Genomic DNA, 144,179 nt, shown 5'->3' with positions numbered 1-144,179 from the left:
ATCAGAAAGACATCCGGGACATATGTTTACGAATGTAGTATTATTTGTTATTTGTGCCTGCGACAGCGTATTAATCACTTGAAGCACTTCTGTTTGTGGTATATTTTGAGATCTAGTGACCGCCTTGCTTGACATGTTTCTTGAGTTACCAGAATGTATATCTTAAGTGCCAAATGTTTTGCGCTTTATTTCGCACGCAAATATTATTCGTGTTTTTTTTTGTCTTGTTGTGTACACGTGTCCCCCTCGCTGCAAGCCATGTATACGGGGGTTCTGGCTGTTTCAAGTGAAAGTTGTTTCTACTTTTTGCCTGAACCAACCGTCAATATTTTGTGATGAAAATAACTCGATTGATTGATTGATTGATTGATTGATTGATTGATTGATTGATTGATTGATTGATTGATTGATTGATTGATTGATTGATTGATTGATTGAGGCACATAGAACAACGCAGTACAACAAAACAACAAAAGCACCAATGGGAAGTCCCATTCTGGGAACATTAGATATAAGGCAAGAATGCATAGGGACAGATACTGTGGAAATCCCAAGGGACATACACAGGCATCAAAGAAAAAATCCAATCCCAAAAAAACACGCATCCTTGATGTCACGGAGAAAGAAGGAAAAAGAGAGCCAAAGCCCTCCACCGGCAACACTCGAACAATAAGGAGGCAGTATGCATGGGCACTGCAGAACTCTGCGATCATGATGCCTTTCGCAGAGGCATCATGGACACGGACGTAAAACCAATATCAGCTGCTTCTGTATGGAACACAAAGGCACATGAAGCAGAAGAAGCGGCCATTGCCTTACCCATTATAAAAACGGAAGCAAATACGATTTTCAGCAACTATATAGTGTACTACTAGAATACTATTCTAGTACGCTACAGCTGCTCCAAGACAACCGTTCGAAACATTGCAAAAGGGAGGATCCACAAACCCGCCAGACAAATCCTAAAAGAGCAATACCTTAACACAAAACCCATTAGAATCATATGGGTTCGAGCCCACACGTTGTATCCCGGGAATGAGGTGGCCTGCAACTTAGCCCGAAGTTTCGCTAACCTGGCAATGCACGAGCCGGTCCTGCGGTTGGCCTGAAAAACCTTGACAACCTACCACGGAATTACACATTATAGAAACAACAGAAGGATGCTCCCATCGACTGAAAAAAGCCTTAGCATACATCAACAGGTGGCATGGCAGAAACCGTAAATAAACACATTTCCAAACCCCCGTGTTCCAGGACTACCCCAGGGGTCTACACCCGCCATTGTAAGCTCTGCGGGGCCACAACAGCAGATTTAAAGCACATTTCATTCGAATGCAACAATCTGAAACCGAAGAAAGGTTAGCAACTCTCAAACGAACAAGAGTGGGAGGATGCCGCGTCCAGCTTGGACCCACCGTCTCAACTGCAGGTCGTCAACTGGGCTTTGGAACTGGGAACGGAAAGACCGGACCCCACGACCAGAGCATGCGGAACCGGAGGGCCTGATCGAACAGCCACCTTATGTACTCTGGAAGCCCACTAGAATCAACCAAATCCGTTCTGTCGACGAAATATAGTTACCACCACCACCACGCGCAAATGACACTCTACAGACAAAAGCACAGCTATAGGTTCTTCCCAGGCAATCCAACAAGTCACGCCCACAACTACACACAATTTTTACACACAAGCAACGATAGCGCGCACAGCGACAATCGATCGCAGCACGCAAGGAACAGATACACGGAAGACCAACGCCAAGGACAAAAGATGCGTCATCTTGCTCCATTTTAGAAGGCAGACTCCTCACTGGTGAACAGCATAGTGCAGAGGTTTTCGGAACACGGAAACACGGAAATACGATAAAGCCCGACCGCTATGCAGTACAAGTAAGTGGTCACGAACTCAAGAATATGCTTTGTACTTCCCTGTGCCACCTGCAAAATGCACAGTCTGCGTCACCCCTGTGCAGAGCGCTCGAGCAATGTGCACCATGCAATAAAAACAAGTTGGAAAGCAGCCCAAGGTTTCCGGGAAAGGTGCTTGTGCCCATCTTGCTTGCAGGCTGTACTATCAATACCTGACTGGGCCTCAGGGCGATGTGGAATTGCACGTTTTTCGTGTTTTAGTGTTCCGAAAACTTTTAAGGCTCATGCACAGGAGCGGCCGAAACAGTAAGGTCCACGCTTCAACGTGTAACGTTTCTCGCGGCGACTGTTTGTGCTTGTATTTAGGCGATCGCACCACAAGCAATGTCTGGTCTGTGTATAACGCGTGCTCCATATTATGACCGCATCTGTACGAAAGAATAGCCCGCCTCGGGTAAGCAATGAAAACAAACACCAAACGCTGAGTACCGGCATGCTAATTAAGAAGGGTTATTTGCGTTCTAAACAACTCACTTTAAAAACGCCGCCGCCATCAGTCACTCGCATTCGATCCTCTTGGCACCCTAATTCTCTGGAATCGGTAGCTAAATGTCAGTTATCGCTCTCGCTTAATATTCTACACGTTCGCGATGGCTTTACCTGTTAAGCAGGTCGAAATGCAGGTTGAAGTGTACACTCCGTGTCGCATGCACGCACTCCGCCATATTTGTTTACGTTTCTCGGATTTGTGCTCGTTTTGACTTGGAATGGATACGAACTCGTCAAGTAGGAACTGATGCGAAAGTGTATTTTTGCTTACAAACTGATACAGCAGCCTTATATTAATTAAAAACCCAAATTAAGACAAATTGCGCATTCTTTCTCGCACAGCGAGGCCTAAATTACTTCTGCATAGCCCTTTTCAAAATAAGTCCAAGGGCGCTGCCATAGTGAACACAGGGCTGTGGTTGTAGCGCAAGAAAGATAAGAATTTACTTCCCCCCTGCCCACTCCACAACAGACCCCCCCCCCCTAAAAAAATGATTAACTTTTTTTACGCAGCCCCCCCCCCCCCCCCCGGCAATAGGTCGTCTGTTCAAACCCCTGCCGCAAGCTGGGGTCTAACATATATACCTAGAAAGTTTATGCTGCACGAAACGCTGAATTGCATGACACCATCAAAAGCACTGTGCGGCAATGTTACATTTTTTTTTACTCAGCCCCCGACTATTTACGGCGCACAGTGCGGACAGCTTTCCGACGGAACGAGCTGCATACGCTGTCACGAAAAAGGTTTTGTTGAAAGGCGTGCAAAAGGTCTACGCAGTATACACAAGTTCCACAGGTCTTAGCCCAGCGGGTGCTGCTATGCAGCTTTGCTTCTGCAAGTAGTACCATAAGCGCCGACAGCGAAGGGGCTTATGGGCTGGAGCCCCCTTCTTTTTTTTTGTGTCCCCCTAGGAGGTTGCATGATGTGGTTAGGGGGGAGCATATCTGGTTTCGTACGGTTCTAGACAAATTAATTAAAGAATTACATTCTGAATTATTTAGGGCGCAATGACAGGAAGAAAAACACAGGACGTCCTTGCACCCTAAATAATTCAGAATGGACCAAAACCAACTAGCCCAGCAACAAATTCTCTCAAGAATTAGAGTTGCCTAACCACACTACAAGAACAGCACGGCCTTAAACTGCCACGGGTACATATAGATTTGTTTCCCACTTACGAAGGGCGACAATAGTAAGTTATAGATCCAGTTCACCATCAAGGATCTGACTGGCAACAGGAGCTCACCGAACGTCTCCTGTTCCAAGTCTCTATGCGGAATCAAATGACTGGCCGCTTGATAAGCGCGGTTTTTTGTGCTTGAACATATAGTTTCTTTGAAGACTTCGAACTCTCCCCACACATTTAGGATCTTGTTTTGATCAGAAATATCAGCTATGAGCGCACCTTTCAAAATAACTCTACTTTAACTCTGCTTTTTCCTTTTCACATATCGAGCGCACCACAACATTAGTTTTGCTATATGGGCATGGATAACCTTTCTACGCAACGAGATAACAAGCGGGTGCTTCTAAGAAGTGATGGAATTCAGAGGCAACAGAAACTTGAGAGAGTGTGTTGTGGATTTCATTAAATCACATTCGCATAGCCTTTTTCCAAGAGCACACAGAGCTGATTTGAAAAATATATCTCAGTGAGATCGCGGACAATTTTTTTCGGAGATCAACTGTGCAAGGAAACATAATCTTGATTTCACGGTAGCCTTTGTATTAAACGAACGACCGTGAACCTCATCAAAGTAAATTATGCCAGCTTTCTTAAAACTGTGACAGTTCAAATTATCTCTTCCCATAAAATCAGCATTCAATTCCTTGTGTTCCCGCTTCCTCATTACAACCTTTGATCTTCGATTCCAATTTCTGTCTTTTGTTTCGTATAGAGTTTGGCAGTTGGTTTACAGTTTTGATAGACAAGCAGTCTTTTAATCCATGTTTAAATTTTGGATCATTGCCATACTATGGAAATGTTTGTAGAGCCCAGTGTTCCTTAGACACGAAGAGTTTAAAATCTTTTTAGTTTTTGTATTTTTAGCTTATTGTGGAAATGTTTGCATTGCCCAGGGGTTTTTACAAATGAATAATTTGTAATGAGTCTGTGATATATGAATTGTTAGCTTGTGGAAATGTTTGTGTTGCCAAGTGCTTCCTTTCACTTCGACTAAGGACATTATGGATGTCTACATAGAGGTTAGTATTTTTGATGTCTTTTTGTTAATTTATTTATTTATTATTTTAAGAACCATGGGGTCATTCTGTCTAGCATATTCGCTCAACTAGAGACAAAACAGATGTTTATATGCATAGCCGCATATATAGCGCTTGCCGAGGATCATGCATGGGGGTAGGGAGACACAGAGAGAGAGAGAAAGGAAACAATTAAAAAGAGAGAGGGTGCTAATTGGACCCGACCCCTCCTTTCGGCAGATTGAAAACTTGCCGCCTATGAGTAGTACATTGACTCCCAAGTCATCTCAGTATAACAAAGCGAAACTGAACACTAAGATACAGTAGATACATAACCCAATGGAATACATTTTATGTGTGTGAAAACATTTTGCATGTAACAATATTTCTCAGGGCGAACTGTACTTGAACAGCTAGAATGCGGTTTATAGGGGTCTACTGTCCCAAAGCGACTTAGGCTATGAGGGACGCCGCCGTGAAGGGCTCCAGAAATTTCGACCAGCTGGGGCTCTTTAACGTGCACTGACATCACACAGTACACGAGCCTCTAGAAATTCGCCTCCATCGAAATTATACCGCTGCGACCTGGATTGAATCCGCGTCTTTCGGGTCAGCAGCCGAGCGTCATAACCACTGAGCCACCGGAGCGGCCTGGGACAGCTTGAATGTGTGCACTGTCAATGCCAACCTGACAGGCTGCAGCCAAAGAGCAACTACGAAGGGAAAGGAAATGGTATTCCAACATAAAGACTGGTTCCAATATAAATGTAGTTTGAGAACAAGTGTTTAAGGACCATGCATTGTTTTGCAACCATGGTCGTCACACAAGTGAACAAGATAACTATGGAGTACTAGGCTGAGAAATGTGACCACAAGAAGAGTATGAAGCACCAGCGCTTGTCAGCCACTCATATGGGAGCCATAGCAGCAAAACTGAGTGTATGAGTCCCCATTAAGAGGATCATTGCAGATGCACATCCACCTGTGGAGATGGACTGGACATGCTCTGAGTGGAAAAGACATATGCAACATAGAGTACAAATTTCTTGCTGGAAACGCACATTCCCCCTGTAGCGATGGATCGGACACTATTTGACTGGAGCAGAGATCTGCAACATGAAGTACAAGATCCATGTTGAAAATAAGGGCCCTTCCAAATGCATAGTGCCACGCTGGGGATTTAGATACCTTGACTGCAGGTACAGTCAAATCTCACTATAACGAAATGGTTTACGATGAAATAATGGTTATAATGAAGGAGTTGGCTATTCCCCTTGGAAGCTCCCATATAAGCCCATATAACTGACATCTCGTTTTTACAAAGTAAAATTTTTGTGCAGTGGCATATAACGCACATCCAATGAACCGTATTGGTCATATGACGCTAAGTGTAATGGTTTCTAACAATGCCCAATGCTTCAATGCCAATTTTGTGCACAGAACTCTAATTGCCGCGCATTACCTGCTTTGCCGAGCAGTGCATAAAATATGCGGAAAATTTATCGCCTCAAGCAAGGACCCGCATGCAGCCTTTGTATGGACAGTTTGTTAGCTTTCACGTGCGGTTTGATGCTGACACACCTCTCAAAGGCCATCACCCTCCATGAACTGCTGCAGGGTCTCGCGGCATCACGGACAGCTGCCTGAGGTTTTTTTTTTTGCTTCGCTTTACAGGTTGATAAATCTCATAACTAAATACTATAGAAGCGATTAATTTCTAGTGCTTTTGGGAGACCCCACTGTGTTTGTTGTGCTTGCTGAAACTAGTAGTTGTTTGTTATCAGGGATTGCAAAAAGTTTGCTCCTTCTTTCTGGGGATGTTGAGGCTAACCCTGGACCACCCCCGAACATGGTGTTGAGTCGGGATCAGAAAAAAAAATGTTGGGTGAATTACTGGCTAGTCAAGCCCGCATTAGCCAAGAACTCGCGGCCCTCACTGCTAAGATTGCCCTGTTTGACGATCGTTTCACAAAACTGTTGGTGGCAGCTACAACAAGCACATATGAACACGTCCTTACCCGAACGCACAGGCGGTACTGCATTACCCAATATTCAAATAAATGTCTTTTTTGCGGTGCCTACCCTACCTTCTACCATATCTACTGGGAACAGAAGACTGGCCCAGCCTTTCTGACATTCATGTGTATGCGGATGCTCCATTTGGTGCAGGAAGCGTTAATACATCAACGCAATCAATGCCCTAATATGCATTGGAAGCTCTGAAGGTAGCCTGATAAATGTAAAATTCAGAGCTGAGAAGTGCGAAATTGCAGTTAAAGAGGAGGAGTTTTCTTGCAATAAATTTCTGACTTCCTTACGGCACCTACTGCCAATACGTCAAATACACAATAAAAGTGTTTACTCATTCCGACATGTTCTGTGATACGACATGCTGCAATGTGAGCTGCAACTTTCCACTCTGCATAGGGCATGCCCTCTTTCTCTTCTCCACTTCCCGGTTATGCAGCCCTAGCTACATAAGGAAGCACCTAACAGAGCTCGATAGATCTGTTTTCTGTGATGCCAGGCCATCAATACCTCATTCACACAACACCGATACAGTTCTGCAGTCCAAAGAAATGTTCATTTATGAATATTTCAGACTACATATAGCATGTAATACAGAATTCATGTTTATGTCGTGGAGCGACAACAGATGGAATTTAAATATTGACTGTTTGTGCCACAATGGCCTCTGGACCTGTTCAGAACTCTCTTGGCAAAACTGAGATTCAGAGAGCAGTCTCGCAAAAAGTACCGCAATTGCACAAATATAGCACGAGTTTTTTTCTCACTTCACTGGTTTCAGAATGCATATCGCGTTATATTCGAAAACAAGGACAAATATAACGTGATTTTCTTTTTCTCGCTGCTCCTGAAGCTAGCTACAGCAAGCTTCACCGCAAGCCTACCAAGCTCCTAGAAAAAGCGAGCTTCGCCACGACTTTGGGGCCATGCTGAGCGCATAGGGTTAAAATTTGAAGGTAGAAATAAAGCTGCGCAGGCTGCCAAGAAAGAGAGAGCACTGAATTAGATGGGTGGAGTAGCGAAAAAAAAGGAGGGTGAAAGGACACAGGACTCGGCGGGATAAAACATGCTGCAATGGTGGCACAGTGCTGATGGCGGCTGCTACTGCGTGGGAGACTGCATTTAACTCATAGAAGACATTGCTGCGCTCGACGATATTGCACGCTCTTCTGGAGTGTTGCCTCTGAAATAATGTTTATGTAATGTTCACGTGAAGACAATACATCGCTTTCGTATTTTTGCGTGCCGTCTCCATTTTTCCAAGCTCTCGGTTGTAGTTGGCATCAGCAGGCTGGGATCACGTTATAATTTAAAAAAATTCATTTTTGTTAAGTCTCAAACTCTACACTCGTGTTATATTTACGGTCGCTTTATTTATGTGTAAATGCGGTACCTCCAGAAAGCATGGGCAGTGCCCAGGGCCGTTCTGCTGCGCTTGCACTGACAGGCACCATGTGATTTGAAAATGACTGCAATGAGAGCATATCAGAATGTGGGCAGGTAAAAACAAGAGCTATCATTGCCATGGCGTAATTAGTCAAGATTGCAGTATAAGTATAATTGCAAAAACAATTGCGATGCAATACCAGCCACTTAAAAGGTGATTCACTGCAAAGCTGAAAGAAGCCTGCAGAAATACAGAAGTGTATGAAAGAGTGACAATGATTAGCAGATGATGCCATGCTCCAGTCCCTTGTCTCCCGGTAAACAATGGCATTTCCCAGAAGTCAGCACAACCAGAATAGAGGGTGGTACAAGAGGCACACCAAAGTTAACAGCATAGAAGCTTACTAGACGGTTTACATTGTAAGCAGAATTTTGTAATCCAGAGATGCAAGGAGGTAAGGCATCAAGAAACACCTCTGCGAGTCATGCGGTTACTCTAAATGCTAACCATAAGCATGCGCAGCTCTCTCCATATGGGGGGACAAAATTTGTGCCCTCTTCATCATGCCACTTTGGGGTGCATACTACCTCTTCGTGCATGGCTCTGCTGCTAATGCACAGCAATTAAGTACGTAGACATTCCAATGCAGTTTCCTTTTAAGAACGCACAGGCAGAACTAGGAATGTGACAAGGCTGTCCACTGGACAAAGAATGGTTGCATGTGATAACAACCTTCCTCAGCACTATCTTGTGATGGCACTCTTCAAGGAACGGGAGCAGAATAGAGACAGAACCAATATATACAGTAACCAATTAGAGTTGCTTCTTCCGATGAACAGACACGAGCATGCAGCCACAACAGGTAGGACCATTAAACCAACACTACCCATATTGCCATTTCGTAAGCACCACTTGTACCCAGCTAATTTACCGTTCCTATCTCTGCACTACAAAAAAGACACAAGCGGAGGATAGGGAAACAAATGTGCAAAGCTGAAATGTTTTGTACAAATGGTAACAGCTGCATACCACAGCACTTGTACTCTTTAAGCCTTATCGAAATTTACAATGCATGCACAACACTAGGAAACTAACTGTCAAAGAGGAAATTCAATTATCCCTCAAATTCACTCAGTACACATCACATCATAATACGTCACATTAGCACGTCAGAATGAGTGAAGTGATCCACCTCTCCTTTCAACAAAATGCAATCAACAGCTGCACAACTAGCCTCCTATAAGAGCAGCTCCAGCTCCATCCAGGCAGTGGCATGCGAGTCACTACAGCAGAATGTGCACGTCATAATGCTTTTGAACTTGATTCATTTTGAGCTCTAGAAATTATCCTATCTCGGGCTCCCCATCCGAAGGTGGCCCAGGTTTTACAGACACAGACCCCTAGTTTCCCAACACAGCTGGGTACCAAGGTAACAGTACTGACTATCCGGCAGCTTGACACCTAAAATATTCTGTGCATCAATTACTGTCACTTATGTCCCCGGGGCAGGTAGTAACCACAAATCCGGACCATGAAACTGAAGTAACTAGAGGAATAAGAATGGGATGGAGTGAATTTGGCAAGCATTTTCAGATCATGAAGGGCAGTTTACCAGCATCCCTCAAGAGAAAAATATACAATAGTTGTATTCCAGCGGTACTAACCTATGGGGCAGAAACTTGGAGGCCGATGAAAGGTGTTCAACTTAAATTGAGGGTGACGCAGCGAGCTATCGAAAGGAAAGTGATAAGTGTGACATTGAGAGATAAGAAGAAAGTGGGTCAGGGAACAATGCGAGTTAATGTCATAATAGTCGAAATGAAGAAGAAATGGGCATGGGCTGGGAATATAATAACAAAGCAAGATAACCGATGGTCATTAAGGGTAACGGAATGAATTCTAAGAGGAGGCAAGCATAGCAGGAGGTGTCAGCGAGTAAGGTGGGCAGATGAGATTAGGAAGTTTGCAGGAAAAACGTGACTGCGACTAGTGCAGGGCTGGGTTAATAGGGGAAATTAGGGAGAGGCCTTTGTCATTCAGTGGGTATAGTCAGGCTGATGGTGATGATGTACCTGGAAGGTCCTGGGTGGAGTTTTCAGACAAAACTACCTCATGTGGTCATGAAGGAAGAACGAGACATGTCGCATGTATGTCATCACTTGTTTCTGCAGGACAAACGAAACGAGATCCGAGTGCAGCACAATGAATGCTACCTTAAATTTCCAGTCCACCAGCAGCTGTGCACATAAGGACCCTGTTGCGTCAAAGACTTGCCGCATATTTCACCCGTATCTGACTAAGCTAGCTGATTTTTATCAGCGACTTTCGCTCAGCATCGAGACTGCCATCCTAGGCGTGCGGTCAGAGAAGAACACACCCCCCTGTGCACTGCAGCAGGAAACCGCCGCGCTTCTCCACGAAGAATATAGCGGCCGCGTGGAAATTTATACCGACGGCTCCGTGCTGGACGCGGGCGCATCCGTGGCTGCCGCTTGTGCAATTCCATCACTCGGCATTACCAGGCAATGCCGTCTCCCATTCAGCGCCTCATCCACAACCGCTGAGGTTGCGGCCCTGCACCTGGCAGCAGATCACATCTTGGAGACCCCTGACCTCTCCCCAGCTGTTGTCCTCAGTGACTCCAGGGCTGCGCTCGCCACTCTACAAAGGGCCGACCACACACTGCCCATGTACGCCTCCCTGGAGAGTAAGCTTCGCCGGGTGCGCAATATGTGCCGCGACGTTTCGCTTCAGTGGCTCCCGTCACACGTTGGTATTCAAGGCAACGAGCAGGCTGATCAGTTGGCCAAACAGGCTCACGCTGACAGCACGCCCGTGTGCACTGCAACCTCGAGCTTCGATGTGGCTCGGCAAAACATCAGAGCCCGCATCGTTGCACAACACCCCGACGACAGAATGGCCGCAGGCAATGCACCAAGACCCATCCGCTCATCGGACTTTGAGCCTATTGACCGATCCATCCTTCTTAAAATGCGCATCGGCTGCGTTTCGACAGCAGAGCGCATGCACCGTCTACGGGGCGCAACCAGCCCTCTCTGCAAGGACTGCGGCGCGATTGAGACCCTCGATCACCTGCTGTCTAAGTGCCCTGCTCTGCTAAAACACAGAAACAATCTACAGGCATGTTACAGACGCCTGGCCCTGCCCTGTGACAGCGCACAACAACTTCTCTTCCCAGCCGGCCCGCGCGAGATAACGTGATGCGCCTTCCGAGCACTGCTCAGTTTTTTTCGGGACGCCCAACTCCTCGAGCGTTTTTAGACTGCTGCCTTTCGGCGCTGCCTCGTGTAGCATACATGTGCATCTTTGGCTCATTGAGTGCAGTGACCGAACATCCTCGTGTGGATTTCTGTAAACCTGCACTTGGGACTTCCGAATCGTGAGCGCGCCGTCTCGCACGGCGCCAGAATCCACGCGACCATTCTGGTGCCTCCCCATTAGCCGAGAAGTCTGCGCCTCCCTACGGTCCGCGCGCCTCAAGCCACGCCCCCCGCGAACTCAGTCGGCTCCAACGCCAGCCGAGTGCGCATCGGCGCTCTGCTCTCGGCACGGCCTCCCTTCCTTGCTCGACTACGGGAATTGCGACTTCGCCTCGGTGAGCACGTACCCCTCTATTTCTGCTCTTTCCTTTACCTTCCCCCTCCCCCAGCGCGGCGCAGCGACCATTTCCTCGTTCCAAAGAGAAATTACTGCACGCGTCACGAGGCCCCAACTTTCTATTTTTTACTTCCTTCAATAACATCCATCTCTCTCTCTCTTCTGAGTGGGGACTGCGGTGTTCGGACCAAATCTGCAGCTAAACCATTATGCAGGTCCATTGTGGTGCAGAAATATCTTGAAACCCGCAGTAAATGCTGCACCACAGTGAGAGGCAGTGAATTCAGGCAAGCCATGACTAGAGAACGTGAAATAGACTCCAAATTAAGGCTTCTGATGGGCAAATGTGCGCTTGAAAATATTTAAACCTTCTTGCAAAACCATTCAATATGACAATGTGATATCAACCTGTAAGAAGTGCAGCAAATTCTACAAGAAGGCACCAGTGCAGCTGCTAAGGAAATGGCTAAGGGAACGTCGGTCTCTGATAGTCCTGACATACTAGCCAATGATAGACTGTGACAGTGGTATGTTCATCGACAGAAGAGCACTCGATGTTTTTTTAGCTGTTAGATTAATTTTAATGACACTACATTGTCTTTTGTGACTCAACTGCAGGATGGCATGGTGTACAAATGGAGCCATTTTGACTCAGTTCTCATGAACACAGCTACGTTGCCCTTGCATACTGCTTCAAAGCTGTATCAAATGAGTCACTGCTTAGGCAAAAATCATCCAAAAAGCTTCACTAGGGTTTGCATGTTTACAGTTCTCTCAACCCGAGCACAGGCAGGCAACACCCTTGGGTAGGACTCCTCTAGCATGAACCCTTCTGCAGGACAGACTCCAGAGTTGGAGACGACGTCACCAGTAAATGAGTACATCAGCATTCACAATGCAAGCAGCAGGCCTCTACTTCAGAATGTCTTTGTATGTTCAGAGCACTCACATGGCCAACACAGTAATGTTTTCCGGGACCAGTTTGTCATTGTGCAATGTTTCATTAGGCACCAAGATGCTAGGCAACCCTCTCCATGGCACCTGATGCAAACAGTGTCAGTCAATCAAGACTCGCCAGGACAAAAGGCATGTGCGCCATACACTGGGAAGTGGCTAAGCAGCAAGCTTACTTCATAGCACGAGGCACATTTACTGTGCTGAGGTGATTTGGTGGACTAGAGAAGTGCAGCAGAGGTACATGGCTATGTCTGCTATTTCCCTCAGTTGAAAGAAAACTTCAGGACTGATCACCTTGAGCAAATGAGGCGGAAAGGGGCATTCACATGGCTGTTACTATGACGGCTCAAACGAGTAGGATGGCCTGCAGATTCACCGAGACTCTATGTAATGGGGAGCAAGGCCAAGGTCCGTGCAGATTGTGACGAAGGTGACGACCGAGGATAAGCGCTCTGTGCGTGTGGCTGGACTCATACCAGTAGACTGACACGAAATGCCCAGCAGAAAGGCTCCACTCCACATACAGAGGTGACGATGTTGGCGAAGGGACACCGCAAAGCTCTGCGAGTGCTATGGCTGCATGAAAAGTATCCGACTAGTGCCAACACGCAGCGCTACAAGCCTGTGGTGTGCTGCAATTTCTAAACAATAAAGACAAGGCTGCACCATAAATTTAAAAAAAACCTTGCCATTTGCAGGGACGCAGCTTACAGAGCAATAAAGGTCCACACACTTCATGTCCTTCACAGTTTTTCTTCCCACCCAAGATTTCTAACTTGCCATTGGTAGAAATTCTCAAGGAGGACAGCACAACATAAGTCAATGTGAATAATCCTTGTCACATGGGCTGTAACATCCCAAAGGTCCACATGGGCTACATGCGATGCTGGAGTGGGAAGCTCAGGATTGATTTTGGCCACAAATGCCGGCAGGTTCGCCGAATGCAAAAATGCCTGTGTGATGTGTGATGCCACTGCATGTTAAAGAGGACCAGGTGAAGTGAACAAATTCCAAGCAGTATATATATACAGCTCAGAAACACATCAGAAAGAGGCCTCACTGTCACTGCAGTATCCACTGCTATGAGTAATGCTGGGAGTAGTTCAGGTTCTACAGCCTCTGGTACTCAAAGGAGTCCCCGTTCTGGCAGCCCTTGGCAATACAGTGGTGGCAGTGCTAAACGAACTGCCTGGTTGGCGAAGGTGAAAGAATGCCTACTACGTATACCTTTGCCATGCCTCTGATGAGGGTCCAGGCTGGCTCCTCAATTTCTTTTCCTGCCGACAGGTCGTACCCGTCACCAGCAAAAAGTTGCCTCTTCTGCGCTTTTACTGCACCCAAGAAACGAAGCTGAAAAGAAAATAGAATTTGCTCAGAAATAGGCCAAATTCAGGGAACATGTAAATTATGATTTGGCCCGTGGTGTCGTCGTCTTTCCTGTGTGTGCTGTTTTGGCGCAAAAATCTTTTTAGTATGTATGATCACAAACTAGCCCAGCAGTTAACTCTTCTAATGATATGGCCATCAACATCATCAGCCTATGTCCACTTGAAGACAAGGGCTTCTCCCACATCTCTCCAATTAACCCTGTCCTGTGCCAGCTGCGGCCACCGTTTCCCCGCAGACTTCCGAATCTCATCAGCCTACCTAACTTTCTGCCACTCCTTGCTGTGCTTCCCTTCCCTTGGAATCCTATCTTTTACCCTTAAGGACCAGCGGTTATCTTGCCTTCACATTACATGCCCTGCCCAAGCCCATTTCTTGTTTTCAACTATAGTATGTTGTTGCCTTGCACTTGCTCCCTGACCCACTCTACTTTCTTCTGCTCTCTTAATGTAACATTTATCACTTTCATTTCCATAGCTCACTGCGTTTTCCTGAATTTAAGTTGAACCCTTTTTGTTAGCTTCAGTTGTATGTCGCTGACGCGTGCCCCGCGCAACGCCACCGCAAATCGGCACTAAGAAACGCTGCAAGCGACAGCTAGCACAGCGAGAGGAAAAGAACCGCAAATTTGGTCGCACGCTCGAAGTTCGCGGGGTTAACTCGCGTGAAAGGAAAGCGAGATGACCAGGTAATTTTTGACACGCAAATATCGCAACCTAAAGATTTCTGAAACGCCTAAAATGTCTAGGGGCCATAAGGCGCTAGGTTCCTGCGCTAAGGGGCTGTTGTCCCTGTCGGTTCCTGCTCCAAATAGACGCGCCCGAAAATAACGCTTTCGTTATTACGACCAGGTCGGAATAACGATTTGGCTTGGCTTTCCGTTATTTTCACCTGGTCATTCAACGAGCACCTGCACCGAGAAGAATGAGAAGTGTGCCTTTGCGGTGGTGCCCACTCTGCAAACTACTCAAATTGTCCCTCTCGAGCTCAGGAAGTCCAAATTCTGGAGATAATTGACAAAAAACGCTGTTCGCGTCGTGACGCTATTTCAGAGGTCAAAGAACGTACCCACGGTTATGCCGGTGTGACCGCTCGGCAAGGTGTCATGTTAGACTCAACGCTGTCCCAGGCAATTGCGGCTGCTGTGGACGCTTCCATGTCTAAAATGGTAGAAAAGATTGTCGCAAGTGTGTCGGAGTGCCTTACAAACGTTCTAGCGACTCAGCTTACACATGCCGTGCAGCCCGGTTTGGCACCTCTTTCGACAGCAATTCCCTCTCCTCTTATCCGGTCTACAATTCCAGTAGCATCACAACCCCAGGAACAAACTTCTGCCCCTTCCGCTGTACCTACCTCGGGTACTTCGAGGGATGTTGGTATAATTATGATTCCGAGATGGTGGAGCCTGATGCGCGGCTTCTTAAGCGCAGCGGGTCCCCTAGGTCTCATTCGTTGTCTTCTCTGGGCACCCAGCCCAAATAAAAGAAGCAGCAGCTTGGCACTAATCCCAAGGATACCATTTTGGAGCAGGCAGTTGCTGCTGCTGGGCTTTCGCAACCATAGCGTCGTTGCGAGTTCTGCAGTAGAACTGTCGCTCTATTCTTTCCGCTTCCACTGATTTACACTGCATTTCTACCCAGCTTAATCCGGATGTCATAATTCTGCAAGAAACGTGGCTTTCAACAGACAAACATTTTCATATCAAAAATTAGCGTTCATTTCGCCTAGACCGCCAGTCAAGAGGAGGGGGTTTACTAACTTTAGTCTCTTCAAAATTTTGCCAAAGGGCTATGGTATCTTTTCAACAAATGTCTCCTGACGATGAGAATTTGGCACTAGACTTTGTACTTCCTGGATGCTCTCCATTTTCAGTAGCAAATTGTTATTTCCCCAATGGAGTACAGGATGTTAGACCTCTGGACTTGTTACTCGCTAACTTTAAAAACCCAGTTCCCGTGGCAGGGGACTTCAATTCTCACCATGTGTCGTGGGGTTTTAGGACTAATACATGCGGCAAGCGCCTTTGGGTCTGGGTTTCTGATCACAACCTGATGTGCTTAAATTCAAGATCGGCCACTTATCCTCGCTCACACACTCAATCTGTTTTAGATCTCACGTTCATTAGTCCTGGAATTGGCGTAACGAATTGGTCGACTGTTGATAGCTGCACCTCAAGTGACCATATACCTATTCATTTTGATATCATATATCGTGTTACTCCGGCGTATTCTCAGTTGCGGTCACATGTAAATTATGACAGATTTCAGACGGCGTTGCGCTCTGCCCTTGCTTTAGTGTCTAACATCGCCGAGGCCCACCAGTCAGCAAGCATATGTCTGGCTATAGAGGAAAGCCGTAAAAAGTCGGAGTTCCTGGTGAGGCCAACAAAAGGGAATTCTTCTAACTGGTGGAATGCGGACTGTACAAGAGATTACAGGCGGAGGAAGGCAGCATAGAAAAAGCTTCTTCATAACCAATGCCCGAATAACTGGAGTGATTATAAATTTATTGCAGCCACCTTTAAACGCACAGTTTCTCGCGCGAAGGAAAAATATGACTCGGAACACTTCGATTATCTTTCAAAGACGGGCAACCGGCATGCACTATTCGGTTTTCTATGGTCTAGGAAACAGCTCATGTCCTCTCATAATTTTCAGTCATTAGTTATGTCACCTGAAGAGGCTATCCAGGCGGTTGAATGAATTGCCACAGGCCTGCAAAAGCGGTTCTCGTCTTTACTACCTTTGCGCCCAATGTTGTTTGCAGCAGTCGTGCCAAATGATAATGCCTCACAAGTAAATCTATCAGAGCTTTCACAAGTTGTCCAGATATTGCCAGCTGCTGCTCCTGGTCCTGATGACGTTACTACAAAGATGCTCAAGATTCTCTTTGAAGAGTCTCCCAACTCCTTATTGCACTTAATAAACTACTCTCTCAAACACGCTTGGATACCTTCTGAGTGGAAGCTGTCCAAGGTGATCCCTTTACTTAAAAATCAGGGTGGAGGCCATGAATTGGATATTATTAGGCCAATTTCTTTAACATCAACATGTTAAAGTTGATAGAAAGGGTGTTACTAATTCGGGTGTCAGCCATTGTGGACCGCAAAACTATACTCAGCCCGTGCCAACTCAGTTTTCGGCCACGGTGTTCGATATGGAATGTACATGCTGATCCTGAGAGCAGAATTCTCCTTGCTCGTCGTCAACACCTGGTCGCGGCTTTGGTTACGTTAGACGTCGCCAAAGCTTACGACAGTGTACAACACTCCATCCTGATACATAGGCTACAGTCTCTTCAATTTCCAGATTATATAGTTGCATGGATATCTGCATTTCTTTATAACAGGGAATTCTTTTGCGTCCATAATGGTGTTCATTCAGAGAGGTACAGACAAACGCGAGGTGTACCGCAAGGAGCTGTTCTTTCTCCTGTTCTCTTTAATATTCTGTTGAGCTCAATTCCTCTCCACCGCCATGTACGCACTTACGTCTATGCGGACGACATTGCGTTTCTTGCTGCTGCGCCGGATATACATTTCCTGTATGGTCTGTTGCAGTCATATTTGAATACACTTGAGCACTGGTTGAGCGCATTACACCTGAAGTTAAATGTTGGCAAGTGCGCCACCCTTGTTTTCCCTCTATACACTCCTGTAGTGGTATCTCTCACTTGCCAGTTAAAAATAATACCGCAGGTTCATCCCCAAAAAAACCTATGGGTCATTTATGACAACAAACTCACCTGGCGACCTCACATTGACCATGTCGCGGCGAAAGGGGCTCGTGCCGTGGGCATGTTACGGAGATTATGTCATCACCGGTACGGCATGCTCAGAGATGCGCTATTAATGATCTACACTGTGTATGTCAGGCCAATTTTAGAATTTGGATCAGTGTTGTTTTCAGGCTCGGCTACATATAAACTTCGTCCTCTCGTCCTTTTAGAGAGGGAAGCACTTCGCATGTGCCTCGGCCTTCCAAAATTTGTGGCTATCAATGTGCTGTACCTTGAAGCCCGCATTCCGTCTCTCTTATCACGACTTAAATTTTTAACTGTGCAAACTTACCTCAGGATCTATGAATCCCATTTCCACTGTTCCCAAAGCATTTTCTGTTGTCAGCCGACCTCCTTTTTTGGTGTCCCCTGGTCTCGTTTCAATTCCCCTCAGGTAGTGTTTGTGCAAAGATTACTTCAGCCTTTAGATGTAAACATTTATTATATGCTTCCTGCGCGTCGCAATGGGCCCACTATCCACACTGTTTTCGACGACATATTCCCAAAAAATGCAAAACTTTTGCCACCGAGTTTTCTAAATAGTCTTTATAAGATCATCTGAGGACCCTACCTCCAGATATAGCAATAGCCACTGACGCATCGCAATGCAATGAAAAAGCAGGTGTGGGAATATTTTGCTCGCATTTAAACTGGTCCTTTTCACTGCGCCTTCCAGATTTCCCCCCTATTTTTCAAGCAGAGTTTCTAGCTGTTGTACTTGCTCTACGCAAGCTAGACCCCTCTATTATAGCAGTTGCAGTAATTACTTATTCTTTATCTTTGTGTTCGTCCCTCGCTGCACATGTTGACGGTCCCATTTTAACAACTTTCTTATCCCTACTTCCTCCGCATTTCAACCTTGTTCATTTAGTATGGGTTCCCGGTCACAGCAGTGTGACAGTAAATGAGATTGCTGACAATCTCGCAAAGGCTTCCCTCAGCGGCTCCGTGTTGCTGATCATCCCGGCTACAGCCTATATTACAGCATCTAGATTTCGGCGACGTGCGTTTTTAAGCACGCAAGACGAAACACTTTTAACATCGGCGGATTATGAGCACCTTAAATATTAATGGAACAGGAAAATTTGATGCTCTCGGCAGCTTGAAGTATCACTGACGAGGCTGCGCTGCCGCATCCCCTCTCTAAATTTCTATTTACACAAGTCGGGTTTGGCGCTCTCTCCCCTTTGTGCATTTTGCCATGAGCCTGAATGTATAGAACATTTTTGGCTGTATTGTCGCCGATTCAACTCTCTGAGAAAAAGGTTGCTGGAGGAGCCCTTGCGGCATCTTGGCCTTAGTTTGAGCAGCCCGCTCTTGCTATCATTTGGCGCCACCACATTTGGGTTCAGCCACAGATCTGTTTGTACCGCTGTTCTAAATTTCCCGATAGAATCTCACCGACTGCCTTGCTAAGTGTTCCAAACCTTTCTTTTCTATCAATTATTACATTTTGACTTAATCATTATTATTTAATCCCTCTATTTATTATTATTCTTACAATTTTGAAACCAAAACTCACATCCTTTTTCTGTTCATGACGAAGAATTCAACGGTGTTGGGCTCCCACGTGCTTTTCCTTTTTATTAACTGCGTTCAGGTGAATAGCCACCCGATTCTTGGCCAATCCTCCAGTGTGGGTAGGTGCCATCTTTTGATATGCTAACAACAACAACAACTTCCACAGCTCGCCATATTGCTGACTACGGGAGGCATCACAAGCGGCTTTCAGCCTGTCTTGCTTTGGATAGTTAAGCGGCTCTGTCATGGACTGTTGCTGACCTTTAGCATTCTAATATATTTTTAATAGCCTGTCAATCTTTAGCATTATATTACTAACGATAAACTGAACATAAGTAAGGAAAAAGCATAATTTGTAACGTTTTGTTATCATCCTAGTTTACCGATGAACATCGCCATCAATTGCAAATATCGGTGAAATGACATTTCCTATGGCTACAGTGGCTTGAAGGGGGAAGTGTGAGGACCGCGCCCGGCCGGGCGAAGCCCTTGGGGACGAAAACGGCAGATGGCGCTGCAGCACGCTTACACGTCAGCTTCTGCGTCTTCAGCGAAGGTAATGCGCACTTTTCACGCGGCGGCCATGGTATTTGTTTGATCGGGCTTATATGAAGCTATCCAACAGAATGAAATTGTGAAATATAATCTGCTTTTTTGAACACAGCTGAAATTAATATTAATTTGGCTCCCAATTCAGAAATGTCAAGAGATAGCAGTCTTAAAGATTCCAAGCTTCATCTCGCATCAGTGTTGTTTCGAAACTAGTTTATTTTTGCTAAATACCACACATTTGAATGCGCAACAGTTCTGAAGCACAAGCTTTATTTTGCTAAATAAACAGGCCTTGGCGATTGGGAAAGGGAAACCAAATTATGTGCTGGCACTTGGAAACGAATCTTCTTTCAAGTACCTCTAAGTGACCCGCCTCAGTTTCAAATGCTTCTTTCGTTCGCGGGACGACTCCCTCTATTTGTTGAGAGATTTTGCAAAAAATAGAGGCGGGTTATTAAAAAAAACTTGGTGATTTGGTTGGTAATATCCAACCCATGAAGTGCGCAGCCTACCAAGACATTATTTTTTTAGACACGACGTAAGTCCATCAAGGCTGTCATGATGCAATTTGTTGTTGCTAAACCACATAGAAAATGTAAGTTCGAGTGCGTCAACAAATGAATAAAGTTCCTGGGACGGGTACAGCAGGCCACCGTTGTCAGAGAACTTTGTGAATGTAGACAGTTCTTTGTCAGCATTCTCCCGATCCACAAGGAGCAGATCAAAGCACTCCTTGCAACTAGTTTTGAGAATAGTCTTTCTGGCGACGTACCCTGCCATATAAAATACCAGTCTGCTGTCGCTTGTTTTTTCGTGGTACAGATGGTCAGACAGAAGCTAAGATTTCTTCAGCACTTCGGAAGCATCTTCTATCTGTCCTCTATCAAGAAGTGCGTGGACTTCACCACCTATCTCCTTCCCATCCAACAAAAACTTCAGGGTGCCTCCTTCACAGTTGCCACTCTTTGGCGCTTTCACTAAGTTGATGATGATGATGATGGATTTTTATGGCGCAAGGGCATCTATGGCCAAAGAGCGCCATGGCACAAGGTATTCTTCAAATTCTCAAGGTGAGGTCGAAGACCTATTTCCCAAGCATTTCACCCTAAATAAGCCGAGCACCAGACCAGGGCAAAGTTTGTACCCATTGTATCACCGGTGGGTACCCGGCGGCACTGGGGATCGAACCCCGCACCTACCGCATGCGAGCCGGATGCTCAACCACTTGGCCACCGCTGCGGTACCTTCTTTCACTAAGTTGTAAAAACTTAGGCAATTAACAGTGATGAGGAACTGGGTTGTGTTAGGGTGATAATTACACCCGGAAAATTGACGATTTACGCCAAACAGTTTTTCTATGCTGTCTTGGCAAAGGCGGCTTGTCAGCAAATACTTGTATCCAAGCTTGTCATGGGCATACTTCAGGATATCCAGTGTCGCTGTAAGAGTAACTCTCAGGCCCTCAGCAGTGCTTGCCGACAAAAAACCCACTTTGGAAAGTTCCAAAGACGTTTCCCATTTGTTCAGGTATTCAATGAAATACTGAATGGTTTTTTCTTGAACGGAACCAAGTCTGAGAGCTTCTGATGGAACACGTGCTGTCATTGCACTTATCAGCTTCGCCATAACACGGACAAATGCCTCAGTTGGTGCAGGATCACCTCAGCTCCTTCTAATTTCATCCCTGTAAAAGTAAAGGCCACGAACCACTTCTGGGTTGAAAAGCTGAAATGCCAAGTTTACCCTCATTTTCACACAATTATTGGGCTTGACGTGGCATGTAGTAATTTTCGGCATAACCTTCAGAGTGACTGCGCATTTATCTTCTTCGTGTGCCACTCTGATGTGCTCAACGTAGACAGCACCATCTAGAGTTTTGTATAAAGCCTTCAGGAAATCATTCCTTACGCATTTCACCAAATGTAGGAAATCAGAAATAAAAAGGCGTCTTTCTGTGTCAACGGGATGAGGAACAGACGGCTTCGCGGAGATCGAGGAACCAGATATGCCAAACATGCGCCACATAAAGCGGTTCCATGAAGCCCCATCAGCTGTAATGAAATCTACCTTTAGGCCAGCTCTTTCATTTTCATTTTCATTTTATTACCTTAAAGACCCCTCGCGGGGTATTACATAAGGGGTGGGATTTGCCTCTTGAGGCAAAGACGCCAAGTATTTGATGCCAAGACCCTGTTAGGGGCTGGAACATGACCACTATACCGTGATCGCATGACACATGTTTTTCACTTTCGGGCGTGAATTTTCCCAAATCCACAAGCCGCTCAATTTTTCCTCTTCCAACTACATTGAAACACTCTGACAACTTCATTTCATCAATGATCAGGCCACCGTGGCACCTGAATTCGTCCCATGACTTTTGTTTTCTTTTCAATCCCTGCAAGCACTGGAGAGTTGAAGCCAAACCCGCTCTTATACGTGCGCATATACATCTTCAAGCAGCTTCTGCTTGGAAGCGTCAGTATTCCTTCCCTTCTTACATGCTCGTAAAGTCTTGCACTTTTCATGCGCATTATTATGCACTCTAGTAGCCAGTCTGCGTTATATTTCATTCCTCATGGTGATTTGCGACGAGCAGCTTGGAAACACTGCATGACAGCGAGCTTTTGCTTCGGTGGAAGAGCTTTCAACCTCTCTTCAAGGACACTTTCTTCCAATTCTACACTTTGCCTTTCAAGTTCCTGTATAGTTTGGGTGTACAATGACAACTTGGCCTTGAGTCGCCGAAAAGCCTGTGTTTGAATCATTTTCTTTCTTGAAAATCTTGGGGATGCATTTTGGCTACGACGCTTTTTCCATCGTTGATTCAAAAGGGCTTTTCTTAGGTGCTTGCACATGACACATGGCTTGCCCTCATGTGCCACACCCTGACACTTTAAGCTAGAAATGACTGTGTCAAAAAACCGAAATTTCTTGCTTCCCAACGCAAATGGACATTCATTGACCGTACCGGCTCCGCCACAGACGCACATGCTATCGACCTCGTTCAGGAGAGAGCCAGGGTTAGTGGATGAGAGTTCCGATTGTCGTACTCCCTTCAAAATTATAACATAATTCGTTTTGAACATATTGTGACGAAGATGATGACCCAGACAAAGCAGATGACTCGTGAAAACGAAGAATATGGCCCTGCGCGTCAGCCGTATTGCTATCGCCACGTGTGTCTGTGCCCGACCTGGTTGCCTTCGGATTGTTCTCGCCGCTGCTCCCTTCCTCCCAGCTCTTTTAAATAAACCCCCGCCTTACATTTGGTGGAGAATCCGGGTAACAGCCCTGGCATTGCGCAACCCTACTCTCCCGCCACCTGCGATGCCTCACGACGTTCAACATCAAGCCGTGTAAGTGGGCCCAGCTGTTACCTGCGCAGGCTCCCTTCGCCAACGGGACCCGGCCATCTTTAGTGGAACCAATGAGCAGGATGTCGAAAATTGGCTCACGTCTTACGAGAGGGTGAGCCTTTACAACAAATGGGACGATGCCACCAAACTAAATAACGTAATTTTTTATCTCACCGGCGTGGCTAACCTGTGGTATCGGAACCACGAGGTGGACATTCGCACCTGGTCTGCTTTCAAGACAACCTTCTCCGAAGTGTTTGGTCGTCCTGCTGTTCGGAAACTCCGCGCCGAACAACGCTTGCGTGAACGGTCTCGGCAGGTCGGCGAAAGCTTTACCAGTTACATCGAAGACGTCATTGACCTATGCAAGCGTGTCAACCTCAACATGTCAGAAGCGGACAAGATTAAACACATTTTGAAGGGTGTTGACGACGACGCCTTTCAGATGCTGGTAGCGCGCGACTTGCGCACCGTTGCTGAAGTCGTCATCATCTGCCAAAGCTTCGAGGGGCTGCGGAAGCAGAGGCTCCTGACTCGACAGCACTCTCGACAGGTTGAGTCGCTTGCTGGACTGACATCAGCACCTGACACCTCATCGCTGCTGCAACAAATCAAAGACTTTGTTCGGAAAAAAGTGGCGCGTCAGCTTTCTCTTCTGCCGAACCCTACAGGGCAAGCTCCAGATTTGGCTCCGCCCCTTCGACACGCCATCCAAGAGCAGGTTGCCGAGGCTCTTCCGCCCGCCCATCCGCCACCACCTGTCGCCGCTCCGCTGACATACGCGGACGTTGTCGCCCAGACGCCGCCCCCTATGGCCGCTCCGCTGACATACGCTGACGTCGTCACCATACCTCGACCGCCTACCTATGCTTTGCCTCCAACACCTGCGCGAGCGGTGGCTCCTTCTCTTCGGCCGGCTCCGCGACTCAGCAATCCCTGGTGCACCATCGACAACCGGCCTATCTGCTACAATTGTGGCTTGCCTGGTCATGTGGCCCGGCTTTGCCGCCGCCGCCTCCCAGTCTACGCGCCACCTCCTCCAGCTCCCGCGTACTGGCCTTCCCCGAGTCAGTACTCCGGATCTGCTGAGCCGCCATCTAGTCGTCCTTTTTCTCCTGACCGTTCAGCCCTTTCTAGACGCCGTTCCCCTTCACCGAGGCGCCGCTGCGTTTCTCCTATGCGACGTCGCCCCAATCTCCCTCAGAAGGAAAACTAGGTGCCGCAGTTCCTGAGGCGAGAACTGCGTCCCCGTCTAACTTTCCAAGGCCTCACATATCCCCTGCTAATCTGATCGAAATTTCTGTCGAGGGCATTACTGTTTTGGCCCTTGTGGACACCGGTGCTGCGATTTCTGTTATGGACGAAACGTTTTGTAGTTCTGTGAAGAAGGTAAAGACGCCGATTGCTGGACTGTCGCTGCGTACGGCCAGCGCTGAGCACATCAAGCCGTCCGCAGCGTGTACCGCTCGAGTTGTGATTCAGGACTCTCTCTACACGATAGAATTCGTCGTGCTGCCTTCCTGTTCCCATCCTGGGATTTCCTTTCCGTCCATCGACTGTGCTCGAGCGGAAGTCGGGTTCTCTTCTCTGCCCAATCCTTTTCTGGACGCTACTCCTCCTGTTGCCTGTGTTAAAGCCCTCGCCGCCGAAGACATCGACATTCCCCCGTGCTCTTCCGTTCTTGTACACTTGTCTTGCGACTCTATCGGTGACGACACTGTCCTCTTTACTCCAGGTCATACTTTTCTGCACCGCAAGTGTCTCCCTCTGCCATACGCCGTACTGACTGTGTCCGCTGGCATTTCGATACTTTTGGTTTCTAACCCGTTTTCCTGCCCTACCGCTCTGCGCCTTGGTGAATGCCTCGGTAGTGTGCAGCCCATCGCATCTCCTCTCATCCGCGAGGAGACCGACGATACACCGCTCCTCGCCATGAAAGCGCTCAGCCCTCCTGCCTCTACGCCAGATCGCTCTTCTACCGAATTGTTCTTGCGCTCCATCGACGCCGATCTTCCGCCGCCGCACAGAACACAGCTTCTCGACCTCCTTCATCAATTTCGCTCCTCCTTCGACGCTCAGCAGACTTCCTTGCGCCGAACTTCCACCGTCACCCATGCCATCGACACTGGTGCCCACGCGCCGCTGCGGCAGCGCCCCTATCGCGTGTCTCCAACCGAGCGCCAGACTATTACAGCGCAAGTCGACCAAATGCTTCAAAACGGCGTCATTCAGCCCTCAAGTAGCCCTTGGGCATCGCCTGTTGTCCTTGTGAAAAAGAAAGATGGCTTCATACGCTTCTGTGTCGATTACCGCCGCCTTAATAAGAACGCGCAAGGATGTGTATCCGCTCCCCCGCATAGATGACGCTCTGGACTGTTTTCAAGGGGCGGAGCACTTTTCCTCCCTCGATTTACGTTCTGGGTACTGGTAGGTACCCATGGAAGCGGCCGATCGTCCCAAAACTGCTTTTGTGACACCCGACGGATTGTATGAATTTACTGTGATGTCATTCGGCCTTTGTAATGCCCCTGCAACCTTCGAACGGATGATGGACACCATTTTTCGTGGACTCAAGTGGAAAATGTGTCTATGCTATCTCGACGACATTGTCGTCTTTTCCCCCAACTTTGAAACCCATCTATCCCGCCTGAAGCACGTTTTGACCTGCCTTTCTGACGCTGGCCTGCAGCTCAACTTGAAGAAATGCCGTTTTGCTGCGCGTCAGCTGACAATTTTAGGACACGTTGTCTCTAAGCAAGGCGTTCGTCCCGACCCAGCTAAACTTCGCTCTGTCGCAAACTTTCCCAAACCCACTTCCATCAAAGACTTGCGCAGCTTCTTAGGTCTGTGCTCTTACTTTCGGAGATTTATTCGCAACTTTGCTTCGATTGCTGCGCCTTTAACGCATCTGTCCGGCAGTTCCGACTTATCGATGTGGTCTCCGGCGTGCGACGATGCGTATAAAACCTTGCGCCACCTCCTCACAGCGCCGCCCATACTGCGCCATTTCGACTCGACCGCTCCTACCGAGGTCCACACGGACGCCAGTGGTGTCGGCCTCGGCGCCGTACTCGCCCAGCGCATCTGTGGTTTTGATGAATACGTTGTTGCCTACGCAAGCCGCACACTTACGAAGGCTGAAACTAATTACTCCGTAAGCGAAAAAGAGTGGTTGGCCATCGTATTGGCCCTTGCCAAATTCCGCCCGTACCTCTATGGCCGCTCTTTTGACGTTGTGACGGACCATCATGCGCTTTGTTGGCTTTCTTGAAAGACCCATCCGGCCGCCTTGCCAGGTGGGCTCTTCGTCTGCAAGATGACATCCGCGTGGTCTATCGTTCCGGCCGCAAGCATCAAGACGCTGATGCCCTGTCCCGCTGCCCACTTTCAGCCGAGATCGCCAGCCTTTCCACCTCTAACGTCTCCCCGTCGTCCCTTCACATTAGCGACATGCCCTCAGCGCAACGTACTGACCCCTGGATCGCTTCTCTTCTCGACTTTCTCTCCAACCCCACGGCTGCTTATCCATCCCGTGCTCTCCGCCGCCATGCTTCCCACTTCGTGATTCGCGATAACCTCCTCTATCGCCGGAACTACAGCACCGACGGCCGCAAGTGGTTACTCGTTATTCCTCGCCACCTGCGCACGAACATAAGCGCCTATTTCCACGCTGACCCACAGTCCAGTCACGCGGGAGTTTTCAAGACATACACCCGCATCCGGCTGTGCTATTACTGGCGCAGCATGTACACCTTCGTACTTAAATACGTACGCGCCTGTCTCGCCTGTCAACGTCGCAAGCCATCTCCTCATCGTTCTGCTGGAGAATTGCAGCCACTCCCTTGCCTACCACGCCCTTTCGACCGTATCGGAATTGATTTCTACGGCCCGCTTCCGTACACTGCGGCCGGTAACCGTTGGGCTATCGTTGTGGTTGATCATCTCACGAGATATGCCGAAACCTCCGCTCTTCCGTCTGCCACAGCGACAGACGGTGCCTCCTTCCTTTTGCAACGTTTCGTCCTTCGTCACGGTGCACCTCGTGAACTGCTTAGTGACCGCGGACGCGCCTTTTTGTCCGATGTCGTCACCGCCCTGCTCAGCCAGTGCAACATAATCCATCGTACCACCTCCGCCTATCATCCGAAGACCAACGGCCTCACCGAGCGATTTAACCGCACCCTCGGGGACATGCTCTCTATGTACGTCGCATCCAACCACTCGAATTGGGATCTCATCCTCCCTTATCTGACTTTCGCCTACAACACCACCCAGCAGTCTACTACTGGCTTCTCTCCCTTCTTTCTTCTTTACGGCCGTCATCCATCTGCTACCATAGACACCATTCTGCCTTACCAACCTGACGCCTCCGAATATACCCCTGTTTCCGAAGCCGCGCAACACGCAGAAGACTGTCGCCAAATCGCCCGGTCACTCTCAACTGACGCCCAGTATCGCCAGAAATTCCGCCACTACAACGCTCACACCACATCGCACTTCTCTCCTGGTGTGCTTGTGTGGCTCTGGATACCATCCAGTACTCCTGGACTCTCCTCGAAATTTCTCGCCAAGTATCACGGCCCCTACCGTGTCCTGGAGCGCACATCTCCCGCTAATTACGTCGTCGAACCCCTCACGCCATCTCCCGATCTCCGCCGCCGCGGTCGCGAGACAGTTCACATCCAGTGTCTCAAGCCTTACTACAACCCCTCCATATTGCAGTCGCCGTAAGTCGCCAGGATGGCTCCTCTTCGCCCCGGAGGTGATTGTGACGAAGATGATGACCCAGACAAAGCAGAAGACTCGTGAAAACGAAGAAGATGGCCCTGCGCGTCAGCCGTATTGCTATCGCCACGTGTGTCTGTGTCCGACCTGGTTGCCCTCGGATTGTTCTCGCCGCTGCTCCCTTCCAGCTCTTTTAAGTAAACCCCCGCCTTACAATATATATGTTTTTCGCATTTTGAGGTTCGTTTACCATTCTTCTCCTGCTTATATAGATTTCTTAATACGTACTGCACATTTAAGGACCGCTTCGAATCGACTCTACACCCGAAACACCGATCTCTAGTATATTCCATATTTTCGAAATATTTATAAACTACAAACGCTTGAACACAATTTACCGACCACTCTTAATAAGTACAAACTTTTTGGCTAGTGTTAAAGCAAGCGAGTTAAAAATGTATTTTGTTAATATATAGCCAGGTTGCATTTTATGTGCCTTTGTTGTCTGCCGGTGCATGTATACCTATTGAGTGTTTTTTTCTCTTTATTTTTCTCGGGTCCTCTCTGTTTTCATGCGTATGTAAACTGTTGTTAGCTTTTATTGCATTTAATCTATATGTCACTTGCTTCGTTGTTTTTGTGTTTGTTATGATATATATATATATATATATATATATATATATATATATATATATATATATATATATATATATATAATGAGGGGCTCGATCACTGTTGGCTTCCTATATATATATATATATATATATATATATATATATATATATATATATATATATATATATATATATATATATATATATATATATATATATTGTAACGTGAAGATGTGCACACCAAAAGGGAAAAATATATTTACAGGGAAACAGCTTACAGCCACGCAGCCGAACAACCGGGCACGCGAAGCCCAGCAGCAGAAACGCACTTCGTCCTCTTCGCGTTCCAAGCGCGAGCGCACCAAGCACGAGCGTTCCAAGCACAAGCACAACCGTAGCATAACTCCCGGCGGCAAAAGCACCGTCCCGGTGCTAAGTGGATGATGTAGCAGGCGTGTGGTACGGTTTGAGACGGACTACATGAACGACGTCAGTCAAAGGGCTAGTGGACGACGTCGGAGCATGAAGAGGTGTAATCTCGTAGGTCACGTCGGTCACCTGACGGAGAACTCGATAAGGGCCACTGTACTGACGTAGAAGTTTCTCAGAGAGACCGACATGGCGAGAAGGAGACCAAAGGAGGACGAGTGAGCCCGGCGGATAGTGTACTGGGCGATGCCGGCGGTCGTAAACTGACTTCTGGTAGGTCTGAGATGCGGTGAGCCGGTCTCGGGCGATTTCACGGGCCATAGTGGCTCGGGAGATGGCGTCACGTGCATACTCTGTGGTCGAGGCAGTAGAACTCGGTAGTAATGTATCCAATGGCAGCGCAGGATGCCGACCAAACAGAAGGTAGTAAAGGAGAATAGCCGGTGGTATCATGCCGCGACGAATTATAAGCAAATGTCACATAAGGCAAGGCAACGTCCCAATCGCGGTGGTCGGGCGAGACATACATGGATAGCATATCGGTCAGAGTCCTGTTGAGGCGCTCGGTAAGCCCGTTCGTCTGGGGATGGTAAGCTGTAGTGAGCTTATGCTGCGTGCCACAGGACCGGAGGATATCGTCAACTACTCGGGACAAAAAGTAGCGGCCGCGGTCCGACAGCAATTGGTGTGGAGCGCCGTGGTGAAGGATTACGTTCTGCAATAGGAAGTCGGCGACATCGGTTGCGCAACTTGTAGGTAACGCACGCGTGATAGCGTACCGGGTCGCATAGTCGGTCCCGACAGCAATCCAACGGTTTCCGGAGCAGGACGTCGGGAAAGGTCCGAGAAGGTCGAGTCCAACACGGTAGAATGGTTCGAGAGGTACGTCAATAGGCTGTAGAAGGCCAGCAGGCAACGTTGATGGTCTCTTCCTGCGTTGACAGAGGTCGCAGGAGGCAACGTAACGCCGAAGAGCGGTACAGACCAGGCCAAAAGAAGCGGCGTCGGACCCGATCGTATGTGCGGGAGACGCCGAGGTGGCCTACGGTCGGTAGGTCGTGTAGTTCCGCTAGGACAGATGAACGGAGACGCTGGGGAACGACTAGCAGGAGCGGAGGTCCGTCAGGACGAAGGTTGCGGCGGTATAGGACGCCATCCTGAATGACGAACAGTTGCAATGAAGGATCTCGGCTGGCACAGTTGAGGCGATCAATGAGAATACGCAAGGAAGAGTCTTGTCGCTGCTCGTCCGCGATGTTAACCAGATCGGAGATAGCGAAGAGGCACGGGCCGAGGTCGTTGTCTCCAGGATCAGGCGGCTCTACAGGGTGCCGAGACAGGCAGTCGGCGTCTTGATGGAGACGCCCTGACTTGTAATGAACAGTGTAAGAATACTCTTGGAGGCGCAACGTCCAACGTCCGAGCCGGCCTGTGGGGTCTTTCAGTGAAGACAGCCAACAAAGGGCGTGGTGATCGGTCACTACGGAGAATGGACGGCCAAACAGGTACGGTCGGAACTTAGCTACGGCCCAAACAAGAGCTAGACACTCGCGCTCTGTAATTGAGTAATTTCGCTCAGCTGTAGAAAGGAGGCGGCTGGCATATGCAATAACGCGTTCTTGCCCTTGGTGACGTTGGGCTAGCACGGCGCCAATCCCATAACCGCAGGCGTCTGTGCGAACTTCAGTCGGAGCCGACGGATCAAAATGGGCCAGAATAGGTGGGGAGGTGAGTAAGTCGACTAGCGAAGAAAAGGCCTCCTCTTGGGCAGGGCCCCAGGTAAAAGGGGTGTCTTTCTTTAGAAGGTCGGTCAGGGGGCGAGCGGTGCCGGCAAAATTTTTGATGAAACGGCGGAAGTACGAGCAGAGGCCGACGAAGCTGCGCACATCCGTAGACGACTGGGGAATAGGGAAGTCCTTGACGGCTTGAACTTTAACAGGATCCGGGCGGACACCAGAAGCGTCGACTAGATGTCCGAGAATGGTGAGTTGGCGGCGACCGAATTGACATTTCGACGAATTGAGCTGTAGCCCGGCTCGACGGAAGACAGAAAGAATGCTCGCCAGTCTTTCGAGGTGCGTGGTAAACGTAGGCGAAAAAACCACTACATCGTCGAGGTAACATAGACATGTGGACCATTTAAAGCCGCGAAGCAAGGAGTCCATCATTCTTTCGAAGGTAGCTGGCGCATTACAGAGACCGAATGGCATAACTTTAAACTGATATGAGCCGTCCGGTGTGACGAATACCGTCTTTTCGCGGTCATTGTCATCAACAGAGATTTGCCAATACCCGGACCGAAGGTCAATTGAAGAGAAAAATTTGGCTCCGTGAAGGCAGTCCAAAGCATCGTCTATTCTTGGGAGTGGATAGACGTCTTTTTTTGTTATGTTGTTTAGGTGCCGGTAATCAACGCAAAAGCGCCAGCTGCCGTCCTTCTTTTTAACCAGCACAACTGGTGAGGCCCAAGGGCTCGACGAGGGCTCAATGATGTCTTTACTGAGCATCTTGTCCACCTCTTGCTGTATGATGGTGCGTTCTGTACTGGACACTCTGTAGGGTCGTCTGTGAATAGGAGCTGCGTCACCGGTGTTGATGCGATGCGTGACCACAGATGTTCGAGCCAAAGGGCGGTCATCGAAGTCAAAGATGTCGCGAAAAGACGACAGAAGATACCGAAGGTCGTGAGCTTGCCCAGGTAAGAGGTCAGCAGCAATCATTTTTGCATATTCATCAGGTGGTGGGACGTCAGAGTCGCGGCAGTTCGACGAGGGTGGGACGCTTCTCACCGCCGATACGACGCATTCGGCAGCAGGGCACAGCGTGGCGAGCGACATACCTTGTGGGAGCGGCTGAACGTAAGAGGCAAAGTTGAGAACCGGAAGGGACGCTTGATTTGCCGACATGGTGACAACTGTATGCGCAAGGGCAACACTGCGTGTAAAGGGCACATCAGGAACCGGAGTAATGATGTAGTCACCATCGGGAACTGGCGGGACCGAGGAGAAACGGACATAAGTGGCGGCATCGGGGTCCAGGCGGACAAAGTCGGCGGTGCACAGTCGGTGAACAATTGGATCCGGTGGCTCTGAAGGAACAGGTAGAGCGAGTTGAACGATGCTTGTGGCGCAATCTATAAGGGCGTAATGGTCGGTGAGAAAGTCAAGGCCGAGAATGATGTCATGAGGGCAGTGTTCGAGGACAGTGAAGAGCACAGAAGTATGGCGGCCGGCTATTGAAACACGAGCAGTACACATTCCGACGACAATAGACATACCGCCATCTGCAACACGGACCACAGTTGAGGGGGCAGGAGTGAGCACTTTCCTTAGGCGACGGCGAAGACGAGCATTCATGACTGAGACGTGCGCTCCAGTGTCGATCAGAGCGGTAACAGGGACCCCGTCCACGTCGACGTTAAGGATGTTCCGATGAGCATGAAGAGTTAAAGGAGGGTTTTCTGGTCGGGTCGTCAGAGCAGCATCACCCCCAGACGCTGCAGCCATCAGTTTTCCGACCGGGAGCGGGCATATGGGGCCGGCGACGAAGGGCGGCGAGGTCGGGGCGATGGAGATCGACGGCGCTGAGGTGACGACGAACGGTTGGTAAGCGGGGTCTGAGCGTGGTGGCCAGAAGAGGCCGTTTCCGAGGGCGAGGGAGAGCGGCGGGAATATGCAGAACCCGGCGGGTAGCGGCTGTAGGTCGAGGACGGACGGCTTCGGCAGTGTCGAGATATGTGGCCAACTCGGGAGCAGTTAAAGCAGATGGGCCTGTCATCAGGTGTTCTCCATTCATCTGGATTGCGGCTGCGTCGAGGGTAGTATGCACGTTCAGAACCGAGCTCCGGGGACATGCGGCGAGCATATGGGGCACTAACTGAGCAAACAGGTTGAATCCCAAGATCGGCAAATTCTTTGCGAACGACAGCCTGTATAAGGGATACTGCTGGAGTACTGTCTGTTGCGGGTGGATGAAACGCAACGGGGAACATTGCCTCTACTTCTTGGCGCACAAGTCGTGTCAGGCTCTCAGATGTCGGCAGACGGCTCGGTGGAGTCGAGTCTACACAGGACGACGTCGCAGTCGTATTCGGCAACCGCGTGAACTGCGGAGAAATTCGGCGGCTCTTCGCTTGTTCGAACCGGCGGCATTCCTTGATGATTGCGTCAACCGTTCCGCAGTCCTTGTATACAAGAAGGTTAAAGGCGTCATCTGCGATGCCTTTGAGCACGTGACCTACTTTGTCGCACTCTGACATAGTGGCGTCGACTTTCATGTAGAGAGCTAATATGTCCTGAATGTATGATACATAGGACTCTGTGGACGTTTGTGCACGGCATGCGAGCTCCTTCTTCGCAGCGAGCTGACGCCCGAATGGCTTACCAAACAGGTCACAAAGCTTGCGCTTGCAGAGATCCCAGCTGGTGAGTTCATTCTCGTGGGTCTCGAACCATACCCTGGCAGTGCCCGTCAGGTAGAAGATGACGTTGGCCAACTTTAGGGTCGGGTTCCACCTGTTGTGTGTGCTCACGCGCTCGTACATTGCGAGCCAGTCCTCCACGTCGACGCCGTCCGTTCCGTTGAAGGTCCCAGGATCTCTCGGATGGGCAATGATGAACGCCGGGTTGGCGGACGCCGACGGAACGGCCCCTTCGCTGGTCATGGTTGAAGAGCCGGCGAGCTGACGACCGCTGCGAAGTTCCGTGCTTGCTGTGGCTGTACCCCGCACCTCCACCAATAATGTAACGTGAAGATGTGCACACCAAAAGGGAAAAATATATTTACAGGGAAACAGCTTACAGCCACGCAGCCGAACAACCGGGCACGCGAAGCCCAGCAGCAGAAACGCACTTCGTCCTCTTCGCGTTCCAAGCGCGAGCGCACCAAGCACGAGCGTTCCAAGCACAAGCACAACCGTAGCAATATATATATATATATATATGCATTTTTTGATTCAAGTGCGTTTGTCGTGTACTGCCATTTCAGAGGTGCTTGAGCCCAGTCAAGCTGCTTTTTAGCAGCTTTTAGCCCTTGCACCTCTCTAGGATGTAACTTGCATTCTGAAAAAATAAAGTGAAATGAAATTATTCTATTTAGAAGAGAAAGACAAGGATTCATTTTGCAGTGCAAGCTTGCGTCTCTAGAATGAACAGAGAACGTTGCCTCACACTGCTTGGGCCTGTCGTTTGACCCCTAGTTGACCCCACGTAAAGAAATGACGTCTCTAGGAAACTATTTGCCGAATCTTTCCCCCGCTTCAGCCGGGGGGGGGGGGGAGGCGGGGGGGCGCTCTCCTTTGTCGGGTTCGCCGCGAGACACGACGCACGATGGACAAGACGACGAAAGGAAGCGGGCAAAGCTGCCTTTCCGAAATTAACCATGACTTACAGGTGCCTATAGCTGTTTTTGGATTCTAGGGAAGTAGCAGCCGACCTCCGAATCCTCCTCGCCCATTCCCACGGGGCTCCGCGTGCCATGTGCAGTGAAAAGAGCAGTGTGCAGAGTTTAAATGAAACAAGTATGAAGCTATACAATGAAGCCAGTTACAGACAGCTAGAGGAATTTCAAGAGCATGCTGTGTGATGCTAGTTATCTCTGTCAAAACTAATGCAGTAAACTAGTATTTCGTCATTTTTTTTTACCCAACAGACATGAAATGTCTGAAGATGAATGTGTACCAAACGCATCGGTGCATCAGTTGTGATGCCTGAAAAAAGTTGTACCAACATATAAATGCCCATGTCGTGATAATCAGGAGTACCGAAGAATTAAGTAAAATAAAAACATTTTTTTTTTGTTCGGGCTGACGCACCTGCTGCAAACATCTTTATACGTAGCAATTTAAATTACTCTGTATGAAGCTTTTTGGGTAAAAAGTACAGTATGGCAGAAAAGAGTCTTTAGGAAATGCACTGTGTAAAAATGGCCATACCAATTACATGTCATCGTTCGATAAATGTAACAAATACCGTGCAAAGAAGCTTGCTGCATAGTATATAGTTTTTTGCAAGTTACTGGTTGCAGACCGCTCTGCAGTCACTGGACTGTGATTGTGTATGTACTGCATGACCGTGCGTGAATTTCAGAGCAGTTAACCAAAAAAGAGATGCTTGTTCATAACGTTTACCACACATATAAACATCATCAATGAAACAGGATGCTATGTGTAACTTTTTGGTAGCCTCTAAAAATATTTCCGTATAAATTAGCTAGCTTGCTTCGCAGTAGTTTAACCACGGGACTGCTGTAACTTGCCACATTTTCAAATTGTGTGAAAATCATTGCATGTGAGGGGTCACAACCGTATACTGTTTCTTGAAGGTCCCGTTGCTTTGTTGGCAATGCTTGGACAACCATGACCAGCTTTCCGCATTCATGTGCGCAGGGTATGCTCATTATGTGCATGCCTTTCTACCTATTAATGGCTTACAGTGCAAACAGACAAAAAAACACAGAGCACAAGTACAGATAGCTAGAGTTTGTAGTCTATACTCATCTTCTTCTTCACCTCAGTAAATAAGGCACATACCCACGCGGGGGGATTGGCCAAGGTACAGTGGAGATTGTCAATGAAGTATTTGCACGGGGGAAGGGCGTATTTGCACGGAGGAAGGGCGTGAGGCGGCGGCGTAAAAAACTGAATCAAGAGAAAAAAAAATGGAAATACAATTAAATTTAAGAAATATGAATTACCAGGAATATAATCAAGCATTTTGGACATGAGACAGAATTTTGTATACACCTAACAAGGTAACCGATCAGTCGCGCTTATGTAATCATGAAGGTAGCCACAAACACCGCTTAACGGGAATTCCTTGGCGCTCGCACCTAACGAGAGAACTGGAAGAGACAGACGGAGTCCTAACCTCGAAAGACGGACCTCCAAATACTGCTTTCCTTGAACTGCGAACCGATGGCAAGAGAGGAGAAAAACATCTAATGTTTCAACTTGCCCACATGAGACACAAAGGTTTGTCGCAGCGAACCCGCATCTGCGTAAGTACAAATTTACGTGAGGGATTCTGCATCGCAAAAGCGTCACTGACACCTCACAACACTTTATTTACACCACCGGACATTCCATGGGTACTTTATGGGGTGAGAATTCACGGTATTGAGCAACGGATCACTCAAGCTGGCTGAAATATTTGGGAAAAGCTGGAAACGTGAAGTTTCCAACAGAATGAGGTGAGGGACGGGATAGATTACAGGAGCGCTGAGGGCTAACCTTGCCAATAAATCACCCACCTCGTTAAAATAGACACCCGAATGCCTGCAGGTACCCAGACAAAGCGGATCTCACGCACTGTGCACGGAATAAAAAACCTAAGCGACCGATTCAATAAAGATTTTCCGGAATTTTGGAGAGAGACTAGAACTGAAAGGCAGTCTGAAAGAATCAGAACCCATGCTACATGCCTGGGAAGTTTGAGAAAAGCCGAACCAATCGCCAAAAACTCTACGAAGAATATAGGAGCATAACTAGGGATACGAACGGAATAGCTCCAAGCCAGATCCTGCGAATATATCCCAATCGCCGCCTTCTCACAGCTGCCGGGGGCATCAGTGGAGAGAACAGTATGATTAAAATTCTGTAGGTGTTCAGAAAGAAGACCATTTAGGATATTTGCGGGCATATGTTTCGCATGGGACGGGTAAATATGGTCATAATAGAAGACGGGGGTCAGCCTGCGTATCAGCAACTCGTCGCAAGGAGATCAGATCAACATGAAACGGAGTTTGCGTGAACCTAACTTGCGAAAGCTGATAGCGTGGTCAATGCCTCCCATGCCTACTGTCTTTTTCTTCCATGAATCATGACAGCATTCCGGCTCACCCCTTTCTCCATGCTTACACTGACATTGGCATGACTGCTACAACCAGGTCGAAATAACGCAAGCGTTATTTCAACCCATGACGTCGCATCCGGTTTGAAGAAAAGACGTCACGTCCGGCAATTTTTTTGCTGTTCGAGCCATATTTGAGCCGAGCCGAGCATTGCTTTCAGTAGCACTATGGTGGGTCGACGGAAAGAGCGCGCGATCGTGTTGCACGTGCGTGAGTAATTTGTTCTTACTATCTTTTGGTATGCACATACTGAGTGCTTGCCCGTTATCTGACACTCGGCATTCCGTTGTCAACTTCCTTGCGCCCGAATATTTTGTGTTAGCAGATAACCCAGGACTAGCGCTGAGCCCGCTTGCCCGGCAGTGGTCCCAAAGGCCCGGAGGGAAAGACATCTGTTTTTTTCGTAAGTTCTGCTCAAAAGCTCTGTGCAGTTCAACAGAAAAGAGCTTGCGCTGAGCGTTTTTTATATCTTTTGTCAACCCAGCCCAACGTAAGTCTTGGTCATGTAAAACACGCATAATTACCAGCTTTTACGTACTCCCGAAAAAAAGGCGGGAAACTTTTGACCACAGGCCAGTTGAACTAACCGTTTGTGTGATGAGTTTTGTACGCGGTCCGATTTTTTGTGGCCCCGCGGCTGGGAAAGTCTGTACAGTGTCGACTTAATGCTGCACTTTACAATTCAATTGTGTGCTGCTGTTACAATTCGCTTTCTAAAACAGGTGCAAAAATTGCGGCGAGATAAGCAATTACGCTTTCGTGTCTGCAGCGCGAAACATGTTCTTTTAAATTCATATTTATTTCAGAAAACAGGAGTTTAAAAACTGACTGGCAGTTTTGGGGTATGCACGGACCTTCCTGATTCCTGCTTCAAGTCCGGCGTTGGCTTGCTGGCGCAGAGGCTGAATAAATGGGACGTTAAAATGCTGAGGCAGCAAAGGCTCTAAGGCGCCACAAGGTGAGCCCTCAACCTTCTGTGAGAATTTTAAAATGAGGGCTGTGCCACCTGCGCCGATCATCGGCTTTGCGCGGGAAAGGTGCTTGGACCCAGGTAGCCAACTAGAATGGAGCGCATGAGGCAGCTGGAGAAGCAAGCTTAGTTTTAAGGCCTCTAAGCTTAAGACCTTTCTACAGCTGATGCTGTAAAGTGTCCTTAAAGAGATGAACATTGTGGGCAATGTGCTTGATGTCCTTTGACTGTTTGGAAGCTTGTGAGGTGCACAAAGCTCACAAGGCACTGTTGCAGTGTGTGACAGGTCATTGTGGTGATATTAGAAGAAGACAGCGCAGCACAATGGGACAGAGAAAAGGAGCACACAGGATAAGCGCTCGACCTGTGGGCTCCTTTTCTCTGTCCCATTGTGCTGCGCGATGTCTTCTAATATGCTATACGAACAAGCCCAAACTACAACATTGTTAAGATAGGTCACGATAGGTTTCTTTGATTTGGCTGCACTCTCTGCACTAGTTCTGTAAAGTTCCGCGGTGGTGCCGGCAGCGTGCAACGTCAGCTCAGGCAGTTCAAATACAGCTTGGCACTGGCCGCTTCCAAAACGAATGGTCGAGTGCAGGCCCGACTGTCCAATAGCCTTGCTGTCGTCACGAAATTGCAACCAACTGCATGCCGCCGACACCAACAACCACCAAAATCCTGAAACACTTGGAAGAATTTTCAAACAGCAAATCGCAATGAAGTTTTACCATGAACCTGCTCTAGGAAACGGTCGTTTCACAGAAAGAAAAAAAATCGTTGCATGTACGAATTACGAATTAGCGCTGAAATGCTGCCCATGCGACTCGACTTGACCGTTTAGGTTTTCATTATGACTCCTCAAACAGTGACTCACATCCTCTATGTGTAGGTCGAAGAAGCAGAGAAGGTATGGCACGAGTTATTTATTGAAATGGTGACAGTTATTTGCTGAAAGGTTATGGCTTATGGGGGTTTAATGTCCCAATTCGACTCAGGCTATGAGGGACGCCGTAGTGAAGGGCTCCGGAAATTTTCACCACCTGGTGTTCTTTAAGGGAGCATAGACACCTAATTTTTGGGTGCGTGGTTTCTTCTTTTTAATGTAATGACGCCACTGCGGTGGCTCAGTGGTTAAGGGGCTTGGCTGCTGACCCGAAAGACATGGGTTCGATCCCGGCCGCGGGGGTTGAATTTTGATGGAGGCGAAATTCTAGAGGCCCATGTACTGTGTGACGTCAGTGCACATTAAAGAACCCCAGGTGGTCGAAATTTTCAGAGCCCTTCACTACAGTGTCCCTCATAGCCTGAGTCGCTTTGGGACGTTAAACCCCTATGAACCAAAGCAATCTTTTCTTGTAATGAGATGTAAGGCAATTTTATACACGGATTACCACGTGGTATGCTCCTATGGCTGCTAAATAATTTATAACTGAATTTCTTGTGTTGTTTCAGTTTCACTAGCTGAACGATGACTGTGACCTCAAAGAGAGGTTGTATGTCATGTGAGGCGTGAAAAACTGCAATATAATTGATGCTTCTACATTTGTTGTCATTCCTGCTCTTGAGGAAGGCTGGCTTCAGCACTGCAGTGAATTAAAACGATAAAGCAGCAATTAAATCGCAGTTTTCTTATGCCTCATATGACCTAAAATCTCTCTTTGACGTCACAGCTCTCATTCGGCTGTTGAAACCGGAACAGCATGACAAATAATCGATTATAAATTATTTAGCGGTTGTAGGCGAATACCACATGGTGATTCATGCATAGTAGTGTCTTTCGCATCATTATAAAGAAGAAAATGTGCCACCAAAATTAGGTCTCTATGCTCCCTTAACTTGTACTGGCATCGCACAGTACACGGGCCTCTAGAATTTCGCCTCCATCGAAATTCGACCGCCGCGGCCAGGATGAAACCCGTGACCCGAAAGACGCGGGTTTGATGCTGGCCGCGGCAGTCGAATTTCGATGGAGGCGAAATTCTAGAGGATCGTGTACTGTGATGTCAGTGCATAGTAAAGAACCACAGGTGGTCGAAATTTTTCAGGCGAAATTCTAGAGGATCATGTACTGTGATGTCAGTGCATGGTAAAGAACCACAGGTGGTCGAAATTTCCAGAGCCCTTCGCTATGGCATCCCTCATAGCCTGAGTCACTTTGGGACGTTAAACCCCCATAAAGCTTTCAACAAAGAATTGTCATCATTTCATTAAATAACTAGTGCCATACCTTTTCCGCTTCTTCCACCTACACATGGGCACCGCCGTATTGCTGCACCGCAGCTGCGCTTCCATTTCGTCAAGTACAAGCCAGCCTAGAACTCGTGCTGCACTTTTTGAACTAGTGCAGAAAGTGCAGCCAAATGGAAGAGACCTTATGATTATGTGGCTATTTCCTTTGCATTGCGTGGGCGACAGTTTTTGTCCTAGCCATTACATAGAAAGAAGAAACAAAAAGGAAACGTGGAAACATTCACTATTAAGACTACAGCTTTCACCCAAAGACCCCAAATGAACAAAGCCTGCCTGTATAGTGAACAAAACAACTAGGCTGTCACGGATCTATCAAATTATAATTTTGAAAGTGGGCCTCCTGCTGTGAAACGGGCAACGTTTGTGCCCCTAGAGTCAAGCAGTGGCGAGAGGCGAGAAGCCACAGACGAATGTATGTAGGACAGGGAGCTGAACGAGGAAGTAGTTCCCATAATTGAAGAATACATGGAAAGACAAGGACGAGACATGTTTATGTTCTTCCTTCTATGTTTGTCATTTTGTTTTCACAAGTTAGGAGTAGGTGTTTGTTGTAGTTTCACTTTTTGAGGAAAATGGGAAGGGGGTTGTTCATCTTGAGACATGTAGCCCAAAAGACAGAACACAGGAGTGACTCACACAACATTAGTGTTTGCGTTTTGTTCCTACTGTTCTGTGTTGCTTGCGCCCCTTGTCCCCAAATGAGGCATTGACATGATCTTACGTGGTGCTATGCTGGTAAAAGGATGTCTGCTGCATGCATATGGGTGTGTGGCATTCAGATTCAAGCACCTACACACGGCTTCTAGTGCAATAGGAATTACAGGAGGAAAAAAGCCTCAAGGATGTCGATGAATAGTTTAGTTCTTCATTTTACCTTTTCTGAAAAATTCTGTGGCAGGAGGTTTTAATACATGTCAGCCCACCCCTCATGTAATACTCCCTTGTGGGCCTTTGAGGTACAAATAAATAAAAAAAAAGTAATGCCCTTTCAAACAGTATAATTTGCAGCTTTTGTGCAAGCTTTTCGGTGGCCACTTCATGGAGTGTTTGCCCAGAGCTTGTAGTGATTGCTTAATGGCGCTTGGTTCCAAGAACCGTACTGTTAACCAATTGCCCTTGTGCCTCTTGGTGAGAAAAGCTGAGAGGTCAAAATGACAATTTACCATAGCTGTGAACAGTAATGAGCTGGATGTATTGCCGAAGAGAACCGAGGTCATCTGCTTGACAGTTGTAAGAATTTTGGGTTGGTTAGAGCATAGATTGCTTCACACCATCTTCCATATCTTAATAGATGTGGCATTATTGGCATGTGTAATTAAAAATTTGTTTCGGTGTGTGTGGCTGGTGAGCTGTCAGCTCTGGCATGATGAAGTTGTAAGCTCAACCAGAAGTACCTGTGCTGTTTGATCTCAGGGCAAGAGCTTTGAGCGAGGCCACTGCACTACGTCCTTGTTGTACATTTGGCTTTCATGGTGCTCCAACTTCCTCCTTCCCATTCGCCATGGGGCCGAGCGAAAGTGGTGGGGTGTAATTAGAGCAGTGGCATGGCCATAAGGTCCATCCGAACAGTACTGCGTAAGACTTGTTTGCTGGATTGACCCCGCAGTCATAACTGAGGTGAGTTATGAGTGGACCACTGTGGAAAAAGACAGTAGAGCAGCGGAAAACATGCCACGAATGGTGGAGAGCTATACTTTGGAGGCAACCTTTGATGCCTGTGTTGCCATTGTGGTCAAAGTTATCTGTGAGACCATCAAGGGCAGCACCTGCTTTGAATGCATCGCATAGCAATAGATCAGAGCTTCAATTTTATAGTTGGATCATGGGCCTTACTGCAGGAGGTGTATGAATCGGTTCAGATTTCACATTTAGACGCATCAAATTCAACAACGTTAGTACTCACAGGTACAATAAAACCTCGTTAAGGCATACCTCGCGGCACTGTGGAAAAACTGTGTGCAAAGCGGCAATATTGTCACGAAGACCACGAAGCTGGCAGTGGCGCGGGAACAGAAAGGTCGCGCTATAGGCGAGCGGCTATTAGAATGATCTCACCGCCATCGTTCATCGCCGCTTATTATTCGGCTGGTCGCCACGTAACAATATGCCCAAACTGAAAGCAGCCTGAGTATATCCGTTGACGTGGTAAAAGATGATACCTGAGGCATTTAAAAGAATGCGCAGGTGAAACCTTTTAATCACATATAGCTACGAGTGCAGCCTCGAACGTATGTAAGCCAGGTCCCGTGTACCAGCTGCTCTATTAGGCCGTATTTGAGTGAACAAGCAAGTGTCTAGCATGCATGCAGCTTTTTCCAACAGTACAAGTTTATCTGTCTTCAGCTTCCATGTAGGCGTTACTTTCATTGGATGGCATTTTGCCAGTGATGGAAGCAACAGTGTCAAAACCAAACTGTGCTGAAGAAGGCTTGGACTGCAGTGTTTAATGCATCACCAATCATGCAAAAAAAATTAGCCTCCGCAATGCGTCTTCTGCAACAAAATACCTCCTGTAAACAAGAGGTATTTAGGAATACCTGCTCTATTCCGAGGCCTGGATTGGGAACAGTTGGGATAAGAGTTAATGGAGAATATTTTAGTAAGCTGCAGTTCTCAGGTGACATGACTAAGTCGCTCAGCAGATGAACTGCAAAGCAAGATCAGTAAGCAGAATAGTGGGTCTAAAGAATTAAAGCAGTATAGACACTTAACTTTTGGGTGCGTGTTTTTTGTTTGTAATGATGCGTAAGGCGTTGTTATACATGAATTACCAACTGGTATTCTCCTATGACCACTGAATAATTTAAAGTCTCATGTTTTTCTCGTGCTGTTTCGGTCTCAGTTTCAACAGCCGAATGAGGACTTTGACGCCAACGTGTGCTTACAGGTCACGTGAGGCATGAAAAGACTGCAATATAATCGCTGCTTCCACATTAATTGTCATTCCGGCTCTTGAGGAAGGCTTGCTTCAGCAGTGCAGTAAATCATAACGATGAAGCAGCGATTATATGGGCGTTTTTTCATGCCTCACGTGACAGAAAAGCACTCTTTGACGTCACAGCAATTGTTCGGCTGTTGAAACTGAAACAGCGTGACAGAAAAAAATCAATTATAAATTGTTTAGCGGCCATGGGCAAATATCACATGGTGATTCATGCGTAATAGTATTTTCTGCATCATTGTAGAGAAGAAAACATGCCACCAAAATTACGTGTCTATATTCCTTTAGCACGCAGAAAACCAAATGGAAAATGCTCTTGGCCAATCCCTACAATGCAAATGCTGTGTGGTGTATAATATTGTTACGTGGTGGCCGTACAAAGAGTGAGGCGCGATGAACGATGGCAGAGATATAATTTAATGGCCGTTGGCCTAGCGCGAGTGCTGTGTAACGCACCACAGCCAGCTTCGTCGTCTTTGTCAGAATATTCCTTTTTCTCATGGACATTGTCACATATAGGAAACTGGGTGGTGTGTTATTGTTTGCATAAGAACTTAAGGACACTGAGAAGTTCCCCAGGCAGCCGCTGGCCACACACCATACGTGGCAAAATTACTTTTGAAAAGTAATTAAATTCCATTACTAATTACTTTTCTAGAAATCACAGAAGTAATTAAATTACATTACAAATTACTGGTCTTAAAAGGTAATGCCATTACATTACAATTACCTGCCTTAAGTAATGAAAATTACTTAGTTTCGATGCTAAAGCGTTGCACATTTGTCATAGTTCGTACAAAATTTCGAGAGTTTTTTGTTTGCACCGCCACTGAGATTGAAAATGGGCGTCAGAAATTTTGCCCCTCTTTAGTCAATTTGAACAGCCACTTTTCTGATGTAGATGAGGTCTTTATCATATCACTCTTCAATCAGAAGTACATCGTTCAATGTGTAATATGGTCCCACCATCCTGATTTTGAAGAATTTGTCATCCGCGTAAACAGCGGGAGTGCATTGACTGCTTATCCACGCATCATCCCAGAAGTGCACAGGTGCGCGAGAAGCTGCACATTCTGCTGTTCAATGTATTTGTTCTGGAGGCAAGTTGGTGGAAATACATTGCATGTCGCTGGGACGCTGTTGCCTATCTTGCCCTTGAGTTAGAAATACGGCCTCAGATGAGGCCACAAAAGCCCGACAACTCATGGCCAACTTTCTTATACATGTCAGTTGAGACTTCTTGACAGTGTGGCGACGTCAAAGTACTTGCTCAAGCACTCGTAGTGCGTCTGCGCGAAGGTGCCATATGGCATGCCTTGGTCATCGAGCTCTCCTGGTGGCCATGCAGTTGTGTGTGAGACCTTATGCAGTGCAGGGAGGTGCGTAGCAGTCCTCTGACTGATATGCAGACTTCACCAAGGCAGTGCTGACGCCTGCGCACACATCACCTCTCGTCCGCGTGCGCTGCTTCCCTGGGGTGCTGGCTATTACTGCTTGCGCGCTTTTAAGACACAAGCCTTAAGTGGCACACTCTGGTTTGATACCGTCTGCGGCAGTCTCATTTCGGTGGAGGCGAAATGCTATAGGCACGTGTACTGTGCGTTGTCAGTGCACTTCAAAGAACCCCAGGTGGTCAAAATTCCCGGAGCCCTTCGCTATGGCGTCCCTCATAGCCATAGTCGATTGCTTTGGGACGTTAAACCCCCATTGGCTGCATCTTTACTTTGCATATGCTCATTTCCACAAACGCGAGGCCAAAGCATGGCATATGCGAGAAGCATGGACTCAGTATGCAGCAGAAGTAATATTGCTAGTAATTAATTACTTTTCCATGAAATTACTGCTTGAAAGTAGTTCATTACATTACTAAATTTCCAGGCCACAAAAGTAATGAATTACATTAGAGATTACCGAAAAAAGTATTTTAATTACTGTAATTATATTGCAGTAATTTCATTGCTGGCTAGTCTGCCACGCACTGATTTCAAGCTGATTGCACACTGCTTTTCAATTAATGCGAAATCCTGATATGATAGCTTCTGCAAATGGTATGAAACAAGGCCTTTTGCATTTTTAAGGCAAAGGTTTGTGCCACCTTCCCTTTTATTTTTTTGTCTTGCCCCCCCCCCCTCCTTTTCTCCCTTCATATTTTTTTTGATGTTATGAATGCAATGTTTTAGCAACAAGCTTGAATTAGCCCCTATGAAAAATTTTTTTCCTGGTCTGCACGTGACTGTCTCTATGTCCAGGATTGGCGCCATTTCCTAGTCCCTGGCATTTATTGGCACTTTCACTTCATTAAAACCTTTGTGAATGTGCTGGCACAAATTTTGAAAAGTTCCTTTTCTAGCGCTTGCAAGTTTTTTCCATATTTTTGTTTTCCATGGGGGTGAAGTTTCATGGGATGTCCAGTCCGTCAAATATTTCGGCAGCTTACAAAGTCAAGCTGTCATTTTTTTTCCTGAACACAGTTATGGCTCAGACTAATTGTACCATTCTACATGATTTTCCCTCATTCATTGAGATGCTCAATAAGTTTTAGGATGCGATAAATTATGAAGAGGAATGAAATGTTTCTTTTCATCACTGCATTTTGTGGAAACATGTTTGTATTGTAATTTCAAATATTTGTTTTATAATTTGAACTTCTCGAAAATAAAGCATATCGCAGTACTGGCCGGCATTTCGAAAGGCCCTGATATGCACAGCATGTGTACGAGAGCAGACGATGCAGCGGTCCCTGTATCACTACTTTTGGAGCCTTGGAGCCCACATGACCGGGGGAGTGACGTCATAATGCACCCCGACACTCAGAATCCGAAATCGATCAGTATAAATAATGCGATAATATTTAATGTGCATATTTGAATTGCGGAGCACGTATCACGCACCAGGTGCGAGTATGCAATGTTTGAAACTAAGAACACTCCAACCAAACATTTGATGTCTCTGCCCCTGTAAGGTATTGAGTTCAGCATATATGAAGCTTGTCACCTCATGTGTGCCAGCTTCAGAAGCCTTTCAGAAACCCTTTCGTTGTTTGTCTTGACTATTTTTATTCATTCTTGGTCTCTGCCTTGTACACACTTCTTTTTGTGTGTGGTTTCTCTGGCACATCTTGAACAATGTTCCTTTTATCCTTTTTTTTAAGGATCTTTCTAATGTCCATACACAGACCCACTACAGTAGTACGTGGGCTACTGCTGTAGCCTGTTGGGAGATGTCCTTATCTTTTTTCCCTCATATGCATTCCATTTTTTGTGTATTTGTTTGTGGGTTTCTCTTAGTGGTTTATTAGTTGCATTTTATTGTTGTGAGCTCGCATACTTTTTTCTCTTTTCGTGGCATCCAAACCTGTGTATGACTGAAACTAGTGGAGGGACTGCAGCAGCCGACCTTGCATGGCGCGGCATTCTCTGGTCCAAGGCACCTATTCCCCATTCCAGGCTACCGGCTCAAGATTGTGCCCACAAGTCTGCACCTTGGCCTACAGGCAGAGTCGCATTAGGCCCACGTCGGCCAGGAGTTCCTTGCCAAATAAAGTGTTCCTACCGACACGCCTTGTCAGTAATTGATGAAGCGTGTGAATAAATGAGTAACAACTTCGTTGGCCGTATAGAAAAACCGTGTTACAAAGCAGTTTTTTTTTAAGGCCATGCCCAGCCACCACATTGTTTCCTCTGAGCAACCTACTCATCTTTGAGGTAAGTGCTTGCTGTGTGTCGCATCACAGTCTGAAGTGTTGCTGCAGAACCGCATATCGCCTTCCTGTTTATGCCATTGCAGCAGAAAATGCTCCACAAAGCTAATAAAAAAAAAATTTCGCCAACATACTGCTTTGAGGCAACTGCTAAACGGGTGCTTAAGCCCACTGAACATTGTAATTGAGGCCCTTTGAATTGAATGTTCTTTGAAGGTATTTTAGAAAGGCGAGATAACAGTCCTAGCAGTGCTACTGGGATTGAAACTCGCTGCAAACGAGGCAGATTCTGTAGCACTGGGCTCTTGCTGGCAGTTCTTGAAATTTGCATGACCCGAAACTGCACTGTAAAAGAGCATAAAGAAAACGATGTCTTCCTCGGTAATTCATGCCATGCAACATGACATGAAAACCATCACATGGCCAGTTTATCCATGGCCTTCAGGTTCAAGACATCTGCCACTTTCTATACGGTAGCTTCAGACTGTTGCACTGGAAAATTACATTTCTCTTGAAGGCACTTTTTGAGCAGGAATTGGGTTTGCCCTGGTTTTCGTGATTTATGTTTTGGGTGCACAAACTGGGTGATATCGGGCTTTAACAGCTAAAAAGAGGCCCTAAATATTCGCTAAATTTGATTTGTAGTCTTCTCTTACTGTTGTAACCTATCTTTCCTCAAGCAGAACAGTGGCCTGAGCTACGTGGCTGAGTGAATTCGCATCACCTGTTAATGCCACATTAATTTTTTTCTTTTCTCAGCTGCTGAGGGCCATTATTGCCAGAGGGGTATGTAAGGTGTGTACTGTAGACAGGGAAATCGCTTAATTCAAACCGACGGTATTTACTAACTGGCACTCCGCTCCCGTCAAAATCGCGCATTTCAGTGCGACAAAGCTGCCGGTAATATAAGCATATGCAACGGCCGTACAGCTTACCTGTCCGGACCGATGAAGCATGGCAATGCAGCGCGCTGCATGTGGCCATCGTGGAGAACCACTCGTCTACTACCCCTGTCACACGGTGCTTTCGAAGTGCAGTTTCTCTCTCCAGCTGCGCTCCTGTTCCTGCCACGATGTGGGACCAGTTTATGTTACCGTATGCGGGGCCTATCGAGTGGAATCTATGAGGCGCCGCTGACAGTGCTGATGAGCGGTTGCATAAGAATGAAAAGACCCGTACCAACCCCTGTGGTCGGGCTCTCTTTATTCCGAACTCTGCGTAAAGAACTATTTTTCGGTCCCCTTACCCTTTGTTTCTAATCAGCATAGTTTGAACAAATTTTCGGTCACTTAATAGTTTGAAGTATCGAGGCGTCGAATGCCTGACCATTGGTACGTGGCCATATATATATATATATATATATATATATATATATATATATATATATATATATATATATGTATATATATATATAGGATAAGTTAAATGGAATCAGGGGCCTGTTTGACAAACTTCTGAAGGGAGCTAACAGTCACCGAAACCAAGGTGCATAGGGGAATGTTTTTTTTATGTGTTGTGCTTATCAGTGGGAGCTATTATAGTACTTAGATTAACAAATCGCTTAAAGAAAATTACTTGTAAAGCAGCAGAAAAACAACCATGCCGCCGGTGGGATCCGAGCCCACGACCTCCGAATATCGCGTCCGGTGCTCTTACCAACTGAGCTACGGCGACGGCTGTCCAATCTGCTGCTCTCGTGGGTATTTATGTTCATTGGGTGTAAACGAACCTTGAGAGTGTTCACCAGCGCCACCCTCGACCATAGCGGCGGACGTAGCACGTCCTGTAATATCGCGAGTGTGACGTGGAACGTCATCTAACGGCGAGGGCGGAAACTGTGCGAGAGCCCTCTTAAGCTACCTATGGCATCAAGACTGCCCTATGCACCTTGGTTTCGGTGACTGTTAGCTCCCTTCAGAAGTATATATATATATATATATATATATATATATATATATATATATATATATATATATATATATATATATATATATATATATATATATTTCCATCCATGGCGCGCGCACAATTTGTCCCTAAACGTAATGACCGTTGGATATATTGTCTTCATCTTCAAAAGACGTGTCGAAAATCTCAGAAAGTTTATTATAGCGACAAATTTATATATGAGACTGGTCAAAGGGAGCACGACTACAAAACCACCGCCGCACACACGCACTCACTCTTGTCGCTCTTAATGCAGTTCCAATAGATTGACCGAAAGTTTGAGCTATAAAGCGAGCACGAAACGACGAGAATTCACTGTGTGAGCGTGTGTTTGAGGGAGGATCGCGCATAAAGGTTTTACCACTAAACGCACTGATCATAGTGCTTGCATGAGGCACAGCGAAACGGTGATATCGATTTGAGATGGAATTCCGCATCTGGTCGCTTCCAGCCCTCGCAATGAAAAGAGGTAGGATTAATTTTTCCCTTTGCAAAACAAACATCTAGTAGAACTCGCTGTTACGTTCGCGGTTGCTGCGTTTTTCCCGGTACGTTTTTTATATATATATATGAGCCAGATAGTCCAGCTGCCACAGAAGCCCCTACAACTGAAACTCGATCGCCTATATCTGTTACATAATGCAATTGTTGCATAATTCCCTTGTCCTACGTCGCGAAAGTCATCTCACGATGGTAGTTTACACCGTCCCGGAATTCGTTCAATGCGCGCGTAATGGCGACGCCGGCCAGAAAAAGCGATACTATACACGTACTCTTTATAGGCACTTGTTCGCCGCTGCGTTCGGCGACGTCTCGAAGCACCCAGGCCAGCGCCAACATACTTACAGACCATGTGATTTTTGTGCGTCTGTTGGCACAGTTATATCGACGCGGCGACGCTAGCGCAAACGATAGCACAAAAACGAAACTATGCCGCGGCAGATGGCACAAACAGCGCTGTACGAAATGCGCTTGCGTGGGTTCGCTCCGGCAATTTTGTTTCTGCCATCCGCTTTATTCTTGTCGCCTTCACCTTAAAATACAGAATTTCTAAATTCCAATATAGCTATGATTCTATGGGATTTTTAATGCGGCCACCGCGATAGCAGCGAAGAAGCGCGCGCGTACCGCATCTTCGCACACTCAGGCATGCTCCCTCTTCATTGCTAAATAACTTCCACAAACAGCTGCTCAGGCTAACCGAGACTCATCGCAGTGAGTTTCTGAAGGACGGTATTTGCTTATGTCAGCTTTGTTCCCCTTTCCCTTATATATCGCGTTCATTCTACTTGATCGCCATTGGATGTGCCATACTGGGCACATCCAATGTGCCCAGTATGTCCCACAAATCATCTTGAATAACGTTGCCGTAGGCTCGCCTGATATCCAGAAATGCTAGCCATAGGGGCCTGTGTTCCTTTTCAGCAATCTCTACATAATGCGTCAATGAAAATAGATTGTCGATAGCTCCAACCTCCTCTGTTTCCGGAACCCATTGTGTAGCTCCCCTAGCACCCTCTCGTTCTCCACCCAAGCCTGCAGTCTGTCCTTTATAATCTGCATCACCACCCTATAAACCACACACTTCACTGTTATGGGACGGTATCTGCTTATGTCAGCTTTGTCCCCCTTTCCCCTATATATCACGTTCATTCTATTTGATCGCCATCCATCCACTGTCATTTTGTTCACCAAATCTATTAATGTTTGCTTGGATTTCGGTCCTAGCTTCTTTATTAACATAATCGGAATACCATCTGGTCCTGTCGACGCGCCACTAGCAGCCTTCTTCTCTTGTCGTAACGCGAGCGCATGGTTGCGGTCTGTGGAGGGCCACTGCGTCCGACACGGCCGCGCATCGAAGCGAAGTGGCAGATGACGCGAAGCGCCACGCCCAGGTCAAACTTCTGCGCCACTCGACTGCGATGAGTGGCCGTGTCGGACGCAGTGGCCCTTCAGAGAGTGCAGCCACGCACTCGCGTGTTCAGGGTGGACGACCCTGTACGTATGGGACTGCTGCTCTCTTCGACCGACGCATGCCTCGGGGACTGCAGAACCACCGTGCCTGATAGTATTTCTGACCATTGCCACACGTTGTAAAGAATTCACATTACTAACTTGCCTATACTCTGCACAAATCAGGGCGAAATCTCGGAACGGAGGAGCGCACATATGGCCACTCGAACAACCCATAAATTACGCGAAATGAAAGCGTATTTTCATACGGTCAATTACGACAAGATTTTCCTGAGAAAGCTTCGAAAAGACTCATTTTTCTGGAGCGCCTTCGAAGGCACAGACACTACACAAGTGCGAGCACACAAACCACACAAGCGTCCTTTCACAACGAATGTGCCACACCACACGTCCAGAGCATCCAGAGGCTGACCAAACAAGCCCGCGGCCGCACGACCGCGATCCACAAATCACAAGCCAAATCACAAATGACGCCAAGCCAATCTATAATCAACGGGTGAAAATAACGCTTTCGTTATTACGGCCAGGTCGGAATAACGATTTGGCTTGGCTTTCCGTTATTTTCACCTGGTCGAAATAACGCCGGCCACAGACATTTCTCACAACTAGACGGCTGTAGTATGGAATGAGCTTAGGGAAAATTACCTTTTTAGTCGTTCTATCTGCACAGCTTAGAAGTATGTGAAAGGTACTTTGGCTGTGAGTGCTTTGGCCTTTCTCTCTCATAGTCCTTTTGCGAACTGAAGTGGTGAACTAAATTAACTTCTTCATTACATATTGTGCCATCGTTGTCGCAATAACGAAAAGTTGGCACATAGTAAAGATCTGCAAGCACTAAGGATTTGTCTTTAAACTCTGACATCATTATGGATGGAATCAATACAATTTAGAAGAACAAGTATAGTGCAGCACATGTATGATTGGAAGTGAAAGACGAATGTTGTTTATGTTGTTAGCCTATCAAAAGATTACACATACCCACACTGGGCGATCGGCCAAGAATCCAATGGCTATTCCCCTGTACTAAGTTAATAAAAAAAGAAAACCACGCGGGAACGCAACACCGGTGGATGTGCTCAACTTCAGGAACAAACCGTGCAACCAGTAACAAAAATATTCCTGAATCAGATTTTACATTGCATAATAAACCATGATTGTACCAAAGCAATGAGATATAAGTGAAGCATTTCATTCCTTTAGTGACAGAAATGAGTTATGAGGTTTGTTGAATAATTAAAAAAGTGATTTTTGATGGCAGCCAGCATGGGTCATTTCAAGTTATAGCTCAAGATTACAATCACATCTGATATAGATGACACGCATGCTATGAAAGCAAGATAATTTTTTCCTTTTTTTATCAGAAATGCACAGGCAGTTTCAAGGCTTGCTTCACAATTTTATTTCTGACGTATACACAAAGGCATGCCTATAAATTATTCGTGTGTTACACCAGAACCAACACTACTTAATTTGGTAAATCATGTTCATTACCTGGGTGTCATTAATAGCAAAGATATACTAATGCTGCTTATCCTATAGAAGAACAAGCAGCGGTTTTGTGAAGACGTTTAATAATACGTCAGTAAAACTTCTATTTGGGCTAGTTGGTGCATTTTTAACCAAGGGAACGGAGCAGCGCAAAAAACAAGCAATCACACAAGAAGGACAAGACACGACACGAGCGCTGACTGACAACTGAATTTTATTGAGCGGAGGCATGCCTTAAAATGCGAGCAACAGAGGTGAAAAAGGAGGAGAGTGGACAATCAATAAGGATACCAGCAAGCACTCAAACGTTAGCTGCTTCCAAAAAGTCTCTTTCAGCTACAAAAAGCGATAACGAGGGAGTGCTGATGCAAGTGTCTGCATTTTTCTTGATATAGTAGACTTCCAGGTTAACACGCGCAGTCTTGTCGGCACTCTTGCCTAGAATCCTAGTCTCAGCCAGACGAGCCACGCATCCTCTGCACTTAATTACGTGCGCAACCAAATGTGCGTACTTATCTTTTAATTGACTTAAATTTCGGGCATGTTCCCCCAATCGTTCATTGATGCAACGGCCAGTTTCGCCTACATAGGTCTTTCCACACATCATGGGAATGGCATAGATCACGCCTGTTGAGCACTTGACAAACGGTGTGTCATGTCGTATCTGGCATCCTCTTTTCTTGGAACCACAAATGCGTGGGCACAACTTTCCCAGCTTGTTGGGTGCCGAAAATACAACGGACACCCCATGCCTGTTGGCCACTTTCTTGATATTGTGCGAAGTCTTGTGCAGGTATGGCAAAACCACAGGCTTATCAGCCTTCCCACGGTCATCATTCAGTCTTCTTGTACCAGTCTTCAATTTCTGAAGCAGGGTTTCAGCAACAGCAATCAAGACCGAAGGGGGGAAACCCGCCGCCAAAAGTCGGCTAATCTGATTATGCAAACTTGATTACATCTGATGCGGGCACGATTTTTTCAGTTGTCAGTCAGCGCTCGTGTCGTGTCTTGTCCTTCTTGTGTGATTGCTTGTTTTTTGCGCTGCTCCGTTCCCTTGGTTAAAAAAAAAATAAATAATACGTGTTACTGTTTTGTCCATCAGGTAATGAACTGTGCGGCAGTTTCAGTTTCTCTTCTCTTATTTTTAGTTTCGGTTCTCTTACTTTCACTTTCGCTTCTTCAGAGTTTCAGTTTCAGTCACATACATGTTGCTTGACACCTCGTATACGTGACGCAGGAAAAGTAGTGGGGAGGGTGTCGGCGGAAACTTGGCGTCAGCATGACATCGCTCGCTCCGGTGTGTCGTTCGATCTTGCATCTACAATACAACAACGTGCCGACGAGGTAAACCTTTACTATGAGTTTCACGGGATCTTACGCCCTCTCGTACATTGCTGGAAACCCCGGGCCAGCCACCAATACCATGGAACCAGTGGAAGGCACTGTTTTCTACCTACCTACATAGAGGCGTCTGGCGCCTGAGTTTGCTGCATCCCGGCGCAAAGCTATGCTTCTGCATTCGCGCGGCGTCGAAGGTCAGCGTCGTTCCGGAACGCCTCCTGCCACGAGCGCAATTTTAAAACGAAGAAGACCTCAATTAAGTGAAGTTACGAAAGGCGAAGATGCGTCACAAGGGCGCCTCCGCACCGCGTTCCGTCGCGGGGCGGAGGTTTGAAACATGCGTTTCAAACCGCGCTCAGCACTTGCGACCGTCTGTTCTCAGCCACGACGAAACGCCACCGCAGCTCAAGATATGTTTACAGAACCGTGGTGAGCCTGTCAGAGGTTTATATTGTTCATTTACGCGAACTCGCGGATAACTGCGACTTCGACAATTCCTGCCCACTCCCCGCGGCTGCTCGGTGGACAGGGGACGACAGCGCGTTTTTCTTGTTCTCTTTATTTCTCTTTCTCCCTTTTCTATTTCCAGCATCCGATTGCTTGTTGCTCTGTTCATGTGGCGGACGTGTGTGCCAATTCCAACTCCTTAAGAAGGGGAGGAAGATCACTGTAACTTCAGTCTTGAGAAAGGACAGGCTCTGTCCGAAACGTCGACTCAAAATAAATCTGTATAAATGAAGCGTTTCTCAACTTTGCATATATATATACAGCCTGTCCTTTCTCAAGACTGAAGTAGTTACAGCGATCTCCCTCCCCTTCTTAAGGAGTTGGAATTGGCACACATGTCCGCCACATGAACAGAGCAACAAGCAATCAGATGCTGAAAAGCCGATGGGAACAAAAGAAAAATACAAGAAAAGGAAGAAAGATAAATAAAGAGATAAAGAAAAACACGCTGTCGCCTCCTGTTCACCGAGCAGTCGCGGGGAGCGGGCAGAAAAAAAAGAGAAAGAAAAAAAGGGAAAAGAGGAGCGGGAGGGGAGAACAGGCGCCCCTCAAAGCAGAGCGGCGGCGAGTACAGAAACAGACGGTGGCGGATTCGCGGAACAGATGAGAATTATAGATGCATGTACTCGCGTGCCGCTGGCCAAACCGAGTAAACAAATAAACAGAATAAAACACAGACAGGGCAGGAGACTTCCCTGGAGCCTCTTCGGCACGAATAGTCAAGGCGGAATCAGCGGCGCAGTTAGCTTAACTAGAGACACGTGCATACATGCAAGATGCGCTTTTTTTTTATCCCGCGCGCGTTGTCAAAAACGTGGGGAATTCCGAGAAAAACCTAGGGAAAATGCGTCTGTCTTCAACCAGAGATGACGTCATTAAAAGTCACGTGATCATGACGTTACAGACGTGACGTCACATTTTTTTGACCAATCAGCGTTTCCAGCCTACCTACCCGTCTGGGGAGTCGCTGGCCCGCAGGGGGCACATCCCTCATATCTAATGTTCTTAGAACTTTGCGATGCGCGCGTGTTACAATCTTGCTGCGGAGCATTGCGAGAGATGTTTCGATCGGGTGAAGCAGATCTTGGAAGGCCCAGGCTGCGCTGTTTCTGGTCATTTTTTCGACGAGCTTTCGCCGAACGGTACCCCCTGAATAACGTTGACAAATTTCAAATAAACCCATGCCCCTCTTCTCTATTCTTTCCGCAAGAAACACAGCTCACTAGATTCCTGTGTGATGCACACGCGTACAGTGACGTTGGGAGTAACACAGCAGGCCTGACTGACCGGATTTCTCCAAATGGCAAGCACGTGCGTTGACGAAATGACAACTGGAACAAGGGCAGTATCAGACATGGCGAGCGACTTGTGAATATTAAAAAAACTGCACTTGAAGGCACAGACACGTGCCCACTTACTAGGAAAAATGGCATGCGTCGGTGTGGTGAAGGCGGCGGAAATCGTTTTTTACTGCGCATGCAGTTTTCAAGAATTTTCGGGAAAGAGGTTTCTTGTCTTCGCAACTGCGTTCTTGTCTGTTAATTATATGTCAAGGGCATTGTTTGTTAGCAACAGTTTGATTAACTTCTTGCAGGTATTATGCAGTAGTGCTTCCCTAGCTGTTGCTGCTATCCTTGTTCTCACAGCTCAGGACAGGCAAACCCGCGATTTTATTCACATTAGTTAATTGTGGAGAATTGCAAGCATGTGTCCAGTGGCCTTTGAAGATACGTTCGGTCTTTGAGCATGATATCGACGAACTTCTTGAGGCCATGTAACACTCTTCGGAGCGCTGACGTCGGGTAAAAGAGTCCACCCCTGTCTTGGTGGGCAGTCAAACTGCCTACAGTAGCATTTCCTAATTGGCAGGGAATGCAAGCTACAAACTGCAGAATAATTTGATTTTGTGTTCGGCTGCCAGTTCTTTCTTGCAATTACCTTGAGCCATCTTTCCCGGAGTTCTATGTCAGCAGGAGTTTCATGGAACGAAACACTGGGCTTCTTGTTTCGCTGACTGGACATGCAAAACGGAACGCAACAGCAGCGCATTTTCGCTCGCTACTCCCTCAGGCAACTGCAGTCATCAAGGCGTCACCTGTCAAACGGTAACACTAAACACACCACACAATTATATTATAAGAAACAGCGCGCCAGAAGGCATACTTTTTGCTGCAACGGCAGTCACAAGAAAATTCTGTGCTGCCTGTGTGTCTTCTGCTAGGATGGATGGATGGATGGATGGATGGATGGATGGATGGATGGATGGATGGATGGATGGATGGATGGATGGATGGATGGATGGATGGATGGATGGATGGATGGATGGATGGATGGATGGATGGATGGATGGATGGATGGATGGATGGATGGATGGATGGATGGATGGATGGATGGATGGATGGATGGATGGATGGATGGATGGATGGATGGATGGATGGATGGATGGATGGATGGATGGATGGATGGATGGATGGATGGATGGATGGATGGATGGATGGATGGATGGATGGATGGATGGATGGATGGATGGATGGATGGATGGATGGATGGATGGATGGATGGATGGATGGATGGATGGATGGATGGATGGATGGATGGATGGATGGATGGATGGATGGATGGATGGATGGATGGATGGATGGATGGATGGATGGATGGATGGATGGATGGATGGATGGATGGATGGATGGATGGATGGATGGATGGATGGATGGATGGATGGATGGATGGATGGATGGATGGATGGATGGATGGATGGATGGATGGATGGATGGATGGATGGATGGATGGATGGATACGGCTGAACCCTTTAAATCGGGCGGTGGCTCAAGCCACCTAGCCATGTCTTGTGAAATTTTACTCCTGTCTTGCTTTTAGCCACCAATCGTATAACCATCGCTTGGTTACTTCTAACCTCTTAAAATCTACTTTCCCTTCACTATCCCTAAACCCCAATGCCTTGGGTAAGTCAGCCCCGCTGCTTTCCACTGTAGGGTGAAGCCCTTTAAAGAAAAGTATCAAGTGTTCAGCCGTTTCCTCCTGCTCTCCGCACGCAATGCACAAAGTGTCTATCTTGTGGTACCTGACTATATACGTCTTAGTCTACAAAACTCCAGTCCAGGCCTCAAACAACAAAGAACTCCTAAAATTATCATAGATATTTTCTTTGACAATTTCCTGTTTAAAGGTCCGGTATGTACCCAGTGCCGATTTCGTCAGCATCCCTGTTTTCCACAAAGCTCTCTCTGTTTCTTTAACCTTTTTCTTAACCGAAAATTGCTGATTTGCCCCCTTACTGCTGTCCAGATATTTGCTTGTCAATTTTCTAGTTCGCTTTCTCCATTTCGTGTCAACATTCTTTATATACAGGTATCTGAAAACTTTCCTAGCCCACCGCTTTCCTCCATCTTTCTCAATCGTTCCTCAAATGCTATCTTACTGCTAGCCTCTCTGCTCTCGAAAGACGCCCATCCCATATCACCCTGTACCCCCTGATTTGGTGTATTGCCATGGGCTCCCAAAGCTAACCTCCCTACTCCCCGTTGCCTAATTTCCAGCCTTGCTTGAACATCTGGCCTCATACACAGGACCGCATTACCGAAGGTCAGGCTAGGGACCATCACCCCTTTCCAGATCCCTCTTACCACCTCATACCTATTGTAATTCCACAGTGCCCTATTTTTCATGACAGCTGCATTCCTACTAGCTTTATTCATTACATATTTTTCATGCTCTGTCAAATACTCAATCCTGTTATTTATCCACACCCCAAGATACTTGTACTCATTCACTACTTTTAGCACGAACTCCTGTATTCTATGGTCGCCGCCCTCTTCATTAAATATCATGACTGCAGATTTTTCCTTACTATACTTGAAGCCTAATCTATCTCCCTCTGTACTGCATATGTCTAACAACTTCTGCAGGTCTTCCTTGTTGTCAGCCATTATCACTATATCGTCCGCGTATATCAGTCCCGGTAATGTCTGTTTAATCAATTCCCCTTGCTTGAAAAAAGATAGGTTGAAGCCTAGTCCGCTCCCCTCTAGCTTGGTCTCCAACCCTTGCAGGTACAACATGAACAACAAAGGGGACAAAGGACATCCTTGTCTAAGCCCCCGCTGTATCTCTACGGGCCCTGTTACATTTTTTCCCATTTTATGAGCACTCTGTTACCTCTATATATATATATATATATATATATATATATATATATATATATATATATATATATATATATATATATATATATATATATATATATATATCTTTTAAAAGATTAATTACTCCATTTTCCACATCCAATGTGCCCAGTATGTCCCACAAATGCTCCTGAGTAACGTTGTCATAGGCTCCCCTAATATCCAGAAATGCTAGCCATAAGGGCCTATGTTCCTTTTCCGCAATTTCTATACACTGTGTCAATGAAAATAGATTGTCCTCCAACCTCCTTTGTTTCCGGAACCCATTCTGTAGTTCCCCTAACACCCCCTCGTTCTCCACCCAAGCCTGCAGTCTATCCTTTATAATCTGCATCACCACGCTGTAAACCACTGATGTCACTGTTATGTGACGATAGTTACTTACGTCTGCTTTGTCCCCCTTTCTCTTATATATCATGTTCATTCTACTTAATCGCCATTCATCGGGGACTTTCTCATCCACTATCATTTTGTTCACTACCTGTATTAATGTTTGCTTGGATTTTGGTCCTAACTTCTTTATCAACATAATCGGGATACCATCTGGTCCTGTTGATGTGCCACTAGGAATCTTCTTCTCTGCCCTTTCCCACTCTCCTTGCTCAAGTGAAGCGATTGCTGTAACCGGTCTATCCTCCTTCGATAAATTATGTACCACGTGCTTTGCTGTAAATTTTTCTGTCATCCTTGTTCCTATGTGTTTTATTGCTTCACCCCCTTCTAGTCGAATACCCTCATCTGTAACAATAAACCTTTGTTCTAGCCTAGTCTTATTACTCATTGCATTTAGATGTTTCCAGAACTTTTGGGCTGCTTTTCTATCCTTTTTATTTACTTTTGACATCCATTGGGCATCCTTTCTTCTAATTTTCTCATTAATCAAATAGGATGCGTCCCTTCTACACTTTAGGAAGGTATCCCATTTTCTGTCTACTTCGGGTTTTGGTTCCCCCCTCTTCTTAGAATATCTGTGTTCCCTGGACGCTTCCTGGCGCTTTTCTATTGCCCTCTTGACCTCCTCATCCCACCAACTCTTGGGTTTGCATCTTTTCCCTTTTAGCTTTACTCGCACCTTAGCTAGCTCTAGCTCCAGTAATCGAGTTAATTTGGTATAAGTCCATTCTGTTTCACTATCCTCAAAAATTACTTTCTCGATTTGTTTGGCTGCTGCTTCCAATTGCTTTTCTGAGTAAAAATTCCCCCCTGATTGTTGGTCTTGCTTCAGTCCTGCATTGCTTTTTCTTCTGAAGCTCAACTTGATACGCTTGTGGTCACTACCTGGACTTCTGGAACCATCTTCATCTATGCTCATTACCCCTAATCTATTATACATCCTCTGTGACATTAGTGCATAATCTATCGTCGAGTGCAGACTCCCCGCCTCCCATGTTATGAGCGCTTCACACTTCTCGGTGCTGTTGCATACAACTAAATCATGCCTGTCACACATGTCCTGCAGCATGCTTCCTGTCGAATCCGTGTACCCATCCAGGTCTTCTATGTGTGCATTCATGCCGCCTAATATAATTAGCTCGCCCTGTCCTCCTAGCTCACCAATGTCGCTTGCAATACATTGTAACATTTTCCTGTTTTCCTCTTTGGCATTAACCCCTGTCCACAGGTATACAAAGCCAAGGAGTGTTTGCTTGCCTGCCACTGTTCCTTTTAGCCATAAATGTTCCCTGCATCCCAGTCTAACCCTTTGAAAATTCATACTTTTATGAATGAATGCCCCAATTCCACCTCCCTTTCTGCTGCCCTCTGTTCTATTGCAATATTCCCATGCGTAGTCTGGGTTACAGGGTGGTTACTCCATGCGTCTAAGATGTGTTTCCACTAAACCATATACCATTAATTCCTCCTGCCTTAACTGTTCTTCTATTTCCTCCCATTTCAGTCTATTCCTGCCACCTTGCATGTTAATGAAACCTATATCTGAATTGACTTGGCCCTGGCGCTTGCGTCTCTTTCTTCCCCTATGGTTCCATTGTCCGTTTGATCTTAATTCTTCCTTCTCTACACTGGTTCCTTCAGAGCTCTGGGTCCTCAAAAAAAGCTGTTGCCTGGCGACCTATCCTACTACCCACCTTCTTGCCAGTGGCACCACCGTAGTCGATGCCATCCTGTGCAAAAGTGTGGGGCCTAACCTCGTACACTTCCCTGTTGACCTCCATCACCTCGTATCTTAGTCGCCGACTCAATAGCCTAATTACCCGATTAGCCTCAACGACCCTCCTTTCCGTTTCGCGAGCCTGCCTCTGGACCTCTGGGATTGTGCATATGGTCACATGCACACTCTCAGAGGCCTCTCTAAGCCTACGCATCCCCACCTCCAACTGCGTCTCAAGATTCTGGCTCCTCCCCTGCAGTACATCATTGAGACCAGCATGGATGACGACAAGGTGTTCGCCATCCATGCTGCCCACCACCACCTCCCGGGCTTTGGCCATTGCATCCACCATGCACTTCCCCAACTGAGCCTCCACCTGCACCCGCCTGTCTGCATTCACTGCTGTCAGAACGCCTCCCTCAACCCTCGCTACATTCGAGTCCCCGACCACCAGAACCCTCCTGCGCCCCAACCGTTCGCTTCCTAACTCATCTGTTGGCCTCCGGATCGCTCTAGCTGACTCTCCTGCCGCTTTACGCTATTGCCGCGAGTTTCCATGCCCGCTTTAACCTTTTTCATCTCGTTCTCATTTTTCTCACTCAATGCTCGCTGCGCTACAGCACTGTAGGATCGACGAGCCTCGTCCCCCACCTGACACTTCTCCGAACTGGGGTGCCCAGCCGGCCGCGACCTGAGCGCTTCAACCTGTTTTATGCGAAGCATACTAGCCGCACAACCGAGATCTTCCTTGCTGCGCCGCGCGCGGCCGCGTAGCTACCACTTGACCTACATCGACGCACCACGTGATATGACGTCACAACAGCTGTGAAAGCTGGAGCTCAACTCGTGCGCTCGCTTGCGGACGCGCAGCCTCCGCCGGCGGCCTAACTCCCGCTCCTACCGCTAGGAGATACTGACGTCACGCAATTGTATAAAAGCATGGCGGCTGAGGCCGCGAAGCATCAGCTACACCGTCCTCAGCCGACGGCCTCTTCTCCTAATCGGGCTTAGGCTTCGGCCGAGCCTGAGAGGGGGTATGGAGACCACCATCTGCCGGAAATAAAGTTTTTCTGAACTGAACTGAAGGTGACGCACTCGTTGAGTCAGTTGAGCAGCGAGATGTCGGCCAGGGAGAGGGCGGCTCGCCAGACCGCAAAGCGCAAGTTACAAAGAGCCACGGAAACGGGAGAAGAACGAGAAGTACGGCTTGCCAAGCGACGTATGCTTCGCATCCTAGGCTTAACCATAAGCTAAGCCAGGCCATTTTTTTCTAGCTGGGTCCGCTTTTCCCGCTCTTCTTTCATCTCGCCCACAATTCGCTTCAACCTTCTAGTGTTCAACCTTCTAGTGTCTGTATGCGGGAGCATATACAGGAACACTACAACTAGAGTCACTAAATAACGACATTATTTAGTCTTTATTTTTATTTAGTGACTCTAACTACAACCTTTAACAACCTTCAACCTGACAGCGCCGCCGTACGGCGGACGCGCGCTCTACGGCGGGCAGAAAAACCACTGACGCTTCAGGCTGCAGGCATGTTCTTCAGGATGCATTGGTGCATGTAATCATTCGTTGTCGCTGTTTTTCTCGCGCTTGTGTCGCTCGTGTGCACCTTCTTCTTTCCACTCGTGAGTCCCACGCGCGTGCCGGTCGCAAGCGCGACCGCTGTCATCAACCACGGAGTCCCCGAAATCGAACGCTGCGGGTCCAATACCACCGACTTGGACCTCGCGGTCTGCTCCTAAAGACGTTATGAGCAACTTTCAAGAAATCTGCGCCGTCCGAACCGACGGCGAATTGCCACTGGCGAAGTACCGGTCAACGAAAACCGGCATGACTGTGTGTGTTTCCGAATTTGATGGTCCTCTCATCAGTGGTTACCTCTGCATAGGTAAGCCGCTTCTCTAGTACAACGCCCTGCTGACCCGTACATCCGATCGGTCGCCCACTGCTCGGTCGCGCGCATGTGCGGTCGGCCGTTGCGCGGTGGATTTGATGGTGACGAAGCGTTCCATTTAGGTGCTGCAGTTCCCAGTGAGCGTGCGTTGTGTTGCCTATCTTAATTTTTCACCGAATTGTCCAGAGCGCGGAGGATAACGGTTCGCTCGCCGCACACACCACAAATGTGCAGTGCGATATGTGGCATTTTCATATTAAGAGAGCGCATTGCTCTCGCTAGTGCCTTCACCATTACGTAAGCCTTTCCAAGGTTGTTTTTCTTGATAAGAGCCTTAAAGCAAGGTTAGTTCAGAGAACATGGTGTGCTTAAACACAGTGCCCAACGTCCGCCCTTGCGTAGGCACATTGCAAGTAGCTGTTTGACAGGCGATGAACATGGCAGCCGAAGGGGCAGGGTTGTCAGTCATATCTGAGTGTACAAGTGACAAGGACTTATTTGTGCTTGTGAGTAGTAGTAGCGGTTTTATTAAAATAATAAAAAGGAAGGAAAATATTTTTCTATCACCGGCATCTGCCATCGATACTGAAGCACCTGAGCTGGGGCAGCGGAAGTAAAGGATAGCAGGCAGAATGGAGAAATGAAAGAGGTAAGGGGACAGTGAGAGAGGATAGGGGGAGAGGTAATATACACAAACTATTTGCACAAAAAGAAATGTGTACAGGTTGTGTGTGTGGTTAGTTCATGATAAAGCAAGCTTGTGAGCCTGGAATAATAAATGCAGTCCTCATTAAGGCTACATTCCTAAATTCCTGGTTGCAAGCAGGCCAAGTTACACATTTTGGTTGCTTAACTGGCAGCTTAAACCTTTCTCTAGCCAGTACTACTCACGTTCATCTTAACATTGCTGTGCACACTGCAGGAAGTGCATTGTTTAATAATTTTCGAACTGCTGCATCGTAAAATGCACCTTAAGAAGGTAACTGCATGAACTCTGAACTCGCCTGCATCTTTCAGCCTAATACCTTCAAGTAAGCTGCGTGCTGCTGTGAAAGAAGTGACACATTCTTGGGAAACTGGTCTAATATTGATGCAACTTGTGCATTCCACAGAAACCGTTTGTCACCCATGCTAAAACAGTGCAATTCACGGTTTAAAGTTTTGCAGACTGTGAAAACAGTCGTATCTCAGTCACACAAGCTTCATTCATCTAAGGTAATATTTACCTAAGGGGGCCCTAAACTACGTCTCATTCCAGCTCATGTCTTGTTGACCCTAAGGATTTTTCTCCCCGCAGTATTCCTAGCTGGCACATTGAAACTGCCAGTGCAGCTCATGCTGCAGCGCCACTAAGCACAAGCAGTGCTCCTGATGCTGAGCTAGCTGTAGAGCGTTTTACTGCACCCTTTTCAACTTCATTTTCTTTATTTTGATCATAAGTATGAGTAAGCCATCCAAGGAATGGCATGCTGAGTTGTGCTTAGGGCCACCTTAAATGTAGGGTGCTTTGTAGTTTTGTATATATCTGGAAAATGCATTATTTGATGCAACATGCACTTAAACAGAAGCAAAGTAGCACTTATTTCGTTTGTTCTTTCATTTACTGAGGGATGTCAGGTCTAAAATTGTGGCTTCATATAAGGGGGCACAGTATACAAAAATGAATTCAGATAAAGTGCATGTGCGGCATTGTTTAGTGTAAACATGCAAGGGCAGAGTGAAATTGGGCTGGCCACTAGCGATGTACCTTTTGACCCCTGTTTTAAATTTTCAAGAGATAAGAAAACTGCTCTTCTCACTTTCTGCAACCTCCTGGCACCACAGGATCCTTACAGCAAGGGTTGTTGACTGCTCTTTCAATTTAAGAAGTTACTTATGTATTTTTGACAAAAGAATGTTTGCAACAAGGCCGCCACGGTGGCTGAGTGGTTACGGCGCTCGGCTGCCGGCCTGAAAGACGCGTGTTCGATCCCGGCCGCGGCGGTCGAATTTCGATGGAGGCGAAATTCTAGAGGCCCGTGTACTGTGTGATGTCAGTGCACGTTAAAGAACCCCAGGTGGTCGAAATTTCCGGAGCCCTTCACTACGGCGTCTCTCATAGCCTGAGTCGCTTTGGGACGTTAAACCCCCTTAAACCAAGCCAACCAATGTTTGCAACTGTTGTAAGCGGCACAAGGATTGTGCAATTCTCTGTCTAGACTTCTGCCAGCTGTAGCTTGTTTAACAGCATGCAGTACAAGTGCTGGGCCAGGGCTCAGCTTGTTGCAGAGTGAATTATTTGCAGGAAGGTACAAATATTTGTTCAACTTAGTAACTTAAACATTGCTGGGTCATTTACATCAAAGGGAAGACAAGTATATGCTACTAGCTTCTGCATATTCAGATGACTAGTAATGACACTGCATCATGACAGAACTGCAAATTATTTTACCCTAGTTATTTGATGAAAAATAATGTAAAGTAACACAAGAAGTGTAAAATGGAATAAGAATGGTAACACGTATTTTGTTATGAGTGGTTTTTGTTGTTCTGCAAAGTATGCTTCATAACTGCACTGTTTTAGCATGGGTGACAAAGTTTCTGTGGAATGCAGAAGTTGCATCAATATTAGATCATTTTCCTAAGAATCTTTTGACTTCTCAAAGTTCTTCCGCGCACACAAAAATGACACAATAAGGGCGAGGAAGACAGGACAGGGTGCAACTCTCCCTGAGAAAAGAACTCTGAGAATGCACCAACTAGCCCCACAATGCATATTACTAGCACGTGGCTTACCTGAAGGAATTAGGCTGACAGAATGTGGGCGGGTTCTGAGGCCATGCAGTTCCCTCCCTTCTGAAGGTGCATTTTACTATTCAGCAGTTAAAGAATTATTACACAATGCACTTCCTGCTGTCCACAGCAATGCTAAGATGAACGTGAGAACTACTGGCTAAAGAAAAGTTTTCCCATCTCTTCTTCTGGATTCATTCATCTTTAGAATTTAGTTGTCAACATAGACCTGGAAGAAGCCATGTTACATGGCTGGTTAGTATTGGAACTTTTGACAATGTTTAATGAAATCTGCGCAAGTTGGTAAAAGTTCAGGCTGGGAACCTTGGTCCTAGAGCATGTACATGTTTTGAGTGTGCCTTTGTGTGCTTGCATTACACACCTGCCAACTGAGGGGAATGAAATACAAAGCGTATAAGCATTGCAGTGCAGGGGTCAGCCGCCCTGAAGCCACATTGTCTTTCTTTCCACTGCTTCTCAAATATCCCAAAGTGTGCATGAGTTTGAAATGGCCTCTCTTTGCACCATGTAGTGAACAGCAACATCCTTGATGCAGTATGATACATCCTGTGAGCGTATTGTAACACATTTGGCTGATCTAGCTGTTTTGGGGAGACCTCCGATGGCATTGAGTTGATCTGTTTGACTGTGCTCTCACATGTAGATTGCACTGAGCTTAGTGGGATATTGAGAGACCTTCAGTCTTTCTGCTCAGGCCTTAAAACTCTTCTGAACATAAAGGATGCATGACTGGGCCACAGCGGAATGTACACTTTTCATTTTATTGGAAGGGTCATGTGCAGTGTCATGTACATTCTTGTGTGGTCATTTCTCTTTCTCTCCTCTGTTTGTTGTCCCAAACTTTCGCTTTGGGATTTAAAATGTGTGTGTTCTGTGTTTGTTTTTTTTTTTGTTTTGGGGTCTCTTGTTGTTTTCCCAGAATTGATGGGAACTAGAAAAATATGTGGTGATGATGGGAGAAATAATTGACGTCATAAACTTGTTAATTACTTCGTGTAAATGCACCAGCTGCATTCTGTTGGGGTGCCAGTGGCTTGTAGAGAGGCAATACAGGTGTTACAAGATCCTTTCTTCACCCCCCCCCTCCCCAACGCTCTTGTCAGCTTTTCTTCAGTGTCAGTACCTGGCTCATTCATGTGCAATGTCAGGCACTGGTAGTTGAACAGTTTTTGTTGCTTTCCTATTGTGTAATATTTGTCTATCTGCATCTTGCTAAGTGTTTCTTCAAAGGATTTGTGCTATTTTTGTAAAGCAGGAAGTGGCGTTTCACTGCAGTCAGAAGATCGGAAGATGGTAAAGGTGACAGTAATGGGCGGTTATTGGTCAGGTGTACATGGCTGCTTGGAACATGAGTGTGCCTGTTTGTATTGTGCATAATAATTCAACATTGTGCAGTCAGACTTGCAGGCTTGATCGATAAATTACAAAAGCTTCCCTATGGAAAATGCCTTCAACAGAACTTGCTGGCACTGCAAATGTTTTGAGTATTAAGTCAAAATAATTTTGCTTGGAAGAATGCAGGTGTCTGTCTGGCGAGCTGCATGCATAGTGTGGTGTCACAGCAGCAAGCAGAAGGGGAGATTACTGCTTTATGTGGTTTTGTGGCCAGCTGAGGGCACTTTTGCCTGATGCCCAAACTGTTCCAGTGGTGTACCATGCTGTGCAAAGGTTTTTTTTTTGAAAGGGCATGGCTTTTACATGACTTTCACTGTAAAGCATGTTCACAAGGTCTGTACTCTATTGTTTCTTGCGCTGTGCAAGCTTAGCATAGCATGTATATATTTTTTTCTAACCCAGCCACAGAAGCTCAAGATGATGATGGCCTGCCGCACACATTGGAGCATTTGATATTCATGGGCAGTGAAGACTACCCTTACAAGGTACGACAGTTGATCTAAGGCCATTCGTCTTTTTGCTTTAGTAACCGTGTGTCATTTGATTATCAAAACTGAAGATAGGGGAAAACGTACATTAGAAATAAAAGAACATAGGTTTGTCGGTGTTTCCACCTAAAATTTAATAAACACTGGAAAAGTACTATGCCATATCTATTTTCACAAACTCGATTTTGACCTGAAAAAGTCGGTCCAGTTGAACAAAGTAGGACAACATTGGCAAGCTGATTAGTGTTCAGCAGCTGGTTTATCACTGTCATTTGATGTAAATATGTATGGTGGTTTCCGGAATCCTTATGAAATCCAAGAAAATGCAAATGGTTATAGTTGAAACAAAGTTAGTTTCAGCATAATACAGGACAGAAAGAAGCAGCTCAGATGAAACTTGGGGGGCTAGCAAAGCTTCTTGGCAGAGACTGCTCCAGAAAAAAAGTGGAAGAAAAGAAGGAAAGTGAATGTATGGTACGCCTATTATTTCACAGGCAACTGTGAAAGCTACTGGCAGGGGAACCAGTGGCACCCGAAAGTTAGCCACCTGACTGCTGCAAAAATTTTAAGGTAATATCGATAAGAAGGTTTGTTATGCGTATGAACATAGTGAAAGAAATTTTTTACAGCCTGTCTTTCAAAAAATAATACACAACTACAAAATGATGACGGAAAAACAGTTAAGTTGGTATTAAATGGAATTAATTATCCCTCCTACCCACACAGCTCTTCCTTACTATATTTCTAACATTATGTGCAAACTGGGTGGCTGATAACTGGCACCGTTGTTCATAAGTTTGTCATGAGTGTAACGCAAATGCACTAAATATGGAGCTTTATTAATTTTGCTGTGATTCATACATGACTGCAGGGTGTCCTGGACCAGCTAGCAAACCGCTGCCTTGCATCTGGTACCAACGCTTGGACAGATACAGACCACACATGTTACACGATGACGACAGCTGGCTCCAAGGGCTTCCTGAATCTGTTGCCTATCTACCTTGACCACATCCTCTATCCGCTGCTCACGGTGAGTACTTGGGAGGTTTTGTTGGTGGAGGATGTGCAAGCATTGTTGAGTTGGGAAATTTCAGCTTGAATTGAATCTGAATCTAAATAGTGCCAAACAGTGCAGAAAGAGCAAGCATAGGAGCGGGTGTCAAGAGTGAGATGAGCAGACGAGATTAGTGGTAAATAAGAGGTTGGTCAGATGGTTCTTGATAATCACAAAGTGAACAAGGGAGGGGAAAACGTCAGGGTGCTTGCCAACGTTTTGACAAGTGAACTTGTCTTCGTCTGGGAAAGCGTTCATCATTGGCTGGGTATAAGGTGGCTGCTGTTGACACAAGACTGGGTTAATTGGAGGGATATGAGAGAGGCCATTGTCCTGCAGTGGACGTACTGATGGTGCTGATGAAGATGAGTGTTCGAAGTCTCGAATAAAATCCTTAATTCGAGACTGGATATTGCACATAAAGAGCTTGGGAATTCTCTGATGAAGAGAAAGAAAGCAGGTTGTGCTCTTTGCATATTTCCTTCTCAGCAGCTTATTTTCAGGTATTGCTGTGAGTTGTCAGAGCAAGCTCCATAAATCACTGGGGTGTTAGACTGGGGGCTCCACCCATCCTGCTCCAAACACCACCTTCTTCCAGACCTAGTAAATGTTTCTTCCTTCCTTCAACGATTTTTATTTATAAAACACAAAAATAGTGAATACATCGACACTGGTAACCTAAGCTGGGTGTTGTAGGAGTGAATGCTGTTATGTGTAATTGCTTGACACCTTGGGGTTTTCAACTTGTATTAACATCACTATGGCCATTTTTCTCATTATTTTTCTGAGAAAGTTGTACTATTTTCATATGAGCCTCACTTAGGAGTCCTCTTGTTATATACTAAAAAAAAGTCGTACTGTGGTAAAGCTGAGATTTGGGCGAGTTGGTAAGCTTTCATGGTGGGTGAACAGCGCCTTTGTTTGCGCTGTTCACACACCATGAAATCATACTATGGTGTCGCAAATGACATCACCAACTGCTTTGAGAGGGGGCAGGAAATGCAATACTCTGTGGCTCTGCAGCCAAGGCCATGCTGGAAGGGAAGGGGCCTTGACCCACATGCCGCTGCACCCAAATAGTTCTTTCTATTTTGTTCACTTCTTTGGTCTTGGGCCCACTTCCCCGTTCTTTTCTTTCTTCTTTGACAACTGATGGGGGCAAGTGTATTTGCTTCGGAGGTCAGGAAGGTGAAGCTCTCTGAAGAGCATGCATTCAATCCCTAAGCTGGGTTGCAGTTACTGCGTGCCATCCTGAGTAACCCCGGTACCTTCTGCAGCACTTGAGGAAACTAGCAAGAACTGCAAAGAAAAATATTTTGTTATGCACATAGAAAATATGTAAACAAAAAGGTAGTTTTAAGCTTTATTGGCCTTTACAGCTGAAACAAGGTGCCTGAGAAAAATACTCTGGGACCTGTGTTTAAATCCTCTAGCTTTGGCTTCAGTGCCACTGAAAGCTGTCCCCAAATATAATGACCTACTTAAAACACTTTCTTAAGATGGAGTCCAAACTTGTGCATAATGTGCTGGAAATGTCCTAGAGATGTTGAACTCTTCACTGACCTTTTAAATTGCTCACTGTGACCAGCAGTATTGAATTGTAGTCATTGAAGGATTTCTAGATGGCTTATGTCTGTGACAGAGTTTTGGAAAAGTACATGTTAAAGTTCACTTGCTCATAGTACTTCGTGCTTTATGTGCTCTGCCGCAATTTCCTTTGTGCAGTCTGTGGTAAAATAAGCTTAGAGTACTGCGTCTCTGTTTATGTAGCAGAATGCTGAATTAGGAGCTTGTGTCATCAACAGCTAACAACTAAAATTCTGCCGAAAAAGGCGTGGTATATAGCACCTGCCATAAGGTAGATTCAAGTTGTGCTACTAGAATTGAAATGATAAGTAGCTTGTCATTACCTCTCTGTGATTCCTGTGAGATTAATGACAGTCCGTGGCAATCTGGGGTTTTCACTGAATATATTGGTACAACTCTCTGTAACGAGTAGAACACGTCCACAGTAATAAGAGGAGGTGTTTCGTATTATTAGTAATAATAATGTAAAACATGTTGAGAAGTTGTACATAATTTTCTATGATTACAATGATATTTCTACTTTTTTAAGCAGAAAAAATTACAGTCCATATTGTGGAATAAAACGTATTGAAGCAGTTAGTTTGCTTTTCAGTGGCCTAGCTCATTGCAGCCATTGCCATTTAGTAGTTTTGGCTGGAGCTACAACATTGTGGACTCCGCAATCTATATTTTTCAAAATACTGATTTTGATTACATTTAAGGAAGGACATCTTCGCTGCAATATTTTGCACATCAAACAAATATCTATGTGTGGGAGTTAGTAAAGTGTAACTTTGTTTAGCACAGCAGTATTCATTTTTAGCTTTTGGTGGAAAGGAATATTCATTCATTCTTTTGCATTTAGATGGGAGAGCCAGTGATAAATTCCTTTCTCATGTTTTTTTTTTAATTGTAGAGCTTGCTGGGCAGATGAAATTGTGATTAAATTTATTAGAAGTGAAGTGGTTCCAGTTTATCTCTTCTTGAGTTCATGTTATAATTAAATTAGGGCAATATGAGGCCACTTGAGGAAGGAAAGCAATGTCACGATGAATAGCCCCAGTCCATGGCGCTGGCTACCTGTGCAAGGGTTTGCCTCAGAATTATGTAGTATCCCTGGCCTGAATGCCACATTGCACCGCTGCTCATGTGCGTTTGCAGGAGGCAGCCTTTATCACGGAGGTGCACCACGTCAACGGGGAAGGAGACAATGCAGGTGTGGTCTACTGCGAGATGCAGGCACGCGAGAACACTGGCGAGAGCCTGTGCATGCTGAACCTGTTGCGCACACTGTATCCTGCTCCCTGTGGCTACCGCTACGAGACTGGTGGCCTCATGCGCAACCTCCGTGAGAGCACCAACAACCAGAAGGCAGGCAGCACTTCTTTTCCTGGGAGGGATGTTGCTCTTGGACAACCAAAGGAATGACTGATGCAGTGCGGTTGATTTTTCTTAGAAAGTGAGCTATGTGGAGGTATGAAAGATATCAAGGCAGCAAAAGCGAGACATTGGTGCAGGCACAAAGTGTCTTGTTGGAGACACAACCATACGGTGCAAGATAGAACCCTGGGCAAAGCAGGAGTGCAGTCCTATGTTTCCTTTTTACTGTCTTGTCAACTATTCCATTGCGCTCTTGAATGCATCATTCATTATGGGCATGAACTTTATGAAGTAATTTAGTAGCAAATTAGGCTGTTGTATGCCAATAATTTTTATGCCCTGCTCTGTGCATCTATTGTAGAAAAATTTAAACCTAATACCATATTTATGTGTGTAATTTTCATCTGTGTAATTTGCGCACCCCTAATTTACTACCCGGGTTTTTTAAAAAAAACAAGCTTGCATATGTTACGCTCCCTGCTGCGCCAGACCACCAGCATGCACATGGTTACACCCAAGTGAGTTTGAGAAGATCGGTGCGGTCGCTTCGCCAGCTGCGGCTGCGAAAAGTGAGTGGCAAGGAGACGAATTGTGCGCCGTTTACCCGGCTCATTCACGCTGGCAGTCGTTTTCCTAGACAAACAGTTGTGATAGCAAACTTGCAGCAACCTCTGGTATACGCTGGAATCCGAAACTGCTGAACCGTTTGCTGTTCGGTTTGCTGCTAGTCAGCCGGGCCGCACGCGAGGGCGCCATTTTACTGCCTTCTATCTCCGTTTGCTTCGAACTACTGGCTTCGCGATTGGATCGTTCCGCATTTATTTCTTTGAGCTGCGCATGCACTGTCATGCCTTCGCGTAGGGAACTACATAAGGTGGGGAGATGGAGGAGGGGGTATGCATTTCATATTCATAGGAAACTTTTTAGTATGCTAGCATTTATAGTGGCCATTCCCCGCATTTAGTCGTGTGACCGTCCGTCTGTCTAAAGCCAGTTTTTTGGCAAGCTGCTCACCTGCCCACCAGGTGGTGGGTAACCTGCCCAAGTGTGTGTGGGTGGCAACCTGCTCACCATGTCAGGTGGCATTTCATTTAATTGTATGAGTCTGGTCGAGGAGAGCAACCTGGGTCGCACCTTAACCTGATTAGCATTTGGCCTAACTACTAAAATTGACAGTCATTTTTTTTTTTTTTTTTTGCCAACGTAGGGTGCGAGTTGGGAGGTCGACGTGTAAGCGGCAACATACAGTATATATATTCTGCATTAGGACCTTTGTTGAGTTTTCATGCGAAAGCATTACTCCACGAGGTCAAAACGGCTCACCTGTTTTTGTGACCTTGAGGGTGACCTTGGCCAAACCATAAATAAATAAATACCCATGATTGCGCTAACAGATGAGCTTTGCTGGCCACTGCATGAGAGCACTAGGCCATCGCCGCAGCCGATCACACCTCGTGTTAAATTGCAACACACACTTGCTCTATGCATTGCATATTGTCTTCTTCATCAATTAATATTATACCAAACTAATATTCATGCTTTAAGTTATGTGGTGGTAGTGACAGAGAGATGTGTGCTGCATACGTTGGCGACAACGTTGTGGCAGAAACATGGCACTAGAGCAATATACATTGGCGTTGACAACGTTGCACCAGTAATGCGGCACTGTAGCATAAGCCGCTGGCGTACATTTTTTTTAGGGCGTGTACCTTCGTGTAATTTACTCACTTCCTTCTTGAAGCCTTATTTTAAGGAAAACAAAGTGCTCAAATTATGCGAATAAATAGGGTACTACATATATTTTTGTGTGCTTTAAAATACTGGAACCATTGTCTTACTGGCTGCTTTCATTAATACCCCCAAAATAGATGTTCTTTTTCAGCTGGAAAATTACCAGTAGATTTCACTTTTTATGGAGTATAGTACAGTCACCGACGGATTTTTCGGACTCGAAGGGACCCGAAAAATGGTCCGAATAATCAAACAGTCCAAAAAATCCGTGAAGTACAAAAAAATCACTTTATTAAGATGAAATCGGCTTAAAAATGTCACTGATTTTACCTTGCGGAAAATTTGTCTTGCTGACGACGATTTGTGCCTGTATTTGAGCAAAAGTTGTGCTGTCACTGTACATGCTAGACAGCAAGGTCACCGCAGTTAGTTGTAATACTTCCCACACTTCTTTGATGGACCCGGCGGGGCCATGTTGTGCACAACCCGAGTGTGCACCACACCGCTCGTCAAACACACGCAAAGATAAGGCACTTTTCGGTCAAAGTGGAGGAACTGCCGGACGCAATCACAAAACGGCGAATGGATGTAACTTCGTGAAGACTGAGTGCCACTCGGTCGACGCGGTCAAAGAAACCCCAGTGACGAGATGGCGAATGGAAAACGTATGAGACCCGCCACGGTGGCTCAGGGGTTAGGACGCTCGGCTACTGATCCGGAGTACCCGGGTTGGAACCCGGCCGCGGTGGCCGCTTTTAGATGGAGGCGAAACGCAAAGGCGCCCGTGTGCTGTGCGATGTCAGTGCACGCTAAAAATCCCCAGGTGGTCGACATTTTTCCGGAGCCCTCCATTACGGCACCTCTTTCTTCTTTTCTTCTCTCAGTCCCTCCTTTATCCCTTCCCGCCAAGGTGTGCGATAGCTCCTGCACAATTTCCTTCCCCCAACAACCAATTTTCAACGTATGGGACAAGCGTTAACTGCCCGCGACAATGTCGGCAACAAAAGCAAGTTGACGGCGATGACAATCCGGCTGCCACCTCGAAGTGCCAGAGATCGCAGGGACCTCTACTGGCAAAAAGGAGGTACCGAAAGTATGTCAAGCCAATCCAACTGCAGCGTAAATCCACCTCAATCCAAGATGGCACCTTTTGCGCCGGTGAAAAGCCGATAAGATGGCCGATTTTGGCCCGCAGGCGACTGAAATTAGTCCGAAAAATCTAACTTTAGGACTTTTGAAGTCCGAAATATCCGTCGCGAATATGTATGCGCTTCTATGGGGTGACTGACGGTGCCTCATCGAGGTCCGAAATATCCTACAAGTCCGAATTATTGGAGTCCAAATTAACCGTCGGCTACTGTATTGTAAATTTCTATAGAAAATTTTGCTGAGGGACGCTACCATATTCACTTGCATATTGGCTGACATGACGTATAGGTTGACCCCCCAACTTAGGGAACTAGAAAAACAAGGAGAAAAATTTGCAACACTGCATAGGTCAGCAGCCAATGAAAGATGCCAACATTTAATTGAGGCAAGTGGCGCAGCATGCGTCACATATCAGAGCTCCAGAAGTACCGTGAGCAACTCATCACTGAAGACGTTGCACTGTGCACAAACTCGACAGGTAAACATGAGGAATGCACATTATAGAACATGAGAAACGTAAACACCCTCATTTCGTTTATTGAAGGTCTGCAGACGCACTCAACATTTGAAGCATCACCAGTGTACATTAATAGCATTAATCCTCCCCAGGTGCACGGAAAGCTTGGCATTATTATATTGCGCATGAAACGGTTCTTTTGCTGCTATTCCCTGTATCTGGCACACTTTTCGGCAACATTGAGCTCGTGTTACCACACAATTTTTCGACGCCTCCTTGCATAAGACAGCTCGCTTAAATGCTGCAAAGAATCAGTGACGTTCAGGAGACATGACTTGCTGCACAGCTGTATGGGAAGGCTATCTGCAGTAACATTGTAGGCATTATTCTCCCTCTTCCTTTTCTTTGTTTTTAGCTGGGATTGCACCTAGCCCTTGCTGTGATCATGTATTAGTTGACCTTATGCAAGTGAATACAGCTGATAAAAAAATTTTGATTTAGAAAATGGGATTTGCAGTGCATTAGCCCCATGCTCAGATTATGAGAACAAATTTGCTCATTCGTTTGGAATGCAGAGAAAGAAAATTGCTTGCGTATAAGTACATGGACACAGTGTGGCCTTTATTATAAATCATGGAAAGGTAAACTTTGAATGCGAGCTTGGATACCACAGAAGAGTAGGACTTATTACTTTGTGCCTGCTAAAGCTGTTTTTAAGCCATTTATAAGCCAGCTAGCTTAAAAGGCCCTTACAAATTCACAGTACTTAATTTGGATGAAGTGCAGTGAGAAACATTGGAATGAGGAATAAAAATTAGAGGTGTGCAGATATTTAAATTTTTAAAATATGAATCAGATGCAAATGTAAAAAAAATGCTTTCAAATATCAAATCGAGTATATTTGTTCACTGAAAAAAAAGTTCAGAAAAAGTTAAGTAGGAAAACGTGGTTGTCCTTAATTTTTTATAAGTAATCTATGGTTTTTGCAACCCAAAACTATGCTTACTCAGCATCACGTAAACAAAATTTCATGCGCAGAATTGTATGCTGTCTGATTAGACGGCATAGCAATGTGCAACCTGTGATGTGGTCATGCAAAGTGAGTGACAATATGAAATTCATGAATTTGACACATGACACAAATAAAGAAAATTCAGGGGGCACTTTGTTGACCTAAAGTGCAGTGAGGCAAAAGCCTTTAGCGCGGTGTTGCTGCTTGTGTCGCTGATGTGTTGTGAAGATGTTGATTAAAGACTACAAAGAGCGTTTAGGAGGCATCCTTCCAGATCTGCGTACAGGAGGTGTCTGGCAAGATTGCCTGGAGAGCGCTCCTCTCAAACGATTGTGGCACCACTCAATGACGTCACACGCTCATCAGCCACACGGCTTTATCATTTTCTTTGCGATTCCACCAGACTTATCTCGATTGATTGCGGGCGGCTGCGCACAGCTTCCACTTTGGAGGATGCGTAAGCTTCCTCTTTAAGATTGGGATGCGACGCATGTCTCACATATCTGTGTGGACTGGCGCCATAAGAGAAGGAAAATGAAATTAAAATTGGTTTCAAGGAAAGGAAATGATGCCTGTCTCACATATCTACATGGAAATTGGTTTTGAAGGAAAGGAAATGACCGGTCTCACATATCTCAGTGGACACGGAACCACAGCTAAAGTGTGACAGATTTCGCGGACGGACAGAGGGACTGATGGATCCACAGTGAGCCATTAAAGGCTTTGGCCTTAACAACATGATGGGTCATCAGTAAAACCTGATTAATTAGGTCACTTAAGGGACCAAAAGAAATGCTCCAAAAGCCCGTGATGAGAGCACAGTTTTGACATGCTGAAAGAACCAAGGCAAATAGGTAGCGAGAGGAGTTTGCTTGGCATAGTAACGGCAAGACTACTTCTAAAAAAGAAAAAGAAATGACAAGCTATGCGCCAGAGCGCATCCTAAAGCAGTGCACAGCTGGATTCAGATGGCTGACAAATATGCGGCTGATAGCTCAGTTCAGAAACCGAAACTGCAGCCAGGCTATTTTTTGGCCTAGCAACAAGGGCCCACCTATTTTCATCATGCTTTCTGTTACACACACATCAGAGGCGTGTGAGCTACTATGCTCCTTGCAATAGGCAGGGTTTTACACAATCGCTTTTTTTGCCGGTGACACCTAGACTCTGCCTCCCTTCAGGACCCTGTGCAAAACTTTACAAGTGGGCTTTCCCACATTCACAGTTGACCAAAATAAGTCGGTGGAGCTCTTGCTAGAAGAGTTGTAAAGGTGACAAGACAAGTGCCATAGGTGCCGGTGTGAAGTATGAAACACATCATGAAAGGATATTTTAAAATGTGCACTTTCACGTTGATTGTTCGATGCGGGTGGTTAGCCATCTTGTTTTCATCAAGTGTGGTATGTAGGAAAGCCCACTTGCAGAATTTTGCATGAAGCTCAGAGAGTCTGAATATGGCTGGTTCACACTATAAACGACTGAGAAGAAAACGAAGAGGACGCCTTTGTACTATTTTTCTGACACTGTAAACTCGATCTTCAGATAATTTGCCCAATTACTATGGATTTTCCATGGTCAGATTGATTAAAGTTGGTGGCATTCGGTCACTGTCGGATATTCAAAACTTTTGAAATATTCATTCCTTGAATCGAGTATGAACCGAATACCAAACACATTCAGTTTGTAACCGAAATTCAGAATATTTGCATACCCCTAATGAAAACTGCTTGTGGTGTGTTAACCCACAGGTCAGAGCATACCACAAGAACTTCTACCGTCCTGAGAACCTCTGTGTGATCGTAGCTGGAAGCGTATCCCCAGCAGATGTGCTGAAGGCCCTGGAACCATTTGAGAGGAAGATTCTGTCAAAGGTGGGTTGTGAAGGAGACAGTGAATGAGAGAGTTCCTGACAAGTGCCTTGATATTTTTAGCAGCCTGTCGCTCTTGCACAAAGGTGTTGGTTTGACAAGCATAAGCGTTCCTATAGGCATAGGCAATGTCGTACAAAGGGCTTGAAAGATGTGGCCCATAAGCTGTGAACTTTGCTTGCAGTAAGTGTTTTTGAAGGTATGCCTGAAGGCACATGACCACAATTATACTTCTGTCCTTCCACCACTTTAGCAGTATGAGGAGCATGGATAAAGGCTTGTATATATGTGTGTGTTATTGTTCCTGTGCTGTGAGCACTGCCATTTATTGAATTGTGTAGCATCAACTAGTAACTAGTCCAGCTGCCTGATCTGGCAGAAAGTAGGCCTGAAATGATATATATTTCATGCTTGACTGGACAGCTTCCGCCTTCAAGAAAGAATCGTTTGAAGGTGGCAGACATGAAAAAGTACGCTGTGAAACCCACAGCTCTGTGTATGCAGGCGTGCATCATTAATATGGGCACTTTAATTCCCAAAAACTGTCGATGAAGCAAATTGCCTGTGATAACGAATTGTGAGAAAAAAAAATTTAGAATCATTTTATGATTAAAGTAGGCTTCTGTGCATACATGTCGGCAGTGAAGTGTAAACTAGACACAGTTCTTGGGATCTTAAAGGGAAGCTGAAGCACTTTTCGAAAAAAACGAGATCTCTACGTCATTTTATAGTTCTTGGTCCACTGAAACAGAATATCTCATTCAAAAACAGCGGAAATAAACGCAAAAAGCTGTTTTTTAGAAGAAAACCCGCCGCATCGCCTCAGGGCGCCGAGCGAACGCCGCTCTTGCCCGCGATTGGCCGGGACCGTCGTGACGTCATCCACGGGGATCTCCGGCCGGCACCAACGGCGTTGCTGCATAGCACGTTGCTTCAGCGGGCTTTTAAGGACTATGTTCTGGAAATTATGGATTATTCAAGCAGTGCTGAACAGTTTGGACTTTCACCCTGCATGTTCGAGCCATCAGCGGCTTCAGAAAACGGCGGAACCAACGACGCCGCGCAGTGCGCCGGCAGCGAATGTCAAGTCGCGTCATGTTCACGTGTTGGAAATCTCGACTTGATGGATGGGTGGATGACAGCTTTTATTTCCACCGGAAATGGAGACCCCTTACTACTCACCGCCCCCGGCACGCAGGCCTGGAGGGCGGGGGCCGGAGCCTCCGTGACTAGAGACTAACAAAGAGACTTCATCTTTTCGCGGCATCAGCCGCCAGGCGGATTGGCTTGGTTTCTGCCGAGTGGGTTCTTCGCTGCGCAGCAGGGCTTCCCAGCTTTCTCTGCTATCAATATCTTCGTCGACTCCGGGGTAGTCAGCGCATTCCCATATTCTTTGCTTCTGGGTAACCATGGAACCGCCAGACTGTCGGAATCTGGACGAGCGCGCGCAAAACTATTCCGAAATCATTGAGAACTACAGACTAAACAGAAAACTGGCGCCACCGCCTGATAAGAAGCTAATAGAGAAGCGACCGCATGCGGCGCCTGCAAGCCGGAAATTTCATTAACCCAGTATGGGCATTTCACGTCCTACCAGGGTAACACGCAAACCAAATCTCGACTGATAGGTATTTTTTGCGTAGGTGCATGCATGTGCATATGTTTTGTGTAGATGCAAGTGGCAGTAAAAAAAGTAAATTGCGCCGAAATGTTTCTGTGTACCGCTGCTGCATAAAAGCCTGGCCACCAAATTCTTGTAACGCCTGTAAACATGATCTAAATCAGATCACCGGCACGCTTACATGAGTCGCGCGAAGTAAAGCATTTGTTTGTTCATTTATTTATGGTTACTTGCCTAATTACCCCCGAAGGCCTTTTAGAACTACAAAAAAATGCAAAACTGCATGAGTTGGAGTGGGTGCACTGCTGTACTACAGCGCGAAGAGACGCGACCGGGAGGAAGCTCCCGTATGCGCTTTCCTTCTGTCGCATGTTCGGGCTACTGTTCAACCATGAAACTTTTGCACTTACCCCCGTGCGTTGTTTTTTTTTTTTTCAGGCTGAATACGCTTTTGAAAATAATTATGGCTGCGTTTCGAAGCTCGCAGTGCTGCTCATCAAAACTAGTGTGCTGCGAGATATAGTTGCTGCTGTTGCGTATCAAGATAACCGGCAGAATTTCTTGTAGGTGATATACATGTATGCGTACCGCGGCTCTACAACTTTGCAATTCTGACTCAAGGACAAATTAGCATAAATTCTGGCGCCATTGTCGATCGTCAGCCATGACCAAGCGCTCATGAATGCAAATGTTTGCTTTGCTCAAGTATACTAGGCCTACATAATCGGTTTTTTGTTCAGTTAGGTGCGGCTGCATGTGCTGCGCGCTGATGAAAGATTAAGAGAATTGCTTGTGCTGCCACGAGGTGCAAGCAATCAGGAAAAAGCAAAAAGGCACACACTGCGTAACGAGCTCAAAAAAGGTCAAGACTGTGTGCCTCAGTAAAGGATTGCTGGAAGTGGCTTTAGCTCACCATGGATGTGAACCAGCTGGAAAAGGCAAAGAGTTTACAAACAGGTAGGAAAGTAATATAACGCAAAGAGAAATATTGCTGCACATATTTTGTGCAGGCAGTTTCAGCATGCTGCGTACCACCAGATTGTGTGGTTAACGTGGAAGAGGCTGACGGAGAACAACCGACGGATTCTGCCAAGCTGTGGGCTGAGCGCTGTCCGAAAGAAGTACCATAGCAAAACTGGTTTATATACAGGCTTCAAGCATTACAGGGAACGCCCGAACGAGAGAAAGTGAACGGCACTGGCAGAAGATTACGTTGATCTGTGGTTCGCCAGAGCGTGGGCCGCAGCGAAGCAAGCGCAGCCGGCCGGCCGACTCTCCGTGAATGGCGTCACTTCCGCCAGTTCTCCCGCTCTGCCGTCCCCCCACCCGGCGCTTCCGGAAGCGACGAGGGCGTGCCAACGGCGGGTTTTTAAGAAGCGATTGCAACTCTGTTTGCGGATAGAATCGGGGAAAAATTTACACACATGATTTTCAAGGTCCTTTCTTCCCAACCACAGCGTTTCATGCGATTTGAAAACCGTTTCAGCTTCCCTTTAAGTGTGTTATCTTAGTAGCCGCTATCTTTAAAATGATGTGCAGTCTGGAGCATCTAGTGGTCCATTAGGCATGCGATGGCTCCTCATGTCGTGGTGATGCGTCTCCTGCCACGGTTTTCCACATCCCAAGAAATGCTATTACATATCTACACATGATTGGCTGTCATCGTAGCACAAGCTGTAGAGAACTTTTCCTTCCCAGCTATTCATGAAATATAACAAAGGGTGACTCGCATTGATTGGCCTCCTTGGTAATGTAAAGTACGAAACCGCAAAAAAAGAGGCAATCACTCAGGCATTTAGGCTTTTGCAATGCCTTTCACTGGTGCCCTGTACTCAAAATACAGGGAAATAAATATGCAGTTGGGGAAATTAAGGTTTGTTCTCATTGCTGTCCATATTAACATGACAAAAATAAGTGGGCCCCAATGGGTTCAGTGCATTTTCACCTGCCCATTGTCTAGACAGAGAGTTTTCATATTAACAAGGTATTAGGACGTAGAAAAAGTTTGGTCTTCAGGAAAACTGTCCATAACTCGAGTCGTCCATATTAACAGGGAACGATTGTGTATGTTCCCCTATTATCAGTGCCTTGTATGCAGTTTGTGCCTGGAGACTGTCATTTTCTTTGCTCCAAGGCAAATGCATTTTAGTTTCAAGAAAACTGGCTTCTGAAGAGGTAGGTTGAACAGAGGCTCACCTATTTTTATACTGCACTATGGGAAGTTTCTTTGTGCCAGTTTGTGTATTCTGTAGTTTGTCCCAAAATGTTTGTTCAGGGCAGTCAGCTGTGGATCACGCTGGCCGGTAAGGGAAGTAAGGTACAAATTCTCTATGGTCTGTGTGACACATCAGTCCACACCCATGCCATCTGCTTGCTTAAACAGAAAACTCGTAGCACTGTGTAAATGCATTGTTTTTAACCTGTGTAGGTCTAGCACCCTACGTAGAGAGAGGGCGGGTAGATGGTTTTTTGATAGCACAAAGTGAACAAGAAAGGGAAAAGCCTTGGGGTGCTTGGCAACGTTTCGACAAGGGGACCTGTCTTCACCCAGACAAAGTCCCCTTGTCGAAACATTGCCAAGCACCCCGAGGCTTTCCCCTCCCTTGTTCACTTTTTGTGCACTGTCCTACATGTAGGACACCGCTTTTTTACACAGTGACACGAAAAGTTAATTGTGTAAAAAGCTTGAGTCCACTAGCATAGGTTGAAGAGAGACTAAGCTATTTCTGTGCGAAAGTTGGGTGCATGCCTTCAGTTCAGTGCATTGTGTGCATACAGAAAGCTTCGCCACTCTTTGGACACAATTTTTTAGATTGGACCACATCAACTACCTTGTGATTCTTCAAGAAAAACAGATTTTTGCGCATTATTATAAGAAAACCACCTCGCACGATGAGAAATGTGATATTAAAGTCCACATCAAATATTTGTGAAGCTTTACCACACATAATAGGTAACGTATTTGCCTTGTGTTCTACATTGTAGGAGGGCTCAAAACTTTGTGCTTAGAAAAATATTTCCACCAAGAAATGAATGAACCTGAATTCTAAAACGAAGAGAGCATTTTATATTTAAAAAATGCAATTTTTTTCAAACTACTGAAGTTTTGGCATATATGAGTTAAGTTTGGCACAAGAAAGCTAATTGTGGCAGTCCTATAAGAATGCAGTAATCTCTTGGGGAACCGCAGCGGTGGCCAAGTGGTTGAGCATATGCCTCGCATGCGGGAGGTGCAGGGTTCGATCCCCAGTGCCGCCGGGTACCCACCGGTGATACAATGGGTACAAGCTTTACGCAGGCCTGGGGCTCAACTTATCGGGGGGAAAATGCTCAAAAAATGGGTCTTTGACCCCACCTTGAGCAGTCGAAAGACAGCTTGTGCCATGGCGCTGTTTGGCCAGAGATGCCCTTGCGCCATAAAAATCCATAATCATCACTAATCTCTTCGTGTTCACGAGCAACGAGCGTGTGCAGTGAATGAGAAGGTGAAGCATGGAGCACCATGGCAGCAGGACAACATTCAACTGTACTCCTTCTTGACATGCAAAATTATGACATGACTTGAGATCCAAACAAATTTCACTTGGTTTCACCATCGTTCATCTGTGTCTGCTCCTTCTTCGTCTCATCTTTTTACGCTGTTTTTTCTTCTAAGATGGGCAATATAGTGTGAAGAGGTTTGCAGCTAGCTGGCCAAAGCTTTGGAGCAGAGCTTAAGTGTAGCATCTTATCAGCTGCTTCCATGAGGCACCATATTCTGTGCCTGAAAGAAAAAAGGTTTGGTTTAACATCCGAAAGAGACTCAGGCTATGAGGGACATCGCACAGTACACGCTGTAGTTCATAGAATTATAGCATGTATTGTAGTTCGCTATGATAGGATGCATTCAGATGCAAAGTTCAACTTTGTTCAGTGACCATAGCTAGGATTACATGTAGCTGAACTTGAATGAAGGAATTTATTGGGCATTAAATTTGCTACAGAGAGCTGCACTGCTTTGTAACATGGCTTTGCCAACTGTGGCCTGCTGAATGCATGAAGGAGGTGTTGCATGCTCTGGAAGTCTGCGCGCTATGGTTGTGGCTGGTGCAACTGGCACTGAATCATGTTGTGCTAAATGCACATACTATCGGGGACAAAAGTTTGCGGGATGCGAGTTCTTGGAAAAAATGTTTATTGTAGCTCCGTCTCACTACCCAGTCGCCTGATATTCTGTGAAAGTATCAAAGACCTAAATGCTCTTTCCTCTGGTAACAATATCAGGCTACTGGATAGCAGTGGAGCTACAATATATGTTTTGTTTTTTAGCCCAATAGAAAAGTGCTTTCTGTTAGCGTTTTTGTTGCTGTGAAGTTTTACAGTTGATCCTGGCAGTATTGAACTTGAAGGTGGTTGGGAAATGGTCTGATAATTCTGTATATAAAAAAAATGGCAATATACTATAAGCTTCTTTATAATCTAGAAGCAAGAGAAAATTGCACCCACGCTAGTGATGTGCTTCTTGCATCGGCTCGCAGGGATGTGCCGCCTGCCGCCATGCTGGCAGCGAACAGTGCTTTGGAATTGGCTACAGGCTGTCATAAGATGTCTGATCCTGTTACCAGTGCACTATAATTAGAATAATCGCACATTAGAATTAGTGAACAGTTGGTTTGTGCAACGCCTGCAAGAGCGAAGCACACCAGGCGATGGTTGCCGCTAGGCTATACGTTGGCTTCACCGCATTTCAGTCAAGTGGCTTGGAAAATGGGTACAAGCGACCGAAGGTCACCCTCAAGCAGTGTGTTCCGTGTTCCACGTGTCTCTCTTCGTGTGTGTCCCAAAGTTCATGCTGGCCCAAATCATGGATTCATACCAACTGGCCCAGAAAAATGCCATTTTGCTCAAGCACACCTTATCACTCAGTTTCACAGCACTAGCGCTGTCAGCTGGTGCACCAGACCACATAGTCGACCCATTTCCGTGCAAGAAATGTGATCAATTAGCGCAGTTAGGAGAAGCGCCACCTGTGTGGGCACAGGGCACCATTTGATACATCGAATGATCGACGAAATTGGAGTTCAATATACTGCGAGACTTTCCGATACTTATACATAGGATTTTCAAGGGGATAATTTTTCTGTTCGATATAAGCCTCAATTGGAAGTATCCGGGTTCGATTTCACTTGTCCTGCCTTTATTTGGGTCATGGTGACCATGTGACATCTGTACTGACTACAGACATCGGCAGTGTCTGCTGTCGTATTTCTTTCTGCATTTGTTGCAAGTGGCGATTCATTTCATGGTTGCAGGGCCCAAGGAAGCCATTCTCTCGGCCATGGCAGAAGGCAGTGCCACCAATCAGTGGTTCTTTGGAGACTGTGGTGCTCTACCCGTGTGATGAGAATGACCATGGCCTGGTGTACTTGGCTTTTAGAGGACCTCCACTTAAGGTAAGTTGAAAGGACTTGGTCGTAGTCAAACCTTGTTACAACGAACACGGATGTTACGAATTATTGGCTATATCGAACTGTTCTTAAAAATTTTTAACCCATGCATTTTTTACTTTATATATCGAACGCAGTTTTCCGTAAAACAGATATATCACACTGCCAAGCGCCAAGCTGTGCCTGCTCGGTTGGCAGGCGGCAGGCTTTGCCTCACTACATGGGTGACTGTTCGTGGAGTGGCTAGCGTTTGCTGCACGGTACCCGCTTTATCTCGCAATTGTCAACAGTGCCGCAGAAGATATTGCCGCGAGAAGAGCTGGTAGCCAGGTGGTCGGCACTCGTCTGCGCCTCTCACAGCCGTCGATAGTGCCCCGAGCCAACGACATGGTCGGTTGTTGTAGCTTTCTAGCAGCTATCCTCTGCTCACATTGGCTGTCACAGAGTGGAGGTAGTGAAAATGGCGAGACCTTTTGTTTTAACGTCGGAATTTTTACGCTACACCGCTGTAATGTGAGGAAGTCACCTTAGCTGGCACTTGACCTGCCGCTGCCACGTGCTGCAATGCTGTGCGGCGAAGCGAACCCAACTAGCGTTTGCCGCTCTGCTTCTTGCGGCCTCCGCAATCGCCGCGAGTGGCTCCAAAACGGTGCTAGAACTATAGGAGAAGTCTTTCCCAGCTGCCGCTTTTTTGCTGACTATATTTAGCTTCTCCATCGCGAGTTCTTGGCGAAATTTTATATTACGAATTTTGGCTATATTGAACTATTTTATGATTCTTTACCAGTTCTCTGTAACGAGGTTCCACTGCAGTGTGTTTTGTGGCCAGTAGCAACATTGCAGACAATAAAAGATTGTAGCAGAGAGACACCATAAAATCTAGAGGTCAGGAATATTCTGAAGGGCTCTGCACACTCTGTGGCAGTTGCGCAGTGCAGATTTATCTACAGTATGTAAACCTTGCGCAAGGCCTTTAACCTGCACTAAAATGAAGACTGCACTCGATCCTGCCTTCAATGCTTGCATGCGGCCAGCTGTGCTAGTGGCAAACCAAACTGCCAGCAGTCCTGTAGTTTCGGATTCCTGTGTGACACTCCCTCCGAAGGTTACTGGAAGTTTGTTCTCACGCTGTCTACCACGCATCAGAAAAAGTGACCGCCAACGTGAGCAAGCCACGTGAACAGCACGCAGCTCAAATTGTCATAGCGGAACCATTTGCACCTGCATATAGGTTGACCCGGTCCCCACCTGGCCGTTTTTGGAAAAAAACTTCAAATCATACACTGCAATATCCGGTAACCTTTTGCGACCCTAGGCCCACTCAGCTAAACATTTTCTTAGCATTCACTAGAGTGCCATTTCTGAATGTCAGCTCTTTAATCTGACCAATTAAAGGGCTTTCAGGATAGCTGAATTTACGTTTGACTTTTAGCTTCCCAACTTAGCATCTTTTATTTTTATCACCAGGACTTTTGTCTGTGAATTACTGCGTCTTGTGTACAGATAGCTAATTGGTGAACGTCTGTTGCTTTTAATTTTTAGGTATAATGTGCTCATTGTAAGGGAACTTCTTACCAAAAAAGAACTCCACAAGGAATGGTGTGGCATTGCGAATATATTTGAATGTAGGTGCAATCATTGACAACCTCAACTCTGTGGGGACCCATTGAGCACCAGTGAAGGTGACTGTGGAGCCAAATGGTGCTGTAGTAGAGTCACAGTAGAGCCCACATAATAACGGCCCCACTTAAGACGAACTTTTGCTTATGACGAATGAGACCTGCGCGACCATCAAAATGTACATTATTTCAATGGAACAAAATCAAACTTATAACGAACGTCATTAAGCCCTGCTGATCGGTTACAGCGAACGGACAGCGTAAACCCGGCGCCGCGATGCGAGATAGCCTGCCTCCGACCCCTTTGTGTGCCCGGCGCGCGTTACGTTTTCCCGAGCCGCATCGCAGGCAAACTGCATGCCAAGTTTCGTGCCCCTCTCAAGCGAGCTACCCTTTCCCCACCAACACGCTGCCAGCAAGTGTTGGTGTGTGCGGCGTGCGCCCATATGGTGCGCCTTCCAAGATTGCCCTCCTGCCCCTCCTCTCAACTCCGCTCCCCTCTCCTCACTCTCTTGCAAATCCGTGCGTGGCCTCCGCATGGAGGGTCATGACAGTGGTTGGAATTATTTTATTTCTGCCAATGACGACGCCGACACCGCGGAACCGTGCACAGACGAGGGCATTGTTTCTGAAGTGCGGGACGAGTGTGACGCGGGGGAATCAGATGAGGATGAAACTTCGGAGCCAGCACTCCTAAGCGCGCCTGTAGCAATGGGCTACATAGAAAGCCTCAGACAACTTGTCTATGCCAAGGGCCTCGGCGAAGAGCACACTTCTGCTTTAAATATACTGGAAACCGCCCGTCCGTCACGGACTTTTCACAAAGAAAAACTTTTTTGCTTGGTAAGCAACTGTCTTTAAAGCTGTGGTCCACTTACTACGGTTTTCGGGATGTAATGAACGGACGCCGCTTGGCGCTCATGTTCGTGATAAGCGGGCTCGACTGTATTACAATGAACAAGAGGGGCAGATAGTTGTAGCCATTGGTAGAGCTTATTATACAGACATGTGATAAAAAAAATTATCCAAGAATTATTGTCCCGGCTCCTTTCATCAATTCATCCATGCATTGTGCCACTACATTGATACATTGGACTTTTTAAAAATTGCTCTTGATGTATACGCGTTCCCAAATAGGCAAGATCCAATTCATAAGCTTGGCTTGAATTAGTGCACACAGCTCCATTGATTCTAGCGATCTGGCCAAAAGAAGTAGGTGGTTTCAATGTAGACCAAGAGATTCAACTCACCAAATGGTCTGTGAAGCCCCATTTGAGTGCCAGTGCTCTACCTTGTAAAACTTTGTTGATAGACAGTTGAATTACATAGAATCTCGAGGATACAATCATGGCTAATGCGAATTCCAGGGCGATCCTCATTCGTAAAATTTTATGGCCAGAGTGCGTTGTATACAGTGTGTAGAATTTTGGGTGTTCTAAGCGCACTCTTGCATTGTTACGGATGATACATGCACACGACCCACAACCGCACCCTTGAGCACCAAGGGTACATTCACAACTACGAGTCAAACTGATTTTGAGGAAATGAAAGGCGCAGTGACTGTCTCGCGTCTCGGCGGGCACCTCAGCCATGTTGTGGGGGGAAGGGATGAGGGTAGGCGTGAAGGAAGAGAAAAAGAGGTGCCTTAGTGGAGGGCTCTAGAATAATTTCGATCACCTGGGAATCTTAACAGCACTGACATCACTCAGCACATAGGTACCTTTTTGCGTTTCACATCCATTAAAACTTGGCACTGTGGTCAGGATTTAACCCGGTCCTCCATCTCCCGAGTGCTCTAACCACTGATCCACCGCGGCTGGTTTGCGGACATCGCTCGACCAATTTTGGTCAATACGTTGTAGTTCCAGAGCCCTAGGAAAGCCGAGAGGAACTGTAACGAATCAGCTAAAATAAGTCACACATTGTCTGCAACTCGTGAGTGTGAACGCGCCAGGCACTTTTCGCACATCACCGATGCAAGATAGCCAGTTGTGTGGTACACCCGGTGAGCAGCGAGTAGTGGCATGCAGCCCGCACATTGCTGACGCCGAGATCGCTATTTGCATGGTGCCCACTGTGAACGGTGAGTGATGGCATTCGGCCGTAAATCAATCTCATCAGCCGCAAACAGGTCTGTGTGAGTACATTTAACATGTTTCTGCATACAGGTTTTATTCATTTCTGGGGGTAGTAATTTGAGCTCATATGAATATATTTTGCGGCCCGGTGAGATTTGTATCATCGAGATTCGACTGTAATAGGCTTCTGGTAATGTGTTGTATCTTAATGCTTCTTTTAAGTCCATTCTTCAATGTATTGAACAGCTACTAAAATATTGCATGTTGAACGGTGGAAATTTGTCATGCTCTTTCTTGGTGTTTCGTACATCGAGTACCTGTGAAACAACCCTAGCTGTTTTTGTTGTTGCTTGGGTAGCCTGTTTTTAAACAGTGTGAAAGGCGAACAAAGGCATTATTTTCAAACCTTGCAGGCTTGGGAAGACATTGCAGCACTGTTAGTAATGCAAGACTACCTCACAGACACGTCAGTCTCTCCTCTACAGAAGTTGTTTGTTGAGACGGACGACCCATTCTGTAGCATGGTATGTGCCACAGCTTGACATTTGCTTTGATGATAATGTTCTTTTTTTTTTTTCAAAGTGCAATTTACATCCACTTTAGTCATCAATGTTTGCATCAGGCCCACACAGTCAGTAAAGTACAGTCAGCTCTCGATATTTCGATCTCACAGCACAATAGGCTTGTTGAGAATTCAAATGAGGTCTTTTAATGCACCTGATGTCGATTGGACTTAAGTGTTGGGGCAAGTAAACCGAAAGTTCAAATTAGCGAGAGTTCACTGTAGTGCTGCTGGAGCGTAAAACAGCTGACCTTTGTAGAATGGTGAATAAAGGTATTAGCACAAGTGACTGACATGTGGTGGGAGAAAAAAAATTCTTCCTTCCGCTGATCTGTGACTTGTGCTCATCTTGTTTTACTTGCTGATGTACGTATGCTTACGGTGTTGCTGGAGCAATCACAAGCTCTAAGGATAAGTTGGCTGCATTCCTTAAAGGGGCAGAACGCTGAATTTTAAACACGCAATTTTTTTTCGGTCCAACGGAAAGCTTACTGTCTAAGGTGCTTGATTGCACAACAGTTTTATTAGAGACTGTAGACGATTTTTACCGATGATTTATCAGTGCTTGCCCCCCGTTTTTATGTAGGCCAATACTGGAAACCATAATCAGTGCAAGCGAAGGCAATTGCACGTTTACAGAAGTGATAGTATATCAAAGACTAATATAAATCTCACCCCTCAGACAGTAATTAGACATTTTTAATACGGAGTAGCATCCATTTCAACTTCCACACCCAAAGCTGTTATGGCACAGTGACTAGACTGCGTCGACAGAATTTTTAATGGACTGTGGTTTGCCGCTTCATCCTAGAAATGCAAGACGTAATGGTGCCTTCTAGTGACGAAAACTAAAACCACATCTTTGGCAATGCGAAGACTGCGTTGCTTTTCATTGAAGGGCGCACTGCAGAGAGTGTGAACTTTAATAACATATGAGGAGCACTCATGAAAGAAAAAAACACTGTGCATTTGAGACAAATCAGTGATGTTTTACCAAGATATGGTGAGCTGCACTAATAATAGCGAGCTTGACCACAAGATGGCACTTCAGTTTCCTTTATGCACTTTTCAATGCCAAATTATAAATCCTCGTTCTATATACACTTTTAGTTTGGCATTGAAAATCGCGTAAAACTATCTAGGGGATGATATTTATATTAGTCTTTAGTACATCACTTCTGCCAGCGTGCAGTTGCCACCGTTTTCACTGATTATGGTTTCTGCTATCGGGCTACATAAAAACGGGCGCATGCACTGATCGAAAAATTCTTGGTAAAAATCATCTACAGCATTTCTAACAAAACTGTTGCGGAATCGAGCACCTGACAGCAAGCTTTCCTTTTGTGCCGAAAAAAATTTGGTGCTTAAAACTCAGTGTTCTGTCCCTTTAAAATGATCCTTTTGGTTTGTCATTCTCAATCTTCTTTGCGTGCTTCACAATGCAGTTTTACAGGAAGCATAAGTAATTCTTTGAAAGTGAAGGTAACACTGTAAGGAAGACCACAGGGTGAAAGGTTCTTTGTCATGCCGTCTTTTCACCCTGTGGTCTGCCTTACAGTGCTACCTTCACTTTCAAAGAATGAGTCACCAGCTAGCCCAGCACCAAGTTTTTATGAAACATAATTAATTAGTTTGGGTCGTAGAGCTTGATTGATATGGATCCACTTGCAGGTGGCTTGAAACGCATTTTTTTTGGTCAAACCTCAGCGGTGCTTAGAGAAATGTATGGCAGCAGCCTAATAATGCCACCCAAAAGGATTTTTCCAAAGTGGCAGATAATGGGGAGGGCCTGTTCAGTGTGGAATATTTCTTCTCCTTCTTACCCGCATTTGTGCCTCTGTCAAAGCCTTGTGTGGTAAGCCACAAATAATTTGTCCTTTTTTTCTTTCTTGAGTAGCCATTGCTATGCCAGCCACCCTCTTCATTCACTGTTGTGTTCAATTTGTTAGCTGTTTAGGCTACATGAGGCAGTTCGCTAATGAGGTTGTGGCAAAGTTATTGTCTCCTGCCAAATTTGCTTACTCTTGCGATCAGTGAGTTAGTTGGTGCTGTTTTGAAGCATAACTGCCCCCATAAAGTTTTTCAATATAACCATCATAGAGTGGCACATTTGCTGATCATCTGTGCTTTCCACAGACGTAGCAATGGGCAAGATCAGGCAAGTTGATCTTTTTATAAGGTCACCAAGTTTACACCAGTTTATAGGATGGAATGGACCACAAGAGACGAGTGCTAACTTTCAACTACAGTTAAACTTGGATGTAATAAACCTCTGTGCAGTGAATTCCTCAATATTGCGAAGTTTCTCAATTCCCTAAAGCCACCTTCATGCATGCATACCATATAGTATACTCGTGTAAAGGTCCTTACAGGGAACCGGCATTTTTTTGTAAAATTTTTCTGACTACAGCGGAACCCCAATGACGCATCCCTCAGTTTTGCTGCAACATGCATTTTTATAATAAATTAGTGCAGCCCTGGCGAATCCTTCAAATACTACATATTGCATTGCATTACCCACGGTTGTCAGTGTAAGGTGGCCTTAACCTGGTCTCTCTTTCTCCACACTCCACTGTCAAGTTTATTGTGTGATAATAAACTGGTAACCAGGTTAGGCCTTTTATGATTAACTATGACTAGATTCAAAGCATTTTCGCTGCAGCTTCGATGCGAATCACGCTGGGCCTAGCAACATTGGGCAGACAGCACACTACTAGTACTATGGCGCGTATTCCACCAACGCCCAAGCTTGGCAGGCAGTGCATCACCACAAGGAAACACGCCACTAACTTCGGTGCACACCATTCTAACATGTGCGCCGAATAACTTTTTGTCCTATCTGGCTTGAATGCCGAGCACACAAGACGATGAGTTTGCAGAGCTGAGGCACCGTGCGTTTGAGGTTCCAGGCAGAGTCGATCTGGCGCATAGGATGACGCATCCGTGGTCATACCGAGTGCCGCAGGCAGTTATCGTTTTTTAGATACCAGCAGAATGTACTATGCAGGAAAAATTATGCACACATGAAACAGTTATTCTGGCTGGTTTTTTTTGTCGAATTACCAGCTGTTAAATAGGGGGTGCGACCCTTACACGGGTATATACGGTATTTGTGGACTCCATGTAATGAAGGTGTCGCAGCGGTCGACTGTGCTATACCGAACTCGGCACCCTGACTATCCATTACCTAGTGCTATATTACTTGAAATTTGGCTGAATCATGGGAAAGTTTCACGACAGCAAAACACAAACCGCCATGAGAGGGACGTCTATGGTTGCTATGAACAAATGTAGTTGACACGATGGGCCGTGCACCAGTACGATCGGTGCCTCTTTGTGGAAAACACAGCAGTCTCCACAGGTTTCGCTTGTATAGTGTCGCGCCAAGTGGCACTGCAACAATTTGTGTCCAAAAGCAGCACAAAACAGGACATAGCAGAGTACACATGAGACAAGCAGTGCATGCCCATCACCGCCGTTTGGTTGCTCTAGTGATTCAGGCACAGACAGTAGATGCACAGTGGGAGTAGGGACGTTGCAGGAAGAATCGGCCTATTGCGGATGGGTAGACGTAAATATTTTTTTTTTTTTTTTTTGCAGGAGTCGAGCATGCTGAGAGGTGCGGGTGCTTCAGACTCCCCCACCTCCCCCTTTCCCCTCCCTGTGTGTAGCGGCGTCATGCGATACGCGGTGGAGACTGCGGCAGCTGCTGCTGCTCTAAACACGATCGCAAAATGTCTCTACATGTTTACTGCTTCGAGGGAATTTACTGTGAACGTGTTTGCTATGCCATTTTGTCTACATTTATTTTTTATTTTAGTTTTCATTCAGTAGTCTTTTTTAGTTAGTACACAAAAACTGGATTTAATGGAAACCTGCATGTGGCAAAAAATTGTGGACTTTCCTCGATTTCATTATATCCAAATTTAACTAATGTTTATTGCAAAACACTTTAGACAGAAAATTATTCTTTTTTTGGGGTTGTGCAGAAACAAAACTGTGCACACCCTGCAAGCAGGCAGTTATGTGACAGTACTAAGTGATGCTGCTTATTTTTGTGTTAGGTAACATTTTTGTGGAAATCGTCCAGCATGGCCTCAGGGTTTGCAGTCATGCCTCTTCCTTTTTCTTTCAGGTAAAGGCAAGCTTCATTGAGAACAAAGAAAGCTGTTTTTATTTTGGTTTTGAGAATGTGGCCAGACTAAAACTCAGGATGATAAAGACTGCGTAAGTGTTGTTGCTTTATCTTAAAGGGAGTGAAAACTAACCAAAACGTGCTGTGACTCATGGGGTTATGGTGAAAATTAAAACATCTTGCCCCATATTGACAGAACCTGGTATTTTGATACCAGTGAAATGAGAATTTGTAATTTCAGTTTGGCTCTGAAAAAATCTTGTGAATCAAGCTGTAGTGACGTTCTGAAGTGAATTTTGGTATTTTTGATCTGTCTTGCCATGCAACCCACGTCGTAGTAAATTGTAATTTATATGTTATTAAATGAATAGTGCTTAGTATTTTGTTTTCTTATGCTTTGTGGTCTCTTCATTTAATGCAAACTAAAAATGTAAAGGTTGGCAAGCAGCGCTTCATTATATCACCAATTACTCATTAGCGTCCATTTGAGCGCAGCCATGTGGCTGCAAAAGAAAGCTATACAGCTTTTGGCGCAGCTTCACAGTTGAAGAAAAAGCTTCAACTGTGATGTTCTGTGAAGTAGCTTCACAATTTGACTGTCTTTTGGTTGTTTCTAAGACATTAGGCGGTCCATTCGGATGAAACTACCCACGGTCCACTAAAATTGTCAACAAATATATGCCGTAACAGTTTAATTTAACTGGAAAACACTCTTACTACTGTGTAGTAGTTTAGGCCAGAATTAGTTTGTGGCTCCTTAGTTTCACTGGTGTGCAGTTGCTTTCATGCTCACTTATCATGGTTTACAGCCTTGGAAGGCACAAAAACAAACGCACCGCTCTCCATATAAATGTGCAGCATTTCTGACGAAGCTGTGGTGTCTTGCACCTTGGACACTTAAGGTTTCTGTTGCAGCAAAGGATTTTGGGTGCTTTAATTCAAAGCGATCCCTTTAATACTGGGAAGACTGTGCAACTGAAATTTTACCTAGGCACTTTCAAGATAATAAGCAAGGCTTAATATGGACACCTTACAAGGGGAGCCAGGCATACATCTATGCTTCATATTTTAGTTGGGTCTAAAATTGCTGGCAACACACACTTGTGTTGCCAACTTTCATCTTCTAATGTGCAGTTGATGCCTTTGATGGCACTAATGGCATAGGTGGATAGCTTTGATGTGCCTTTACTGACACTGCGTTTAAAATTTTGAGGGGCTTCATTGCCTCCATTTCAGACTGCGTTCCTAAACCTAAAGATGTAGATGTAATGTTGGTGGCTAGCATTGCAAGCCCATGGATTGAGAAGTGGTGCCTTTCTGCTTCCGTACTCTGTTTCTCTGCGGAAGGAGCTTCTTTTCTTACTTTGTAGTGAGGCAAGGAAAGGCACTGATGTCTTTACTCTCAAATGAAATAGTTTCAAGCTGTTAGCTTATCAGTGGAATGCCTGTCAAAAGCAGATTTAAGTTGGTTGTTTAACAGCAGAGCCTCTTACATAACAAGCTGTCCACAGGATAAGAAGGCACATGATTCATACCATCACAGATGTTATCTTGCACAGTGAAATGGACAGAAGTTTACAGGATGCAGGTTTTCAGAAAAAAAGTTATAATTTCTGTTGCCTTGCTACAAGGTCAGCTTGTATTCATTTAAGCAGATGGATCATGCATGCCCGCTTATGCTTCCAGGCTTTTCAGTGGACTAGTTTGCCTGTCTAATTTTTTTCAGTAAACCCGCATCCCATAAAATTTTGTGCTTTACTATGCAAGAGGTACCGAAGCATCAAACTGGGCTGCTGTTAGGCTAAACTGGAGTCGAACTAATGAGCAGGAAGTTATTTTCAACCTAAAAAATGAGCTTGGAACTAAAGGACAGGCGCTTTTGTTGAACTGAAGTTAATATGTATTCAAAAAATAACTTGGCTGTACCTTGCTTTTTATGAGGCTCTTTCCTTCACCAATGAAATGCACTTTTTTTTTCCGGGGTATACCTTTTAATGGGTGCTTTGATTAAAGTTGAAATAAATGTCCGTGTCATCACGTTTACAATTTGGCCTCTGTTTTAGGTTGATGAAGGCAGTGACAGACATTGTAAATGGTACCGTGGCTCTGGACATGGAGAGAATGACTGTTGTGATTCAAAGGCGGCGCCTTCGGATACTGAATCAGGTGTTGTAAACATACAGCTGTGGTAAACTTCACATTTGGTAGATCCTTAGCAAAACTTCGTGTTCACCTCACCTCCACAGCAAAAACCCTTTTACCATGGCAGCATGACCTGTCCTTAGAGCAAAAGTTAGGTGCAGCGCTGGAGACTTCTGTCACAGGCTTCATGCTCGTGTGGTCTCTGCTCGTAACTTGCTAATGGGCTGCATGGTGGAGCTGCTCTTCACCCCTCTCCTGTGGCTGCAGCACACAGCAGAAGCACATGGAATGGACTGAAAGTTTCCAGTCTTGTGCCTAATTTCTGCCCCAAGGATAGGCCACACGACCATGGTGTAAGGACTTCCACAGTGCAGGGTTAGTAGACTTTTTACCTAGGTAGTTTGGGTCATTGGGTCAAGAGTTGCTGCATGGGATGATGTCTTATGAACTGTGCAAGTCAGTGTATTTTGTTTTCTGCTTCTCTCTGCCTTGTCTGCTTTTGAAGTGAAGGACAGTGTGTGGGATAAACAACTAAAACGTTGCCTTTTATGCCCCTATCATGCCACAGTATTGTAGATGCAGCAGTGCCTGGAGGGACCACTTTTCCCTAGGCGAAAGACTCGTTACTTTCCAGTTCTCGGCATGGAATATGTCGTTTTCCAGCATTGAAAACTGTGCACTGGTGGGCTCTGCCTCACAAAATGCGTGAAAGGGCACGAGAATGGGAAGCTGCGCAATGTTAGCTGCTCAGCCGGCTGCAGTGAAGGGGCTGTTTGTGAAATGTTTTGAGTGAACTGGCTTGCTGGAAAATGCATGGTTGCATGCCCAATCCCTGTTGGGGATGCACAGTGCAGACAGCAAAACACTCTGTCTGAAATGGTGCAAGCACAGCGAAGAAATAGGACAGCGCAAATACTGACCACTGCGCTGTCTTCTTTTTATCCTGTGTTCGGGCTCTTTCAAGTCGTGAGATGACTGACCACCCAGTTCAAATTCATATACCTGAAAGAAGTGTAGTTTATCAGGTTGGCTCATTTCACTTAACGTGTAAAAAATGAACATGATGGCCAAAAATTGGCATGTGCAGTGACAAGATAGTGATCTTGGGAAAACAAGGCGTTGACTTTAGCCGTAGGCTACAAATGAATACAAAGTAGGCGGGAAGTATGAGCAGAAAATAACATATTAATGATGGTGGTGAATGGCTACAAATGAATACAAGGTAGGCGTGAAGTATAAGCAGAAGATAACGTATAAATCATGGTGGTGACAGTAACAGAGCAGATTGTGATGAGTGGTTGCAAAAAGCATCAGTGAACAATTTGTATGCAAAACTATGCATGGTTACGCTGTGGCGGTTTATGTAGTGCCTCATCATTATTGCATGCACTTAAGCATAATAATTAAGTAGATGCCTGGATTCGCAGGTTGAATCCTCACCTCACGAGAGCGTTGCGAATTCTGTCATCATGGACTTCCTGTACGGAGACACCATTGAAGATGTAAGTTGCCTTTGTGAATGTTCAAAATATGCATCTTTGTGTTCATATGTGAAATAGAATCACAGAATTGCCATCCTGCTAAATGTTCGTCTTTTTACTGCTGCTGTGGAATTGCCGTAAACTGTTTGTGATTGCAGCTACGCAACAGGGTAAACCAGATCCCCGTATTCATGGGCCTGCTGAAGCGGGACAAGCAATTTTGGCTGCAACTTCTGAAGAAATACATAGTTGACAACAAGGCCATATGTGTGAGTCTATTGGCTTCTTTCTTTTCTGCGCTGACCCTGACATGAGGCGTTGTGGCTGTGTGTCAGATCTTGGTGCCGTGGCAGGTGCTTGGCAAAGCTAGCTGCAGGTATTGATTTTACACTGGAGCTTTGCTTTATGTACATAGCACGGCAACATGAAAAGAAGGATAGCAAGAGTCAGTGCTTGGCACTGTGCTGTCCATCGTACAGCATTCTCATTTTACCTGCCGCGGTACTTAATTTTCCTGATTTCGTTGTACATATCCAGAAGTCCATGCTTAGTCTGGAGGCCTTTTCTCAACACTTTCTTGGTGGTTTCAATCTGCTTTACAAGCCACCTATGCCACACATCGCAATCTAGTATAAACGCTTCAGAAGCAGTAGGGCACTTTTGAAAGGCAATGTTTCAGGTTGTTCCATGTACACATTGCTTCGTAGTCCTGAAGCTGTGATGCAGGCATGCTGCAAATCTCACTTCACAAACTGATACCCACCTGAAACAGCTTTGCACTTGACTTCACACTTTTTTTCAGCACCTGCTACCAACACAAACATGAACACCTCTGCCCCAGTAAATTTCCTGTGCTCATTGTTTCATTTGACTCCCTGCCACCTCCTACTGCATTTTTTTTTCGCTTGGTATTCACTTACATGTCCCGACAGGCCACTGCTTATCAGCTCTGTGCATTGAATATCCTGCCCATGTCCATTTTCCTTTAGTTCTGCCTAAAATTTCCCCAACTCGCTTCTGATTCCCAATCTAGTCCGCTTTCTTTGTCGCTTAAAGGAATCTTGAAACGTTATGCGCTGAGGTTAGGAAAGGCACACACGCGATCAGTATTCCATTACTCTTCACTGCACTGGAAAAAATGTTTAAGCTAGCTTCATTAAGACCGAAGATATCGGCGATGGAAAATGATGTTCCTTCTCTCCCCCCTCAACTCACACAAATAATAAACTGGTCGTGACTGCACCCCGCCACTGCCCATCCCACCCACATCACTTGTGCATGCCCGATGAGAAGGCTTACCCAGATCACCTACCCTATGTCAGGGGTGTAGGGGCAGTTAAGAATGCGTGTTGAGGTGTCGCCCTAATCATTTGCAAGCAGCAATTTTTAATAATTATTCGTAAATTATAGGGTTCACACAAAGCTTCTAAAATTTCACTCGAATACAGTGAAAGCTCGTTAATTCGAAATTTTGGATAATTCGAAATAGTCATCGTGGTCCGGTCCGCAGTGCATAGAAGTCTATGCGCGTAACAGCTCGTTAATTCACTCAAAAATTGGCGCCGCCACCCATAATTCGAACTGCGCGCCGCTGTTGAAAACCATCGTTGGAAGCTTTCACGGCAGAACGATAGATGGCACAACCATCGGGGCGCCGCTAGGGTGCTGGAACAAGTACTAACCAGTCATTCCTGCCGCGACTGCTTCGAGGAACGACGTTTTAGTGTTTTAGCCCTCGTTTTGCACGCCGCTTGCTGTGAGCTTGTGTCCGCGAGATGTGGTCGCGTGGGAAATACTGCGCCAAGACGGTGAAGGAGAAAGTGGTGATTTTACGCGAGGTGGACGAACGGAAGGCCAGCAAAGTGGAGATCGCGAAATAGGAAGGCCATCGAGGATGCCTACGAAGCCGAAGATTTCGCCAGCAACAGAAAAAGGCTCCGATTAGCCAAGTATCCGGAAATTGAGACCGCTGTGATCACGTGGGTGAAGGAAATGAGAAGCGCAGACATTCCACTGAGCGGCCCAATTATCATGGCGAAGGCGGCCGATTTCGCCCTGCTCATGAATGCGGAAGATTTTGTTGCCTCCGAAGGATGGTTTCACCGCTTTCGAGACAGACATAATCTTGTCTTCCGGGTGTTGTCCGGAGAAGCCAAAGAAGTGGACGCAAAAACGACGACGAGGAGCAACAGCCCGTGCGTCCGTCCGCGGCAGAAGTTATGGGAGCGCTGAATGTCACGCGCCTTTTCTTCAGCTTTGAAGAGGGGGAAGAAGACTCCCTGCGTCGCATTCGCGTGCTAGAAGACCGAGTGACTACGGTAGCCCTCAGAGAGAAGAAGCAGAAGATGATAACAGATTGTTTTGCTAAATAAATTTTTTTCGTGCCCTCCGGGCATCAAACGCGTCCATTTTTGCTCACTTTCATTAGTTCGAATTTTGGTTAATTTGAACTGGCCTGGCGGCCCCGTGGAATTCGAATTAACGAGCTTTTACTGTACTCACAAAGACCATGTTTACAGATCTGTTTGCTTTAGATTATGGCCATCAAAATTATATCAGTTTTTTTAATGTTATGCTTATTGTTTCCTATTCATTGTTTGGTTTATTGCCCTTTCTCCCACTTCTAGCCTTTTTGTTAGCTTTAAAGTGTCAAGATGCATTGGTTATTTACTTTTCTTTTCAGGGATATATATCGACAAGCTGCTGCTCATGATTTGAAAATGCTATGATCCATTCTTATTTTTTAAATTTTACTCTGTATCTTGCAAGACTACTTCACCTTGATGGGTGCACTCCTCAGCCACTTTCAGGACCTTATTACCTGCCCTGATTTGTTGCCCTTTTGGCGATCTGTTCCCAGTTGCTTTCATCTTTGGCGCTAACCGTTGCTCATTGCACATGCTCTGTCATGCTCTGAAATTCAGTTTTTGACTGAAACCATCTGGTCGGTAATATTCATGGCAGAAAAATGCCAAGCGCCTTCCAGACATTGAAAAGACTTTTTGGCCCCGCTATGGGGCCCTCGTTCACAATGAAGGAATGGAAGGGGAGGTTGAATATGCATACATTTAGGATATGACATAAGCAGTAGGGGTATAATTGAGGGTAGATTGCCTTCGCTGCAATTAAGCATGTGCACCATCATCTGAATATGACGAGATTACAGGTAAAGCCTCGTTGTCCTTGTTGTTTTCTTTTCCCGTTATCTTTGCGCCATCTCAGTCATTGTAATGATGCAAGACGAGGAGGCTGCATGTTCCGCAAGCACGTTTGTTGCCACGTGCAGCTTGTCAGTACCATTGTTGTGATGCTTCAGTCTTTTTCCAAAATCACCAAAAGCCATGGTGGAGCTGAAACATCTTTTGTTTTGACGATTGGTCGGCACTCAATACTTTTCCGCCATCTGTCATGCTCTGTAGCCAGGGTAGTGGCATTAGGGAATCGGAGGTAGCTGGTGTATTCTCTGTTAATCTGTGCACTTTTTCCATTGTAACGCCTTGTATACTACTTGCAGATATGGAGTCAACAAAAATAGATGTCCCTTTGTCGGCATCCTTTTTTATTAGTGTTTTCTTACCTTCATAAGTTGGACTAGCGTCACTGAGGAGCCCTTGTGGATGTTATCTAGCATACTCACATATGCTTGCTCTATATCTGGGTTTCAAAACACCTGCCTGACTGCTGATGTTTCTGCTGAATCAAAGGTTGCCTTGTAGTGCATATTAAAGCCGTATATAGGAAATATTCACTGAGACTGCGCTACCAGATGGTGCGAGTGTTGTTGTGGCTAGCGCGCCCTGTTTGGGGCAGTTTCACGGTGGCTCATGCAGTTTCAAGTACTCTATGGGGTACCTGGCCTGTATCGTTAGTGTGTAACATTTTTGCATATTGTTAAATGCATCAGCATCCACTTTTCTTTGTGGAACACTCTGTGTGCATGAAATTTGCAGCAGAATTATTATGTGCCATGATAGTGTAACCGCGCTGCCCGTTCAGTGTTGGAGTTAGGTGACCATCCTAACTTGTGCCGCAGCTCAACACCAGAACTGGCTGGCTGCACTGCACTCAAGAATGAATATACACGACTTGCAGCTTTTCATATCAGTTGATAACTGTCTGCGACTCATGCGGGACACATCTTGGATGAACAGCACATGATTAATTACCCAAATTCTAAAACTGGCGCTACAGAAACTCATATTTCCAGTGACTGTAGTCCACGAACTGCTGAAGCTTCGCAGGCGCTGTTTCATCAGAAGGGCAAAGCGTTATAGCTGCCTTATATATTTTATGCAATAGAATGGTCAAGAAAATACTGTCCTGCGCTCTTAGCATAAATGGCGGATCCAGTGAAAATGTTTTGCAGTTTTGATTCGTAGTTCTGTCTCAAATGCACATGACCTGGAATCTAAGTTCGCAGCAACACAATGTGCAGTGATTCCGCTGTATTCAGTACTAACCCATCATTTTCATTAGACAGAGATGACAAATTAGGTTAGCTAAGCGAACAGACATGTTACACTTTACTCACCTCTCCAAAAACTGCACTTCGGCAGTCAGCCCCCTCACGCACATCTCTTAGGCTCGCCCGCTTGTTAAACAGTTGCACACTGTCATTTCAATTTCTTTCGCCTTTTGCAACTTAAGCCGTGCACAAGAGAGACCTAGATATTGGTGAATTCAACGCACAGCAGCAGTCTTGTACGTTGCACACCAAGCTGGCGTCTCTGCAGTAGTACTGGGTGATGTTTACACAAAGTGGGACCTAATCATCGTGTCCGCTCTTTTCTGTTTCACGTCGTTCACGGCGCATCCACTCATACATTTTTACAGGTGGGACAGAAATTGCCACCGACGAGACGCGAAAGAGTACAGATCACAAGGACTTAAATGCTGCGGCTGGCTGCAGCAGCCATGCAAGCAGCCATGAGCATGGCGAATGCCATGCTTGCCACTACCGCTTCTTGCGAATGATGTCACGCGAATGCCTCCTAACGGCTTGTTATCTATTCTTCAGGATTTTGTTTAACTTAATTGGTGAGACATGAATGTGATTTAGTAAAACTTGGTGCGGGGCTAGTTGGTTAAACATTTCTTAGAAACAGGTTAGCGCTAAAAGAGACGAACACAAGGCGAGAGAACGACGACAAGACACAGATGAGCGCTGCTAAAAACTGGTTTTATTTTTCGCTCCAGGTTACGTATTTAAAAGCTTGTCACATCACATCATGCGCACAACCAGGGGGCGTCAACATTTTTTTTTTTTCCATATCAAAAAGTTATGAAGTATCACTCACAAATCTTGAGTTTATGGAACGGCAAGCAGCAAGGTATGAAAAAAACGCCAGTAATGGACACGATGAATCAGTGAAAAGGATAAGGAGGAAAAAAACCAAACAGGACGAATAAAAACGTGCTCAGTTCTTTCTTAAACGCGACTCTAGAAATGCCCGCACCACAGAGTATAACGTTATCGAAGCATAGCTTACACACTGTTCTCGTTTTTAATTTATGTGGAAGGCCTCCAGCAAAACTCTGGATTTTCTACTCGCACTTCTGCCTAGAACCATAGCTTCTTTAAACCGTGGCACACATTTGCACTCTAAAACATGCGAAACTAAATTCACAAGCTTGTCTTGCACCCTCAAGTTGTTTGCATGCTCCCTTAAACGATCGTTAAGGCATCGCCCCGTCTGCCTGATATAGCACCTTCCGCAGGAAAGGGGGATCATATACACCACTCCTAGCGCACATCCGACGTAGGCTACTTGATGTTGCGTTTTGCAACCGCGCTTATGATCGCCGCAGATGCGGGGGCACAACTTCTCCAGCTTATTTGGCGCCGAGAAAACAAGTGGCACGTTGTGCCTGCTGGCCACTTTTTTGAGGTTATGCGACGCCTTATGTACATAAGGCATCACCTCAGGCATCGTCTTTGCGCGTTCCATAACAGCCATTTTTTGTCGGGGACCAAACTTCTTTAGGAGGGTTTCAGCATTAACCATTAAGATCGAGCAAGGGAAGCCTGCAGCCAAAAGGCGGTTGACCTGATTCTCCAAGCTAGCATGCATTTGGTGTGGACATAACTTGCGAAGCGCAGATTCCAGACAGAGCGAAGCAATAGCTCTTTTTACAATCTTTGAATGGGTTGAGTCATAGGGCAAAAGCTCTCCTTAAGCACGTGGGAAGTAAGCCCAACAGGTATGTCCTTTGCATAAACTCAGTCTGAGATCCAAGAAATTTATTTCGTTGTTCTTCGGAATTTCATGGGTAAAAACCAGGCCTTTACCATGCTTTTTAAACGTTCTTAGGACCTGTTGGATGGAAGCTGCGAATGTGGAGTCATTAGTAGCTTTTAAAAGGATTCAAAAATCGTCTACGCATCTAAAAGCCTTTAAAACAGGGTCGCCGACAAAAGCTTGATCTGAAAGGCGATGAACGCATGCCAAAAAAATGTAACACAAAATAGGCGCCACCTAGGCGCCAAGTATAAAATCCAGTTTTGCTGGAGGCCTTCCACATAAAAAATGAGAACAGTTGTAAGCAATGCTTCGATAACATTATACTCTGCGGAGCGGGCACTTCTAGAGTCAGATTTAAGAGAACTGCGCACGTTTTTATTCGTCCTGTTTGGTTTTTTTCCTCCTTATCCTTTTCACTGATTCATCTTGTCCATTACTGGCATTTTTTTCATTCCTTGTTGCTTGCCGTTCCATAAACTCAAAATTTGCGAGTGATACTTCATAACTTTTTGATATGGAAAAAAAAATGTTGACGCCCCCTGGTTGTGCGCATGACGGGATGTGACAAGCCTTTAAATATGTACCCTAGAGCGAAAAATAAAATCAGTTGTTAGTAGCGCTCATCTGTGTCGTATCGCCGTTCTCTCGCCTTGTGTTCATCTTTTTTAGCGCTAACCTGTTCCAAAGAAATGAGTGCGATATCTCGTTGAGTACCCGTTGTAAAAGTCTGGCTGTTACTTAGGCTCTTTAGTCTAGCCTTGCAGTGATAAATTTACAAAATATCTCAAGCAAACATATACTACCTAATAGATCAGTACTTTAACTATTTAATATTGCCTTTTTGTCAGGTGTCATGTGTTGTGTTCACATTTATTGTGTTCATCTTGTGTCCAAACTCTCACTTCGCTAGAGTATTTCCGTGCCTCCTGAGGTGCTGCTTGAGGTCATGAAGCATTGTGTATACAAGGTTTTTGAGCAGGATATCTCCAATCTGTATCAATGGATGACTGATCACGTGCTTGATCTCTGGCCTGTATTCTTCTCTTCATTTTTGCAAAGGTTTCCTTGCTTTTTCTTTAATTGAAAATTGGTTTTTGGGGAAAGAAAATGGCGCAGTATCTGTCTCGCATATCACACCTGAACCAGGCTGTAAGGGAAAGGATAAAGGAGGGAGTGAAAGAATAAAGGAAGAAAGAGGTGGAATAATTTCGACCACCTGGGGATCTTTAATGTGCACTGACATCACACAGCACAGGCCGCCTTAGCGTTTTCGCCTCCATCGAAACGCAGCCGCTATGGTCGGGTTCGAACCCGGGTACTCCGGATCAGTAGCCAAGCGCCCTAACCACTGAGCCACCGTGGCGGGGTTCTTCTTTAGTTACAACTGGATTTTTGTATCATTAGTGCCAGTGTTTTTAAGATTAATTTTGGATGGTTGATCTGGCTGTTGCACAACACAGTATAAAACTCCTCTGCTACTAGGACTATGGCCATGTCGTTGAACATTGCCATGTTTCTCTTTTACTGCATACATGTGATCTTCTAAAGCTTTGTTTCTACACTGCGCTGCATATTCCGCTTGGCTTAGCACGCGCAGTCACATCCACTCTTGGCTACATGCGAACACTTTCCAGAACATTCCCTGCTTCATGATAGCTTTTTTCTGCCTCAACCACATCAGCAGCGCACCTGTTCTCTTGTTTCCTTGTCATTGCTTAGTGCGGGTTGCCACATGATACACCTTCCCTTTGCCTCTCCTACCCCCAGGGCCCATCCACAAGTGCTGTGTGGTCGTGGCCGTCAGCTTGTGGACAAAGTCTGAATTGTAGGCTAGCAACTCTGCTAGCATTAAGCAGGAACTTTGGTCTTAGAGCTATTTTCCTTATTTTTTGGCCAATCCTAATGAAATTAAAGTGCCTTGCTCAGTTTGTGATGCTGATTTCAGATATGCAGTTTCTTTCTCTATCAATTAATTATTCCCTAAAATAATTAATTTTATAAGTCACTATCTAGTACCTTGGCACAAAGAAAATGGCTCAATAAAAAAATCATTTTCATTGCATGGCTACATAGTCTCATGAGTAAAGATTGCAATGATCAAGGCAGTTTTTTCATTTTACCCTTATTACAATTGAACCCGCATATTTCGAACTCCCAAAAATATGCCTAAGGGTTAGAAATAACGAGTTATTCGATATAAAGTAGCTGTAAATTTAACAACATGCAAACAGATTGAGATGGGGGAAAAAATGTATGTGATCGCCGCTTTCCACGCACAAATTACCAAGTGGAATAGTCGTGACTTTTTTTTTTCTTCAGCTTCGTTGCCTCGGAGAGAACACATTTTTTAAGGTTATCAATGGACCCCGAACAACTCAGACCACAGCCTTCTATTGATGCAAAGTAACGACAAACCATGCTGAGTTCACAGAGCGCATCGAAACACATGGGCACAGGTTCTCTCATGCCCTCGTCACAATTCGCATCAGTGGCGTCCTGGTTATCCATGACATTGGCAACGATGTCTTCGTCTGTAAGCTCTACCGTGGTGTCACCGTCATCACCTGCAGATACAAAGTCGCCTGCGGCTACTCCACGTAGCACCAGGAAGTTCAAACGAGTGATTCCACAAATCATCAAGAGCCGTGACGGCTTCATTGAGCTTCCCGACAAAGAATTTGCTCCATTCTTCTCTGGGAAACCAAAGACTAGAATGTCTGAAGCAATTGTCTATAGTTTCGGTTTTGACGTCATTTCACAACCCACTCAGCATTGACGGGCGCCTAAGAGGTTGATTTTCAGGTCTCTTCCACTCCTTGGGTTCTGCAGGAGCCGTTCAATCAGACGTTACCTATAAACAACTTTCACCATGCGGTTTTGCCCCCTGGCTCAGGGGTTGAAGCACTGACGTAGCGTTCAGCGGCAGGAAGCAAAGTGCAATGTTGCTGAAGCGAGCACTGCAGTGGTGGGCACAGCCGTTGTCTACGAGAGGCAGATGTTGCGATTTTGGCCTACCAGGTCGTTGTTCCTAGACTTCATTCACTTGGCAAAAAGTTTGCAGGTCATCCACGCTCTTCGATTAGACCTGCAGGTCACCGGAACCAAAAGTGCATTCTGCAAGCATCACAGAGACTTGCTTTTTCTGCCGGGTCTCTTCTCCGCTTTAGCCCAAACATCAGCCTTGTTTTCAAAATGGTGTTCAGCATGCTTCTTGGAATCTTGTACGCTGCGGCGACTTTGGATTTCTTCGCACCTCATTTAACTCACTTGATAATTTCTAGTTGCATGGAAAAGGGGAGGGTCTGCTTTGTCGTGGTTGCTATCACGCGCACGCAAAGACAAGGACAACCATGTGAAATTGCCGGTGGCAGCATGACGCAGCGTATGTGTGAACTGCATGAAAATGTGAACACAACTGGCTCAGTGCTCTAAAAACGTATATTCTGGTTAGCTGGGCACACGCCCACCGCCTACGTTGTGGAAAATCCACATCATCATTGGTATGTGCGCTGCGTAGCCCCATAGCAACAGTAGCACTCGCAGGTCCATGGGGGAAAGCAAACCTCAAGAGATGTATTGAGGGAAAGCCAGCTTTTTGAGTTGCCCGGTGTTGCCTGAAGTTTTGCCTATTGGATGTGATGGCTAATTTTTGTGCGATATAGCCCTACATTTTCCAGTACATTAATGTTGTAGCTTTACGGTGCTCGAAAATAATTTGATATAAAAGATTATTCGACATAATCGGGTTACTGTAGTAATTTTGCATCACTTAGAATAACATTGAATGTGTTCCTATCAGGCATCCCTACACTTTGCAAAATAAAATTTTTTTTAAGACTGTTTGAACAGTTCTGCTTTGAACATTGGTAACATTGCGCGTTCAGCTTACCTTGGCCAAAAAAAAAAAATTATATCTATCTGTCCTAGATGCAGAGATATCTATGCACCAAAACTCCCAGGAGTCCAAAATTTTCGAGCCGTTTTATTGCCTGTTTCTGCACAGATTCAGCCCAAACAATTAGCTACATTCACTGTTACGTTCAAAACACTTATTCCAGAAGGAAAAAATGGTAGAGTTTGAGAGCCTTATCTTTTTTAATGACCATTTGTTTTTAGTGACCATTTGAAAAATGACCATTCGTGGGTCATTTTTTGGTCCCAAAGACTGGTCCCCCCTCCTCAACTGCTGCCGTTGAAACAGTGTTGGGTGGGGCTTGGTAAAATGTCTTGATGTATAGCCTCACGTGCTTGTGTTTGCCTTTTGTCTTTCAACGCAGGTAATTGGGGAGCCCAGCCCTGAAATGCTAAAGGAGCTGACTGATGCACAGAACCTGAGAGTCCAGCGACAGCGAGAGATCCTTGGCGAGGAAGGCCTCGCTAAGCGTGCTGAGGCCCTGGAAAAGGCTATTGAGGCCAATGAGGCATGTCCTCCTAGTGCAACGCTAGTTGCATGTTCAGTAGCCGTTCTGTATCAGATTAAAGGGGTCATATGGTCTGCCAACAAATCGGGGTTTTACGCTGCAGCTACTGGCCATGGCTTTGTTATGAGTACTTAAAAAACAAGTAGAGCTCTACGCGCGCTTTTGAATTAGAAATTGCAGTTAAAAGTTGTTGGCTCTAAGCCCCTCCTCAGGCAGCGGCAGCAATATTGAAGCAGCCTGATTGATGTCATGACTGGATAGCACCGCTGTCTGCTGCAATGCTGCCGCATGCATGGCTGGTGCGGACCAGAGAGCGCGCCTACTCGAGTCCGGTTTTGGCGCATTATGGTGCAGTCACCGAGATCAGGCAGAAGCTAGGCAGAAAGTAGAAGCACACAGGCCTTTGTTATCTTCGTCTCATGGGGTGTGGGCTCCTCAGCACTATAGCAACCCCGCATCATCCCTTCAACTTCCCCCCTTCATATCTCCGCACCCCTAGCCCAAACAACGAACAACCTACTCCCCTACACTCATTACGCGCAGTGCGCAGTTCAATCATTCTGTCGCGAGCAAGCACATGACTGTCAACTTATGTTATCGTGGATTGCTAGCACACCAGTGTTGCCTGGCTGCCACACGGTTCAGAAAAACTTAAAAATCAATTACAGATTACTCACTGCACCAAATGAGCTCATATTTTGCCCACTTGTTCGGACATGCATAACGAACAACATGCAGTAAACAACCAGAGTGTGAAAATTTGTGTCATGACCCCTTTAATGATACCTTGAGCAGTTTTTGCCTCTGGTAAAAATGTTCATAGTGTCAATAATTTCAGTGTTGCTTGTGAGTTTGTTGCCCAAGACACTCGATTTTAAATTTAGTTGGAATGCTCCCTTTTTTTTTGCTTATTGATGGTTTCAAACATGACTTCTTGCTGCTGACGGTGCAGAGAGAACCGCCAAAGGAGATGATCCTGGCCGTTCAAGTTCCGCCCATATCGACCATCAGCTTCCACAGCTTGCAGCGTGCCTGCAATGCCCAGAGTGAAAAGGGCATCTTGTCTTTTGGTCTTAATGGGATCCCTTTCCGATTTGAGCTGGATCACATCAAGACTAACTTCGTCACGGTGAGTGTTCATTCGCATCCCTCGTGGTGAGGTGTGGTCGATATTTCAAATCTGTAAATGTCTGCGGTGTTCTCGTTTGTTCACTCCCACTCAGTCTCGCAGTAAGCCATGGGTGAGCTATTAACTGACACCAGTCTGCGACTTCAGCAAGACAGGGTGGTGCTGCTGTCACCATCTGAGTCAACTGTGGTAAAAACTGGGTTGCGCTGTGTAGGAATGTATGTAAACATCATGGATCAGTACATAAGTAGTTTCCTGATTTCGTACTGAACCGATGAGGTTATCCTTCATGACCAAAAGCTGAATACAACCTAGAACTGAGTACGAAAAAGTGAAATGTCATATCAAAGGCGATGTATTTTTAAAACCCTGTGATATGTGTATGAGCATGGGAGTCATCCCCCCTGCCGGGGGTACCGGGCGGGAGCACAACTCACAGAAACGCACGTAAGCAAAACTTTTTCACATATTTATCTCGTTTCACAGCGTACCCATGAAGGCAGCTGTTCGTTAAGTTGGGAAGTACTTTGAAGAAGAGTGTGTCAAAGTATGATGCGTTATTTCAAAGCTATTTTAAAAATGCCACAATAAGGTGCTCTATCTGCTGAGTGTTGCTCCGAATCGCGCAAGCTTCTTGTGGAGTCCAACATGCTGTCACATGCACTGCATTTGCTCACAATACAGTTGTTCAAACTAGACACCCTAGATAAGTTTACATGGAAGAGTCTGCAAACAGCACAGTAAACAAACTGCATGCAGTAGCAGACGACTGCACCGCTAGATCAACACCAGGTTTACAAACATTGGTGACACTTGCGGGCGCCGAAGCCGGGGCGGCTGGGGGCTATCGTCGGCGCCATCAGCTGCTACCATGCATGGTTCTCTTTCGTTCGCATGCCATGGCATTTGAGAACTGCTTCATCATGTGATGCTGTCTAGGCTGTCTGGTTTGAATGGCACTATTTGCTAGGAAATGTAGCGCATGTAGCAGCGTGTAGAACTCCACAAGAAGCTTGCACAGTTTGGAGGAACACCTAGCGGATAGAGCGCTGTTCGGGGCCTTGTCCGCCTTCGCAACGCACATTTGTCATGCCGTTTTAAAAGGTTTGAACTGACATACCGTAGTTTGTCGCACTTTTCTTCAGAGTACTTGCAAACTCTAAATAAACAGCTGCCTCCATGGGTACTTCATGAAACGAGCAAAATATTTCTGACAGTTTTCCTCAAATTTGTGTTTATGGGTCACACTCCCACCCTGTACCCCTAGTGGGGGTGAGTCCCACACAAACATATCGTGGTGTTTTAGAAATTCAGCGCAATCCACATTTAATTAATAGGGGCACTGTGAAATCAAAAAACTGGTTCGAAAACTTTCGCTAAAGTGTATTCTTATGGGCCGTAACTTCAACTTTCACCACCAGCCGGCTTTAGCTGCGTTCGGAAACATGGTGCTGGTGTATGTAATGTGCGCGCTGGTCTTGACACCAGGATTGCATCGTCAGGTGGCACCTGCATGCATTGTTGCATGGTTGAGAACTTGGATGGGGTCATTACTTTTGTCCCTGTTAGTACACAAACCCACAGGCACCTTTCACTATTTTTTTTACTTTGGTTTTTCAGGCCCTTAAAAGATAATTTGGATACAGGGAGTTACATTAACTGGAAGGAGCATAGAAATAAAAATCGTTCAGTGATAGAAATTGTTTTACGAGGATATTTTAACTAAATGATAAACTGTGTCTAGTGGCAGGGGATTGAATATCTATAGGGCTTGACTGTAGCCTCCTTTACACTGTGGTTACAACACTTGCTGAATAACCCTCCATTCACTTTACAACTGTCTGTAATTTGAGGGTGCTGTATATCCAGAAGTTGGTCACAGTTTGAAGCATATTTAAGGTGGCAGCAACCTTTCTTTTAGTGCACACTGCATTTGGGAAGTGAAACAGTGGCAGCAGGTGGCACCAGCTGTTTATGAACCAGGGTAACTGCCTTACTTTTCCAAACCATGGTGTCTGCATCAACCTTTGTGCAGTTGCAATTGCCTCCAAGTGTTCGAGACATTGAGATGGAGCTCTATAAAGACCTCTATGTTTTGACGTCTTGCAGCATGTCACGACCTCAGTACATCGGTATTTTTGCATTTTGTTAGCATTGCATTGTACCTATGACAGTTACAAGTTAGAAATGACAGTCACACACTCACCTGCAAGACTTCTTACATAGCACACTCAGCTGTCCATTTCGAGTGCTCTAAAGCACTGTGAAAAACTGCATTATGTATTGCATATCGAAACAGGGTGCTTCTGTTTTTTCTTTACTTGGGATTTTCGAGTTCTTGCCTGTCATTCGAGGATAGGGTTCACTGTTAACCTCAACGCTATAGTCGGATACAACTCGAGAACAAAGTGGCAAATGCCCCTCAAGGAAAGCTCACCAGCCTATGGCGTCTACCAGCCGTCCTGACATCGCTGTTAATCCGCTTAAACCATGGTTAATCCTCTCCCAGGATAGTAAAACCTCCCAGGACGTTGGCATGTGCATGCCTCATTGCATTCTACTTGGAGGCAGGCACTCAGAAAGGATTTTCCGCACTAAACGGTCTCAGAAGCCAGATCAGCTGTTGGTGCTGCCTGCATGTAAAGAACAGCTACTACAGAATTAACTTCTGTGGAACACTTTTGAAGCTTTTAGTGCATATCCGAAGGAAACACCTAGCACAAGTTCTGGGCCGGGTCCAGAAACTTCATGAATTTAACTGTTTCGCAAACTTTTTACTTGTGCCCAGATGACTGTTATCCTCAACACAAGTGGGATCTCCCAGGACCTTCGAATGCATGTCCCACTTTTTCTAGAGCTGCTTCACGAGTCACCGGTCATGACAAAAGGAGGTGAGTTAGACTTGGCGAATGTGTGACCAAAAAAAATTACTGTCTAAACTATAGGCCATGGCTCAGCAAGAGCCAGGATTTACCTCCATTTTCTCCCCTCTTTTCTCTCTCCTTCCTTCTCTTTCTGTATTCTTTTCTTCTTTCTTGGCTTGGCTTCTGTCTTCTTTCGTCTCTCTTGGCATGGCTTGTCTTGGCTAGCCTCTGCTTGTGGATTTCTATGACTGTTACTGCAACGGGCTTCAATTACTATATTTTATGGTCTATAGGTTGGACCTTTATGTAAGTCGCACCCCCAGCAAAACGGTATTTTTTCCAAAAAAGATCACACTTAAGTCACTCCGTGTACAAGACACACTTGTTTATTCAGAGTGCAATGAAAATATACACTTTGCAGCAGCTGCTGCACACAGGCACTTCTCGAGCTCTGGCAGATGTACCTTCTTGCCACAGTTTGCCTTTTTGTTGGCTGAATCGACCAGAGCATTCATGTGGCTTTGCCCAAATCCCTGATAATTTTTTCGGCCATGCCGAAGTGTCTCCCTGGTGCCCGGTTCTCATTCTCCAGTGTATATTCAACGATATGCAACTTGAGTTTTGCATCGCAGCTCCTTCGTCTAGCAGGTGGCATCATGTTGAGCAAAAATGACGCGCACAATGCCAAATGGACATAACACCAAAATCAAAACTGTCAAGAATATGGCTGGACCGGCTGGGCTACTGCACTGGATGCGGTGGCCGGATTCGGTCTGGTTGTGGCGAGATATGGTTCTCCTCATCAGATAAAGATCTAAAAATAATTTTTTTTGTCTCTTACACATCAATTTTCTTTTCGAAAATGGTTGCTGGGCACCGCAAAAGATGGGTGACCATTTGTGCTTCAACACACTGCTGTTTACTTGTGCAGGGCGCATGAACCACAATGATGTCATCAACAAGCTGGAGGCAGACACCATACACATTGCCACTGGACTGGGCCTTGAGAACAGCACAAGGTTCTTTGCAGGCTCGCATGCCCAGTGTGCCTGCCTCCGCCTCTTGGTATGGATGCCACCGTGGTGCTCCTAATGGGCACTTAAGCTGGACATTGAATTCCAGCTAACGCATTCATTTTTATTTTTGCCATGCACATGCTGCTCTATGCTTAGTTTTTCTTCATAGTGAAAGAGTTTCACATTCAAAGTATAGTGCTTTGCACTGTCATAAGGCACTGGTGGTGTTTGCATCCTCCAGTGTGACCTAAGAGAACGTTTATTGTTAAGCTGTTCAAATTAGCAATCTTATATAATGATTCACTTTTATTTCATGTTATTTAATTATGTAATTAAATATGAGGGAAATGCAGCAAATGGTCTAGGGCTTGAACTGGCAGTATGCAATGGTAGGCTAACTTACGTTGCGTTAAACTAAAACTAATGTCCAACAGCTTGGTGAAGAGACAACAGGTTACAGTTTACGAAAGCTACTGAAAGCATAGAGTATATATCTATGCCAAATAGTCGCTGCAGGTCCGAGATTCTGAGTATAAGAATTAGCTAGAGTGCATTTGGCTTTCATCCCCAATTCATAACAGCAGCGCATGCCAGTATCCCTGAGAATTAAAATCCATGACCAGTATATCTCACCAGTATTACCAGTGGGGCCAAATCTTCTAGGTTAACAAAGATTAGAAATAAGGCTAAGGACAGTGCTGTGAGTAAAGGAAAATGATAGATGTAGTACATAGAGCAAGAAAAAGGCAGCAGGAATTGGAGCACCGACTCAAGTTGAGCATGTTTTAGGTGATGATAAATTATTCGTGGGTGATCAATGCTATTGATGTGGAAGGGAATGCGACAGCATGTGAGCTTCGATTTCATGAGCGCAGTGATTCGTTGTGCCCTCTTTGTGCAGAGAAGCAAACTAGCGCAGTGCCACGGATTTGCGGCGCTCACTGTACGCAGAGAAGCAAACTATTGCTTGTGGTGTGAGCAGAGCACGAGAGGCTGGCAGTCACACGCATGCGAAAGGCTGCAGTGATGGCCGAGTGGTCTAAAGCAGCAGGCAGCGAAGCTGATCTGTTTACACCACGACAGGTTCAAATCCCACCCGCACAGTGATAAGTATGGGAGGTTTTTTATATAATCAAGGTCGCAACACTGTACACCTACCCACACAGACACACATGTATGATGTACAGGGGCTTTTCTTCACGATGGGACATCTATTGCTATCACATTATAAAGAGAAAACGGACATCGGCAGGCCGTGTAATTTGCAGAACTTATAATTGGTAACCTGTTAGGTTGTGGGAGTGGTTACCAATAAAATGGAAACATAAACAAGGACAGAAGTGAGTGGGCTGGAGGGATGAGCTTGGAAAATTTGCTGGGATAGGATGGCTGTGTCTGCAGGCAAGGGACAGTTGGAGATCATCAGGAGAGACCTTTGTCATGCAGCAAACTGAACTCTGAGAAGGTTGATGATGATGGTTCTGAGATTTTACTATAGAATTAGCTTCAATTCTTGCAGCACGGACCGTTTCTGCAACATTCATTCTTTGCGCTTTTTCTCACCAGAGCAACTGTGCTGATGAGCTCATACCAGTTGCTGGCAGCTGCTCCTGTAGTTGTACCCATGTTAACCTCTGCAAGCAAGTGCACTCATTTTAAAGCACTTTTCACATTTCACAAAACACTTGGTGCCTGTGAATCGGTCTAATGGTCTTCTACAAGGCATAGATCATTTTGCAGTAACTTACTAAAGTACTTGTTATTCCCCTTGGATGTAGGTGGACCAAGAGAAGTACTTTCATGGTGTGCAGTGGGTGCACGACCTACTAACAGGCATAGAGTTTGAGCCAGATCGCATCCAAGTAGTAGCAAACAAAATGGGCAAGGACGTGGTCAAGAAGAAGCGCTCCGGCATAAAGATCACAGGCACACTCATCCGGACAATCGCCTATCAGCCAGAGAGTAACCAAGCTGCGGGCAGCATGCTGCGCCAGCAGACATTCCTCTGCGACTTAATGCGCCAGCTGAAGGTGGACAGCACCAAGGTGGGCGTCCTTCACACTGCATGCCACCCTGGCTCCATAAACTTTCAGCATTTCAATTTCCAAACGGAATGGAGCCCGGCACTAAAGAACACCTTGTTCTTTTGTGGACTGCTCCAAGTGCACTTTTCAAGACCTGAAGCAGTAATCTAAACGTTGGTTAGGCTGGCATTTTTGGAAGTGTGGGCAGATATTGGAATGCTGACAGCCTGCATGTCAGTCTGATGATCACTAAATGATTTAATTTACATTATAATTTACTATTCTGGGGAAAGTAAGGGTGTTCTTATTTTTTTGCATTCATTGTCGTTTCCTTTCACACTGTGTTCTCCAGGCTATGTGGCTGTCACAAACAAATCCACGCCTGTATCCACCTGTGTCAAGGAACAACTTTATAGATTGCATGGTTGAATTTTTGCTGGCCAAAGGGCATATTTGGGATTAGTACACTTGTACCTCGTTATAGCTAGAAGATCAAAAATCATAAAATATTTTGATATGAGCAAAATTGACATTATAAATTTTGTCAAAAATGCATGCAGGAACAGCCAAGGGTAAGAGGGTGAAGGGCATTTTAAGGTATATAATGACTTCCATTTGCCTCTTTCGTATGCACGAAAAGCTTAGTTTAGTCAGTAAAGTAGCAGCAACTCGGGACACCCATATTAGGGTGCAAGAAGAGACCTTTTCCTAAGCGCCATTTGAAGGCACGCCAGCTATGTTGGATTCCTCACTTGACAGCTGTGTTGCACAAAATTGACACTAGCGTGTGGGCCATAAAGGCTGGAGCCATGGTGCAATGGCTTGCTGCACCAGCATCGTCTAAGTGAAGTGCGGTGAGGCCTGCCGCCTTGGCACTGACGGTTTGACATATCTGTTTCATGTCCCCACGATGTTTGGCATGTAAAGTAAGAATTTTGAGTATTCGCTTAGAAGCTTTGGTAGAGTGTAAGGTAGCTACTATTGCATTATATCCGTGTTTGATATACCTATCAAGATTCAGCTGCAGTAGCTATCACTTTCTGTCCATGTAAGGAGCCCTGTGAACCAATATTTTTTTACATCTTACTGACAACTACGCCTAAATATAGTAAATGACAGTCTTCAAATGCAAAATAGAAAAATGACAACAACCGTTAGACAGCTCTATTTTTGTTTAGTTACAGTAAAAAAAAAATCCCATTCTTCTCATAGCCATTGCATGTGGTTGAGTCACCTGTCTTGGAAGGCAAAGATTTAAGTCCGTTGTGAAGCATGTAGTTGTGCAAATCACTTTGTTATGCTTCCACTAACAAGTGTTCAAATGCAAAATAGAAAAATGACAACAACCGTTAAACAGCTCTATTTTTGTTTAGTTACAGTAAAAAAAAAAATGTGCCATTCTTCTCATAGCCATTGCATGTGGTTGAGTCACCTGTCTTGGAAGGCAAAGATTTAAGTCCATTGTGAAGCATGTAGTTGTGCAAATCACTTTGTTATGCTTCCACTAACAGGTGGTGAAAAAGCTGTTGGAGGTGAAAGAATTCCTGACGCGGCCTGAAAACGTGACAGTGCACTTGGCCGCCAACATTGAGAAGTTGTCATTGATTGGGGATCTGCGGCTGCCCTGGACAACCTGCCTTTCCCAGCAGCCAAAGCTTGCATCTCCTATCAAAAGGTATGCTTCCAGGAGGGTATTACAGTCTGAACTTCAGTGTGAGCTACCAGAGCTTGTCGTTTATTCCAGTGAATTGTAGTGCAAATTTGCAGTGAAAAAAAATATATATATTGCAGAAACCACTACACTGGTTTTCTATGATGTGCAAGAGCATTTGTCACGACTCTCGCAATGCAACTCACTTTGAATTCGTGTTGCAAGAAATGCATCGCAGTGTAGGCATCGGTCCCGGCTGTAGAGGATTGCTCTGGCACATGACAGCGCCTAAGTTCACACATCTTTTTGAGTTTTGCCTCGTGTTCCTTGGCGGTTTTGCGGGCGCATTGTCGTCAAGTGGCTTTCCGCATCTGTTGTAGGCGCCGCTGCTTCTCAGCCTTCACTGCGCATTGGAGACTGCTGACTTCCCGCATCTGTTGTAGGCGCTGCTGTTTCGCATCGTCCTACTTCTTTGCGTATTGGCAGCATTAGGCCCTTATGTTCCTCGATGGCTCCTCGTATCTATTGTAGACACCGTTGCTTCTCAGCCTTTGCTGCACATCGCCGATGCTTGACAGCTGCATGTCGACGTTTTCTTTCAAAGAAGCTCTTGTTCTTTGGGTGTTGGTCACTTGCAAGGCCCCATCTTGTCTGACACGATGACTGCCTCAAAATCGGTATGGCAGTGGGGCACCGACTGGCCACCCCTTCAGCAAGCAAGTGACGTTTCGAGGAGATCTGGAAATCTGGATGAGGTAGTTAAGGAATGCTTTGTACTCAAACTACATGCACTTCAAAAACAATGTTGCAGTGTGTGTAAAAGACACTGCGCCCTGCTTGCAGGTTATGGAGCTTTCGGAACATGCGCTGCTCATTTAGCATGTCCTTACGTGTAGTTAGCATGGCCTTACGTGTGGAATTTGTAGTTCACAGGGTGACTACCACTGCCAGTTGCAGCTTGTGGGGGAAAATAACATTGCCATATTTTGTGCAGCACTCAATGGTCGGTTTGCTTCTGGGTAGTCATATATGTGCTGTCGCACTTACAGAGCTCATGTGGTGTCTTTCGCCTCTCTGGTGTGTTGTCAGATGGCACGTTCCTTGTGGTGGGAGTATGGCTTAAGTGACGACATTTTCACTGTTCAGCTTTGTAAGAACTTCTTCAAAAAATGACACTTTCTCTTGAGTATGTAAAGTAATGGGTTTGATTTGTATTCATCAGTGTGGCAGAAGGGAGGAAGGAGTGGTTGGGCACTAAGGACTGTACACATGGTTCCGCATTAAAGCAGAAAATTGATGAGCTGCTAGGAGCACGTAAATGGTTCTAGCAGAGGATTAGTACAAAATAGTACTTTGTTGTGAGTCAGTCCACAAGCTCTAGTGCTGCTAATATCTCCAGCCTAGTAATTTTGTGGCTTTGGAACTTTGTTACACGTACACATTGTCTTGAATAGTTGGGGATGGTATTAGTACAAACAACACAAGTGGTCTGGTGGGAGCTTGGTTTTCAAGGTTGTGCACGTGTGAAAAGGAGAAAGGAGCTGCAGCCTTCCAGCTTGTTTGCTGCTTCATATCACAGTGCTATCAAACATCTTATGCACTGTGGGTGCTATTGTGGCCTCACTGTTAATACTGAGCACAGCTGTACTTGCTCTATATGCCGTATAAGCGCGTATAAGGGCGGCACTTTTTTCCCAGATTTGAGGGCCAATTTTCGGGTTGCGGCCCTTACCAGCAATGTGTGAAACAAAAATTTAAGTGAAAACACACCAATCAGGGAATGAGTGGTATTTATTCTACGTTCATTCGTCACTTGCGGAGTATTCCGACTCCGAGCTGGTGCTGTACTCTGGTGCACGCTCATTCCACTAGAAGTTGCACAGCATGTCCACTGTCAGCGCGTAGCCATTGCTCTGCGCTTCCATCACTTAACAGAGCAGCTCTTCCACCAGTTAAGGAAACTTGCATAGCTGCCTCGGAAAGCTTCCTCAATGCATCCTTTTGGTTGCACAATCGTCTGATGCACTTCTGTGCCACGGAATTTTCTGCATGCCGCACGCTTGCCGTGTTCGACAGCAAACTCCCAGCCGTGTCGCTATTAAGGTGCTTGCCCATCGTTCTAAAACTGCAACACTTAGCGGCAGCACGCTAAAGCCACAACTACGGTGAACTAGCATGCTACCACGACAACTCCCGTGCCTTTGACAGCCGCAAAAGGGTGGAGCTGGTGATACTGATGACGATATGGATAGCGGGAGCTCGCGGCAGAGGAAAAAGTTGATGATGATGATGGGCCTCGGCCTCGGGCACTATCCATGGGCAGCGCCTGGAAGCTCCTGTGCTCATGCGTCACCTTTGCAATCAAGCGCACCGCTGCTCGCAGCTGGAGCTGATTGCGGAGGCCACGGCGCATACATTTCGAAGGCTATTCCCACGTGGGTTGTGGAAAGTTTGGGTGCAGCCCTTACACGAATATTTTTTTTTTAATATTTCCTTTGGGAAAACAGGGTACGGCCCATACACGGGTATGGCCCTTACGTGCATTTATACGGTATACAGTTTATTGTATTTATGTCGTATAAGGTACCTTCTTTTTTCCCCATAGCAGGGAACGTGCAAGGGAAGGCTTAGGCAGATCAGCGCTTACTTTTAAATGTAGATTGAAATTGGCTTGTTACTCTCGTAGTTATGAGTGATATAGTTGGTCATTTGCAGTGAAATTATTCATTTGTAGTCATATAGAAACTTTACTTCAGCAAAATGAGGTACTTGCAGGGGGTGCTAAGAAGGATTTCAGGAGCTTTAGGTTTCTTTGAGTTATACCCCTGTCACACTAGCACATCTGATGTCATTCTGATCGAATGACATTAGTACCTTATGCCATTAATTGGCTGCTACACAGGAACATTTAATGTCATTAGGTTCGAATGACATTCGCCATCGAATGAGCTTGGAGAACTCATTCGCATTCGATGTCGGACCAAATGTGTACTCTGGACACCATATGCGCAGCAGAAACAAGCGACGCACAAAAATAGTGTGCGCACTGCCAAAGTTAGAAATTGCATTTACTTAGCTCTGCTAAAAAATGTTAATTTTGGTGCGAACCTTTTTACACTATGATCCGTTTCATACATAAGGTGCAACGCTGTCAAAGCTAACGCACTTGTTTGCGCTGCCTGCATCCGCGACCAAAAAGTAGTGCGTTCCTTGTGGTGAACGAAACATAGTGAATCCTTTGTCTGCATGCTTACTACATGACACATTTGTCTTGAACATGATCAAGTATACTCTTACTACTGACGTTATGCTGTACCTTTCTCGTGCCTTAGACCACTCGGGCACAGAACAGGCGCGGAGTAACACGCCTCCCTTTATTTTCCCGTCCGGACTACTACCATACCTTTCACAGCGTTGCACCTTATGTATGAAACGGAGAGTAGAAGCTGTCATCGATAGCTGTTACTCTCAGTCCCAGCAGCAGCCAACGGCAACGGACGAGCGTGAAGTAGGGCCTTTCCCGCGACCATCGATCATCTTGGGTAGCGTGTTTCTTGCTGGTTGGCTTTCCATTTTCATCTTCGCATAGCTCGGAAGTACTTAAAGATTTAACTGAGTACTTCATCTTTTGAAAGTTATTTCCACGCTCCGTGCGCCACTGTGTCAGCCATTTTTGTTTGTTGACTTTGTACTTGGCTTTTAATGGCTTAAGTGCTGCAGAATGGCCCGAAATAATATTTTAAGCTTATAATATTGCACAGAGATGTTCTCACCTGCTTTTAAAACACTACACACCAATTTCAAACATCTTTTATGCGCGCTGATGTGTTTGAACTGTACTATTTTTTTTTTCACTGATCGTCACTGCCGTCATTTTCGAATGGCATTATTTTTTACCGTGTAGCACTGAAAGAGACCGAATGACATTAAATTTACTAGTGTGGCAGGGGTATAAGTCTATTAATTCATTATAAATTGTTTTCTTCTCATGCACTTTAACTGCTCAATGACTTTCATAGAATATTTGACTCTATTTGGCCTTGAGTTGCCCACTGTTCTTTAGCAGGCTATATTTTTGTTATCATGAAGACCTTTTTGCACTGCAAGTTAGTATCTGCACCTTGTTCGCTGTTAGTACGTTTGCTCTATGCAGGGACATGGAGGTGGCATTATCTCTAAAAAGAGCTGGTATTCAATGTGGGACAAATGTGATGCGAGAATGATCTCACAATTTGCTACTCGTACTTTTTGGTTTTTGTACTGTGCAATTGTTTTTATGTTGGTGTGTTTACAATTGTATTGAATTAATCAACTGCATTATTATTGAAGCAGCCTTCTTTTTATATACAGTAGAATCCCATTGATACAGACCCAATGGGGTCGCAAAAAATATCCATATCATCCAAAATGAACAAAATCCATATTTACAAGCACGGGAAATGCCTTTACCTGTTTAGGGCTGACTGTATTTATTTGCAGCCTCACGCTGCCGCTTACTGATCACAACGTCTGCTGCGAGAGTGGCGATAGCAATATCAGTGATATACGCTTCATGCGCCACTGCTCGCTGCTCGCGGTGCATACTGCGCTGCTGGTGATGTGGCGTCTGCAATCTGCGAGCCATGCTTTACTGTTCACTCACGACTTCAGTGATGCATGGGCCGCATGCTGACGCTCACTGCTTTCTGTGCGATAGGCAAGCTGACTATGTGCGGGCAGCACTCAGTGCTTAAGGATGCAGTGGATGCGCGTGTGTTTGTATCATTCGTAACAACATACAAGAGTGTTCGGAACACCTGAAATTCTGCACATTGTACATGGTGGAATCCAGCCGGGGATTCTTCAAATGCGTATCATCCCGAAATTCATATCAGCCGTATTCATATCATCGAGTACGTATCTACTGCATGCGGGCAATCTGCTCCACTCTGCGAGTGGATTTGTTGCACTGACTGGAATGTTTTACAGCTCCACTGTTGCAAGTGTAACTCTGCCATGTTGTGTGGGGTGCGGGAAACAGCTCTCCACAGGTGCCTTGCCATTCGCTGCTCCTTCGTGGCAATACGCCGGGCCTTCCACGAGACGTGATCACATCCGTGGGCTCAGTGGAATCTGCTTTCCTCACCCAGTGCACTCCCAGCCTGAACTCTTACACAAGTCCTGACCTTCCTCCACTGCTCGTGCTCATCCAGTATCTCGTCCAGCTAGAGGCAAGTCTCACTTGTGCAGCTCATGCAATTTGCAATTATAGTCTTGATGTCGCGTTGCTATCAGAGGCGCAACTATTTTTTCACCTTAAGTTGCATACTTGTGTGCAGGTTTGGCATGTGGCAAACAAAAGGCTTAAAATTTAAGCCTGGCACATTCATCTGTTGCACTTGTCATGCCATTCCCTGATAAAATGCCTTTTGCTAGAGCAATATAGTAGGGATGGGTAAGTATTTGTGCAGACAGTTTCAAAGTATTCTATCCCACGATGATCGCCTCTGACGATCATCTACAATCTCTGTAATCATAACCTTCTTTTCTTGCGTCTTCTTTAACCATTGGTGATATGGTGGAACGTATCTTTGTTGTGTAGATAATTATTCTCACTTAAGTTACTAAGTGGTTACCTACAGCAAGTTTTTTTTTTTTTTTTCCACTTGAACAATAGAAATAACAGCAGTTGAGGTGTAGTTCTTCATTCCAGAGTGCTTTTGAGTAAGCGTCTAAATAACTGCCACCCTGTCTGGGATATGGTAATTGTGAGCAGCCGTTGGTAATGAGTGAATTAGCAGAAATAAAGAGAAGTTTTGGTCGCTGTTTCACAACAGCTTCATGGGGCATGTGGCAGTGCTGCAGAAAGGTTTGAATAATCATGCAAGTCCAAAAAGTTACCGAAAAGTTAGTGTTCCGAATGCTGCGTGTTTTCATTTGAAATAGAACATCATGTGAAGTTGGACAGACAGCCTGCAACACCTAATGATTTTTTATCTCAAATTATGATACCGCAACAACTGAGTAACCAGTGGCCTTTTGAGGCACCGAGTTGTATTCCAAAATTTCTGCTCCTCAGACAGGCAGTCAGAGTGCTTCATCTGCAGCAACTGTGGGCATTCCTTGCAGGGTCCCATGTGGCGGCAGATCAGAGGACAAGGATTGTCATATAACTATGACCTTCACATACGCCCATGCGATGGCCTGCTGTACTTTGTTCTGACTAAGTCAACGCTGGTGTCAGCCGCTTACCGCGAGGCCATGCAGATAGTGCAGCGGCATGTTGCAGGCGAGGAGGAGTGGGATGAGGAGCTGGTTGAAGCAAGCCGCAGCAGCCTCATGTTTGAGATCATTGAGAAGGAGAAGTACGTCAATGAAGTCGCCCTCCAGTCCATGCTGGCCTACCACCGTGGCATCGACATGTCCTACACCAGGCAAGTGGCCTTAATGGGCACTCGTCTTTTCACACGCACCATTCCCCTTTCCTGCTGGCTTCGTCCTCAAAACCTTTTTGCCCATAGTTTCATGGGAACACCCCAGAAGGGTCAAAAGTTGTGCGTGCATGTGTAAAAAAATATGAAGCTTTGCTATTTTTTGAGCCTCAGTTGTAATCAGTTTTTGTTGTAAAACTTCATTCCATTCATTGGGAAGTCAGTTATGCAATCACTCAATGCAGTTGGCAGTGACAAGACCATGTCTTGCACACATGCTGCTGAAGTTTCATCTTTCTCCTGAAGCGAAATAAAAACCACAGCTAGGTGTGAAATGCCTCGTATAGCCACTCTGGGCCATGCACAGATACAGAAGAGCAAGAAAATGGAGAATGAATGGAAAAGTGATGAGGAAGATTGTTACTGAGGCCCCTATTTTCTATGGGGAAGATTCTATATGCGGCGAATGCAAAATTCTTCAGGAATCACAAGACGCACGAAAAAACGTGCAGGTTTATTTTTTGAGCACATGCCTTACATGCTGCAGAGGTCCCTCTTTTAAAATTGACGATGGCTGTTGTAACTATGCATCAAGTAATGTTTTCCTGTTATCTTCACTCAAAGAATGGCACTGGTTTAATACTAGATCTTCATCACGACTGAATGACCTTTCTGCATGAACGCAGTTGATTGTGATAGAAAAATATTTGAAAGCAAGGGAAGAGAGTGTTGGGGTCACTTCCATTCCAGGGAAGAAAGACAGGATGTCGAAATCTTTGCCTTGTTAGTCTTTCTTAAAAACTGCATGAAGTCTTTCTATCTGGATTTCAGTTCTTGAGTAGTTTTCAGGTACACTTGCCACTCGGCAGCTTGGACTGGCGATTCTCGACTAAGTCCAGGCACGCTTGCAAACTGCAACCTTTTTTCCTGGTAGAACACTGACCTGCCGCGTATCCTCCTTCGGCTATGGTTGCCTGAACGGTTTGAGATTTTGTTACAACCGTAGTAGTTCTTCAGAAATTTTCATGAGGTCTCACACTCTCCCTCGTGTTATATCCAAGAAAAAATGGCAAATTAATTATTTTCCTATTCTCTGTCAATCCTACTGATTTACGTAACGGCAATTAATAAGAATTTTGCTACCAACACAAAATTCTACAAAAAATGCCTAAATCTGAGATTTTTCATGGAATCACGGGGAACTAGGTGCTTTAATTGTCTCTACCTTCTCAGTGTGAAGGGGCCTTTGTGTTGCCTGGGCATAGCTGAGGAGCGCCAGCCACATGGGCCCCAAGTGGATTGTTATACAACAATGACCCGTTAAATTATTTAGTGTAGGAATCTCAAGCATCGTTCGATAGCCTGGGCAAAGCCAACAGCTTTGAGCAGCTGACAGCCAACTACACGGACACATGCAGAGGCAAGATGTCAAGCAACGTAGCGTTAAAGACAAGCAGCTGCATTGCAGTCACATGAAATGAGCCATGCTGAAGCTTTTTTTTGCCCAGTGTCATCTTTAACACTGATAACTGTAGCCTGAGGCACTGCATCTGGCTAAGGCAGTAATTCTGCAGCCATATGACTGTGTTGTCATGACTAGTTTGATATACCAGCAGATAGCATTTACAGGTAATAGCAGCCAAAGCTCTTGAGTTAATTTGAATTTGTTTCGTTAGAGGCATTCATGTGTTATCTCTAGGGGCATGTGAATAGTACTTCTTCAAAGCTGAATCGAATGTCAATCGAATATCTTTTTGTGTATTTGGTACTTGCGCAAATGATTGCTCTTAGCTTCCCCGCTAAGCGCTAGAGGAGAAGCTGCAGTACGGCGCTATAACTGTAGCTGTCAAAAGACGAAACACAGGTCTCCCCACTGGGGGGTAGGAAACACGAAGTCATCATATTAACTTTATGACCCTGAATACGTATGAGAAAATTATCTTTTGCTACAGGCAACTGCAGTGAATAAACTAGCACCACATCACAGTAGATGGGCCAAAAGCTACAGAATAGTCATGGGTTCCGACTTCGGGCATCAGGGCCTGAGCCTTGCCACACCACATCGCCCAGTCATGGAGGTGATGTATGACTGCCATGAACACCATCACACGAATGGACTGCGTCCTTTCCCTGCAGACCGATTGCAGCATGCTGTGCAGCGTTGAAGTGGGCGTGTTTTTGAAACAGCCGCAGAAGAAAACTAGTAGAACCCCTCTATAGTAAAGTCACTAAGACCTGAAAAATCCATCTGTTGTTTGGGATGGCACAGCTCAGAGGATGCTGTCTAGTACAGTAATCTCTCGTTATAACGAAGTCAGTGGGACGGCGGAAAGATTCTTTATAAGCGGTAATTCGATATATGCGACCACCCGGGAAAATCTAAAACTGTCGAGCTTCAATTGCACTGCAACCGAGAGGAAGTCAAAATACCATGTATTCGATGAAGCAAAACTTTATTCAAGTGCAAAAAAGGCAGTGAGCTTTAGCTGTTTCAAGTTCTTATCGGGCACGTGCAACCCCGGCTCTAATCTGACCAAGCACTGCACGAGCCCGCTGTCGACGCCCATGCATTCGACCATCGGGGTATTTCGAATTGGAAGGCAGTGGCCATATTTATGGGGGTATTTCGGGGTATTTCGAAGGCAATGTCCTTTTTTTATGGAGGGGGGGTCACAGAAGACTACACGAGTATCGCACTGGAAAGAGCTGCAAATGCTGTGGCTCGAGTCGGATATTGTGTTTATTATGCTCAAAAAACTATTAGCCGCTCATTGTGGGTATGCAGCGCAATCGTGAAAATGGAATGGTTTTGCAGTAGAGACTTTGCATGATTACTGGGCAATTTTTTCCTGAGGTGTGCAGCCGTGAAGTTTGCAGAGCAAGAGTATTCGACGCACCATTGTCGACGAAAATGTGCTAATTCTACTGTCCGAGTGTCAATGTTTCCGCACCGCTGCGTCCACGCCATTGACAAATGTCTAGGAACAAAATTGACTGGCCCTACCATGCATTTAAATTGTTTGTCTAGTCGTATGGCGCGAATCGAGCATGACCGGCTCGAGAAAATCGCCGAAGAAACACTGTGGTTGCATTGACCCGCCATTTGACAGCCTGGCTCGCCGCTGGCGACGCTCGGATTTTTCGTGTTTTCGGCAAGTTATCGCTCGATTTGCACCGTCAAAAGTGCAACAAAGCTAGGGGCGGTGTTTTACTGCAATGCAGGCCGATTATTTAGGCAAGCTATCGCTCGATTTGCACCGCCAAAAGTGCAACAAAGCTAGGGGCGGTGTTTTACTGCAATGCAGGCCGATTATTTAGGCAAGCTATCGCTCGATTTGCACCGCCAAAAGTGCAACAAAGCTAGGGGCGGTGTTTTACTGCAATGCAGGCCAATTATTTAGGCAAGCTATCGCTCGATTTGCACCGTCAAAAGTGCAACAAAGCTAGGGGCGGTGTTTTACTGCAATGCAGGCCGATTATTTAGGCAAGCTATCGCTCGATTTGCACCGCCAAAAGTGCAACAAAGCTAGGGGCGGTGTTTTACTGCAATGCAGGCCGATTATTTAGGCAAGCTATCGCTCGATTTGCACCGCCAAAAGTGCAACAAAGCTAGGGGCGGTGTTTTACTGCAATGCAGGCCGATTATTTAGGCAAGCTATCGCTCGATTTGCACCGTCAAAAGTGCAACAAAGCTAGGGGCGGTGTTTTACTGCAATGCAGGCCGATTATTTAGGCAAGCTATCGCTCGATTTGTACCGTCAAAAGTGCAACAAAGCTAGGGGCGGTGTTTTACTGCAATGCAGGCCGATTATTTAGGCAAGCTATCGCTCGATTTGCACCGTCAAAAGTGCAACAAAGCTAGGGGCGGTGTTTTACTGCAATGCAGGCCGATTATTTAGGCAAGCTATCGCTCGATTTGCACCGTCAAAAATGCAACAAAGCTAGGGGCAATGTTTTACTGCAATGCAGGCCGATTATTTAGGCAAGCTATCGCTCGATTTGCACCGCCAAAGTGCAACAAAGCTAGGGGCGGTGTTTTACTGCAATGCAGGCCAATTATTTAGGCAAGCTATCGCTCGATTTGCGCCGTCAAAAGTGCAACAAAGCTAGGGGCGGTGTTTTACTGCAATGCAGGCCGATTATTTAGGCAAGCTATTGCTCGATTTGCACCGCCAAAAGTGCAACAAAGCTAGGGGCGGTGTTTTACTGCAATGCAGGCCGATTATTTAGGCAAGCTATCGCTCGATTTGCACCGTCAAAAGTGCAACAAAGCTAGGGGCGGTGTTTTACTGCAATGCAGGCCGATTATTTAGGCAAGCTATCGCTCGATTTGCACCGTCAAAAGTGCAACAAAGCTAGGGGCGGTGTTTTACTGCAATGCAGGCCGATTATTTAGGCAAGCTATCGCTCGATTTGCACCGTCAAAAGTGCAACAAAGCTAGGGGCGGTGTTTTACTGCAATGCAGGCCGATTATTTAGGCAAGCTATCGCTCGATTTGCACCGTCAAAAGTGCAACAAAGCTAGGGGCAGTGTTTTACTGCAATGCAGGCCGATTATTTAGGCAAGCTATCGCTCGATTTGCACCGTCAAAAGTGCAACAAAGCTAGGGGCAGTGTTTTACTGCAATGCAGGCCGATTATTTAGGCAAGCTATCGCTCGATTTGCACCGTCAAAAATGCAACAAAGCTAGGGGCAGTGTTTTACTGCAATGCAGGCCGATTATTTAGGCAACCTATCACTCGATTTGCACCGTCAAAAGTGCAACAAAGCTAGGGGCGGTGTTTTACTGCAATGCAGGCCGATTATTTAGGCAAGCTATCACTGGATTTGCACCGTCAAAAGTGCAACAAAGCTAGGGGCGGTGTTTTACTGCAATGCAGGCCGATTATTTAGGCAAGCTATTGCTCGATTTGCACCGTCAAAAGTGCAACAAAGCTAGGGGCGTTGTTTTACTGCAATGCAGGCCAATTATTTAGGCAAGCTATCGCTCGATTTGCACCGTCAAAAGTGCAACAAAGCTAGGGGCGTTCTGTGCCTGCATGAGGCTACTTCGTCAGTGGTATTAATTTGACACTGCATGCGCAAAAAGGGTCGCCGCCGCTCGGCGGTGATGCCTCCACTCGCCAGTTCGCTCTAAGCGGGTCAAGCTGTTCATGCACTTCGAGTAATGTGGCTTAAAATGCGTGCGTTTGGGTCGGGACCGGAAGAAATTTCAAATAAAGCGATATTTCGAGTAAAGTGATTTCGTTATAACAAGGGATTACTGTAATTAATTGGCTACTTATTATACGTAGTGTTGGTCTATAAAAAAACCACAGAGAAATACTTTCCATTGGGCTCTTATTGCCTCTTAATGTGAGAGCTATTTATTTTCAGTTATCACATTTTCGATTTTGCTTGCATCTTGTGGGGGTACTGTATTTGCACAAATACAACACAACATGGCTACGAACATAGTCTGATTCCATATGAAAACCAAAGCTTTGCATAAACATGGGATCATTTTCCACATCCTTAGTAAAAGGCAGTAGTTAAACACAGCCAAGCGCGGCAAAACCACCTACGCACAACCGTCACAGCCTCATTGTTCAGGCTGCTCAGTGCTGCAAATGTTCGCCCTTTGCTTTCTTTCCCTACTCCTCAGTGCATTTTTTTCTTTTTTTTTTTCGCAGCCACCCGTGCTGCCTTCTTTCTATATTCATAGCCAGCTTTTATTTATATTTTTTCCCCCTATGCACACCTCGCGCTTTGCCTCACAGCCTCTAGGCCTTCGAAAAGTTGGCTTCTCGCAGCTCGCAAGCCTGGTGGTTGAGCCATCTCAATGAACGCCAGTTTATAGTCTTCTTCTTTAACTTTGGCCTCATGATTACATCATTATAAGTCTGAGATGTTCTAGAGTGCACACATGCTCTGATGTCTTCATCCTGTAGGATGTATGTTGCCATGGCCGGGTGCTCCTCTCTATAACGATTTCTTTATTAAAGATGTCATTGCTATAAATGAAAAAGAATGTGCACTTGCCCATAGAAGGAAAATTGAGGTCACAGTTCCACTCTACTATGTCTGAGTTACTGTAGTGGGGTTCTACTGTATATTGAACCTTATTTTAAATTCACATTTGCTCAGAAGTGTTTTGAAAACTAGAAATCAGATTCAGTTCCTTTCAAATCATTTTGAAAATGCACTATTTAATTCGTTCAATGAATTGAGTTGAGGGATATTAAATTTGCTGTTTGAAAGTTTCAGATATCCACACGCCCCTTGTTATTTATTGTTTTTGCTAACTAAGCTGCTCTTTGCCTTACAAGTTTTTGGAGCCTTTCAAAGCTATGGCATGCTCACCTATTAACATAATCTTTTGGTCCAGTGCTTTTGTACTACATGTGAAACTCCATACCAATATGGCCCCATTATTAACTGCTCCCACTATGTAGTAGTAGCAAAAGCTGAGAAATGTGAACTTAGTTTTGTATTCATTCACTGCAAACAATTCTGTTTGTAGTGTCTGTTGGGATGTCAGGGTGCCAGCATTGATCAACAATGCAAAGTGTATGGCTGTGTACTGTCACTGACTGCTTGCTGGTCATGTATTAACATGGAGTGATGACGGTACAGAGACTGTCAAGGCTAAAGTAACTCCAGTTTATTTATTGGGCAAACTTTAAATCCTCAACCTGTGTGCTTAGCATAGCGACTCATACCTGGGACACATTTTAAAGTTTCCTATCTGTCTGTCCACAAAGGACCATAGAAGCACTCAAAAGATGAGGACACAGAAATACTAACACACAGTTTGCTCTGTGTCCTTGTCTTTTGAGCACTTTTACGATCCTATAACACACAAATGAATAGCCCAAACACTGCTGCTGCTGTCGACAAATAAAAGGGACAAACGGTAGGAGGTGCGTGCCTGGTTGCAACTGGTGCTGGCAATGGAGAGAAAGCTGCAGGCGCAAGACAGTGGCAGTTTTATGACACTTGCACATTATAACGCCCAACGCAGCACAAGCCTACCCAACACGTCTGAAAGCTGACAGCTCATACACTTCGATATCCTTTCACCACTGAGATAAGTTATCCCTAGTGTAGGTGGCGAGCACATTCACTGGTTGTCAAATTGAATAGCTACAACATACAGCCCGCCTCTGTCCAGGCCATCATGCATTCTGCCTCACACAGCAATTCGTGTGAACTTAAAAAAAAAATTGTGGCTCCAATCCACGCTGTGAAGGTGGTTGGACTGCGAAGCTATGCTGTTCACATTCAATTTTTGGCCTGGCGTTTTTTGCTTACGCCACGAAAACGCAATCGTAATCTTTACCAGGAAACACACTGAAGTAGAAGGAACGTGCTTTGCATTGTTTGTAGGGGTTGTTATCACACATTATGTGGTTTGCACTTCAAAGGAGGGCTTCGAATGATGGGCTTGGAATGATGTCACTCCCTTTTGAAGCAGCTGCAAACCTAGCGTTTGGAACAGAACAGAACAGGTAGTTGGAAATGTTGGCACTGGGTTGGAAATAATAATGGTTCCCTTAGGGCGTGGTTTGGGTGTCCATGAAGGTAATGTGAGACAGGTGTCATTTCCTTTCCTTAAAACCAATTTTCATTTCATTTTCCTTGCCTTATGGAGCATGTGGGCCTTTCCAGTGTCCACCAAGAAATATGTGACAGGTGTCATTTCCTTTCCTTTAATTGTCCAATGGGCGTGGGCAAGGGGTTGTGCTGAAGGGAGGATGGCATTCCGTGGACACTTTGGCAAGACTGCAACAAGCTGTCCGTCCTGCTCTTAAAGAGGAAGCTGAAGCATTTTGTATAATTTTTTTATGCCAGTTTTTTTTACATTACAACTGCTTTAGGATCAGTATGATATATGATTTCTATGCTGTATTTTTTTTTTGTTACGACTACTTTATGATCAGTATGATACATGATTTCTATGCTGTTTATTTATTTATTTATTACGGATACCTGCAGCGCCCAAAGGCATTATTGCAGGGGGGGGGAACACAATAACTTCTGCTTGTTTGGCCGAAAGTACACAGGATAACAAAAATACAATGACGCAACTAATAATAGATGAGAAGAAGCATGCACTGAAGGAGGACAACCGCGCTTCATAAAAACAATGGCACTGATGAAATGAAAAGACACGCGCAAGAGAACTGCGTGCCACGCCACACATCCGATAAGAATGCGCAGAATTGACCTTCCATGCAGGCAGCACTCGGTGACGCCGGCTGGCACCCTGTTCCACTCATTGATCATCCGTGGAAAGAATGAAGTTTTGTAAATATCTGTCCTACATTTAATCTCTCGGATCTTCCACTGATGATCAAGTCGTCTAGAAAAAAAGTGAGGTTGAAGCAGGTACCGGTGTTTGTCAGTGCTCAGCTTTCCAAAATGGACGTGATGCATGATTTGCAACCTCAAATGTTTCCTACGGTTAGCTAAAGATCCCCAACCAAGGTGGTTTTTAAGAGACGTGACACTAGTTGAGAAGCTGTAATTATTGGACACAAATCTCTCTGGACGCGCTCCAGCATGTCACATAAGTAAGCAAACTGGGGGTCCCATACAGGGCAGGCATATTCAAGAATTGGTCGTATGTAATTGAAATACAGGAGTTGTTTGACATTAGACTGTGCTTTATTGAAATTTCGTTTTAAGAAATTAAGCATTCTGCACGCTTTGGATGTAATATACTCAACTTGCCTCGTCCACACTAGGTTAAATGTAAAATAAAGGCCGAGATACTTATATTCTAGCACTTTTTGCAAAGGAACATTATGTAATGAGTAACTTGTTTGTAATGGGGAACGCTTTCGAGTAAAAGAGATAAATTGGCATTTTGTAGCGTTCAAAGACATTTGCCATTTTGAGCACCAGCACTGGATGGAATCCAAGTTTCGCTGAAGTTTCAACGTATCATAGGAACTTTATACAACATGGTAAACGGCACAGTCAGCATATAGCCGAACTTTGCAGGTAAGATCCAAAACAATGTCATTGATATAAATCAGAAAAAGAAGGGGTCCAAGAACAGACCCCTGCTGTACACCTGAGGAAACATTTACATAATATGAGTGCGAACCATTAATCAAAACACGCTGCATGCGGCCCTGAAGATATGAATGAAGCCAATCGACATTGGGGTGCAGACTAAGATAACTTATGTAATAATAGTAAATGAAGTACAGAGTCAAAGGCTTTCTTAAAACCTAGAAATACGCAATCTGTTTGAGAGCCACGGTCAAAAGAAGAAAACAGATCATTACTAAACTCAAGCAACTAAGTAGTACAGGAAAAGCCTGACCTAAAGCCATGCTGAACTTCTGTAAAATACTCATGAGAGTCAAGCTGTTTTATGACTGCGCTATATATTATGTGCTCCAACGTTTTACAGCACACACTGGTTAAAGAAATCGGTCGATAACTAACAACAGAGCTTTCTGTGCCACTTTTATGCACTGGTACTTTTCCACTCCTGGGGTTTTTTTGCTGACGACGACGACACGAAAATTTCCTTGGACAGTAGAAGTATACAGCTTCGCTGTAAAAATTCTATATTTGCTGTGGAAAATGTACAGTCTGGCGGGGTTAGTGTGCGTTTTGCCAAACACAATGCATGTGGAAGTGTAATGGCCATGCTTAATCCTTTCCTTTGTTTGTCACCTGGCATTTTTGGTGGTGTTGAATATATGTGAGGAACCTTCTTAATTCATCAGTCATCCGCTGCTTTGTTGTGTGCAAATGTTCTGCCACAAGAAATGGCATGGCATAGCTATAGTGCCTGTGACAGTACCTCAAATAGCAGGTAGTAATTGGTGCTGTCTACACTTATCAGTTGTTTTTCCCTAGTTGTACACATAGGTATGTGATATACACCTGTCACTTTGAAGCATGCAAACTGTAGTGATTGCATTGCTTTAGTCTCTGTGCAGTTATGGTGAATAATGGTGGTTTTAGAGGTGGAATGCTGAGCAGGATGCAGTGAGGTACTCTTGGAGGAGCAGTACTCTTTTTTGCACATCTTTCATAACATGTATAACATGTTTGTTATGGTTTTGCATTTCACTGCACCATTCATGGGTAACCATTTACCAGCTGCTGTGTTGTTTCAGGCCATCAGTGCATGGGTAACTCATGGGGGTTCGAAACTGCCTTCCCTAGAGTTATGAAGGTGCTCTTGTGGCATCAATAATTGTCACTAAGATTGAGCTGGCCTGTGCACTGTGCTTTACAACCACTCAAGCCATAGGGTCGGGCGCGGGATGCAGGACCCTGTTGGAGAAGGTGGCCACGGTGAAGCTAGCAGACATGGTTCGTGTGGGCAAGCAGTATTTGGCCTCTCTGTTCAACCCAGCCACATCCAAACTGGTCATTTGCTGCCACCCATCCAAGGTCGACGACATAGTCGCTGCCTTCAAAGAGTGTGTATCATGCTTTTTCTCTCCACCTATGGTCATTTTTTCTTGGCATTGCTGATAACGTTATTGTCATGTACTGCTACTCAGATCAAGCTTTAAGGCGAGACACCAGTCTTAAAATAAAAATTTTTATGACTATAGTTATCATAATGAAATTAGTTCGTGTATATGTGTTTCTTCCTCCTGTTTTCAGAAATATAACTAGTTTCAGTATATCTCAATTAGTTCCCATATTACCGGAAAATGACTGAAGCCTGATTAGGTAATTAATTATGGGTCATTAAGACACTTTCCATTAATATTTTTTGGTTCCGATTGAAATGGAGCTAGAGCCAAAGACATGCTATTTGGAGCTATGCTGAAGCATAGCCTATTGTTATTGAGGTAGATGATCATTTCTATAAATGTTCAGTTATGTTGAAGCTCCAAATTTATGAAATATAAATAGGGGACATTATTGTTCACGAAATTTGATATTTTCAGCTCAGCCCTAAGAAAATAGTATAGCTCTACAGCTTAGCTCTTTCTGAATTCAATGTTATAAAATAAATTGAAATGGTGCCATAAAACATAACAAAAACTTCGGTAAGTCTAGTCATGTTGGCAAAAAACATGAAGTTGAGGAAAGCGCATTTGAAGTCTGCGTTTCAGCCATTCGGAAGTCGTTATAGGGGCCTCAGAAAACTGCAAAATGAGGACATTCCAAGAGGATTTTACAGTAGTGAGTAATACCTGGCTGTTTGGAAGAGCGCCAACCTATGAACAAGACCAAGATTGCGACCATCGGGGATGCAGTAGCGGGAAGCGACGGGTGCAGAGTTCTGCCGCATTTTGCTTCGAAGTCACCATTTCGATGCTTCAGAGGCGTCAGACATATAATTTTTTAGTAGTTCGAGGTTGATATATAATTTTTTAGTAGTTCGAGGTTGATTTAGACATTTAAACTTTGTTGGTAGATAGTTTAGAGTATATTGAACCTGAATATGCCATTTTTGAGAAATTAAAAATTTCTTTCTTTTTACCATTTAAAGAGCTGCGTCTTAAGCAAAAAAGAAAATTTCTTGCATGAGTTGTTTTGTTTAAAGGGCAGTACACAGGAGGTGTTGTTTTGTCAGTGAAGAAAGCAGAGAGCAGCTGGTGGCATTGCAGTGGTATTTCTCATCAAGGATGATGGTCATGCTTGATGATTGCCATATTTCTCTGTTCAGTGGCGGTCATGAAGTTATTATCACCATGGCTTGGTCTTTCTTAGCCGTCTTCGTTTTCACTCCCTCTTTTTCTTTAAGAGAGAAAGGGGAGATTAATGCTGGGACTACGCTTGTTATGTGACATGGTTTGCGTGTGCTTTTCAAATTTTGCAAAGGTGGAAGGCTTTATAGTAATACCATTTATTATCTCGCCTATCGCTCATTGAGAGCATTGACTTGAGGACACACAACTTCTGTGTGATCTCTTTCAGGGTTCACCATTGTCATGCCTTTGGGTTGACCTGTTTTCATAGCAAGTGAGAAGCAAACCAATGCGGTTGCTTCTTCATAGCTTTAACCGTATTACTGAAAGAACACTGCCCATTCACACACGCTAAACTTTTAACAGCAGGGAGTCGCTGTGGGGATACATAAATATATGCGGCTCAGTTTTATGTTTTTGTCTAAGTAAATGACACAGGAATGACGATGGGTAAGTACTGTGATACTTGACAAGTATCGCTGTCATTGCCAGATGAGTAGTTTGCACGCACAGCCGTAACGAAACAACAGTGCGCAACTGAACATCTCAAGGTAAACTGAGTAAACAAAGCAGAGAGTGATAATACCACTTGAGCACCAATCAAGGTAAATACCAACTCTTTTACGCCTCCTCAAGAGCAGACTATGTGCGCAGAGAAAGCGAAATTAGCCACGCTAAACGCTCAACAAGGTAAATAAGAGACCTTTGGCATAACATGTATGCCAGTGCACGCACACAGATGGTGCCATATGTGCCGGCACATGGTGCCTGAGGGCTGATCTGCACTTGTACTTAGGCAGCACCCTGTAAATGGTGACAGTACGCGCTGTGCTAAAGGTCTCTGTTAGTTCTTTTTTGATGGAAAGGATGTAACAGCGCTAAGACTGGATAAAGGGAATGAGACAAACACTTGCGTCTTGTTCCCTCTTATGTCAACATGCACTGACCAGCCCATGTCAGCCCTCTTTTAGTGCTTTCTTTTCCACAAGTTAAAAACAAATAAACTGAGTCAGTCTCAAGAGAGAGCTTTACCTCCCCATAAATGTCTACTTTCAGTTTGGCCCGAAATTTTACACACACAACCACCACCGTCCGTACATGTACAGCAGTGACCATGTGGGTTGCGCCCATGCTGCCGTATATGCATGGCAGCGACCGTGAAGGGGTTAAATACTTAGCCGTAACTGATACATTTGCTTATCTTTGTTCTGCTTTTTGCTATTCTTTTGTCCACCTTGTCATTTTCGTCTTCGTGCTAATGCACTCTGAAACTATAAAAGCACCCTTTCAGCACTCCTGCTTTCATTTGTAATGGACAACAGAATTAAAGTAGCATTGGCTATTGTTGGGTTGCACTCAATACAAGGGTGCCAGTAAGACACCTTGTCAGTACTTTTATTGTACTGGCTCAATTAAATCTAGTACCTTTCAAATGTGAGCTGATGCGAAGCCGTAGTTGGGGTAGCTAGGACTTAAAAATGGCTTACAGTCAGTGTAAATTGCAGATGCTTAATTTAGTTCAAAAGTCTAATTGATGGAGACAATTTTAATACCCCTGTCACACGGGCATTTCGAAGGCCCTCATACTGATAGTCTATTGACTCAAAGGCGATCGAGCGCTGCTACACGGGCAGTTTCAGTGGCCATCGAGTCAGCGGAGCAGCGCGGAACTCCATCGAGATTTCGACGGCCTTCGAGCACTGCCCAAGGTTGCTAACATTGCTTCGAACGATGCCAACGCGCACTTTCGTACATGATGCATTCACGGTACAAAACCACGAACAAAAATTATGTTCCTAGCCAGGAAGTCTGTACAATAAATTTAAAATTGTATCAGTCTGGGTCTTAATTAATGTACATTAAGCGCATTAATTTTTACATTGCGGTTTCTGTGTTGCTTGCGTACGTAGCGTTGACAACATGGCGGCGCCCTGCCCGCCTGCTTCACAGTAATAACAGCTTCGTCGCTAATCCCTCAAAGCAATATCGTGTTCTAAGCTGTTGTATTCGCCTTCGATTTGCCCATTCTTACCCTCGCATAAAGTTTCAAGAGACAAATAGCTTTTGTTTTTCGGATATACAGGCGATTTCCCAGGTGTTAAGCCTGACGAAGCAGCGCTCCGACACAGTTGGTCCGGCTTGGTTCTGACTTGTCTTGTATTAGAATGGCTACAGCAGTGTCTGCATCTGTCAGTAGATGGTGCTAAGAACAATGCGCGGCGTCCGTCGCGTACGTACAACTAAAAAGCCTTAAACGACATGCACGTATGCGTGTATTTCAGCATTTTGTATGTATTTGCAAAATATTTTTGTTATTTGCGCGAAATCCAAAGTAACGATTGTGGCGCCACACAAGCTTGGCATTAGACACGAGAACCGTTTCAATGGCCATTGAGTTTGCCGTGTAGCAGCGACACAACTCCTTTGAGTTTCATGGCGATTGAGAATTTCGAAGGCCCTCGACTCGATGGCCATTGAAACTGGCCGTGTGACAGGGATATAAAATAGGTTCAGGATAGCTGCTAGTTTCCATCCAGAACCTTCAGCCGTTTGATGACAAATTTTTTGGGAGGTGCCTTTTTTGATAGCAGGGAGATCCAGCCCATTTGTTATAAAATTTGCTTGAGGGACAAAAGGCGGAAAAAATTTGACTTAACCCAGAAATTAAGCATCCAAATTATGCATTGTATAGCTGGGTGTCCAAAGTTTTGCTGTCAGTATCAGAGCCTGAAGTTATGTGTGTGTCTTACCTAATCAGACGAAGCATGCAAAGTTTGTTGGGCGCTGCCACAGTGGCTCACTGGTTATGGCGCTCGGCTGCTGACCCGAAAGACGCGCGTTCAATCCCGGCCGTGGCGGTTGAATTTCGATGAAGGTGAAATTCTATAGGCCCGTGTACCATGTCAGTACACGTTAAAGAACCCCGGGTAATCGAATTTCCAGAGCCCTCCACTATGGTGTCCCTCATAGCCTGGGTCGCTTTGGGACATTAAGCCCGCATAAACCCATAAACCAAAGTTTGTTTGGAGCCATTTGGGTGTGTATACATGCAGTTTGATTTATGGAATGCAATATTCTCTAAAGAAATTGATATCATAGTGTTTCCACACAGCTTAGAATTGGTATATGCAGCCAAATTCTGAGAATGCATATTACACCTTTCATTATGCCCCCTGGATTCGTAAAGAAATTTCTTTTTCTAGAGCCTCATTTCATAAACTTTTGACAGTAGATGTAAATTGGTTACACGGCATTACTGGTCGTTCGAATTGGAACTCGTATACATAGCCTAAGGCTCTGAAGACAGCAGCAGTAGTGGTCCATCGAAATGTGCTCAGTACATCACCAGTAAAGATGAAATTATCGGAAGTAACTTCATAAGGGTAGTTAACAGATTTGCATATCTGCTTTGCTTGTACTCTTCACCTCACCCTTGCTGTACTGTAGGGTATGAATTCTTCACTTATTTCTTTCCAGGTTCCAGAGGAACCTCACTGTTGTTACATCTCTGGATGACAGTGTTTTTGCAAAGTATTGAAAATTGTGGCAAGTTATCAAGAAATTGAGCCAAGAACACTGCCCAAGCCAAAGGCTCAGTGCCTGAATGGTGCTCATTTTTCTTCCACACCTCTTGATAACTTGTTCTCTAGATGTGTCTTAAGTGTGTTTGCTTCTGGAGTGTACCATATTTCTCATCTGCATTGTTTCTTTAATAAAGCTTATAGAGATGTTGCTTCTACCTTGTTCAATTTTGCTTTAATTACTGTGCTTGATTGGCACAATACACTTTAATGGTCCCCTGACCGGGTTTGGACATTTCAAATAAACTAGCCCAATGCTTAGATTGGGTTGTTGTGGTGGTGTGCGAAAGGCAGGGAAATTCAAATAAAACACCTCAGTCTATCATGCGCCAAAGCCAACCCCCCCCCTCAACCTCTACAGTGATGGCATAGCGAACTACATTTTGTTAGTCCATTCTGGTTCATGGGCGCATGACAGATGACAGATGCTCTCGCACTTTTTCACTGCGCCGTTAGTCGCGTTAGTATCTTGCCCCGGTCTGTTTACATCGCTGCGTGGTATGGTTAGTCTACTTTGCTCTTCGGTTAACGTTCACCTCCGTTCATTTCTTCCTTTTTTTGAAACCACGCACGCGGGCGCACCGTCTCTGCAAAAAGCTGCTCTCGCCTTGCTGTGCCCCGTACCTAGAACATAGCACTGCAGGACAGCCGTATGGCCAGTATGATAATGTGTCACCATTGCTACCGTTGTAGCTAGTGAGGTGGGGCCATTACGTAGGTGTCTAACGTACTTCGTGCCTCCCTAAAAGCGGAAGAGAGTGGGAAATTTCGCTTGCGAATGCTTGTTGACTGGACGGGTGAGAGAAACCAACTCTGAGAGGTCACGGCAGAGGGAAGCTTGGCGAAATCACTTGCTTGGGACGACTGAATAACTCTGCTGTTAATGAGTCTCTTCGAGAAATTTTGCGGCCGCGCGTTCCAGAGAAAATGCTTGCCAACCGCCGGAAGGTATCGCCATCAGTCGGAGGCAGTTTCACTTCTTGCCTGAGTCGTCTGGAGCAGCGAGCAACGGGAGCCAGACTTTAAGCACTGTTATTATCCGTCTAAAACAATCTATACTCTGGCAGAAGTGCAAGTTAATGCTGCTGAGACATTGCAAAGCATAAATCTAGATGTTACCTGGCCGCGGCTGTAGCATTTCCTCAGGTTGCACCGAAACATTACAACAATGTTACATTTTTGCTTTAATCAAACATTAACTCAGTATTCTTAATGTTTTTTTTTCTAACCTTATGTTATTTGTCTTTGTCTTTATTTGTTCCTTTCTATTGCAGGTAAAGGAACGTGCTAGAATAGCATTAATACAAACAAATACAAATCACAGACAAATTTGGTCACATGACATTTGGTTTGCACAGGATCACAAAAGTAAACATTACTAATTGTTTTGCAATAACCAAACATCAGACAATAATCGAACACATTAAAAAAATACTGGTTTAAATTCTCCATAGGTTCTTTCTATCTGTCAGCACTTGGAAGAAGCTTCCCAGACAAGCATCGGGTTGTTCACATCATCATCCGAATCAAAAATCCTCTTTCACATCCTTGCATGCTATGTCTGCCATGTTTTTGAGAAAATTTGCCGATTTTTTAGCGTTAAGTCTTACTATATGTCATGTACATAGCCAAATAGCAACGACGGCACATCTAGTTCACTATAGACTACACTGCAGCTGTTCAGTTTTGTGCCCCATTTAACAATTTCCTATATTTCATACATTTTTCCTTGAAAAAAAAAAAAAAACTGGTAATTCCCTATATTCATCAGTAATTGCAGAAAATAAAAAATTTCTCCGGCCCAGAGTTGGCGCGCTTTGACTTACTCTCACTATTTGGCGCCACTGTGTTTGCATCCAAACATCTAAAAAAGCGACGATGCGGCACGGCAAACAAATGTCGTAGTCGCGCTTTTTTAGTGTCCGTAACGCAACGTAGGCTGCGTATGCAAGCTTACTGAAGTCTGCGTTGTGAAATTGAAGGGTAGTCAAAGGTGCTAATATAGTGCTAATGGCTGACAACAAGGAAGATTTACAGAAGTTGATAGACATATGGTACAGAGGGAGGTAGATTAGGTTTCAAGTTTAGTAAGGAAAAATCTGCAGTCATGATATTTAACGATGAGGTCGGCGAGCATAGAATACAGGAGTTCACTCTAGAAGTAGTGGATGAGTACAAGCATCTTGGGGTACGGATAAATAACAGTGCTTAGTATCTGACAGAGCATGAAAAATATGTAATGAATAAAGCTAGTAGGAATGCAGCTGTCATGAAAAATAGGGCACTGTGGAATTACAATAGGTATGAAGTGGTAAGAGGGATCTGGAAAGGGGTGATGGTTCCTAGCCTGACTTTCGGTAATGCGGTCCTGTGCATGAGACCAATGTTCAAGCATGGTTAGAAATTAAACAGCGTGGCGTTGGGAGGCTAGCTTTGGGAGCACATGGCAATACACCAAATCGGGGGGGTACAGGGTGATATGGAATGGGCGTCGTTCGAGAGCAGAGAAGCTAGCAGTAAGACAGCATTTGAGGAGCGATTGAGAAAAATGGGGGAAAATCAATGGGCTAGGAAAGTTTTCAGATACCTGTGCATAAGAATTGTTGATACGAAATGGAGAAAGCAAACTAGAAAATTGACAAGCAAATATCTGGACAGCAGTAGGGGGGCAAATCAGCAATTATTGGTTAAGAAAAAGGTTAAAGAAAAAGAGAGCTCTGTGGGAAACGGGTGCTGACGAAATCGGCACTGGGAACATACCGGACCTTTAAGCAGGAAATTGCCAAAGAAAATATCTATGATAATTGTAGGGGAAGCTTTTTGTTATTCGAGGCCAGGACGGGAGTTTTGCGGACTAAGACATATAGAGCCAGGTACCACGAGATAGACACTTTGTGCATTGCGTGCGGAGAGGAGGAGGAAACGGCTGAACACTTGATACTTTTCTGTAAAGGGCTTCACCCTACAGTGGAAAGCAGCGGTGCTGATTCATCCAAGGCATTGGGGTTTAAGGACATGCAGTGAAGGGAAAGTAGATTTTAAGCGGGTAGAAATAACCAAGCGAAGGTTATCTGATTGGCGGCTAAAATCAAGAGAAGAGTAAAATTTCATAATTCATGGCTAGGTGGCTTGAGCCACCACCCGATTTAAAGGATTCAGCCATATCCATCCATCCATCCATTTCGTTGCGGGTCTGTTTGCATGCGCTGAACTAGAAATGGGAATGTGCCTGCGTTTACGTACGTAAGCGTGCATATGGTTATGGTACACAGACAGCATCGATTTATGCTCTTTTCTAACCATATCTGTGTACGCCGCGTGCGGTGACGTGGTGGCCGGGAAGTGTGTGGAAAAGCAAGAAAGAGCAGTGGCGTGGCGGTTCCGCCTCGCCCGGGCGTCAACAAATGTGAACGGGCCCTAGTTTTTCCGGCGAGCGAATCCGCTTCGCTCGTCGGGTTATTGGACAAGTGTGAATGCGCCCTTAACCCCCCCCCCCCCCCTTCCTCCCCCGTGCCTTTCGCATCACAGCTTTCGTTCCTTTGACACTGAGTTGGCTTGTATCGTTAGAATACCAGCTCCTGATCACAAAAACGCCACTCTTACTGAAAACAAAGCGCTTGTAAGGTAGAAAATTGCAAAAACCAAAATACAGCTGTATCGCCGCCACAGGCCAATCTCACAAGTACAAGCGTGAATACGTCATAGGACGAGACACCACCTTGGAGGAATTTTCCTTGTTCCATGGATGCTACCAATCTCTGAGGCTGACAAAGGAAGGTTGCGCGGTTCAATATTGAAGAATGTTTTGTTTTGAAACCGATAGTGCACTTTTATCACACAAGGAAGAGAGACAAAAGGTCCGTTCGATTCGCCTGCACTCCCTGCACCAGTTCTGTAAAGTTTCGGGGCGGTGCCGCGAGCGTGTTGACCCGCCGCGGTGGCTCAGGGGTGAGGGCGCTCGGCTACTGATCCGGATTTCCCGGGTTCGACCCGACCGCGGCGGCTGCGTTTTTATGGAGGAAAAACGGTAAGGCGTCCGTGTATTGTGCGATGTCAGTGCAGTACGTTAAAGATCCCCAGGTGGTCGAAATTATTCCGGAGCCCTCCACTACGGTACCTTTTCTTCTTTCACTCCCTCCTTTATCCCTTCCCTTACGGCGCGGTTCAGGTGTCTACGATATATGAGACAGATACTGCGCCACCAAATTGCAGCCAGCAGCGTGGCGCCCAAATCAACGGCCGCCAACATCCCGAACCGCGTGAAGAATTTTCAAACAGCACATCGTAGAGAAGTGTTGCCATGAATCAGCCTCGATGCAACCTCGCGGCAGCTAAGAGAAGGCGAAACGCACGTGTGTTCTTTTACTGAACACGACTGAGGTGTGCGCGCGCCGACTTGCATGCTAAGCGTTTTTTTTAAAAAAACAACGTGCATCATGCGCTGCATGCACGTGTTTACTTTTTAGTTAACATAACCGGCTTCGAGTACTAATGTAACTTTATTAGTAGAAAGGAAAGACGCTGGTTACGGGTCCGTCGAGAGCACGATGGTCGAGAGATCGAAGGTGCCGGCGATCGAGGGCCGCCTTCTCGGGTGGCCACTCACGTTCCATATGAGAGTCGGCGGGCCCATGTGAGGCACTTTTCATCGACGAGTAGAATAATTTGAGTATATCCGCCGTTTATCGCCAAGCGCAAGTCATCGTCGCGCAAGCCGTCGTCTGCTTCCATGGCGGCTGCAGCTGCACCGTTTCGGCACCGAGCACCCTGCACTTTCCTGAACTAGACCTACACAACTTCTGCACTTTTTTCAAACGAATGGCGTCGTGCAGACTGCGCTACTTGCACTGCTGAAACGAATGGCAAAGTGCAGCACCGCGAGAACCAGGTCACGTAGTGCAGGCGAATCGAACGGACCTGAAATTACTCTCCTCGATTTGGCTGCACTTTCTGCACCAGTTCAGGAAGTGCGGCACTCTCGCACTCGATCTGACAGTGACAGTGCAGCTAGTGCCACCTGCACTTCGGCACTCGATTTGGCCTCGTGCTGCACGAGTTCTTCTGCACTGCTACACTATAGTCTCCTCGATTTGGCTGCACTTTCCGCACTAGTTCACAAAAGTGCCGTGTCAGTGTAGTGCCAGTTCTTGCGGCGCGAGTGTAGCCCGACACTAGTGCTGTCGGTGCAGCGGCCAAATCGAGTGCAAAAGTGCAGAAACTTTCGTCTGCTGCGGCCATGTACGTGTTCGTGTTTGTCGCGTGTTTTCACATATGCGCGAGATTGTGCTAGCTGCATTGCACGCTGTGTATTTGCTCCAAGAGGCACATCTCGTGGAGCGGCTATGAACTTTGTTAATTCCAAAAGTGGTGAAGAATTTGACACCGTTCATTCCGTTGCGTTGTTTAAAGGGGCGCAGGCCGGTCGACCGTCACTGATTCAACGGTTACTTCGAAGAGGCAACAATTAACTAGACAGGTTATTCAGACTACCGCTCGAGACGATCTTTTACAGTCCATACGCGTGATTCAGGCTGCTTCCGTCCTATCGAAAAGTGACTGCGGTTGTCCGCCAAGAGTTGCCTGATCTATATTTGAACTCAATCGCGTTCACTTTCGGCGGACGGTGACGGCGACGTGACTGTCAGAGGCTAAGTGGCAGGCGAAGGTGTGGGCTGACGGCGACCTCAAGCCCAGTTGCTGTCGTAAGTGGAGGTACTGATGTCGCAGCGAGCCACAAACGTTGCGATCGCCCACGTACTATAAAACATCTCACAATCTGCCTCTTATGGAAGCGCTCCATCGTGCTGCGTCTATAATAATAATTGCACACAAAAGAGAAATGGTGTAAGCAACGTGCGAGGCTGGACAGAAAGATGCGAACCCATACGCCATGCCAGCCAGTCGCTTATGCGCGTACACAGACACGCGCACACGCGCGCGCATACACACACGTATACGCGCACTGTCATTTCAGCTGTTTGGTGAGGGCCCGGCGCAGATGCCGCGTCTTTCACGGGTACGCGGCCGTCTCAAACATGGTCTAAACGCCGCTCACAAAACAAGCGGCCGCGGAGCCGTCTGCTACGGAGCGCGCCAAGCACCTTGCACTACTTGCACGAGAAGAGAACTCGCCGGGAGGCTAGTGCAGCAGTGCAGAAGAACTCGTGCAGCACGAGGCCAAATCGAGTGCCGAAGTGCAGGTGGCACTAGCTGCACTGTCAAATCGAGTGCGAGAGTGCCGCACTTCTTGAACTGGTGCAGAAAGTGCAGCCAAATCGAGGAGACCTCTAGCCTCCCGGCGAGTTCTCTTCTCGTGCAAGTAGTGCAAGGTGCTTGGCGCGCTCCTAGCAGACGGCTCCGCGGCCATGCTTGTTTTGTGAGCGGCGTTGAGACCATGCTTGAGAGGGCCGCGTACCCGTGAAAGACGCGGCATCTGCGCCGGGCCCTCACCAAACAGCTGAAATGACAGTGCGCGTATACGTGTGTGTATGCGCGCGCGTGTGCGCGTGTCTGTGTACGCGCGTAAGCGACTGGCTGGCATGGCGCACGTACAGAAGTACGTACTGCGTATGGGTCCGCATCTTTCTGTCCAGCCTCGCACGTCGTTGCTTACACCATTTCTCTTTTGTGTGCAATTATTATTATAGACGCAGCACGATGGAGCGCTTCCATAAGAGGCAGATTGTGAGATGTTTTATAATACGTGGGCGATCGCAACGTTTGTGGCTCGCTGCGACATCAGTACCTCCGCTTACGACAGCGACTGTGTTTTAGGTCGCCGTCAGCCCACACCTTCGCCTGCCACTTAGCCTCTGACAGTCACGTCGCCGTCACCGTCCGCCGAAAGTGAACGCGATTGAGTTCAAATATAGATCAGGCAACTCTTGGCGGACAACCGTAGTCACTTTTCGATAGGACGGAAGCAGCCTGAATCACGCGTATGGACTGTAAAAGATCGTCTCGAGCGGTAGTCTGAATAACCTGTCTAATTAATTGTTGCCTCTTCCAAGTACCCGTTGAATCAGGGACGGTTGACCGGCCTGCGCCCCTTTAAACAACGCAACGGAAT

General features: G+C 45.7%; 2 protein-coding genes across 2 annotated transcripts; both read left to right on the top strand.

The window, feature by feature from the left end:
- Window positions 1–10,237: 10,237 nt before the first annotated feature.
- Window positions 10,238–11,257, top strand: LOC144123228 (uncharacterized). Its single transcript, XM_077656098.1, has one exon. The coding sequence runs from the start codon at window positions 10,238–10,240 to the stop codon at window positions 11,255–11,257; it is 1,020 nt and encodes a 339-aa protein (XP_077512224.1).
- Window positions 11,258–61,732: 50,475 nt separating this feature from the next.
- On the top strand, window positions 61,733–137,278 carry LOC144115710 (uncharacterized protein C05D11.1-like). The gene is made up of 21 exons (XM_077650182.1): window positions 61,733–62,148; window positions 66,745–66,827; window positions 67,702–67,860; window positions 70,612–70,821; window positions 76,928–77,050; window positions 83,960–84,100; window positions 88,205–88,315; window positions 92,489–92,580; window positions 94,552–94,654; window positions 96,058–96,132; window positions 96,270–96,380; window positions 106,631–106,774; window positions 107,727–107,903; window positions 110,692–110,794; window positions 111,699–111,832; window positions 113,562–113,828; window positions 115,319–115,482; window positions 120,479–120,668; window positions 121,567–121,871; window positions 132,150–132,302; window positions 137,007–137,278. Exons 1-21 carry the CDS (start codon window positions 62,010–62,012, stop codon window positions 137,065–137,067), a joined length of 3,045 nt encoding a protein of 1,014 aa, XP_077506308.1. The 5' UTR covers window positions 61,733–62,009; the 3' UTR covers window positions 137,068–137,278.
- Window positions 137,279–144,179: the final 6,901 nt, after the last annotated feature.

Source organism: Amblyomma americanum, chromosome 1, assembly GCF_052857255.1.
Source record: "Amblyomma americanum isolate KBUSLIRL-KWMA chromosome 1, ASM5285725v1, whole genome shotgun sequence".
Lineage (NCBI taxonomy): Eukaryota > Metazoa > Arthropoda > Arachnida > Ixodida > Ixodidae > Amblyomma > Amblyomma americanum.
This window is presented reverse-complemented; position numbering and strand designations above follow the sequence as displayed.

Bases quoted from the DNA above. Each gene is read 5' to 3' on its own strand.
- LOC144123228 (XM_077656098.1), top strand. From the start codon at position 10,238: ATGAATGCTACCTTAAATTTCCAGTCCACCAGCAGCTGTGCACATAAG.
- LOC144115710 (XM_077650182.1), top strand. From the start codon at position 62,010: ATGAGCAACTTTCAAGAAATCTGCGCCGTCCGAACCGACGGCGAATTG. The intron at 92,581-94,551 runs GTAAGTGTTGTT...CCTCTGTTTTAG, and splicing joins CTCAGGATGATAAAGACTGC to GTTGATGAAGGCAGTGACAG. The intron at 120,669-121,566 runs GCAAGTCTCACT...CATTCCTTGCAG, and splicing joins AGTATCTCGTCCAGCTAGAG to GGTCCCATGTGGCGGCAGAT.